The 144179-nt window shown below is 38.1% G+C and overlaps 1 protein-coding gene across 10 annotated transcripts; it reads left to right on the top strand.

Annotated features, from left to right (window-relative positions):
• Window positions 1–49425: 49425 nt before the first annotated feature.
• On the top strand, window positions 49426–129394 carry TLE1 (TLE family member 1, transcriptional corepressor). Of its 10 annotated transcripts, none has more exons than XM_068666521.1 (21): window positions 49426–50466; window positions 50781–50881; window positions 52373–52436; window positions 52529–52573; window positions 72002–72064; window positions 72995–73069; window positions 91884–91937; window positions 93481–93685; window positions 94437–94453; window positions 102864–102980; window positions 106112–106165; window positions 107638–107790; window positions 108616–108760; window positions 109440–109630; window positions 111026–111102; window positions 123125–123374; window positions 124975–125240; window positions 127242–127389; window positions 127757–127907; window positions 128236–128312; window positions 128498–129394. In XM_068666521.1, the coding sequence occupies exons 1-21, from the start codon at window positions 50443–50445 to the stop codon at window positions 128603–128605; spliced, it is 2385 nt and encodes a 794-aa protein (XP_068522622.1). In that variant the 5' UTR covers window positions 49426–50442; the 3' UTR covers window positions 128606–129394. The 10 variants fall into 10 exon arrangements, with proteins under 10 accessions (XP_068522622.1, XP_068522629.1, XP_068522626.1 ...); XM_068666522.1 differs by having other exon boundaries at window positions 49427–50466; window positions 124993–125240; XM_068666528.1 differs by lacking the exon at window positions 91884–91937 and having other exon boundaries at window positions 93484–93685.
• The last annotated feature ends 14785 nt before the right edge of the window (window positions 129395–144179 follow it).

The following is a 144179-nucleotide window of genomic DNA, read 5'->3' as shown; positions in this document are numbered from 1 at the left end:
ACTTTTTTTAACAATATTTCTTCCCAACCTCTCATGACAAATTGCCTTACTTGATAACTTTTCTGAAACATAATTTCCTAATATTCAATATATCTCTTCTGATATGCATTTTGCCTGCTGTGTTTCCCCCATTTTTCAGTTTCTTCCTTCCCTCTACCCCACTGCATCCTGTTAATGAAATTATAATCAAATTATACTCTCTATATTCTACATTCTTCAGAATTTGTTTACAAAAAAAAAAAAAGAAAAAAAAAAAGAATAAAGAATAAAGAAAACCTTTAAAAATATTTTTTTAAGAGGAAAGAATGTTTTTTTCATGCATTAATTGAGAAGGTACTCTAGAGTACAGATTAATGACCTATTAATATCCCTCTTTGATGGTTTAAGCCAACTACCTTTCATTCAATCCTGCCTGACAGCATGCTACTGACATATTCACAGGTTGCTAATAATAAACGTGTCTCCATAATTTTTCTGCTAAACTGTAATCCACTGGTAGAGTACCTGTTCAGAGAAAATTCAAGATTGCTGGGCTTCTGGCAAAACAAACAAACAAACAACAACAACAACAACAACAACAAAGAAAAAAGAAAAAAAAAAAAAAGCCACACCACATTAACTTTGGATATAGAAAGTGTTGAGCCGCATTGCTAAAAGGGTTTCGACAGAAGACAATGGGATTCTTATGTTTGCCAATGGTCAGAGGTCTAAATCAACATAAATATTTGCTACCTCTTTCCTGATCTACATTTGTCTCATTAAAGTTGAATAAATGATATGACCTGACTTTATGATCTCAGCACATTAATAATTTTACATTCATCTGCAAGATAAAATAAAGTGGGACACACATTTTCTAATTGGGAATTTATAAATCAATATTCATTCTACAAAAGAACTTATGTTAACAAATGAATATGGGAGGGTGGCAGAAAGGTAAATTATGCCTGGAAGAGCTTACAAATCACAAAGGAAAGCAATTACTTAATTTCTGTTGAATGAGTAACGAGTAACGAGATAAGCTCCACTCTATACCAATTTAGATGTGATCAGAACAACACAAAAAATAAGAAGGATGGCTGAAGTTTAATGAAATGCTATGAAATACTGGGACATTAACTACAAAGTAAATAAATAGTTTTTTTTTTTTTTTTTTTTTTTTTTTTTTTTTTTCTCAAAACACAGTACCTAATATCACAACAGTCACAGTACACAGCGTAAAATTATAGCAAGCTTCTTTGAAAGGCACAGTTTTGCAATTGACTTCAATAGTGGTGAGAGGTATCTCTATGCTGAATTTAAGTATACTGCAAAACTGTGTAGTTAAATCCAAAGTTGAAAGGAACATTGTAACTCTACTAAATAAATTAAATCCATTGAGTATCTAACCTGAGAATTGAGTGAAAATGTTGGTTCACAGCCAAAAATATTTCTTGCACTGTTCAAACAGAAAGAGAAGTCCATGCTGAAGCACCAAGTCTCTTGTTAATTATCAGATTGGTTATGGACTGAAGATTATGAGCTTCCATAGACTGATTCCTTCAAAACTCTCTACTGCTATAAACTACTGTTTATACTACTGTTATAAAGAAGTATCTGTTCTGAAGATTATTCACCTGTTTTCTGTGCTCACATAAACCCTCATTTGTATATGTGGACTAATATGCCTTTTCTTAATTCTGTGCAGTTTTAAACTAAATATATATATATATACATATGTATAGATAGATAGATAGATAAAGGAAGAAGAAGGAATGCCTTATCATAGGATCTCAGAGATCAAAATCAGAAGTTTTCAGAACACGTCTAAAACAAGTTTGAAAAAGTATTGTTTTAAGTTTGAGAATATTCTCATTCTTTCTACCGAAAATATATCTCATTTTCTAGTGAAGGTCCCAATTTCACAGAAAGTCTTTGAGATTTAAAATAATTTATTGAAGGAGAATCTAGTTTCCAGTATTTTATTTCAGAGCTCATAGAATCCACTAAATAATCACTTCAAGTAACACATTGCAGTACTCTTTAAAATTGAGTTTTTCCTCTTAAAAAGAGACTTATTTTCATTGCAGTGCTGTTTCAGTGCATCTTTTCATCTCACAGCATCAAGCGTGTATAGGATTTCTCAAGGACAAATGATGTAAGAACAGCAGCATTATTTGAGTATTATAGATAAGGATTCCTAAATTGAGGCAACTATCTCACTAAAGACCACTCACTAAACGTTCTCTATAATCTTCTCACAAAACACTTTCAATAACCAGAAAGTACTCCTGTCTTCCCTCTCTCCTCCCCCTCCCCCCCCCCGTCCCTTTTCTTATTTTTGTAAACCACACATACACACAACAACAAAGAACAAACAAGCAAAAAACAACTTATAAGCCCTTGAGGACACATTACAGTAGAAACAAAGTCTAGATGGTTTGTCTATGCAAGAGTAGTCATAGTTAAAAACAAGAAAGTAAAATGCATCATAACCAAGCCTCACTTTTCATGCCTTCCAGAGTCTGAATCTCTGGTGAACAACTTCTTGTACTTTCAGGGTGTGACACTAAAGTGAAGTGATCCGGCTTTTTGTTTTAGCTTTTACAGCAATAAATGAATCTCACTAAGATTTCTCATAAGATAAGCATACGAGCCACCCCATCAAAACTCTTCTGCCTAATTGCATGTCCCACAGCCAGGACCACTTCTTCATATCCTTGCACAAGAATATTCATGCTTGTTAACATAACATCAGTTATTTAGTCTCTCCTGAGACCTTTAAGCCCTTCATTGAGCAGGTTCTTAAGAGATCTGCCTAAAGGAAAAATTCAAGAAGTCAGTGGTCATTACAGGATCTTCTGCAGGGAAAAGTCTAAGGTCTGTGATTCCTGCCAGCTTAAGCACTGTTCACTTCTAAGCAGTTACCAGTTTTTCACCACATAATCATAGTGTTTGCACAAAGTAAAGAAGAAACAGTTGAGTGCTACAGAGAGCTAAGCAGTTAATGCTTTCTCTGCTAAATGTCAGCAATGGATGTTATCTGATTGCTGCAAGCAATGTTTTCCAAGCACTACACAAAATCCTGGTTCTTCAAATTGCAATGGCAAAACTCAATTGACTTCAGTGGACTCAGGATTTCATTTAGTTCCTCTGTATTTTAAAACTCAGAAGTTGCCAGAAGCATATAGTCCTTCTGAGGTAAATATTTCTAAAAAAAAAATCAATCAATCAATCAAACAAACAAACAAAAAACAAACAGAGAAACAAACAGAGAAACAAACAAACAAACAAACAAACAAAAAAAAAATCAACACAGAACAAGAGAGAAAAATCCATTGTTTTCCTAACAGCTAAAAATCTTTCACTGCAATGTATACAAGAGCTAATAATCTTTTTCACTGTATCTTGAGGGGATTTATAGTGTGTATGAAGTATAATGTCTCATTGAGTCACAACAACCTGTGTGTTACATTCAAGTGAGTCATCATTCTTATGTATGCAATTAGATGAATTATTACAAGTGTTATCTTAAAGTTTTATGCTACTGATAGCTCCACTTTCCACTTAATGTGGATCCATTAAAGATCCACATGGTCAAGGAGATGAAGGTTTTGTTTTGCTCTTAGGGAAAGTGCATTTGCTTTTAGTTAATAGCTCCAGTCCAACTTTAATAATAATAATAATAATAATAATAATAATAATAATAATAATAATGTAAGAATGAATGAACAAGTTCAAATGCACTGTTAAGCTTAACAGATCATAGTGTAAATTCACTTTGTCATTATGCCCAAGTATTTGAGACCATGACATTCACAGTCTGTATCAAATCCTGTGTGGTGGTTTAGGCAGGTTATTGGTCTTAATAACAGTGCACAGAAGAGAGTGTACAAGTTGACTGTGGTGATTTTTTTTTTTTTTAAATTTCAGATGACTTATAAAGGATTGGCCATTTAAAGCTGCAGTGTTGTTCTTGGATACACATTTTTGGTATGCAAATAACAACTTATCCAAAACAGAAGTAAATGCTTCCTCCTCATTCATTATGAAATATAAATGTAACATATGAAGAAAGCAGGGGGAAAGAGATTCTCATTCCTCTAGAGATTCAGTTCTCCTCAATAAGGATCAACAAAACTGGACTCACGTGACCACACATACATATGCTCATTTTTACCTAATCAAAATCAAAATCTTTTTACATACCAAGGACTTGTGTGAACTTAAGTGTGTTTGATTGCATATCTGGAGTGACAGAGTTTGAATAGACAGAGGATTATACAAGTTGGCAGTGCTACATAAATGTGTGCATGTAGTTACACATTGTATGAACCGGAAAGGCATGAAGCAGTCACATCCCTCTCTTATTTTCTATCTGTAAGGATAAGATGATCTAGCAGCCCTCAAGTGTTTTCTTTATTAATGACATAATGTCATTCATTATTTAGTTCTTGAAATGTTCAATATATTTCACAATTAGAGTTTAAAATGAGGTCAGGTTACTGCATCTTTCACTTACTTGGTTCTGCCCATGAGGCAAAAAAAACCACTATATATTACTGTATGTTTGTATTTCACATCATAGGTTTTGAGACAGAGCAAGGTAAATACAATCCATTTGGCATGAAAGCCATATTGTTTTCTACAATACTATGCCTTTCAATATCTCATCGTTTAATTTGCAGATACTTTCATGCAAATTTGGATGGGAAAAGTAGAAGAAAATTCATTTTGTTGCCTCCTTTGAACAGAGTAGCGTATTTTTTTTTTGTGAAATTTATTTTAACTTTTTATAATTTTTATACAATAAATACAGATTTATTGCTTATACTCATGTTGACTTTGAATTGTTTCAAAATTACTCATTATTATGACGAATAAAAAATGAGCACTTCGAATTATAAATAATGGTACATATAAAAATCTTATCAATTTTCATAAGAATACATCTGTTTCATTTCATATGAGAATCTTTGTGGTTTGGGTGTATAGTTGTAGGTACATAACACAATAGTCTTCCCATGTAACTTAATGCCATATGTTGAGATGTGAGTGTTTTCTATAGGAATTGCAAACACTTTACTTGGTTTATTATTTTCCTCTCAAGAGGAAAAAAACCTGTTTCTTAAATCTGTGGGCTTATTTTTATAAAATAAAGCAGAAATATTCTGATTCAACAACAAAGCAACAACAACAACAACAACAAAATAAAATATTCATCTTTAAGCCACAGGGGGAAAAATAGAATTACATGTATATACATAGCTTTGGGTAAATACAACAGATCTTATTTCTTCCAACCATAATCCACAACATCAAGTAGTCCTTAAAGACTTTGCAAGGAAGTGGTTTCCAAAATGCCTGGATTGTCATGTTTGAATTCTGACTATTACTCATTTCAGTTAGGCTCAGTTTCAGGAAATCTGAAAAGTATTGAACCAACATATGTGCTTACATTTCTAACTGTTTTTATTTTGTTGTTGTTGATTTTTTATTTATTTCTCTTTTTTTTTTTTTTTTTTTACTATTCCTTTCATTATGTTCTCAACAACCTTTTCATCATTTCCCTTGACTTCATTCAACTTTCTCGTGCTGGCAACCATAATGAATATATTCACTGGTATAGGTAGGAATATATTACTGTTGAATATTCCCTGGAGCAAAGTTCCATCAACACTGCTTATCAGTGACACATGCCTACCCAGAGATGCAAAACTGCCTGATTCAGTCCTCCCTTTGCTACCCATTTTTGGTATATATGAATGAAAATGGAAGTGGGAAGAAGACATTCTTTGACTTTAAGGTACAAATCTTTAAGTGTTTTAATTATTCTGATTCTCATCCAAGCTGCTGGGAGTTTACCTTAACCATGTGCACTGGCATCATCTAGCCAGCAAAAATAAGACTAGCCTGAATAACCCCATTGTTTGAACTCTGCTTTCCAAAATTAATGCTCTCAGGATATTCTTTCAAAACAAAAATAAAAAATAAAAAATAAAAAAGGAAATGCACAGGAAATAACACTCTTAAAATAACACTCTTAATTTGAATGACTATTTCCTGATTCACTCAAGTCTGTATACACAGTGCATTGCTATCAATTTCTCCAATGATGGGTTCAGTTATTTGCCTCCCTTTTTTTTTTTTTCTTTTTTTTTGCCTCCTCTTTTTTTTTTTTTTTCTTTTCTGAAGAACTGAAAACTGTTCCTTCTTTAACTCTACTAAACTGCACAATTAAAAATTAAGCCATCACTTCTACAGACAGTACTTCAGATGCAACCCTAATATCAATACACATGCTGCCTTTAGAGGATAGCAAAGCACTTCACACGTGCTGGTAAACAGCACTATGAGAAAGCAAGAGTATGGAAGTACCTTTGTACTCTCAGCTCTTTTGTGGACGCAGTTTGTTCTAGAATGTTGGCATAGGTGTATAAAACACTCATCATCTTAGGAGGAAATATGACCAGGATGGACTTAAAGAGTTATTCATCCCAATCCACCCAAAGATGGAAGGTTGTTTTAGGCACTGGCTTCCCAGTGTGCACCCACTGATACATTCCGTGTATAGCACATCTCTTGTGTAAGGAACAGTCTAGTTATTGATTAGAAATGGAGACAGAGGTGCAAAAGCCTGTTTTATCAAAACTCATGTTCCACTGTTTAGCAAATCAGAGCTGCTTTGCATTTTTGGGGGAGGGGGGTTAACAAAATGAGAAGTTTTGCCTGGTTTTGGTGTGCACAAACTATATTAAATCTGGTTATTTGGGGTACTTTTTTTTTTCTTCTTTCTTTCTTTCATATTTGAAAAACAACCACATGCTGTCAGGCTCAAGTAGTTTATTTTGTATCAAGACAGTGGAGCAAAGAAGCAGTTTCCAGAGAACGCAAATTGCTAGTATGTCTTTTACTCTATTGCAGACTGTATCTCAATTTGAAAGAGGCAGTCTCTTCCACTAAATTAAGTTAGTGCCAGTCTTAAAGAGGCAGCATTTTCAGGGAAGTAGACAAAACTGCTGAAACATCTGTACACCCTAAATGATAAATAAATAAATAAATCCATTATTATTATTATTATTATTATTATTATTATTATTATTATTAATTATTCTGTAGTGTTTATTCAAAATGAAATATGGGGTATAAACTGAAGCAACAAAAACAAAAAAAGCTATGCATTTGCAACTTATACCTTGTTGAAAGTTATGCATTCTGCACACTTATAATAATGTTGATTGCAACATGCTCTGTACCTGGGTTCAAAGTGAAATTTATGCCTTTGTTCTCTTGCCAAAATTTTTCTTCTTCACCAAAAGACTACTGCATCCTCCTTTGCCATTGTAGATCTGCAGTATTATTTTTATTTTTGAGCTTGGAGAAAAATGTATTTTAATATGTTTACAACAAAAGAGTGAAAGGGATTTTAAACCAAATCATTCTAGGCTTATAGTACTGGGGAGGCATAAAATTAATGTGAGCTCTTGTACTGATGAGAGTAAAGAGGAATTAAGATGCAATTGTCCAGACCAACTTTCCACAAGAAGGAAGTGTTGAATGCTACTGAAAACAGTTTTCCCTTTCCCTCTCAATTTCTCCCTTTCCTTCCCTCCCCATGCACCCCCATGTTGTTAATTCAGCTCAAAGATATTTTGCACAGGTGTTTAAGTAACTGTGATACACTGGGAAAATTCCAACTCAAATTGATTCTGCTCAGAGATATCCTAACCACATTTCCATCACTGTTGTGAGGTGGTCTAGTACCCTTATACACTGGTAAATGACCAGTTCAAGAAAGTCTGCAGGCTTTTTCTAACTTCCAAAAATGGGCTCTTTAGCCCATGGTGTGTATCAATGCATCTATTTCTAGTAATGAATTTCCTGTTAGGAAAAATATTACACTCCTGATGCAACCAGGGTAAGAGTTTAAGTGACTGTCTTGCTTTTTCTTTCCCCTGTGGTATAACTGGAAAACAAATCTCTGTTTTACCATAAGTAAAGTTGTTTCACCCAATTGTCACTACATATTTTAGGGTGGGTCAAGGAGTTACTTAGGTTTCAACATTTTCAAAACTTTACCCTGTTATGCTGCAAAGATTAACCATTAAGCTAATGCTTAATAATTTTTTTATACAAAATAAAAAATACATATATTGGGGGAAACGACCCTCTTGGCAAAGTTGCATACATTCATTTGAAACAAAGGGTCATTTAAAAGCAAAAAAAAAAAAAAAAAGAAAGAAATAACGAAAGAAAAAAGGAACCTGCAGAGCACGTAGTCATTGAGAGTCTTTGGCTGTAAATGTTCCTGCTTTTTCTCCATGGAAGCACATGTCTTTGCCTGCTGTTCATCAGCCTTGAGTTTGATGGGGTGATTTTTAGTCAGCTGTCTCTATCATTTTGGCACAGACAAAAATCCTTTAAAAAATGTTACACTTCATCAAAGTGTATCATGAGACTTCACGGTCATTATCTCAATGGCCGCTCTGATGTGCTACAATTGGCAGGGCCACAGACTGTGGGGGGTGTATTAGAAGAAAGCCAGTGTTTCATGTGGAAAGCTGGCAAGCCTCTCCAAGCTTCTGTCAACAACTCAGCGGTCTGATCCGATGCACTGAGTGTTGATTATGCTCTTGTTTCTGTAGGAAGTAAACAAGAAAATGAATTCCACAGCACAACACAGCCTCTTTGTATCTTCAAAATGGTGTGGCTGGAAGCTGGCCAGCCTTGTCGAAAGTTTAGCCATTTGTGTCATCAGGGTGCTGGTACTGATGGAGGCTTTGATTACAGCTTGGATTCAGCATGGAGACCTTTCACGGACAACCACTCAGCAAATAAAGGCATTGATAGGTTGTTGGGTCAATTTAGCCATAAGGGTGCAGAGCAAGGTCCTTTTGAAAAGACTAATGGATTAGCTGCATAACCAGTCCCACTGTAGGGCCTTATTTCTCAAGTAACTTCATGACTGCTTTCCAGCTTGGCAGGGACTCTCTTCCTCTAAAGCTAGCTTCAGTACATTCTTGTTATCAATAGTGCAGCTCAAAGGATTAGATACAAAGAGCTTTACAATTTAATGAAAACAGCTGTTGAAACAACAATTAAGGCAAACAATAGTTTGCATGAAAAAGTATTAATTATGCAAAGTTATGCAGAATGTAGAATACTCTTTTATTCATAACTGCCTTACATGACTGACAGAAAGTTAGACACCTTCTCCACTGTTGATTTAAAGGTGTCAGCAAGTGGTGTCGCTTATCATAATATTCACCATCTTTTTGTTTTGTTAACATTTGAGCAGCTAATGATTTAAAGCCTGACAATTCTCTGTGGCATGGCTGCAGCAAGAACAAGTAAAACAATAATCTAATGAGCTAATATTTCAAGTCAAAGCAGTGCTGAGCTCTCAAGTTTACTGTGCTACTTTACTAAGAGCAATGCTTTATGCAAGCAGTAGACGCCATAGCATTGCTTAAACATATTCCTCTGCACAAGTTTCTTCCCCCCTTGCCCAGTCTCTTCCAGCGTGTGCCTTTATGGAAGAGCTTTAAAGGCAGTCACTTGGCCAAGTCATTCACCAAAGATTGCTCCAGCAGGACCCACTTTACAACCCCTTCAAATCCCCAGCTTTTCTTCTTCCACTGAACTCTTAGCATCCTACCTTCTTGTCTTCTCACTGACTTTCAAAAATTCATTGCTTCTCTATTTGCATTCTCCATCCTTGACTAGCAGTGCTGAGAATTGACTTGCAGTCTTTTTGAATACAGTATGTTCCACATTTTGCCTTCATACAGCACCTTGAGCCATCGTACCAAGCAGTCCCATTTAAAATGTTATTAACTTTGCAGATATAAACACTGTCTTATGCCTCCAACTATAGTTTATTTCAGGCTGCCAGTTAATTGGCATGCTCTAACACCCTTATTAAGCCAACTTGAAAATATTGCTTCAGAATGCCTTGGGAATTTAACTAATTTCATGCTAGAACTTAATAAGTAGGATCCGACACTCTTTCATATTTTCAGTAATCCATTAGGTGACTGTAACTTCTTTTAGTGACTGGATGAAAGCTTTATTAGTCATAGGGTCTCTACTCTAAACATGTCACCAGAATTTAGTACAGTATCAGCACTAAAATGCAATTGACTTTCTGACTAAATAGACTTCCAATGATGTCCTAGAAAGTAGTTTCAGATAACCACTTTGAATGCTTTCTGTTAAACAGGATTATAATTTTATTCAACCATTCATTTCTGTTTCCCTGAGCAATTTTAATCTAACAACAAATATGTAGTGGTTACATAAAGTGATGTAAAATAAAGGAAAATAATAATAATAATAAAAAAAATCTATACTGGATCAGTTCCTCAAATAATGTAAGTGGATCTCTGCCAACTTGTGTTATTTAAGGATCTCACCCAATATTTTAATTGATGTCCTGTAAAGCTGCTTCTGTCTAAAATCCACTGCATAAACTTTCTTCCTTCCCCCATTTCATCTGTTAAATATCTTCATTTTCCTCTCTCTCTCTTTAATTAATTAATTAATTTATTTTAATTTATTTCACTCAAGTTCATAAAGTGAAGAGTTGTTTCATCCATACTGGCTGATACTTTAAGATTTGTTTTTCTGTCACCACTGTGTCTCTAGCAGGCTAAGAAAGTTCATTAGCACATTTCCTGGCAATAACCTATTTAATGTGTATTTATTTAAAATCTCTGAAATATTTTATTTTATTTATTTTATTTTTAATCAGAATATGCAAACTAATTTTCCAATGAGTTAGACTGAAATTAAATGTCCCATACAGAAAGTTGTAATTTATATTTTACACTAGAGACTTCTCAACAACACCTGAAACTTGAAAGCAATTATGCCAGTTATCCACATGTGGATTTTATTATTTATTTTATTTTATTTTATTTTATTTTATTTTATTTTATTTTATTTTATTTTATTTTATTTTATTTATTTTAAACAGTGGTATGTTTCATAGCTGTCATGCTGGCACAGTGCTCCCATCTCTTCATTACTCATTCAGCTCATGGAGCTTAATTGGACAAGGGTAGAGCGAATTTGACAAACATCACAGCAGCAGAAAAAGCAATCACTCTTTCAAGATGAAAATTTGTTTGATGTCTTACTGTGTAACTCATTTACTCTCCTTGGGCATCATGTGACCTGAATGTTAATCAGCCATTGATTGGCTTCTCTCTGTGGACAGTCACGTGGCAAGAATATTAACAGGATGGGACCGGTAGCAACACTGGTAGGCAACCTTTGGATTGGCTGCCAGGTTAAGATAGGGAGATAAGTGGGTGCTTGATGAACACTTGACAGAACTTCACAGAAAATTAAGACCCTAAAATAGCATGAGAAAGTCTTGTCAAATCAAGCATGATTATCATCGAATGCTTAAGGAATTCATCATCTGCATGAAATTGATACACTTCAGCACCAGCAGGCCCTGCAGTCAGCAGGGACTCATCAGACTTTTATTTATATGTGTTCACCAAATCACATTAATTCTGAGAGCTAAAACATGCTAAGGATGAAGGTTATTTTCTGTTCAATCTAATTTATCTATGACAATAATCATCACTAATAACATGTCAAATTAGATTGCAGTCATTTTATGCATGCATGCTGATTTGGAAAATAGCGTTAAACCGTCCCATAGTAATTAACAATTGGTAAAGGTATGCAGGGCCTGAAGTCATCAGTCTATCTAGATGGAAAATTACATTTTATAGATGCGATTTATAGATATGTATCCTTAGTTAATTCTGAATATAAATTATAAACAGTAAAAGCAGATGCATTTCTTTATGATGCCATTAGGGCTAATAATCATTGAGGGAAGTGTGGCCTTCTTTCCAAATTTCATGTCAAATTCTGATTCTCACAAAATTGAAAGGTATTGTATTATGGTTTCATGGAAAAAAAAATAAAATTCTTTGTTCTTTGAACTGTCCTTTTTCTATCTTTCTAATAATTTACCAACAGCTTCTAGGTTTTAACACAGATCTAGCAAGGCTCTGTAGGTATTTATACATGATTTTATTCACTGTACAAGCATTCATAGCAGTGTTGGCATGTAATTACATGTATTATAACAAAGCACATTCAGAAACATCTGCCAGTGTTATTAATGTATTGATCCTTATTGATCATATTGATCATTATGCAAAGTTGGTGTGGGTTTTCTTTTGTTTGTTTTCTTTCTTTTTTTTTTTTTTCTCTCATTATTTCTTTTAGTTGAAAAAAACATCAGAAATTGTACAGATTAACCCACTCAGAATCCTCTATTCTTAAGAAATTGTTAAAGAAAAACAAAACAAAACAAAACAAACAAAAAAACCTTCTGCTGAAACATTCTTAACTGAAGTTCTTTTTTTCACAGTAGGTATTTCATGGTACTGATTGCTTTAATAATACTTATAGTCACTTGACTTATAAAGTATTACTGTATTACAAAATACTTGGTTTTAAACTGTCTGCTTGGTAATGAAGTTTTAAGAGAACATTTGTATCCTTTTTGGCTGATGTCGTTACAAGAATTTTCACACACACACATACACACACACATAATCATATTTTGGCTCACAGAATTACTTTTTAAAAATAAGAGGAAAATAATCTGTTATTTCTTATTTTCCCTATCCTAATCTCTTGTGATCCTGGTACTGCTTCTCTCTCTCTTTGGAAGCCCTCTTTATTGATTAAATGAATCTGTTCGAAAGACTGGTTCCCAGGCTCTTTGATCTAATCCGATCTGATCTTATCCGATCGCTTCAGCAGGACATTGGGGAATTAACAATAAGCAGCTTTACCACAAGTGTTTAATAACTCAACACAATCTCCTTATGGCTCCGAGCTGCTCATGTTCTCATCCAGTCAACAGCTCACGGTGTAACAGATTGGACATCCCTCTGAACCTGAGGAATTTTCATGCACTGTGAAACTAATCGCTTCAAGTTCCTTCATAAATCACACAAAGCAGATTTTAGCATCTTAACAAATTGAAAAAAAAAAAAAAAAAAAAAAAAAAAAAAAAGGAATGGGAGGGGAGGGGAGGGAGGAATTCATCTACTGAACTAAAAACCAGGAAAGGGCACGAGCAGGGGCGGAGGTATAATTTAAATTCTGTCATCTCATTTAATGTGTTTCTCATCTGCTTAACTTTCACAAGCATAAAATAATTCAGGCAGGCTAAAGCTTTACAACCATTCAAGCCCACATTGACCTTATTTTTTTTTTTCCATTATTGTAGAAAACGTGATTTCTACAGCAGTTGTGTTATTTTTGTTCCTGCAACAGCCCTTGAGATTTCTGGCAATTAAGCAGGTAACATGTGATATGGAGTAGTGAGGTGTTTTAACTTCTTATTACATGTATCAAAGTTTGAATAGATGAGCAGAAGGGATGTCTTGATGTTGACAGGAGAAGCAGGGTTGTTTTTTCCTTTTTTGAAAGTCAAGAGCAGTAGCACCTTCACAATGGATCCAGTGTGAATTTGTTTAGTACTTAGACCTTTCCATGTCACTTCCCTCCAGAGAAAATGAGTTTTATTTCCACTTTCCAAACATCAAAAGAAGAGTCAAAGCCAGTGATATTTAGGCTGTGACTATAATTTTCAAACACCCAGACATCTGAATCTGTATAGGAGGAAGAGGTGATTTAACAGAAAACACCACACTTGCGAAATGGTTCACTGAATGTTAGAATTGGGAGCTAGACTTTTTATAGCCACAAGGAAGGAAAACCTGGCACTATTGTTGTAGATCTAGCTCATCTGGTCAGTGCCTTTGGTATTCAACTGAACTAGTTTAAAATGTTTCCAACATCTCAAAATGAAATTCTCTAAGTCCTTTCACAGAGTTGGGAAGAATTCCAGAGAAAAAAATAAATAGCAATATCCATGCAAATGTAACATATCATTCTATGTACATCTTAAAGATTTCTGAACACAGTTTTTACCAAGAGATCTTACAGTTCTAAGGAGATGTGAAAGATGCTTGATTATTGGTTTTGGGGCCAACATATTTATCAAATTATGAAGATAAAGTATGGATTTGTAACAAGCATTCTAAATACCATTTCTAAATCTTGCTATTAATTTAGTGCTTGCTGTGGAAAACAGTTATTTACTGTTAGAAAATTCCTTTCCGGATTATTTATATTCAGAGGTTACTATTTATGTTGTGGCTTGTAACTGAGGATGGTTTTCTAGACCAGGTATAGTAAAAGTATCTCATCTTGCTCAGATCTTAGATTAATTGGAACTACTCAATGTATTGAGGCAGCAGTTTATATCCAAAAGCATTTTTGAAATTCAAGTTTTAGATTCAGATACGGATATGAAATTCAAGTGCAATTAAATTCTTCTTCTACTACTCTCCTGTAAAGAGAAAACAGCTACTACTGAAAACATCTCCAGAAAGGATTTAAGGTCAATAGCAAATTCTTTTGATTTACAGTTCAATCAAGAAGCATGTAAGTCTTGAAGACTAGTTTATGTCTGCACCGTTGAAGTAATTTGAATATAAAATGATGACAAGAAGTAGCCAAATCACCTATTTATTGAGTCTTTTTCTATACTTAAGTTTGTTTTCTAATTATGAACAATGATTTTTGTCTGTTTAATATAATGGAACCAGCATGTAAGGAATGTTTAGTTGTTATTTCTTGCTCCGTAGCAATCAACAGTGACTACAGACTAGAGAATCATCCTGTATTTAATTGAATTTGGCATTAACCATTGATGATGGCTCTGCCATGGAAAACTTTGCTGAGTTATGATGTTATAGAGTTATGATGTTATAGTTAAGAGTTACAATTTCAAAACCATCCACAGAAAATCAAAAATAATGTACACTCATCCTAGATGATTACTGGAAACCAGTCCAAGGAAAAAACAAAATATAACATATGTTCTTAAATTGATTTAGATAGAGATATTTTCCTAGCAATAATGCAGTATTTATAAAATTGAGATATTAGGCAGATGTTTCAATAGGGGGATTTGTTCTGTTGCTGTTGTGCTTGGAGTCCCCTGGGACTTAGTGTTGATTTAAAACATTTACACCTAAATATTTTCCAAAAAGTATTGTTCTATTTGGAGACCGCATATTTCAAATATCACCAAATTAACCATATTGCCCTTTGTAAGTGAATGTATGGACATTTTTTTCACTATTCTTCCCCAGAGAAATAACCACAAAGAGAAAAAATAAAAATAAAATAAAATAAAATAAAATAAAATAAAATAAAATAAAATAAAATAAAATAAAATAAAATAAAATAAAATAAAATAAAATAAAATAAAATAAGATAAGATAAAATAAAATAAAATAAAATAAAATAAAATAAAATAAAATAAAATAAAATAAAATAAAATAAAATAAAATAAAATAAAATAAAATAAAATAAAATAAAATAAAATAAAATAAAACAAAATAATTAAAAGCCACTGACCTTGGAAAATAATTTTGGAAAATATTGTTTTAAGACTGATAGTTTGGGAACAATTTTATGATACTGGCTGAGAATTTTCCAACAAAACATTTTTTTCAAAGCACAGATTTCATTAAAGCTTCTGTTGTGTCAGAGGAAGAACAAAAGTTCATTTTTATGGGCTTTTGATGAAATACGGGCAGCATTCCTTTGGAAAGATATTTCTTGTCCTGACATCTCACCTATTGTGGTTCTTTAAGCCTAAAACTCAAAGAGTTTCAGTAGCATACCTGTTGTACAATTTGCCCTGCAGGTGCTGGACTGTGTCACTAGACAGCTTGATTTGTGGGGTTCATAGCATTTCAAAACTAGAGACTGAAAGCCTGAGAAATCCCAGCAGCTCAACAGGAAGCTTAGAGGTCTCACAAACAATAGTTTGAACTGAAGTATACTTGATTTCTATGCCTCCTCACATAGTTGAAAACCAGACTTATGTCTTTATGTTTCCTACACCAAATATTTTGATTAATTTAGAATACTTTTTATGGATTATTTTCCATTCCATGTTATTTTATTTTAGTTTTTTTTTTAACATCTTCTTTGTGTTCCAAAACCTTAACTCTGAGTTTTTGTTATTTTAGGGTTTAGTTTCTGCTTTTCCAATTTTTCAACCAAAATAGAGGCCCTGAACTTTGATATTATGTTTGCAACCATTGTGATCCAATATGATTGTGGGATTGCGTCATTTTAACATCTTTCAAAATCGCAACACCTCATTTGATATTCCCAGGAAATGCAGCAATGACAGTGCATGATTGCCTATATCTGTTTTCCTTCATGGTTTATGACAAAGAAGATGCAGGAAGAGCTAGATTTTTTCCTTAATTTCAGGGCCAAATGTGACAGCGAACCTTTCTCTCTGAACCATAAACACTGGGGCTCATCAGCTCCAAATCCTGACTTCACATAGGACAGCCTAAGAGTTAAACTGTGTATCAAGAATGTAGTCCAGATGCTTCTTGAACATCAACATGCTGGTACCATGACACTTCCCTGGAAAGCCCATTTCAATGCCTGACCACCTTCTCAGTGAAGAATACTTTAAACTTCACCCTCATACAAAGAAAACACTACTGAATCTATAAAGAAATCTATAGAAAATCTAAGAAAATATAAGAAATCTATAAAGAAAAATCTACTGAAACTATAAGGCTAAATACATCAGCCTCTGAAGAAATCTGTCCTATAAAGAAAACTGCAGTGGTGTCCTTAGTTGCATGGGCTGTCATAAAGGTATCTAGTGTGCTGTACTCATAAGCTGGTTTATCAGAGAACCAGGAGACAAGCTAAAGTTTTAGGCATCCATATTTATCATGCTCAGTGTTCAAAGTCTCATCGTATCTAAGAGATATATACCAGAATAAAGACCAAGACTGACTGCCAGTACCCCTGGAATAACAGAATTTCCTACTTCAAAACCTATTAATCACTATAGATTTATTATTAGTAGTAATAGTATTCATTTATTTATCTGGAAATACTGTAAGAATAAGAAATAAAACTAAAGGTCTTCACAAATTTTAACATTTTCTACTCATATTTCCAAGAGCAAGTGCTTTGATTACATGAATATAACACATGCTTATGTAAGTATAATAAAAATAAATAAACCCTACTAAAGTGAAAGACTGTGTTGTGTTTATAGGAGGAAGGGGAAGAGGAAACCAAACATGGCAAATATTAGTCAAGGTTTTTTAAAGCACAGTTGAAGGCAAATCAGATATGTAATGATGAGAAAGGTGTAAGAATTAAGTGCAAAAATGTTAGATCATTTGTTCATCTATACTATTTTTCCTGAAGTTACATTTCTGTAGTTAACTTATGACCATACACAAGTCTAATAACTAAGTTGGTAAAGAATGTGCTTTTTAGTGAAGTACTGAGTAGATAAGCCTGCAAAGTATGAAGCAGTGACTTCCAGAGATATGATAGTGAGGTATTATAACTGGAATTGAACTGAAGCAGTGCAGCTGTGTCCTTGCAGCCCAGCCTGTGGCTACACAACTGTTTTGCAAGACACTACATTGTGCTGTGTTAACACAACATGTCTCTGAATGTGATATAGACTCTCCTTGCATACCTTACTAGTCAAGGATTGCAAAATACCAGATAAGTATGACTTTTTGCTGGAGAATTATAACAAACAATACTTTTTCTGCTTTTCTCTGCTATTTGTCCACATTAAAATGTCTGAAATTTGCAGATATCCTACTAACTATACTGACTATTATACCTGAACTCTGTATTTATCAAAACCTTAATATACAAGTTTCATGGTAGAACATCTGATTCTTTCTCTTTTCTATAAGCCTTTATAGCCTTTATCATTATTATAAAAATCCAACACTGATTTTATATTTTTTTAATTTGGAGTATCCAGAAAGATTTGGAAAACAGACTCTTTGTTCAGAATAGAACACCAAGCTTCGTCAATTATTTTAGTTTTAATTTTAAAAAATACAGCACCAGCATTGTAAGAAAATTCCTCTTTCCAAGGTGACCAAATAGAACAAAGAAAGTAATTATGCAATGAGTAATTAAAGTCTAAATTCAAAGCAAGCACCTCTGTTTATATCAGAAATGGTAGTGAATTATACTCAGGACTGTTAAAGCTGAGTAGCTGAGAAAACTGTGAACTGACACACTGCTTATCAGGTATTTTTCTTCAGGTCAACCTTGAACACCCTGAGTACTATGTTAGGTTAGGTTATATTTTCTTCTTTATTAACCATGTAGCTGAGGCCAATGATATTATTGTTATTATTGTTATTGTTATTAATGAGATATGATCTGAGTTGAGGCAATTACTTGATAAACAAATCCAAAGTTCTTTAGTCTTTGAAGGAACAGGAACCACAGTGTTTGGGTGATGGTCTAATGCTTAAGCAAGGCATCTTATCTAAGCAAGTTTCTAGGGAGATAAAAGTGTGTGTTTTTTTTTGTTGTTGTTGTTGTTTGTTTTTGTTTGTTTGTTTGTTTTGGAGGGGGTGGGTGTAAAGTTACCTAAGAATATGATAGAAATAAAGCATAAATGTAGGGACTTATTCTGAAGATTCTGCAATGTTTAAAAATGAAACTCTTGATGGGATGGATTACTCTGTCCAAATCAAGATGTCTACATGTAAACTATTTTTCTAAGCTTCCTTATAGTCAGTAAAGAGAAGCAACTCATTCCCCTCAACCTATAAAGAAATAAAAATAAAAATGTTAGAGCTTAAATGAACCATGTTCTAAAAGTTTCCTTCTCACTCAGCTGACTGTAACAGGTTCTTATCTAAGACTTAGATGTCCATACTGTAAGCTATCTAAGTAAACTGCATCTTTCCCTCAATTCCCACTGGCATCTCTTTACACTAAAGAAACTTTACAAATCATACCAATGTGTTTACAGATCCATTCAAACTTTACGTACTTAGTTAAAATTGTCATTACCATCCAGGTTCCATAGTCAGATTCTTTACTGTTTATCAATTACCAATTCAAGGTTACTTGATGATGTGAATCAGTACAATATTCATGGCTTTAAGATTGTTACAATACAATAATACACACAACATCAAATATTGCAAAATATATATGTATATATTGTTTTGTAGCAGGTTGTTCACATTCATATGTAAAATAAAAGTGTTACTAAAAAAATATAAATAAATAAATACAAAAAAAAAAAGAGAAAAACCTTTCAAAACAAAACAACAGAAAAAAAAAAAAAAAGAGCAAAAAATAAAGCACTCTTTCACAGATGAAAGCCACAAATTGCAAAAGAAGCCTATAAAAAATGCATTACACTCTGTCTGGTTTTGAAATATGGCCAGACTGAACCATTAAATGCAGATCCTATTGCACAAAGTCTGTAGAATTCAACTACGAAGCCACTACAGCAAGAGTGTTGTGCCAAAAAAAATATATCAGGACTAGTTATGCTCAATAAAATCTCTAAATCAAATGGAAGTTCCGTATACGTAGAACACTTCCTCACACTTACAATATTTCCTAATGTCAAGGAAAATACATGTTACTTTGTTTAAATATGGAAAGTCTTTTGATGTCATGTCATTTGTCAAAAATTTTCTAAAAAAGTCTAAATTCATAATATGAAAAAGAAATAAATTCCCAGTATTTCTTTATTAAGTTTAAGAGTGTACAGATTTTAGTGTACTTTTTAGTACACTTTTTTTTTTTTTTGCACCAGTCAAAGGTTCACATGGGCTAAAGGTTTCCAGAAGTGAAGTGAGAATCTCTTTCACTTCTGATTAAACTTTAGAACAATTTGAGGATAAATGAAGCAGTGCAACTGAATAGTTTGTATGAATATTTATATATATATATATATATAAATATATATGTGTATATACATATGTACATACATATGGGTACAGTCTAAGGGAGAGTCATATAGCCTTAATCTTGAGAAAAGTCAGGTAGTCTTCCTGTGTCATGGCCTATAACAGAAATAAAGACAAGCATTTGCTATTTTTCCAATACAAACACATGTGACTGAGAGTGTACAAAAATATTTTATAGGTATAATAATGTTATAGCCTGACCTTGACCAGAAGCCAACCACACAACCAAACAGAATAATCTGTTTGCTTATTCCTTCCTCCCCAGTGGGATGGAAGAGACGATAAGAAGCATAAAAGCGAGAAACTCATGGGCTGAGATAAAGACATATTCCTCAATTAGTAAATGAAGGAAAAAGGAAAAAAAAAAATTAGTCAGCACCTCCCACAAACAAACTGGGATTTCCCACAAGCAGCCACTCGCTCAGTAACAGCCACCCTGGAAAAACAAACAAACAAAATCTGCTTTGCTACCTCAGCCTTATTGCAAGCAAGGTATGGCAAAGTGTGGCAAGTATGGTGACTAGTTCTTGTCAGCTGGTCTGTCTGTGTTCCTTTCCAATTTCTTGCCAGCACACAGCCTACTCATTGTGGATGGGTGGGAAAGAAGAGAAAACCTTGACACTCTGCAAGGATTGTTCAGTGACAGCCAAAACATAGCTCTGTTATTAGTTCTGTTTTAGTCACAAATCCAAAACATAGCACTGTACTGGCAGCTATGAAGAAAGTTATCTACATGCCAGACAGACACAATACAAACACTGAAACAGTTAAATGGCAGAATTTGTAATACATTCAGATAATGTCTCTCTTTGAAATACGTAGGAGTTTATCTGTCTGATTCAAGTATTTCTGCCAACTACCTAAATAATGAAGAATAAAAGAAAGTATTACATTAAGTACTATATCAGACTTTCCTAAGTCAGCTTCAGAAACATACTAAGACGTTGTCTTTATTTGGAGAAGAAGCAGATCTCATTACTCACCTCATTGTAAAACTTCTATTCCTGGCAGTCCTGACCTTCCTACCTAAGCAAGGTGCGGAGATGGCTAACAAATTGTTTGGAAGTGACTGGTAACAGAAGCTTACACATAACATAATCCTTTTCAGAACACTATTTGGCTTTCTAGACACAATGATCAAGGATGTTCTATAAAATCAGGTTCTTGATTATTTTTGAGTGACTTTATTTATTTATTTATTTATTTATTTATTTATTTTTCTATCATCACTGGTCTGAACTGATGATAGAATGTTGTCAAGCAACATGAATTTCATTAGACATTTCACGTTCCCCTGCTCCATGAAAAAACAAACTAACTAACTAACTAAAAACACTAAAATACATGTCACCTTTTTATGTACTGATCACCATGTAATTTGTGGATGATTTTTTTTTTCCATTTTGGAAAAAAATAATTAAAGACAGACTTTATATTTTAAATCATTTAAATCAGGTCTTTTAAATTTTTTCTTATATGTTGAACTCATTAATATTGATGGCGTATAATGTCTGCCTGTGTAGTAAAAAGATCTGTTAGCAATGCTTCAAAATCTTGAAAAAGATAGTGGCCAAAACACACTAACTTACACAGACATCTATTAAATAAATAATTTATTTGATAAATAAATTTGATAAATAAATCCATTTGATAAATAAATCGGTTTCTCCACTTACACATCTATGTGTTTACGTGTATCATGCCTATGATGATTTCATATGAAATAGATGTTTTGACCTGAAAATCAGAATATTAATTTTATAGGGAAAACTATGGCCAAGTTTCCATGAAAAATCTGCATATCCAAAATGAAAATGATACTGTGGAGGAGGAATAATCCTCTATTTTAATGTTAATCCAGTTCTTCACCTGGACCTGTCTGCAACACATGATAATTTTCAGTGAGCAAAGTTTATAAAAGTTCTTCAAAGCTTGGTAGTTTTTTACAGTTCTGAATACATCTCTTTATATCTGCCAACTTCATAAACAGAACTTTTCTCTTGCAAACATGGTTTCTGAGACTCATGAACTTAGTCATATGCATAATTTGAAGAAGATGTGTGAACATTCATGTAAACTAATGCAGCATATTTTAAAAATAATTTAAAACTAATATATTTCACTTTAAAATAATCTCTGTAAGTATACAACACACAGTTAAGAAATTAAGTGTATTAGATATCTCTTTGAGGGATATTTGTTAGAAAGCTGACTGAGATAACTGGCATGAATACCCTAGTTTTCAGAACCATGTGTAATATAAATTTAATTGATTACTCTGTAAGTAGCTACAAAATCTATGAACCAGAGTGTGCTTTACATTGTTCATGTCAGATGCCAGTTTTTTTAAAAAACAGAAGATAGCATAACTGAGACTAAAGATTTATTTTGCAGTTACCATTTTGAGATAAAGAAAAAAAAATTATTCAGAAAGCAACCCAAATTATTTTTTTTCCTATGACTGCCTTATGTGTATTCTGGCATCCTGAGCTTCTCCTTGTCTCTACTCACGTTGTATTAATGAAAAAAAAAAAAAAAAAAAAAAAAAAAAAAAAAGATCCTTTTGTTTGCTGCTTCTCAAAAAAGAGGAGAGATAAAGCAGTTTTGGTAATAAATTAGCATTCCCTGAAGCACATACATGTATTTGGAGGCTCTCATGGAGTCTTAGGCAAATAGGAAAAATTGCTTGAACATTTTTCTGAAAAAGTCTGGTACTCTTTATTAAGAGGTATTTTTACCTCATCATCATGGTTTATGAACACGGTTATGAAAAACCTGGCTGCCAAGTGCATAATCTGTGCGATTTGGTAGGTGGGGACCCTTGAGGTCCCACCCTTTAGGGGCTGCACTGGGGGCTGCAAGGTAGCTGCCTGTTTGCAATGGCACAACACATTTTTTGGCTGTACACTCACTTTTCAGTTCAGTCTACAGACATCAAGGAAGTGACAAAGAAGAAGTTGTGTATGGTCCCTGATCAAGTGGCTGAGACACTTTCCATCATCAAATTATCTGAATTAGACATGTGAATGGCTTTCATGTCACAAAGAAAATTATACATCAACACAAAAAGGAGGACTAAGTAGAAACTCCATCCTTTACTGGATGCAGGAGGAAACTTCGTTACAAGAGAGGAGGAAAAGGCTGAGGTGCTTTATGCCTTCTTTGCCTCAGTCTTTAGTGGCAAGAACGGTTGTTCTCTGGATACCCAGAACCCTGACCTGGTGGAAGGGGATGGGGAGCAGAATGAGGCCCTCGTAATGCATGAGGAAATGGCTGGAGACCTACTACAGCACTTGGATGTATGCAAGTCGATGGGGCCAGATGGGATCCAACCGAGGATGCCGAGAGAACTGCCGGAGGAGCTGGCCAAGCCACTATCCATCTTTTATCAGCAGTCCTGGCTATCAGGGGAGGTTCCAGTCAACTAGTGGCTAGCAAACGTGACGTCCATCTACAAGAAGGGCCAGAGGGTATACCCCGGGGATCTATAGGCCTGTTAGTTTGACCTCAGTGCCAGGGAAGCTCATGGAGCAGATTATCATGAATGTCATCACATGGCACTTGCAGGGCAAGCAGGTGATCAGGCTCAGTCAGCATGGGTTTATGAAAGGCAGGTCCTGCTTAACAAACCTGATCTCCTTCTATGACAAAGTGACATGCTGGGTGAATGAGGGAAAGGCTTTGAATGTAGTCTACCTTGACACTATTGACAGTATGACCTTTGACACTATTCCCCACAACATTCTCCTCAAGAAACTGGCTGCTCACAGCTTGGACAGGCGTACATTTTGTTGGGTTAAAACTGGCTAGATAGCTGGGCCCAAAGAGTCGTGGTGAATGGAGTCAAATCCAGTTGGAGGCTGGTCACTACTGGAGTCCCCCAGGGCTCAGTACTAGGGCCAGTTCTCTTTAATATCTTCATCAATGATCTGGACGAGGGGATCGAGTGCACCCTCAGTAAGTTTGCACAGGACACCAAGGTAGGTGCGTGTGTCGGTCTGCTTCAGGGTAGGAAGGCTCTGCAGGAGGATCTGGATAGGCTGGACAGATGGGCTGAGGCCAACTGTATGAAGTTCAACAAGGCCAAGTGCCGGGTCCTGCACCTGGGACACAACAACCCCAAGCAGAGCTACAGGCTGGGAGAGGAGAGGTTGGAAAGCTGCCTGGTGGAGAAGGACCTGGGAGTATTGGCTGACAGTCAGCTGAATATGAGCCAGCAGTGTGCTCAGGTGGCCAAGAAGGCCAACAGCATCCTGGCTTGCATAAGAAGTAGCGTGTCCAGCAGAGCTAGGGAAGTGATTGTCCCCCTGTACTTGGCTCTGGTGAGGTTGCACCTCGAGTACTGTGTTCAGTTTTGGGCCCCTCACTACAAGAAAGACATGGAGGTGCTCGAGAGAGTCCAGAGAAGGGCGACGAAGCTGGTGAGGGGTCTGGAGAAAAAGGCTTATGAGGAGCAACTGAGGACCTGGAGCTGTTTCATCTGGAGAAGAGGATGCTCAGGGGCGACCTTATTGCTTTCTATAGGTACGTTAAAGGAGGCTGTAGAGAGGTGGGGATTGGTCTATTCTCCCACGTGCCTGGTGACAGGATGAGGGGGAATGGGCTAAAGTCGCACCAGGGGTGTTTTAGGTTGGACATTGGGAAGAACTTCTTTACTGAGAGGGTTGTTAGTCATTGTAATGGGTTGCCCAGGGAAGTGTTTGAGTCACCATCCCTGGAGGTCTTTAAACGACATTAAATAAAGAGCTTAGTGATGTGGTTTAGTGGAGGACTTGCTATTGTTAGGTCAGAGGTTGGACTAGGTGATCTTGGAGGTCTCTTCCAACCGAGGTGATTCTCTGATCGATTCTGTGATTCTGTGAAGGTTGCGCCTGTGTACACAAACTTGTTTCGCCGCTGTCTTCCCAAATAGCCTGACATTTTTTCTTAATGCAGATGGCTTTGAGATGTTAGCAATCTGCCAAAAGCTGAAGACTTGGCCAGGGCAACTTTGGGTTAGCTAATTGGTCAGCATGTGTTTCCAATATGTATGCTATTGGCTTAATTAGATTTAATTAACAAGTGTTTATATCTGTTATATGGGACAATGCCTATCTAGTGAAGGCTTATTTATTGGCACCATATGGCTTTCTGGTGAATGATTGCCAGAATAATGAAACGAAGCATTTAAAAGAACTTGTTCAGTTCTGCAACAGACTTTTGTAATATTAAAAATGTTTTTTAGATGTTGGTGTAGATTGGAAGGTGCCTATTAGCTCATTTATTTGAAAATGAGCATCTCACTCCTTTTAGCACCTTGTGATCTACAGGGAAGGGAGTCAGAAAAAAAAAAAAAAGTATTGTAATAATGTAAAATAAGCGCAAATTTTCATATGAAACAAGAGATGTGCCACAAAGTATACCTAATATTATTCTCTATATATATTTTAAAAGGTTAAAACTCCTTTTCTATATTCTAAAATGGTTATATACCTTTTACTTTCAGTGGCATCAAAAGAGGTAGAAACTCCATGTCAAGTGACACTGAAATGTAGCATTAACTTTAAGCAACTTCCAAAGCAGGTCACAGTCAGAAACTTATACTGTTTATAGACTCTCTACAGCCACAGATACTAACATTAGTTAAATAAATAAATAAATAAAATAAATAAATCTAGAATGTATTTAAGAAAATAAATAATTGGAAATATTAATAATTGGAAAATAAATAATTGGAAAATATTAATAATTGGAAAATAAATAATAATAATGGACACTGGTCTAAGTAAATACATATTTTATAACATAAAGCTTTTTAATGGATTGGCCAGTAAAAACCAAATTCCAAACAATAGTTTTTTATTAAAATTAATCTTCTGATCCAGAGTCAATGGTGACTGCATTTCTGTCTGAATTTTAACAAAGAGCTTGTTGTCAGCTTAACTGCCTCAGAATAAGAATCTTGTTTATTTTATGGATTTATCTTGAATTTTGCTGGAAACAATGGGGGTATTAGTCTTCATCAAAGTTCTTTCTTCAACTTCAAACTCTTGCTCTTTGGCCTGTATTTGCAAGCCCACAGTGGAAAAAAGTCACACCAGTTCTGGCACTCTGTGGAATAAAATGGGATGTAAACTGAATTTACAAGCTTATGTGGAGGTTGCCTTATAAATGGAAATTTCCAGGAGTAATTCATCTTCATTCTGCCTTAATATTCTTACCATCAGCCACATCTCTGATACTACTCAGACTATCCATATCTTGACTCCTCCCCATATCTCACAAAAAGAAAAAGATGTCTCCTGTCTATGGGCAGTTACCATATCTCCTTTCTCTGAATTGTCAAAGTATGTGGTTAGTCTCTGAGGCTCGCAAGCATGGGCAGATTTTTACATGCAGTCCATAAGGTCAAGACTCTTGGCCACCCATGCATTACACAGCTAAATTGTCATGTCCCCACTTTCACAAAATTCTGCACGTATTAGCTCAGCCACAGATTAGGTAAGGGCTAGCATCTTTTGCCTTTAAACTTTAAAAGCTCCATGGGTCCTGTTTCTCCAAGGCAGTGATGGTTTCTGCACCTCAGCAGAAGATACTGTAACTATGAGCTTAGTTGTAAGAGTTTTAGGATGAATCTGACAATGTCCTTCAAAATAAAAGGAATCAAGAGCACACTCAGGTTTGAAATACTGAAGTTATTATTATTATTATTATTATTATTATTATTTACAACAAAAAAGCTCATTGTTTATTTCATGTGGCTAGTGATTGAAGAAAGGAGAAGTATTCTTAGAGTGACTGAATGTGATTTAATATGATGATGGTAAATGAGACTGTATCTTCAGGTTATGTTTTATTACTGATTTACTCTCCTGTACTTACAGGTCTTTCCTGTTTGTCCCCTTGAGCTGTCTTTTGGAGCTGCTTTTTGACTTGGCTTCACACATACATAATTTCATGGATCATCTTTCCTATAATTAAGAAAAAAAAATCTTAAAGAATTTATTTAATAGCAAAATATTTGCCCTTTACTGAGTCACTGTTATTTTACACCTAGAGAGGTGCAGGTATTATAAACACTTGTACTTTATTAAAGTAGATAGTTACAAAAGTAGTTTTTTATTGTAGGAGGAAGTAGGATCATTATTGCTATTTTGATAGCTAAGCAATCAGATTCTCTTCTTTTGTGTACTCATAGAGTGGCTTATTATTTTCCTCAGACAAATGTTGCTGTTCTTGTATGGTTTCTACTTAGGCAATATGAGCAGCTCCTATGTATAAAGAACATTACCTTTAGCATGAAGTAGTAACATGTGATAAAATGATAAAACACTTCTGGTAACTAAACAATATCCATAGGAGGCAATAAATAAATACAACTTGAAAGTGGGGGATGGGGAAGAGGGAGGGGGGTGAAATACCATGTTCTTAAATAGTAAACTTTATTTTCTTCTTACAGGTCTTAATATGTGACAATCTTAGACTAGACAAACTTAGTAATATGCTCTAATTCAAAGTGATCTTTTTCTGTCCTATTTATATTGTTTTTCTACTTTACAGATAATTCCACTGAAACTGGAACTGGTATTTGAAAAGAATAGTTTCATTTAACATGAAAAAGGGTAAGGAAACTTATTCAGCTTGTCTAATTATAGTCTAGCACACTGTAAAGTCTTTGCCAAGAGCTAAATATTATCAAATAGTGAAATGGTATTTACAAATGACAGATAAGATATATCAGTGTTAAGGGAAAGTGTGGTTCAGAGGTGTGCCCATAGGACACATACACCACCTGTTTAAAGACTGCTGGTTGAAGTGTGGACAAAGAGAGTCATAGGATAAGTCCTATGTGATTATTTCTGTAAAAGTTATTATTTCTTTTATCACTGTATCACTTACAAAGAGATGTCACAAAACTCCTAAATCATGGAAATTTGTGAAAAACTAGCTGAAAACAGATGGCATTTGAGTTTCTTGTTCTGTGAAAATAATATAAAATACTCTGAGGGAGTAAACTAAGTTTAATCCTGGCAATGTGCTTTCAAGAGGAAAAGGGAGGTTCTGTTTTCTACTAATCAAAATGCTATTACTCATATACAATATGTAGGACAGAGTTGTTTTTAAAACTATCACAGTCCTTCAGTGCCTTGATTCATGTGAATGATGCGAATAATTCATGTGAAATTTAAACATGCAGGACCAGTACAGCCCTCCCTCCCCCCCCAAACAAACAAACAAACAAAAGCTATGTCAGTGAAATTATACCTCTTACACCATATTTGATTTTAGTATACACTTGCTTGTTTTGATAAGTAGACCTAATGCTTGATTGATATTACAGTCACAGAAAATAAATAAATAAATGAATAGAAACTAAGAAAGTTAAAAGATAATTATTTGAAGTTATGACTATTGTCATAACTACTGTAGTTTGGAATCCAAGTCGTCATTATTACTGAAATACTTGCAGATGTGTGGCACCATTTAGAATGTAGAAAATATGGATATTATCTAGGTTTCTTCATCAAAGTCTTATCAAAACTGTTTTAGCAAAATACGTTCTCAAAATAACAGTTTACTAATACTATGGTAGAGAGGAACAGCTCAGCAGCTTTGTTACATTGTTCAGTTGTTTGATAGGATGCTATGTATATGAGAAAAGCAGTCTTCTGAAACACATTCTTATTTGTAGAATGTTGAGAAACATCTGAGAAATGCTGGTGTGGCAGGAGTATTTCTTCAGTAAATAAAGAAGTACTTTGGGAGGTTGAAGTGTAACTAGGGCTGTTTTTTTAATCACTCAAAGGAAGACAAGATAAAAGTAATATACATATAAAAATGATACTTGAACATTAATATGGAAATTCTTGTTGTCCGAAAAATAAAGAAGATTCAGGCCAAGTTTTTTTTTTTCTCATCGTAATGGTGTGCCTCTCCATTTATGAAGTTTATGGGATTTTAATTGTTCATAATTCCCTAACACAAACACTAGACTTAATAAATCATAACTTAATGATTGACAGGGTAAAAACAGATCCTTCCTATTCTATAACTTGCTGACCAAAGTTTTACAGAGGTCCTTTAGGTGTACTACAATAAAAATGGAAAAGGTAGAATGGGAGTCACATGGGAGTAGTTTTGATTCCCCCTAGGCCAGCTCTGAACCCCCTCTAGAGGGAGGTTGCCAATGGCCAACGTTCTACTGAAGCAAGGCACCATGATGAAGAAAAGGATGGAAATCCCCCTTTTCCTCTCTCCCTCTTTTCACTCAATACTGAAGACAGTCTGCCTTGCACAGTTTTCATGAGAAAAAGGCTGATATTATCGTGGCTGTGGTTGCAGGTATTCCATGTGAGAAATACTCCGCTGCAGCTCCAAGGCAAAGTGATGGACAGAGACAACAAGTAAGATGCTTACTGTCTTGAAATCTTCCTGCATCCTAGTTCAGGTAGCAATAGTTTCTACCCAGTGCTTTGAAGGGGCCTAGCACTTCACACACATTGTTACCAATAGCCTGGATGCATAACTCCAAACCCCATGTTGACTATGGACAAAGAGGAACAAACACCTAAAAACAATGTGCTCCAATGCTCATCATTAAAATTCTGCATGGACCAGGGTCTCAATTATGTCTTGAAAATATCTCTACCCAGGTCAACAGGGGACAAAGAAAGATTATAACTAACATTTGATTTTTCTTCAAATGGGGGAAAGCGTAACTACATGGTATTGGAAATACTTTTTTTTTTTTTTTTTTTTTTTTTTCTTTTTTTCCCCACAAGTCTTTTAAAATCATTTTCTTTCCTACATTCTTCAAAATCCCTATGATTGAGGCCTTCATCTTAAAACCAGGCACAATATTGCACAAAACCAAGATTAATGTTGTCATAGTGAAAAATAACCATCTGGCATTCTTGTTACAGTATAGCATTGTACTACTTTGAAAACAAACAGCTCATTTTAATTATCAATAATTAGTCTCATATGTAGTACTCTGACTATATTTGAAAATAACTTTAATTATTTTTACTTTCAATAAGGGGATCAATGACTTTTTTCCATAAGAAAGTGGGTGGTGACAAAATGGAGGGATGTATGTGCAATGAAATTTAAAATTTTATTCCTCCATTTAAAATTCCGCTTACCTTCAGAAAATTATCAAATATAAAATAAAATAAAATCTAGTATCTGTCAGAAATTCAATTCCAGGTGTCAGCTTTCTGCCTCAGAGCAGTATTTCCATTTGCCACTCCTCTTCTGAACATGTCAGGCAGCCAGGCAAGCACTGGTGCTGACACGACCCTGATACACTGACATATGAACAGAAATGAAAATTATGATGTTCAGTCTCCCACTCATTGCCTGCATGCCCTTATAAAGATACTATTCAGAATGAGCATCTACTGTTGAAAAAGCATGTTTGCTCTGTTTATTTTGTGTAAGAATACCACTATTTTAAAGTGACATTCAGAACATGTTTTAAATGCTGGAGAAGAAGGATTAAAATTAGGAGACTACTTCCCTTCTATATGCTTATTCAAATCAAAAGTAGATGACAGTGAACTATTCTTAATAGTCTTATCTTGTTCTTGTAGGTTAAATTATACAAGGGAAAACTTCTGCACATAAAATAGAAGGATAGAGAGTAATTCAGTATCGGGTGCTTGAATATACATGCCTTGAATTTCTGCAACAGAACGGCTACATATAGTAAAAGCTGATGTTAAAAAGCAATGACTTTCAGATGAGCAGAGTTTTAGACTCTGATCAACTGTAGTTTCTGCAGTTTCTGTACTTTCTGCAGTTTCTGACCAATTTTGTAAAATCAACAAAAAACAGAGTCAGATAAGAGTAATTCAGAAGCTTCCTTCCTTCCTTCCTTCGTTCCTTCCTTCGTTCCTTCCTTCCTTCCTTCCTTCCTTCCTTCCTTCCTTCCTTCCTTCCTTCCTTCCTTCCTTCCTTTTACTTTTTTTTTTTTTCCATTTAAAAATGATGGAAAATCTAGATGATGATTACACTCTTAACTCATATTATGACTGGAGGTCTTAAAATGGCTCATCTCTCTATCCAATTAAAGAGCTTACCCAGCATTTATTCCTCATGTATATTTCTTGATTTTCCATTATAGCAGTATTCAGCATCTTGGCGTGTATTTGTTATGTTCAGTTCATGTAAAGACATTTAGAGAGAGACTAGCTTTCGCTTTTCTCTTCCTGTATTACATCTTTTATTATGATTCAATCTACAAAGAAGGTAAATGAGATCTTGTTTACCTCCTAGAGAGGAAAACGCGTTCAAGGAGAGAGGAAATGTAAAGCCTAATTTCAAATTTTGAGTCTCTGAGGCAGGAAGTTTCTTGTCTTTTGTTTCTGTTGTGTGTATTACAGATGGATACCAAACTGTTCCTGGGGTCTTTACAGTAAGGAGACATTAATGATCTGTAAAAGACACATAGAAATGCAATCATATGAGCATGGCTGTTGCAGCATAAAATGGCTATCATACACATAAGAATTCATTTTTTTCAGCATGAAACAGTTCCTATTTTTAGAAAACAACAGGAGAAACACATAGTTCAGGGTGCCTAATGTGCAGTACTGCCTAAAAAGATTTTTCAACTTCTATGAATTAAAATGAGAATTATACCAACATAAGTTAGTATGTGCAACTGGAAACCCATGAAAGGAAAAAAAAAAAAAAAAAAAGGGTTCCATATTGTAGAAATGGGAAATGTGGAGCTCTAGCAATTATCTTGAAACAGAAACCAAAAATGACTTGTGATATTTAAAAGAAAATTATTTAAATTAAGAAGAAAATAATAATAATAACAAAGATTTAAGATATACACAAAGTTCATAAAGATTTTTAAAATTACTAAATTTATGTTTAAAATTGAATCATCTTTCAATTTCAAAGAGTTTTGTTTTCTTCAAGTAAATTGAATTTACTTTGAGGTTCAATCAAAATTAATTTGTAATATAGGATAATGAAGTTCCACACTATAAAAGTGATACCCAGAGCTGAAACTTGCATGTGGGCAGTCTTATTTGTTTAAATATTATATACAGAATTCTCAAGGCAGACATTTAAATTTTATGATTCACAAAATTATATTTTTATGATGTAACACGTCTCTATCCTATTCACCTAAAAACCTCGGGTCTCCTCTCCTCTCCTCTCCTCTCCTCTCCTCTCCTCTCCTCTCCTCTCCTCTCCTCTCCTCTCCTCTCCTCTCCTCTCCTCTCCTCTCCTCTCCTCTCCTCTCCTCTCCTCTCCTCTCCTCTCCTCTCCTCTCCTCTCCTCTCCTCTCCTCTCCTCTCCTCTCCTCTCCTCTCCTCTCCTCTCCTCTCCTCTCCTCTCCTCTCCTCTCCTCTCCTCTCCTCTCCTCTCCTCTCCTCTCCTCTCCTCTCCTCTCCTCTCCTCTCCTCTCCTCTCCTCTCCTCTCCTCTCCTCTCCTCTCCTCTCCTCTCCTCTCCTCTCCTCTCCTCTCCTCTCCCTCTCATTTCTCATTAGACACTTGGTTTTATGCAATCCAGAATATACATCTATATACACACAGGCACACACCAGTACACATATATATCTCAGAAGTAAAAGAAAACACAAATTATATAAAGATAGATAAAGAGGTATTACTAATAAAAGGGTTTCAGCAGTTAGCTCACTTTCTATAAAACTGGGTTATTTTATAAACTGTATTTACTCATAGAAGAGGATTACTGGAAACCAGAGACAGATAACTGTTTCTTTCAGTGGTAAACGTGAATTACCACTTTGTTTCCAAAGCAGTTTCACACGTCCTCTAAAAGCAGAACAACATGTAAGGTGAAGGCCAAGACTGGAAATATAGAGAAGTTGGTTTGGTTGTTGGCTTGAAGCTTACTGGAGAAGACAAAGGTGCAATAGACCCATATGTTGGCATCAGGCCATATATGGTACATCAGGTACAGTGCAGGATCATTAGTCATGTAAGCAAGGGAAACTAAAAGGATTAATAGGATAAATTATACCTTAGTTATCTCTACCTGAAAGTCTGGAATAAAATATTCTATTTAAACAGCATGTTAAACACTTCAGAAACAACGATAAAATGTGATAGTCTAGCTAATAAAACAGATTCTTACATCTAAGGTACTGATTAAACAAGAATAGAGTCAATGTTACAGTTTTTGCAGTGGTATGTATGTGTCTGCTTCTTTAGCATGGTGACATTTCTTTTTTAAGTGAAATATAATTTCAATCATTTTTTTAACATTTAGACATGTTGTAATATAATTTATTAATTGTTCAAATAATCTGAACCAGGTTATCAGAAAATTTTTGTTTACTTTTTTGTCAAACTAAAACTAATATATGATGTGTAATGTATTAACATCAATCCATAATACATTCAATTAAAGTGCTTTTTGTTTGTTTGTATACTTTTGTCTAAATAATTTATCTTTCAGGGCTTGAAAACTATCTTACATGTATTACTGTCACTGCTTTAACTCATTAAAGACCTGATTTCTCATAATTTAGTTAATAGAATATTTTGTCATTAACTATGACAGGCATGGGATTAATCCACAAATGAAAATGGATTGATATTCTTTGCACTGGGATACCTACATGTACAATAAGAGACTCAGAAAGAAGAAATTCTACTTGGTAGACTTCTGCAGAGTTTTTATTAAACATTGACTTAGAGCAATCAGGATTGAGCTGAACATAAATTTTGTTCTCTCTCTCTCTCTCTTTTCTTTAAAAAAAAAAATGTTTTAGGAAGTATTTTGTTGGATACTCAGACCAAGAAAAAATATAACACACACTTCTTTTTTTTTTTTTTTTTTTTTTTTTTTCAAAGGAAAAATTCACTTTTAGCTCCATAGATCAAGGAATCTTAGCCACAAAATGGAAATTCTGTTTTTCACCTAGCTTCAACTGCTGTGTTAACATTTTGCCTCACCCAGCAGCAACCCTGGGCTACCTGTCTACCTGGTGTACATTCAGCGTTACAAGAGTCAACATATTCTCATGGAATTTTTTTGATTTTGCAGAATCAGCATTTTGAGATGAAATACTGTTCCACTGGATTTTTTTTAGTGATCTCTAATGGCATCAGTTCTAATCTCACAGATCTACCACAAGAAACCAAGGCTACTTGTCTCCAGGTCATATGCCTAAGCACAGGCTCTGTGGCTTTATGCTGCTCCCAAATATTTCTCAGAAGTATGAGCACTTTCTACATTGCTTTTTATTTTGATGTTGGACCAGAATTTTTCATGTTGCATTCTATTTTTTGAGGCCTGCCCACAGTCTGTCTTTGGGATTTATCTACCTCTCTTGTGTGAATCCTTCTGAGTCCTCTTAAGAGAGTGCTTCCATGCAACAGGCAAGACCTATAGAAATGCAAGCCATGTGCTTCACATTGCCTGGTCAGCAACCTATTTGTCCTGTTTTCAGAATATGTTTTATTCTGTATAGCTACATTTGTTGACAGTTGCTGCCATGAAATTCTTCCAGGGTTTTCACAGGGATCCATGACAGGGAAGCATGCTTACTTAGCCTCCTACAAATATGGATTAATAGAAGAAAGATTCTTTGTAGTGTCATCCAGATGCATTTCTAGTCTCTTCTGAGGTGAACAGCTGTATAATATTTTTAATGGTCTTCTGGGACCCCATATATATTAGTTCTTTACAGGCAAAATTAACTGTTAGAGGCTTAACATTATGGTAATGTCCCTCCTCTGGTGATTAGAGTCTAGAGAGACTATTAGCACAATAGAAGATATATCTAGTGATGTATGGTAACAAGTTGGTATTTTCTATTTGTCAAAGTTATAAAGCACCTTTAAATTTATAATGTTTCAAGAGCATCTGTCATTTTTTTAAATCAGATAATACAGTATTTTACAAAGGAAACATGTTGTGCTACCTCATAAATACCTTACTTTTTCTTTCTATATGTTCCTTCTTTGTACTTCTCTCATAACAGCAATAACAACAACAACAAAGCCATTTTTCAAGTTTAAGGAAGTGAGTCTTCTTTTTTTTTTTTTTTTTTCCAAAAAAACTCTGTAGAGAGATACAGAATAACATATGTTTCCACATAAATATTTATATTTATTTCCAGAGACTTAACTCTTGAAAGGAAATAAGTCTTTCAACAGTAATGTTCCCTTTGGACTACTGCACAACAAAATTTGTGACTTTTCATTGCTAATAAGTCCTTTGTGGGTATTTCTGCATGTGTTGATGTGCAGCAATGATGCTTGTATGTAAAAAACAGGAGGTGACTCAGGGGGGCTTTGAAGTTTTTTGAAAAGTTAACCAGATAATTTTAAGCAAAAAGAAATGTATCACTTTTTAGGAAAAGTGATATATTTGAGTTTAAATTTTTAAGTGTTTTTAACATCAGTATTGTGTATTGAGAGGTATAGCACGAAAATGTTATCATGAAGCCATGCCATTATATTACAAGATGCATGTCTCTTCTTTCAATAAAAAGAGCCTAAATAGTTGCTTTCTGAAGGACAGGAATGCAAATTCAAGGTAATTGAAGTAAAATACCAGAAAATTCCACCAAAGTCATTGAGAACTTAAATCTGTGACCATTTGTTGATCAATCTCCTAATTCCAGCTAAAAGTACTATACAAAATGTGTGTCTCAGTCCCAAAGAAATGTCATTTATGACTGACAGAGATATATATTTTTTTCTGATTAGAAAGAGTCAGGCTTCCTTGGGGACAGACTGGCTCTTTTCTTTCCCTCTCTATGCTGGATTTCAGAAGTGAGACTCTAAATGAAGGACACCTGGTAGAGGTTTGAAACAGTGTCATGGCAGATAGAGAACTGAATAATTGAAAGATAACTGAATTTGACTTCTACCACAGAACACCAACTCACAGGCATTAACATTCTTTCTTACCTAAGCAACACTTACTAATTCCAACTAAGTTTCATTCACAAGCTTGGGATACCTGAGTCAATCCTTATATTTCATGTTATCATGAAAATAATATTCTGGAAGATGCCTTTTTTGAAAAATTCTGAACCTGAACAACAGGATTAAGAGAATCATATAATAAATTACCTTTAATATGTCAAACCTATAAATATATACGAATGACTGTGCATAGTTTTTTATGAAAATGTTCAACATATATCATGCTTAAAGTTAGATCTAAATCTATTTTGTTTGTTTGTTTGTTTGTTTTTAATGTTTTCTTAAAAGACAGCTTTTAAGAAAAAAAAAATGCACTCTCTATAGAAATACCTGTTTATATTCCCAAAATTGCTATGAATTCCCACAAAAAAAATTGTTTTCAAGTTCTGTTAGGTCAGAGACAGGGAGCAACTCCACTAGAAAGAAAACATGGCTTAAAATCATACATTGGCTATGTGTAATGGTGTTGTTATTATGAAATCTGTATGCGTGCTGATGTGGCTCCTTCTCTTTGCAGTTATTGTAGCTCCATTAGATCTAGCTGTATAAGTGCACAAAGCTGTTATCCCTGATACCTGGGGTCCTTTCTTCTCTTAGTGGGTTTGTTGCTCTACCTCTGGGTACATCAGCTATCATTTTCTATATTTGTTTTCAATTCCATCTGTTCTTCTATCTTGAATTTGTCTTTAAAATATCAAACCTAATATTTGATGAAAACAGACAAATAAACAAACAAACAAACAAAAAAAAAAAAGGAAAAGAGGTGAAGCACCTTCACGACCATGTTTGACTATTCACCCACAACTTTTCAAGAGTTAGAAGCAAATTGTGGTAGTACAGAAGAACCTGCATAGGACATTTGACCAACAGCTACACCTTTGTGTAGCTATCAAGTATCAGAATGATACCCTCCATGTCACAAGGAGTAGGGAACCACATACTGTGTTATTTAAAATGCAACTTAAATGATACTCTATTTTAGACAATCAAGCTTTTCCTCCTGATGCTGTACTTATTGGCTACCCTTATATTCTGTGGAAATGTAGGAATTTCCTTCCCCTTCCCCTTCCCCTTCCCCTTCCCCTTCCCCTTCCCCTTCCCCTTCCCCTTCCCCTTCCCCTTCCCCTTCCCCTTCCCCTTCCCCTTCCCCTTCCCCTTCCCCTTCCCCTTCCCCTTCCCCTTCCCCTTCCCCTTCCCCTTCCCCTTCCCCTTTCCCTTCTCCCTTCCTCTTGTTTAGGTCTCTTTTTGTTGTTGTTTTTGTTTAGGTATTTTTTTATTGCAGCATGACTCCTATTACATTTTAAATTTCCTTTTCCATATCTGCTGTGAGCATAGAACTGTATCATCTATCAGTGGTCATGGTCATCCGGAGAGGTTTCAGATGACTGAAGACTTGCTAATGTGATGCCCATCTAGAAGAACGGTTGTAAGGAGGAACCAGGGAACTATAGGTCTGTCAGCCTGACCTTGGTGCCAGGATAGGGGATGGAACAGGTCATCTTGAATGTAATCACACAACATATGTGGGACAATTGGATCAGGCCCAGTCAGCATGGGTTCATGAAAGGCAAGTCCTGCCTGACCAACCTCATCTCCTTCTATGACCAGGTGACCCGCCTAGTCTATGAGGGAAAGCCTGTTGATGTAATCTAACTAGACTTCAACAAGGCCTTTGACATAGTGTCCTATAGTATCCTCCTGGAGAAGCTGACAGCCCATGGCTTGGACAGGTACACTATTTGTTGGATTAAAAACTGGCTGGACGGCCAGGCCCAGAGAGTGGCAGTAAACAGAATGAAATCCAGCCAGTGACTGGACCAGTGGTGTTCCCCAGGAGTCAGTGTTGGGTCCCATCTTTATTGATAATTTGTGTGAGGGAATTGAGTGCACCCTCAGTAAGTTTGAAGAAGACACTAAGTTGGGGGGAAGTGTTGATGTGCTAGAGGGTAGGAAGACCCTGAAAATGGACCTGGACAGAATGGGCCAATAGGCAGAGGCCAGTGGAATGAGGTTCAACACGGCTAAGCATCTGGTCCTGAACTTTGGCCGCAACAACCCCATGAAGCACTACAGGGTTGTGGCAGAGTGGCTGGAAAGTTGTGCAGAGGAAAGGGGTCTGGGGGTGTTGGTCACTGTTTGCCTGAACATGAGCTGGCAGTGAGCAAGAAGGCCAAAGGCTTGTATCAGGAATAGTGTAGCCAGCAGAACCAGGGTGGTGATCGTCTCCTTGTACTCAGCTCTGGTTAGGCCACACCTTGAGTACTGTGTTCAGCTTTGGGCTGAACAAGAAGGACACCAAGGACAAGAAGACCTTACAAGAAGGACATCAAGGCCCTGGAGCATGTCCAGAGAAGGGCTACAAAGCTGGTGAAGGGCCTGGAACACAAGTCCTGTGAGGAATAGCTGAGGGACTTGAAGCTGTTTTCAGTCTGCAGAAGAGAAGGCTCAGAGGAGACCTTATTGCTCTCTACAGCTAACTGAAAGGAAGTTGTGGGGAGTGAGGGGTCAACCTCTTCTCACAGATAACTAGCGATAGGACTAGAGGGAATGGCCTCAAGTTACACCAGTGGAGGCTGGAAATTAGGAGAAATTTCTTCTTAGAAAGACTAGGCAAGCAGTGGAAAAGATTGCCAAGGGAAGTGATGGAGTCACCATTTGTGGGGGTGTTTAAGGAAAGGTTGGACACAGTGCTTTGGGCTATGGTTTAGTGGGTGACATTGGTAATAAGGGGATGGTTGGACTAGATGATCTTGGAGGTCTTTTCCAATCTTAATGATTCTATGATTCTATATATTTTGAATCAGAATCTTAAATAGTGCTTGTGAAGAACAATCTGGTTACATGAGTTTTTGTTTTTACCCCTTGAAAATCCACCTCTGAGTGTATGGAAGAAAAAAAATACCTATTTTTAATATTCTAAATACATCCTCAGTTCTTATAAAGAAACACTTACTAACAAACTTTTCCAATGTATTTCTCTGTCTCTGGAGTTGGAACATCTTGTTCTGAATGCCATCTCCAAGCAACTGGAAAATAAGAAGTTTATGAGGAGTAGTCAACATGGATTCAACAAGAGGAAATCATGCTCAACCAACCTTGTTGCCTTTTATAATGACACCACCAGCAGTGGATGACCTTGACTTCAGCAAGGCTTTTGATACTGTCTCCCATGACATTCTGATAGCAAAGCTGAGAAAGTGTGGGATAGAGGAGTGGACAGTAAGGTAGGCTGAGAACTGGCTGACTGGCCGAGCTCAGAGGGTGGTAATTGGAGGCACAGAGTCTGGCTGGGGACCTGTGCCTAGCAGTGTTCCCCAGGGGTTGGTGCTGGGTCTGGTCTTGTTCAGCATCTTCATTGACGACCTTGATGAAGGAATAGTGTCTGCCCTCAGCAAGTACACCAATGACACAAAGTTGGGAGGAGTGGCTGACACGCCAGAAGGCTGTGCTGCCATTCAGCGAGACCTGGTCCGGCTGGAGAGATGGGCAGGAAGAAACCAAATGAGGTTTAACATGAGCAAATGTAGAGTCCTGCACCTGGGAAAGAACAACCACATGTATCAGTACAGGCTGGGGGACAACCTGCTGGAGAGGAGCTCTGAGGAGAAGGTCCTGGGGGTTCTGGTGGACAACAGGTTGACCATGAGCCAGCACTGTGCCCTGGTGGCCAAAAGGGCCAATGGGATCCTGGTGTGCATAAAAAGGATCATGCCCAGCAGGTCAAGGGAGGTGATACTCCCCCTCTACTCTGCCCTGGTCCTCACCTGGAGTACTGTGTCCAGTTCTGGGCTCCCCAGTACAAAAAAGACAGGGATCTCCTGGAAAGAGTCCAGTGGAGGGCCACAAAGATGGTACGGGGCCTGGACCATCTTCCCTATGAAGAAAGGCTGAGAGACCTGGGTCTGCTCAGCCTGGAGAAAAGAAGACTGAGAGGGGATGTCATCAATGTATATAAATAACTGAGGTGTGGGAGACAGAGGGATTTCGCCAACCTCTTTTCAGTGGTTTGTCCCTTCCCTTCCCTTCCCTTCCCTTCCCTTCCCTTCCCTTCCCTTCCCTTCCCTTCCCTTCCCTTCCCTTCCCTTCCCTTCCCTTCCCTTCCCTTCCCTTCCCTTCCCTTCCCTTCCCTTCCCTTCCCTTCCCTTCCCTTCCCTTCCCTTCCCTTCCCTTCCCTTCCCTTCCCTTCCCTTCCCTTCCCTTCCCTTCCCTTCCCTTCCCTTCCCTTCCCTTCCCTTCCCTTCCCTTCCCTTCCCTTCCCTTCCCTTCCCTTCCCTTCCCTTCCCTTCCCTTCCCTTCCCTTCCCTTCCCTTCCCTTCCCTTCCCTTCCCTTCCCTTCCCTTCCCTTCCCTTCCCTTCCCTTCCCTTCCCTTCCCTTCCCTTCCCTTCCCTTCCCTTCCCTTCCATATAGGCTCATATTCAGCCAACTATCAGCCAATACTCCCAGGTCCTTCTCTGCCTGGCAGCTCTCCAACCACTCCTCTCCCAGCCTGTAGCTCTGCTTGGGGTTATTGCGGCCCAGGTGCAGGACCCGGCACTTGGCCTTGTTGAACTTCATACAGTTGGCCTCAGCCCATCGGTCCAGCCTATCCAGATCCTCCTGCAGGGCCTTCCTACCCTGAAGCAGAAGGGAAGGGAAGCAGCAAAGGCTGTCTAGAGAAATAATTATTTTTTTTTTAAGCTCTACTTCTGCTGATAAAATATTTTTCAGTACTGTATTCTAGATAAACTATATTCTAGCACTTCTTTGTACAAGTAAGTAACAAGATCCAGATGTACTTTACAGCCTAAAGAAGGCATTAATTCTGGGCAGCAAAATTATGAAAGACTTTACAATGAGAAAGAGTGGATTAGGAGAAACAAATATTCCCCACAGTAAAGTTCTGCTAACTACATCCAGCAACAATTCTGCAGTTGCTCAGGTTGCTAGAGAAGAAAGCTATACTTGACAGTTAGGTTAAGATGGCTGAATCTGTATGTTTGCTTTTATCTCTCATTACATATCCTGACCAGGAAATCTCACAGTCTGTCTTAGGACACTCAGTTTATTCTGCTAGATGTCTAAGGTACCTGCGATGAAATCCTAACCCAGATAAGTCAATGGGAACTGTCAAATGAGTGGAACATGATACCTACAGAGTTGGTATGCTTGTACTTAGATTTGCAGGTCACGGTTTGATAATATCTCTTGTGATTTATGACCTAGTGGACAGCCCGGTTTGTGACATTAAACAAGTTCTCAAGGGACAAACACATGGAGACGGGGCTTATGGCTGTGCAGTTCAAAGCAAACCATCAGAAGGCAACCATCTTGATGCTATACCCCTCCTTCCTTGTATGACCTTCTCTCCTACTGTGAGCTTCTGAGAGGTGTCTCACAGTTTGGGATAGAAGTAAGTTGGGAAATACAGTTCCCATTCCTATTGTTTTCAAACACAGGGGCAAAATGTGCCAGGCTTTGTTGAGCAATTTGCTTGTGGGAGTTTTGCTCAATTGATGATTCAGAATTTGTCTTGTGGTTTGGCCGACTAGCAGGGATAGAAACAACCAATATTCAAAAATTATTTAAAAACATGTGTGACCTTGTCTGCACCATCTGGACAGTTCAGCAAGAGCCCTGTTTTTAGAAGATGGCCTTTTCTCTTTCCATAGATTCTACCTCAACCTATGACAGAGCTAAAGTTGATCAATGACCTGTGATTAGCTTTTTCTCTCCCAACATTTATTTGCTTTTTCAGTGGAATTGATAATATATGAAAATAAACTGTGCAACCCTCTAATTCAAGCTAGAGTATGTGATTTCAAAAATTAATTTATTAAATAAATAAGTAAATAAATAAAAATATCTACTTAAAAGGCAAATTGTGATAGCCTTTCATCTACAGCTCTCTGCATTCAGAGGTATCACAATTTATAAGAAACAGGAAAAATTAAGCTTGCAAGAAAACATTGTAAGTAATAATAATAATAAAAAGGATGAAGCTTTACAAGGTTAATGAAATGAATCAGATATCTTAGCACTTTTAAAGGATTTGTCTGAATATGTCTACCATCACTGTACATAGTACCTTCCACTTGAAAATTAAATGGCATATTCTGAAATGCTCTGCAAAACTGAAGAATATGCCTTGCAAAGCGCATCTAGAAAATACCCCTAAATGCTTACCTGTGTCTTCCTTTTAGTAGATGAATATTCCCTAGCTTTGCTCACCTAAAGCACAATACAGGGAAAAAAAGCATATTGTTGGTATGTTATGAAGCAATATTTTTTTTTTTCAGAAAAGGTGCCCAGCTTCATTGGACCTCATTAATAATGGTCTAAGCAGCCAGCAGCTTCTGTAAATCCCCAAATACTGTTTTAGTTTTTCAAGGACATCTCACTTGCAGATGTGAAGGGCACTGGTAAATGCGTTCTCAGATCGGACTGGCTTTGGAGGACCAATCATATATTCCCTCATTTGAGTGAAATACTGTAATTCAAAAGCAAAATACTGACATTTAAATGTTATCTGATCGCGTGGACACTTAATATATGATTATATATAAGGACACTTAATATATAATTATGCCAAAAGCTGAATATGCACATCTATATACCATGTCCTGCTTACTCCCTGCCTTTCATGGTTTGTACTGGTGGGATTTGCAAACTATTTTATCTCAAGTTGAATGATGAAGTAATGATTTCTTTTATGTGATACGGTCTGTTCCCACAGTACAATTCAGTGCCAGTTTCAGGACATTGGCATTCTTCTGGACTTCACTTGGGGAGTCATGTGATATCAAGATTTTCTTCTGTAAAAATGCTTCTGAACCCAGATGGTAGCTGAGCATCTGACTATGCATAAGCACATTAGCAGACAGCAAAACCAGAGCACAATGCAAACCACACTGTCCTCCCCTTCCCACCCGAGCAATTTAGCACACACCAGTACATCTACACTGTACTCATTAGGTGTGTTTTTATACATAAAATGTTCTTTCATTGACTTCGGCAGCTCCTTCCTCAACCACTAGTATTAATATCTTCATCTTATTTTCTACCTGGTAAATATGGAGATATTTGGATTAGGATTACTACTGCATGGTTACTCTGCTGTCTGTGTCATCATATCATGTGGTTTTCTTGAGTAGAGGTTTTACTGATAGTTCAAATGCAGTAATATTAAAGACTAACTGCAAGGGATAGATCTATTTTTCATCTCCTTTAACACCATTTTTATACCTGATAACGCCATTGATTACACACGTTATAGTTGCAAGACTTTTGTCTTATTTTGCAACTGCAGTTGCAATTCTATTTGGTGGGGTGCTTCATTTGAGCATTCACTTGTTCCACGTTAGTGATAGATCCAAGCTGTGTCAAACTACCAAATTTAAGACTTCTTATTCTGGGGAATGAATATGCCCTATTAATGATTACAGTTGTGGTTACACATTAGCTGCCTAGGATGCAAACCAAGACACTTGCATTGAAACAAGTGGAAAAGCAGCAAGTTCAGAGCATGAGGAGAAGCAGAAGTAGACAGTGCTGGGTGGCTGAGACATGTAATGATTTTCTGTTTATGCTTTGAGTACTTTGAGTAACAGTAATTCTGTTAGCAATCTTGCCTGAAGTTCTTTCTCTCCTCCCCCCCGCTCCCCCCCCCCCCTCAATTGCATCAAATTCGTATTGAAATATTCTCTCCCTATAGAATTCCCCTCCCTCTTCCCAGATCTCCTCCTCATCACTATCCCTGTGCAGTAACTTCTTTCTCATAATATCTCCACTTCACATTGGATCCTAAAAGACATATTGGTAAATAAATTCCCATGAAAATATGGGAGCTCAAAGCTTTTACAGCATGGGGAAAGTTGGAAACAGACCTCGTGTCTCCATGTCACCAGTGCTGGAAGAGCATCTCTGCAGATGTTGCGGCTGTAGCATGCCAGTGCATTACAGCATCAGCATTATGAAGAGACAGCAGGATAGCACAATCTGCTCTCATCTAGACTCCACCAGCCTGAAAGCTGAGGTCTGGAGTAGAAGGCTGGTATGAGAGCAGGTTTATAACCTCAGTGCAGACAAGAACGCAAATTCTGAAGGATTGAGGCAGAAGTATTAGAGAAAAAGCTCCCAAGTCCCAGCCAACTTCCAGTTGAATCAAATTCCTATTGGCTCTCAGAGAGCCATGATTTTTCACACAGTGTTTCTGCATCACATCTGTACTTAAATAATTCCTCAACACTGCTGCTTTTGTACAGAGGGAGAACAGATATCAGGGTAAATGGCAGGCCTTCATGTATCCCTGAAGGAGTAAGTATTTGGCATTTCTCACCATGAAATGCCAGCACACCTGGCACCATCTCTCCCTCTCTCAAATAGCCTTTCTATTTCTGAGATGAAACTTCCTACATCAATTTCAATATCTGTTGTGGAAGAAACATTTCCACTAGACCATTTGTCTCAATGGTATTTCCCCAGTTTATTCACGTCTATAGATGTTTGGTGGTCTGTAGACTATTTTAAAGATGTTACAGACAGCTTAAGGAAAAAAAAAATCCTACTATCAGTATAAAAAGAAAATACATAGGGAACCAAATTGTCTTGGAAAAGTTTTAGGATTTTGCAAGTTGAAGAAAAATAAATTATTTACCATAACTACTCCACTGAAGTGGAACAGTTAACTAAGTTTCTCTAACGCCATTTCCTTTTAGGTAAATCCCCCCAAAGAGTGTAAGCCTCAGTCTTCTATGCCTTGAAAGCCTTGTTGGTGCAAACATACGGGTTTTACATGTGTATGCCACACACAACCTGCACACACAGAACACTGGCCTGATCTGATGAAGTCCAACACATCTTTCGTTGACTGAGATATCCTTTTTCATGTAAGCATTGTCATTGACTTCAGAGGGACAATTTCCACGAGTAAACTTAGTCATGTGTGTGATGACAGAACCAGGGAGTGGGCATGAGCACATGATCCTGCTTTCTGTACAGAACGGACACACATTGCCCCTTTTGTTATGATTTCCCATGGTGGAAACCTCATTCTGCACCAGGCTGGAGCGTGATAGACCGACAGGTTGTCCTTGTTAGGGAGGTCACTGACACTGCCAAGCAGCTTTTGAAAGGCAACATTACACCTAGAAGGTTATCAGGCTAGAGACACAAAGTCTAAAACAATTTCTCTGACAATGTTGTAAACAGGTAGTATATCTGGCGCATTTTCAGACTTAACAAAGCACAGGAGATTAAATTTCATCTTCACCTCTGTCCCCCCCTTGCCATCAGAGCACACACCTCCCCTACGCTTTGTCTAGAAGCACCTTGCAGATGTAGTGAAGTTCTGAAAGAGCTACTTTAATTATAAGTGCTACAGTAATGAATTCAAGTACACTCATTTATCATAGAGGGCTTCCCCATCTGTCTCTAAAGTATGCTCAAAAATGTTGTGTATTTGATAACAAGAGGGTTGAGAATTTATCACATTTTAGTTTTAAACACTCCATTTTGGTTAGCTTTTTGTTAAGACCGTACAACTACATTTTGACTGAAAGAACAGATTGGTGTGTGTGTGAGCGTGCGTGTGTGTGCGCGCACGCATGTGTGTGGTCTCTTCCTAATTTATTTGCACTTCAACCCATTGGGATCAAGCTGCAATCCCTGTAGGCAAAGGAAGATTAGGGAAAGCGACTGACTGTTTTTTCCCAGACACAGAAGGGAAAGCGACTTCTCAAGTACCGCAAGTTTTTCTGGCCAGTGTACAAATTGTTCCTGAGTATGGAGAGTTTCCAAAAGACCTAATTAGCAACTCGCTGCAAACATTTCTTTGCATTAGCTAATGATCCGGCTACACTTGTAAGCAAACAGTACCAACATATCTAATCAATGCAGAAAAACCAACAGAATGCCTATTAAACATCTGGATGTAATTTTCTAGTTACACTTAGAACAAAATGAAAACATATGCAGGTTTCTTTGATCTATGCCTCAACAAAGAAATTGTCGATAAAAAAAAATTAAAATAAAAAAACCCACACACAAAAAAAACACACTGCCCAGTCAATGTGTCATTTTCATAAAGCCTGGTCATTTCTCTTCAAATGTTCCCAGTTTAATTTTGTTGGTTTCCTGCAATCTCTAATTTTACCATATTGTGTGAAACCACAAGGGATTCTTTGGATTTGATTTTATTTGAGGTTTTACTGCTGCACGATCTGCTACTGACTTTTTTTTTTTCTTTTTTTTTTTTTTTTTAAGTTCAGCTTGGGGAATTTTTAAGGGTGAGAGAATGGAGGAAGGGAATACAGACTTGGTGGTAAAATGACCTTCTGATTTATTTATTTATTTATTTTAATTTTATTTTTATTTTTAACATTCTTGCCTACAAGGAAAGCTACTAATTAAAAAGAAATCAAATTACAAAGAGGGTACGCAATGGCTATTAGCCAAAAGATAGCGAATAATTAGAAATGTAATTGCTTTACCCTGCTCATATAATTTGCACTTCATAAATAAAGAAATATTTTAAAAGTTAAATTGTTTTGCATACTCTCATAATAATTATTTTTCTTGCAGCTGAATTCATAGAAGTCCACTTCTATACCACATGCACTGTGTAAATCAGATAATATTTTTTTCTCTATTCCACCTGTCCTGCCATTAAAAAAGACAAAAACATAACAACACCCTCCCCCCACGCAGATATACATAATTTTGTAAAGTACTCTGTTTCTCTTTTGGTTGAAAATCCAATGATCTCTCAGTCTCAAATTTACAAGTGCAAAATCTATTGAATTTTATAATTGCTTCCTACGCTGATGTGCTCTAACTACATAGGTAGTTGAGTGGTGAGATAAATCACAAATTCACTAAATCGTGTCCCAGCCCCCTGCTGCAAACTCTTGGTGATCAACATCATCAACATTTTTACTATATGTGCTGGTTTGTGGGAAGTTAAAAAATATTGCTTGTAAATAGTACTGCTAACAGTGAAGGAAAAAATACAAAACTATGGTAATTTGAACATCATACAATACATCATTTCCCTAAAGAGCAGATGCTACATCTGAAGCTCTTTCAGTACAGTCAAACTAAATTTTGGGCCCTGATACCACTTTTTTGTTGTTGTTGACTTAAAGCTCAAACTGCTTTCAGCGTGAATTTTGAGTACGTAGTCAATGAAGGATTAAGCCTTCTGCTATATGAGGTAAGAACACTACATTAAAATCCTTACAGTGAAAAATAATTGCTTTGAAAAGCAGATCAGAACTGATGATATAACAGAAGGGCTGGGGGTGGGGGTTAAAGACCATCTTCTTAGTGTACTTTTTAGAACAGAACTGTGGTATAAGCACAGCTATTTGCAATTCAAAATTAAAATTGTGTAGGGTAATTACAGTACTGTGGTGTAACAATCTCGTATAAAACACTACCTTGAGTCAAACACAGCTCTTTACAACATGCTTAGCCAAATTTTGGCCTACCTCTCAGTGATGTAATTTTGCATTGCTGTGAAGTGAGGATGTTAAGTTTTTTTTGCGGGATTAATCCAGATTTATAGCCAAATTAATCCTGATTTTTTCTAACAGGCAAATGTTGTGCTCCAATTGGCCAGAGATGATGAATTATAAATTAGCTAAATATCAGACAAAAAAAGATTCTATTGCTGCTTTTGCTGCTTTTACAGCTCTTCTATCTTGATTATGATGAAGAAGATTCAAAATGCCATTAAGTGTCTGATTTCAGAATCTAAGTGGGTTAAAGGCACTTGTTAAAAGAAATCAGAAAAGTAGAACTTTTCTACTTCTGTTAAAACATGCCTTGAACATTTTAATGATGACAAATAAAGATTACAAGACATTTCGACTTTCATGTAGGTGAGCAATTATATATATATATATATATATATATATATATATATAAGCTTTTGTTTAGGTTCCAAAACATAGTGTGGTTTTAATGTCGTATCTGTTAATATCTCATTAACAACCTGTGCCAGCAGGTTAAGCACAGCACAACCAAAGTTAGGTGAGCGTTACGTTATTACAGACTCCATAGCTACCAGGTACACACACAAAGTATATAATAATACACTTGTGTTTTATGGCATCTTTCATCTGAGGATCTAAGTACTTTATAAGCATTAATTAATTAAGCTTTCTAATACCATGAAGAGAGCTGTGAGTTGGCTTGTCCAAGGGAAGAGCTGGGAACAGAACTCAAGATGTTTAGCTCTACTCATGCATGTGCAATGCCAGGTAAGTCTGCATTCCCATCCTGGGAAACACAATGCAATAACACCAAGATTCGACTCTCATCTTTAAAAAAAAAAAAAAAAGAGAGAGAAAGAAAAGTCCTTGTTTGCTTGCATTTATTTTTATATTCACAACTATATCAACGCACATATATTGGTCCTGAGGGGGTCCCCAGGGGTGTCTCGGGGAGGCATGCCGGGAGACCTTCGCACTCTGGCAGGGCACCTGCACCCTGGGGATATGCAGTGTGGCCGTGGTAGCAGAGAGAGACGGGGTGGGTGAGGAGAGGGAGAGGGGGAGCGGAGAAGGTAAAAAGATCAAAAAAAATGGAAAAGAGATGGAAAAAAAAAAGGAAAAAGATAGAAAAGAAGAGAAAAAGGGGAGGGGGGAAGAAACTAAGAAAAGGAAAAGAAAGGGAAAGAAAAGGAAAGAAAGAAAAAAGAAAAGAAAAAGGGAAAAGGAAAAAAAAAAAGAAAAAAGAAAAGAGAAAAAAGAAAAAAGAAAAGAGAAAAAAGAAAAAAGAAAAAAAAGAGAAAAAAGAAAAAATAGAAGGAAAAAAGGTAAAATGACAAAAGAAAAAATGAAAACAACAAAAAAAAAGCGAAATGACAAAAAAGGGCAAAAATGTAAATGACAAAAAAGCAAAACGACGAAAAAAAGGGAAAAATATAAAGAGCAAAAAAAAAAAGCAAAACGACAGGAAAAATAAAAAAAAGAAAAAAAAAAAGAAAAAAGAAAAAAAATACCTGGAGAGGAAAATGACGAAAAGAAGGAAAAAAAATAATTAAAAAGCAAAACGGCAGGGGAAAAAAAAAAAAAGGACAAAAAAAAAGAAAAACGACAAAAAAAAAAAAAAGAGAGAGAAAAAAAAAAAAGAAAAACATCGAGGAAAAAAAAAAAAAAGAATAATAAAAAACCAGCCCCCACACCCCCAAGCTCGACCACCACCCGCGTGGGAACGCAGCCGTGCCGCCGGGCTCTGCTCGCCCCGCCCCGCCCCGCCCCGCGGAGCCGGCAGCCCCGGCCGCGGGCACGCGCAGGCGCCGCGCAGAGTGCGCGCAGGCAGCCCCGCCGCCCCGCCCCGCCCCGCCCCGCCCCTCCGCTCCCTTCTCCCCGCCCCTTCCCGCCCGCCCGCCCGGCGGCCCCACGTTACTTTGACTGACAGCTCGGCCTCCCCGCTCTCCTTCCCACCGACCTTCCCCTCCTCCCCGCCGCTCGGCGCGCCCCGCGCCCTCCCATTGGCCGGCGCCGAGCGCTCCCGCCGCCCCGCCACAAACGCTTCCCAGCGAAAGGCAGAGCGCCGCTCCGCCGGCCGCTCTCCCCATTGGCCCGCGGCCCCGACACGCGTCACGGCCCCACGTTGGCGGCGGCGCCGGCGATTGGGCGGGCGGCGGCGGCGGCGCGCCCCCCCCCCCCCCCCCCAGCCCCGCGCGGCGGCGTGGGCGGGGCCGTGCGGCTGGTTAGCTGCCCGAGTGTGAAACCGCGTGTTAATGCAAGCGGCGCGCGCGGCTCGGCTCGGCTCGGCTCGGCGCGTCCCGCACGGACACGGCCGCGCGCCCGGCCCCGCACCCGCACCCGCACCGCTCAGCGCCGCCCGCCCCAGCCCGGCCCGGCCCGGCCCGGCCCGCCGGACGTCCCGAAGTCCATCGCGGAGCGGAGCGGAGCCGTGCGGTGGGGCGGGGGGAGGAGGAGGAAGAGGAGCAGGAGGAGGAGGAGGAAGAGGAGGATGCAGCCGCCGCCGCCGCGATGCGCCGCCCTCGGGGGGCTCTGCTGAGATGTGCGCCCCGGTGCGCGCCCGCCCGCAGCAGGCTGCAGCCGAGCCGTGGCGAGGAGGAGCGCCCCGTCTGAGATAGCCCCGACAAGGACGCTTCCAGCCTTTTGCTTTTCTTTTTCTTTTTCTTTTTTTAATTATTTTTTCAATTATTTTTTTTTTCCCCCGTCCGACGGGGCGGGCGGCTTTTGTGTCCCTTTTGTCCCGGGCACCCCCTCCGCAGCTCCTCCGGGCTCTGCGCGCCGTGCATGTGCTGCCGGCGCTGCTCCGGCCGGGGCTGGCTGCGCGCAACCCCCCCTCGCCCCCTTCCTCCTCCTCCTCCTCCTCCTCCTCCTTGTTGTCCCGCCGCCCTCCCGTGCTCGGCGCCCCGCGGGCTGCCCATGCCCCGTCCTCCCCGCCGGCGCCCGGGAGCAGCTCGGCCCTCCCCGGAGACTTTCCCTGTGCCCCCCGGCCTGTGACGGTCCCGTGCTCGCCGCTCCCCGCCGCCTGGATTCCCCCAGCAGCCGAGGAGCCGCCCGGCCGTCGGGGCCGTCTGGTCCCGTCCCGTCCGGTCCCGTCCCCGGAGCGACAGCGACACAACCCCGGGGATGTCCCCGCGGCGGGGGCACTGAGCGCCGCCGCCGCCCCCCCGCTGCCCCTCGGGGCTTGAGCCGCGCTGCGAGGGAGCCCCCGCGGCGGCCGGAGCCATGTTCCCGCAGAGCCGGCACCCCGTAAGTGCGGGACGGGGCGGGGGGGGTGCGGGACGGGGCCGCGTCCCCGCTTTGTTCGGCGGCGGGGCTGTGCTGGGCTGAGCCGAGCCCCACGGCGGGCGGGACGGGGACAGGGACCGGGACCGGGACCGGGACGGGGCGGCCCCGCGGGGAGCCTCGTCCCCGGCGATGAGGGACGGGAAGGTGGGGAACAAGTGCCTGGGGGTGGGCCGGGCTCCCCGCATCCCTCCCCGCATCCCTCCTCCCCGCATCCTCCCTCCGGCCCCCGGCTCTCAACGTGCCTCTCTCTCCCGGTCCGGCCGCCGCCGCGCCAGACCCCGCACCAGGCTGCGGGCCAGCCTTTCAAATTCACCATCCCGGAGTCGCTCGACCGCATCAAGGAGGAGTTCCAGTTCCTCCAGGCGCAGTACCACAGGTGAGCGGGGTGGGGGGTGGGGGGGGGGTCAGGGGCCGGGGCCGGGCTGGGCTGGGCTGGGGTCGTTCCACCCCCCCCCACCCCCCCCGGGGCTCGGGGGGGCTGCAGCGAGCGGCGGCGTCCAGGCGGTGGCGTGCGGAGTCGCGGCGGAGCCCCGGCTGGGGGCCGCGGGGTTTTGCGGGCCCCGCTGCCCTCGGAGCATCCCCCGGGGGCGAGCGGCGGGGCAGGGGGCGGCCGAGACCCGTGCCGGGTGCCCCGCACCCGCCGCCTCCTGCTAGTGTGGGTGCGAGGTGGCTGTGCCGTACGCCGTGGGTTTTGGGGGTTTCGGAGGGAGACCAGCGCGGATCCTGCGGCACAGAGCGATAAGGAGGTGACATCTCGGGCTTGCTCCTTCGTGTGAAGGCATGGTGAGGATTGTAGGAAGGAGCACACGAGTACCGGAGTTAACACAAAGTTAATGTGAGCCTGCCGAAGCCGTGGCTGCGTTTCCAGTTGCAGTGCTGCTCTCCTGACGTTCCCGTTGAAAGGGTTGGCTCTTGCTGCGGGAGAGCCTGCAGGGATTTAGGGAACGGGTTCTTGCGTGCAAAAGGTGTTTGTCCATAATCTTCTTGTATTTTGTACTCACGTGCACCTGGATAGGAAAAAGACTTCTGTGACCTTCCATGCTAGAAATCGCTTGGTTTTGATTAGGCTTCCCTTTTCCCCCTGATGATGCTGTAGTCTGAGTCTTATCTAAGATTGTTACATTGTCTAAGCCATTTATTACGTTAGAAACACAGTGTAAGCTATAAACATTGCAACTGTAAATGGAAAATGGTGGCTTACACACTAATTGCTCCATAGGATGCTTCTTTGTTTCATTTAAAAAAAAAAAAAGAGAGAGAACAAAAGAGAAAAATCAGTTTGCCAGAGAACAAAGGGAATGTTTTGACTTTTGCCCTCAGTGAAAGTAGTCAAAATTATACTGCTGTTAGTGATAAGATAGGCAACTTGTTTTTCTCCTCTGAAAACAAAAATAGAAAACAAACTTGGTAGTAATTGATAGTCAAAGCTACTTACATCAAGCTGCGGGTGAGATAACAGAAGCTAGAGGTTCTTTAAGGTTAGGAATTGCAGACGTGCCCAAGTTGTAATTCCAACCGTGAATGGTGTTACTTGGCTGCGACTTACTGAACGTCATATGCAAAGAAGTACTTTGGCTACTCAGAAGAACTTTGGAGAAAGTCTGTTCCTGTCATAACCTGAGAGTTGTAGTGCTTCGTCTGTGTAGCAGTTCTGGAGGCGGTTTCGGGGCTCTCATGCAGTACTCATGAAATACCTCCTAAATTTCCCGTTCAGCCCTTGTATTTAAAGTATGAATTAAGACTTTTCTCTCTGTGTTTGCATGTTTATGAGTTTCTTTAATTATCTGTTTCTGTCAAAATACAAATAAAGTGGTGAATGTCAAAACAATGACATAACAGTTACATTAAAGTGTGATCTATTTTGTAGCCTTAAATTGGAATGTGAGAAACTGGCAAGCGAAAAGACAGAAATGCAGAGGCACTATGTGATGGTATGTATGTTTGTTTTTCTTTGTTTCAGTAAATATCTTCTAATGCAATGTAAGCCCGCATAACGAAATAATGTATGCTCCTTTATTTGCAGTATTATGAAATGTCATATGGATTAAACATTGAAATGCACAAACAGGTAAGGCATTTTGTTTTCTAACCCACATAATCTACAGTCTGTCTAGTGTGTTTAAATGTAGCTGTGCTGTTTGTATTCAGATGACCTCACCATGTGTCTGAATAGGCTGATTTGTAGCAGTGATTAGCAGACCTTTGCCTACCTGCTGTCAGGTGAGGTATAGGTTAGGTTAATCCACAGGACTTCCTTGGTATTGGTCCTGAAAGATGGTGTGAGACGTAGGAAAGGTCTTGTCTCTGTGGTTTTTAAAAACGTAATTCAGTGCCTTGTGTGGTTCTGTTTTGTCACTGGTAAGAGCCTTTGATTATGTAGAACTGGTCCTACGCGTGTGTAGCATATGTAGCGATAGTTGCTCAAATCCTTGCCATTTAGAGGTATGAAAAGATTAGTGGCTTGGAAAGCTCAAGTTATGACTATAAGTTTGCAAGTTCCCATAAAATTCACACTTACGGCCACTATAATGGTGAATAAAAAGAGTATTGAAGTGGAACAAGACACTAAGGACCTCATAAGAGAAGAAAAGCTAAATGATTGCTCAGCCCGGAGGACCCTCAATTGAGTAGTCATTGTCTGCCAAATAAAGCATTAATGGCAGGGTGTAAGTATTCTGTAGATACGCTGACATTCACTTTTTCATCAAGATGCCGGTACAATAAGTCTTTCAGAAATCGATGGCCTCTTAAAAAAATTATCATTAGATGAAGTTGCACAGTTGGACACATTTCAAAGTGCAACAATACAATTCTTTCTTGAAGTGTATGTGCTATTTCATCTAAAACTCTTGTTTCATTAAATTAAAGAGCATGGCTGACCGGTTAGGGCACAGCGAAGAAATTGATTAGTTCAGGCTTCGGATCTTCAGTATATTCAAAGACTTTCATTAAGTGAGTGAATTGCAGAGTTGAATTTTGCTTTTGTAACTCAAACTCTTTGATTTTTGTTTTGTTTTCCAGTAAAAATATTGCATTTCTTAAGATGGGATGGTAGTTCCACAATAACTTTCTGTTTGCAAAGCTGAGTAGGTATTCCATGTTGCTTTTTTTAGAGGTGTGCTTGTTTGAATCCAAAATGCTGGTAAAAGCAGGAATAAAAACAAGGAATAAAAACAAGGAAACCTCCTTGTTTTTAAAGTGATGCACTGCTGAGGCAAGTGGAACAACTGGAGTGGTGGCTGACTTGTTCCTATACCGTAGCTGCTGTAGTATTCTCTTCTGTGTGTGTGTTAGAAGAATATCATTCTTTCTGTAAGGCAGTTCTTTCATGCTCTGTGATTTTTGGAATCCTCTCTATTAATTTATTCTTAACTTCATGGCAGGCTAACTTGTGAGGAAGCCAACATCCATAAAGAAGCTTCATTTGGTTCAAAATGTGTGTTATTTTCGTAAGATTTTGACAGTAAATGTACTAGGAATTAACTTCAGGTAAAATCAATTAAGCCCACAAGATTAAAGAGTGTCAGAACTGAGGTTTCCACTTTGACCTTAACATCTGTGTATTGCAAGGGTTTAATGCTCTGTATGTATGGCAACTATAATTACATACCGAGTATTCAGTGATACTTTGGAAGCTTTTAAGATTTATGGCAGAGCATTATACCTGCATTGGTTCTAGCTGGGGAAAATAGAGCACATTTACTCTGTGTGCTCTTAGCAGAAGAAAAAGCATTTGAAGGGATAAATAATTTTCCCTGGTTATGAGTCTTAGATACCATGCTTTTACATGTTAAGTATTCTGATTAAAAGTAGCACCTTCATATTAAAGACTCTTGATTTAGATGCCTGCAGTGAGGATGCGTAACACTGTTAGAATTCAGTACGTAGGTGGTCTCAGCTTACAGGAGACAAAAAAAAAAAAAAAAGCCACCAATGACATTCTTTTGAATTTCCACTGCTAACGATAAGTTCTGAGGAGGCTTTTGGCAGATAGTAATCATAATTCTTATTAAAACTGGTGACGTCTAGCCCCAAGGGTGTAGCCAGGCTCAAATTGATGCTTTTTGCTGGCTGATCACCAGCATGGCCTAAGTGCTCATTATGTTGTAGAGAGGGCCTTTGGAGCTCTCATTACGTTTGACAGGAATTCTCTCTAGGGGGAAACTGGGCATTAGCTAGACTCCTGACAGGCTGAAATTATTCCTGCTTTATGGCTTATAACCAAATGCTAGCAAGGCATCATCAGGGGACACGAAAAATTGTCATTTCTGACAACATCTTTGTTACTGAAAAATGCAGTGATGGGGAAACTTTCCACTGAACAAGCTTTAATGTTCTTAAGGCCTGCCTCCTATGTGGATGCTGTACTCGCTCTGTGCGAAGCTCTTCAGTGTGCTTGGGCTGCTGATTTAAAAATAAAAAATTACACTGAGCTGGTGTTCCTTTATGCAGTGCGCTGCTTACATCATTGTTGAAGGTAGGGTCACTTCAATAAAATGATGTAGTTGTAGTTTGCCTGCTGATGAAAGGGTTGACTTCTTGTACAGATAAAGTTGCATCAGCAGTTTATTAAATGAAGAGTTATTTAACTCTCAATTCAATTCTGTAATCTGTTATAATCTCGCTAAAATAAAAATAGTTAGGACTTGAATGGTGCTATAAACACAGTTCCTTGAGGTGAACTTTCCGTACACGAGCAGCTGTACTGCAGAGTTTTTCACTTGAGTATGTGACAGTATGTTTAAATACAGGTACTACTGTTGCATTTCAGCCAGTTGTCTAAACACTGGTCAAGAAATAATCTTCTGGGTGCATTTTTGGCTGGCTTGTATGGTGGTTTTTTTTTTTATTATTTATTTTTTTTGCTTTTGTTCTTGTTTCTGTTTTAATAAGACTTTCAAATCAGTTCTTAAGAGGATGTTGTGTCTGGATTTTTATACTGTTTTCAGAGGTAATTATCTTAAGGTGGTATATGGTTACTAATGTTAGCATCTCTGAAACAGAAACAAGTATCGGAGGATTTGTTTAGGATAGGTGCATTTCATGCAGATACCGTTTTCATGTTTGTCAAGAAGACAGAGTGAATAAGGATGTTTTGTATGGTCTTAAGTTTCTCATCTGGTATTTCATCCAAGTCAGATTTTCCCACTGTGACATCCGTGGCTGGCAAAGCAGATGCATCAACTACTAGTGCCAAGATGTAGAGTCTGTTGGGCGTTAAAAATCCCACTGTACTTAAAGGGTTGCTGCCCTTGGCTATTAGGGCAGCACCTCTTTATTTTCACCAGCTCTGTCTGTCATCCTCTGTCATAAGTCAGGAGATAAGACTTCCTGTGCGTTTAATGCCTAGATTGTTCAGGTGCAAGATTAGCTTTTGTTCAGTGGCAGGCAGCCAAAGAAAGAAAAATTCATCACTGCTGAACCAACTGACAGACTATATAAACTACTACGGTATTTGGGTGTCTGCTATCCCAATGGTGACAGCTGGGTTTCCTTCTCTTTGGGTGGGTTATTGTGATCTTTGTGACCTGCCTTGAGGCAGACCTGTCATTTAGTACCTTGCCTCTCATGGAAAAGTATACAAACTCCTAAACTGTGTTATGTTAACCAGTTGTACAGGAATTAAATGTCTGTTTTATCCTGGACTGTTTTATGAAATCATTTCTAATGCTATGTGTTCAAGGACCGAGTCTTCTACTGATATCTCATTAGAATATTAGTCTTCAGGAGTGGGTTAAATAGAAGGGAATTAAGAAGCTTAGTTAGCTCTCTACAGCTCCTGAGTAGGACGGCTGTGCTGTTGAAAGGGATTTGAAGATAAATTAATTTTTTTTTCTTTTTTCCTACTTGCATTTTAATTACTGAAATGAAAAAAATTCATGAATCCTAAAGGTTTTGATGGTGTGCAGTGAGTGTTTCAAGGGGATTTTGTAGTTGGCTCTGTCACGTATACGTGCAGAACCTGCTTTTGTTTTAAAAGAGAAAATGGTAAATTTAATTGGGGCATATTTTTCCCTCAAAAATTGTACATACTCTACAACTATTGGACTTCAAAATGAGCGCAGTTGTATCACCAGTGTAGCCATTTCAGATGCGACTGGAGGTGCCAGTTTGAACAGAGAGGAAAGCCTGGAGTAATGAGCTCGACTTTCTCAACTTTTGAACCGCATTCAAGCTCAAGACTGACATTGTTAAGAAGTTTTCTGACAGATTCAGGGCACTCAGTGAAATATGTCTCCATGTGGCTTTTAGATAACCATATTGTCAGATACCATCTATTATGTCAACTTCATATACAACTTAATCAAAAAGTATGTCATAGTATTAACACTGTACATATGTTAAATACTGCCAGATCATCTCTCGTTTTAGACTTGGTCTGCCAGATTTCAGGTTCATCACAGAGCCACGGAGGGAAAGAAGGAGCTCTTTCCTACCAGCTGTGCTGTCAAACTTCCCTTGCATTGCCAGGACTTAAGTTACTAAATTTATGTTGGTGTGCTTTATTTGTGCATTGTTTCAAACAGGGAAAACAAAACAAACCGACCAACCAAACAAAAACAAACAGCTGGTATTTTCTGGGGCAGGGAGAAGAAAAGGAAGGAAGATTCTTTGTGAAGCAGTAACTCTTCTCTGACAACAGATTCTGGGGAGAAAGCTAAACACTTTTACTCTTTTGCTGGTTGTAATACCAACTAAGCTGACAAGTATTTGAATTGCCTTTCACCCCTGCTCTACTCCAGCACTCCAGTTTTGTAACAAAGGGTAAAATTGCATTGCATCTCCTATGCAAAATGGAAGATAGTATCTGCTGGGTTTGATAGTGGGTCACCATTAGTACACAGTGAATGAATCTAAAACCAATTGTAGGTTAACTTACGTTTATCAGAAGACACTATTTTAAAAGCGATAGCAGACTTGAGTAGAGTTAATGACGTCACCTTTCCACTGAATGTAAGATTTGGGAGTACCTAATGGCAGTTTTGTCAAACACTATTTTCATCTTTTACATCGTGCTTCTTAGTTGGACCCTGGATGTATCTATTTGAACAATTGCAGTTACTGACATACTTTCAGAAAGGGGAAAACAAAAGCTGATGGGAAGAATTGCTGATTTTTCAGAATATATGTACCGTAACAGGTAGTTTAACAAATTGGTCCTTGTTGTTATTCTTAGGCTGTAGCTTGTCAAGTGTTTGAATAAAGGTTGACCCATGTTCAGCCTGAATATATGACTTTTTGCTGGTATGTTGTGTACTCTGACTCCCCGATCATCTTACTGGCGTCACACAGTGACTTGCTCCAGTTTACTTCCTTCTCGACAAAAAAGGGGAACAAGAAGGGCAACTTTTTTTTGTCTGTTTGTTTGTTTTGTTGTTGTGTGTTTTTTTTTTTCCCCCTTCTCAACCAGCAGTTTATACTCTTACCATTGTGTTCTCCTAGGAGGTATTGCCATCATCATCAAAAGGTTGTGAGGCTGGTGCGTGTTCAAGTTGTCCTCTTCTGTAAAATTGCTTTCTAATGTGTTTTTCACCCTCGGTTGTGCTGTTGTGGGGAGAAGGTTGTCCCAAATGCAGGACAAGCAAGGCAATTGTTTGTTTGTTTGTTTGTGAAGGGAAGCTTGATTTTCTTTGACCTAGTTAATATTATATTTATTTGATAGCCTCTAGTTCTCAAGGAAGTTTGGTTGTTCATCTCTAGCTGCCTTTTCCGTTCACTTGAAATTTTAGACCTCAGTCGTATGCTGCCTGTGGTGACTCATTTTGAGATTGGGCAGTCTCAGCCTACACAGCTCTTTAAAGTACGAGTTGTTCCATAGCTTTGATCTTCTTCCTTGCCTTTCTGTGAACCTTTTCCATTTTTAGTCTACCCTGTTGGAATGAGGGCACGAGAACTAAATGCAGTTCTCTGGGTCTAGGTGAACCAGAGATTTATATGACAGCATAATTGTTTTCAGGATTTTTTTCTTCTCTAATAAAGTTTTTGATATCTGATTTCTTGGCTACCAAGAAATGCTGAGCTGTTGAAGCCACCTTTCACATTTGAGTTCATGCTCGTGAATGGTGATGGTTCCATCACTTACCACTTTATTCTGAGGCTAGGGGTGGCTGTTCCCAGTGTGTCCCAGTGTATTCTATTTAAATGCGTTATTTTTACTGCCCACTTCAACTTGTAAGGTTTGTTTGCATTTCTTCAGTAAGTCCTTGTCCCTCTTTTGAATGAATCCTCTTATTGGGAAAAAAAAATATCTTGTATGCAGTCTTTTTTTGTACGCTGTCTTTTTCTAGACTGCACTGCTGAACAAACCTGTAAACCAGTAAAGATCCATATGAAGCTCCACTGCTTGACCTCGCACTTTTATGAGAGCTGACAATTTTCCTTTGCCCTGTTTCCTATTTTTTGGCAATTATTTGTCTGTTTATGACACAGTGCTAGAGGTGATTGAAGGGTAGGTTAGAACTTAAAAAACAGAGTCTATTCTTAACTGAGCTCTAATTTAAATCTGACTAGATTTAAAAAGCAGTTATTTCCTAAAGTCATTTATTTTAAAAGAAGGCCTACTGATTAAATTATTTTTTCCCCCTGTACTTGGAACAGCAACAGGGAAGGTTGTTTTTTTTTTAAGATTCATATGAACAAATCCATATAACATTGGATCCTCTTGCTTAGGAGCATAATCACAGTATGCTTAAATGCAAATGGAATGGAGAAAAGGTTTATAGCTTTATTTCTTAGAGTACTGGTGAGGATTTAGTTGCTAGCAAAACTGGTTATTAGCAAATATACTTTTTTGGGGGGATAGTTGAAGAAATGAATCAGTTTGGTAGGTTTCATTGAAGTTCTTATAATGATAACAGTATTTTGTGGCTAATAATGAATTGCACAGCATTTAAGAGGCCTCTAATCTCTAATTGGGCATTGACTGAGTTTCTCTTATTCTTTGTTCTTCCGGAGCAAGAACAAATCTGCACAGATGATTAAATTACAAATTAAAGTTCTTTGAGGTGCTGGAGGGTTTATCCGTCAGGGCTGCTTATCTGGAAATATCACATGCTACTTAAGTGATCAGAAGAGCTAACTAGCCTTTTTGGCTAACTAGCCTTTTTAGCGAAACAGAGGGCAGGTTAATTTGTGTTTTGTTGTGTTTTGTTTGTTTGTCTGTTTTTGTTGGTGCCTCCATCTTCTCCCAAGCATCATGGATTTTTTTTTTCTATTTAGTATTTTTTTTACTTATCTTGAAGCTTTCTGGTGTTTGTATAAACAGTCGGTCAAAGCAACTTACTTGTAAGGTGACCAGTCAGTGTATTGACAAGAACAGACACAATAGAAAACTGCATTAGGAGGCAAGCCGTTGGGATTTGCAGTAAATATATTACAGAACACAAGTGAATTGCCGATACTGCTTGTTTAGCAGTTTGCAAGGGCAATGGTAGTATGGATTTTTGAATTAGAAGGGAAGGACTGTTCTTTCTCTGTGCTGGAACATCTACTTGATGGCTGAGGATAAAATTGATTTAGAGAGCAAAATGCTGCTGCCTGTATTTGTGCCATTTTAAAGGCTTCTATGGATTAGTAAGCAAAAACAAAAAGGGAGCTTTCAGTTTTGGAGAAGGGAGCAAGAATGGGTATGCTTGTTTGGCTGCATCTTGATTAGGTATTAAGTCTGTGAGGAAACCTGCTTTTGTTAGGTCAGGAAAAGGAAAGGACGTCTGAAAACAGCTATTTTTTGTGATGAGTGACAGTCTGTCTATTTATGAATTTGTTTTTAAGTATGATAAAAATCCCAAATTGTTGTGGTTTTCGCTTCATTATATACTGATAGCAACCTTCTTAAATGCAGAAATTTGAAATAAAAGAGGAAACACAAGCATTTCTTGGGAAAAATAAATAATGGAAAGATCATTGTTTTGTAGTTTTGCCACAACAGTTTCTGTTTACAACAGGTGTGTTTGTTCTTCTTCTTCTTCATGTGTGAATTTGAGTGTAAAGTCGCTCTGAATTTCTACTTTTTAATTGATTTTTAAGGTTGCTAGACATCACTTAGCAAACAGCTAGCTGACTATGGTCTCATATAATGGACATAAATTGCCAGTTAAGCAAACAAAAAATCTTCAATTAACAAGACCCGTGGGAAGCTTTTAGGTTGTTCCTTTAAACTTAAATACAATCTGTACAATGGCAGTGCTAGGAAGAGATGGGTACCTCCCTCTGTCCTAGCAGGATCAGCCCTACTTACCAGTGTTATTCTTGACAGGAGTCTCGTCTGATCTGTTGATTTAGCAGATCAGACAGCAGTGACTTTAACAGCAGTGACTTGCAGGCCCTCTAGGTAGTGGAGCATCTTTCTGTGCTTTGTACTGAAGCGCTTCTTCAATTCCAGACACTTTTTTTTATGTTGAAGCCTTAGCTCTTTTCTGCTCATTTTCTTCACCATGGATATATGGATATGGAGAGCATATCATTCCCTTTCCTTCCAGAAGCATTTGTGGACCTCTGCAGCCTAATGTTAATTCTCTGAATGCTTTTGCTCAGCTGAAGAACAATCCTAAAACAAGCACAGTCCTCCGTGGGGGAGTCACCATGCTGAGTGGCACGGAAGGTTTTCTTAGTTTATGGCTTACACTGATGACACCCTTTTTAATGGTACACCACTGTTGTCTGGCTTTAACTTCTGAACTGCTGTGATGGAGAGATTCCTTCCTGGGTTATTGTTTCCCTATCCTTTATGTCCCTGTCTAGGCATGTTGTGGTTCTTCATGCATGTTTTTCCCTATCCTTCTTTTTGCTTTTCAGTCCATTTTTTCTTCATTCACTGCAAAGTAAGTTCTGAAGCTCTCCTCTAGCATATTCTGTCTTTCTCTGTTTGCAGCTCTCTGAAAATTAAGAATTAGGGCAAGTGAATAGATTTTTATGCTTGTTATCAGAAATATTAAAAAATACAGGACCTACCATCCATGCAGAACTTCTTAATTCTCAAAAGAGAGGGATGTATTAGTATTTGGTTTAATCGTCAAGCAGTTTTGCACATGTTCTCATGAAGTTCCACCTGAATTGTGCTGTTTGTTGCTCCTAAGAGTGCTATTCTACAAGTGTAAAAATCTTAATGAAGAAGGTAACATCATGTGCTTCACTTATCCATAAAGGCTTTACCTTGTTGGTCTTCAGTTGTTTCAGATACTTTCTGCTGTTGAAAAATCCTTAACAGTTGTAATTTGTATTCCTATTTCACCTAGCTGTTTACAGATGAGAGGTATTTTAATGCCTCATATTTAATAGTTATTAAGCTGGAGTGTCTTTTGCTTTTTTTTAGTTGCTGTTCTCTGTCAGGCATTGTCTTTTTACAATTTCATTTCTGCACGACACTTTTAGGTTCTGCAAGGTGTCCGCTATTTCAGACTTCACAAGCGTGCTCTTCTTTTTATGTATGAACTTTACTAGCCCTGGTTAACTTGAACACAATTTTACCTGAATGCTCTGATCTGTTCCTTTGCTGTTTGAGCTGCAGTATTGACCTTAGGTAGCTAGCAATTTATATTAATGTGTAGCCGAATACTGCTTGTTGTTTTTTGCAGTTAGGTGACAAAAAAATACAGGCTTTGTGGCCTCGTTGGTGTGACTTGACCATACCTTTCCTTCTCTAAGTGAACAGATCAAACATGCTTTGTTCTCCTATATTTCATCACATTGAGTACCAGATTTACTTTTGCTGTCACTTACTAGTGACATGTAATTTTGTAGAGATGTTTCTGTGCTGTGTATATTTGTACCTGGCATAGTTTTGACTTCCTGTATGCTTTCCTGTTTGTACAACGTCAGCTGGAGGTTTACTCTTGGCACCATTGCATTCTTACCCTTTTTCCTCTGTCCATTCCTTTTCCATTCTCAGATGTATTATGTCTCACCCATATCCTTCGTATTGTTTTATAAAGAAACTGTTAGCTTTCCATAGTGCATTTGTTATCTCCCTTCTCAGTAGCAGATCTTAGAAAGCTGACCTTACCAGTTGATACTTGCTTTCCTGAAGACTTAAGAGCTTTATTATACTTACTTCTTGTACTGATGGTTGTAAACTCTTAACAATTGTCAGTCTCAATCAAATTACTTTCTATTTGGATGGTTTCAGTCAGTTCTTCCCTATTAGAAGGTAATCTAGATGGCATTGTTCCTAGTTTTCTTTATTTTGTAAGCAAGAGAATGTGAAAAATGCATAATAAAACAGGGAGGAAATTTATTGACGTTCCCAGGTTTTGCTGAAAGACTTCCTAACTTTTTTCCTGTATAGTGAAAATCGCCATTATTTTCACCTTCCTTTCAAGTTGTGTGTGGTGCCTAATTCTGCTGTTTGCTAACAGAAGAGTTGTTGATCCTCTTAACTTGCTATTCATTAGTGAGTCACCTGAGAGCACCTGATATGAGCGCTTTTTAAGGCCTTAAATTGATTCAGTGACTTGACAGAGTTTTGAAACTGAGCTGTGAATATAGTAAGTATTATAAAAGTCTGGAATCACCTCTTAGTTACACAAGTGCATGTGACATTTGATACATCCATCTTGATTTGGTACTTATAAAGGCCCAGTGAACGTAGCTTATTCATTTTTTCCCCATATGTCTGTCCCTTCTCTAGATATGTGGTGTCTTGTTTTTTGTCAGATTGCATACTCGTTGTTCTTTCAAGTCCAGATTCTACTGCTGTTAATGTCGTGAGTACTGTATGTGCTTGGCTGGAGGAACTTTGTGCTAAGCTTTGGAAGCTATGTTGTTACAGGCACTTTTGCAGTAATCATAGAATCATAGAATATCCTGAGTTGGAAGGGACCCTTAAGGATCATCAAGTCCAACTCTTGACACCGCACAGGTCTACCCAAGTTCAGACCATGTGACTAAGTGCACAGTCCAATCTCTTCTTAAATTCAGTCAGGCTCGGTGCAGTGACCACTTCCCTGGGGAGCCTGTTCCAGTGTGCAACCACACTGATGTTAGAGCTCTGACTTTTTACCGCCATCCCAACAAAGCAGTTCTGTGTGCCAAGTGGTGCAAGGACGTATGCAGAAATTTGGTTGTGGCTTGTGGGAGCAGGAACAAAATAGGAAGTGTCTTTGGAGTATGTTCTAAACCACATGAAAAATCAAGGGTGAAAAGCCTTCTGATAAGGGTGTAGTAGTTACAAATATACTATTTTTATGGCTTCGTTCTTTTTCCTTTTTCTTTTGTCTACTCTTTCTTGTATAGAGTAGTGTTGCTCAGCTGTTCTAGTGTAAGTTAAGTTCTTAATGCCCTTGATAGTTCTTAATGCAAAGCATGGAACCATAGAATGGCCTGGGTTGGAAGGGACCTCATATAGTTCCAACCCCCCTGCCATAGGCAGGGATGCCACCCACTAGATCAGGTTGTTCAGGACCTCATCTAACCTGGTCTTGAACACCTCCAAGGGTGGGGCATCCACTGCCTCTCTGGGCAAACCTGTTTCAGTGCCTCAGCACCTCTGAGTGAAAAATTTATGTCTAACCTCTAATCTAAATCTCTCCTCTTTCATTTTAAAATCATTTAAAACCTTGTCCATCATTATCTGACTGAGGAAGAAGTTCCTATTCATCTTTCTCATAAGCCCCCTTTAAGTACTGAAAAGCTGCAATGAGGTCTCCCTGGAGCCTTCTCCAGTCTGAACATCCCCAGCTCTCAGCCTTTCTTCACAGGAGAGGTGCTCCAGCCCTCTGGTCATCTTCATGGTCCTCCTCTGGACCCACTCTAACAGCCCCACATCCTTCTTGTGCTGGGGGCCCAGCCCTGGATGCAGGACTCCAGGTGGGGCCTCATGAGGGCAGAACAGAGGGGTACAATCACCTGTCTTCACCTGCTACCCACCCCTCTGTTGATGCAGCCCAGGATGCAGTTGGCCTTCTAGGCTGCAGACACACACTGCTGGCTTGTGATGAGCTTTTCATCCATCAGAACTCCCAAGTCCTTCTCTGCAGGGCTTGTTGGATAATTACAGAGAGCGTGTTTCCTCTAGAAGAACACTACAAGCATAGTGCATTAGAGTGCAGTACTGTGGGATGAGAGGAGCTCATCCAATAGTTCACTGCTGCCCAAACCCCCACTTCTTTCAGATGGGTTCTTCTGGTTCTTCCTTGGGCTACTCTGCTACCTGCTCACTTTACTCACTGATCTATCGGTCTGCTAAGCTGGTACTTCTCCCACCTCCTTTAGTAACGTTTTCTGCTTGACGAGTGATTTAAGATGTTGGACAAATCCAAATGACTCTAGCACTGCTTTGAAAGAAAGTGAGGGATGTGTGCTTGTGGAAATGAAGATGGTGAGACCTTCTCTTTTGGATAGGAGTCAGCCTCTGGCTTGCTCAACATCTCATGAAATCTAAATAAATGGGAATGGTGTTAGCTGGAAAACAACTGGGAAGTAAAAATAAAGCTTTGTCCTGGCTTCGGAGATTTAAACACTATGTGTATTGAAGGTTGGCTTAGTCATGGAAACAAAACTGTGGAACTAAAATTTGGATGAACGTACCTCTTGTAAATTGAGTACTTGAGCAAGATGGGCTAAAGTTAGATTAAAAGCGAAATGTGATAACAGTCCCTTTTAGCCAAGTTTGAGAAGAGTCTTGACATAGTGAAGATGTGTGAGAGAAGCACTTTAACATCCTGACAACAGCTTCGTTGTTGCCAGTTGGCTTGGGTTCAACAGGATTTACAGCTGCAAATGGGATGGGCAGTTGTTTACAGTGGTTCATTGAGAGCTGTGTAGTGGCTCTCTCTATTAAAGAATGGATTGAAATTAGACATCTGAAATATATCCAGTCACTGCACTTTACAGTTGAACAGAGTCCAAACCTGTAGTAGATGTTTGGTAAGTGTAGCTGCTGACTTGTGCATCAAATGTAGCTTAAGTTTAAATTAATGTGACCTTTCTGTAATTTATACTGACATCTAAGAGGCTTCAGATAAATGTAGTTTAGGTACTGAATTAAAAACCAGTAATTTCATTTAGAATTTTTCTAGCATTCTGTCACTTTGTCAATTTGAGCTTTTATTCTGTTAATATTTCTGTTGCTTCTTCCTCTCCCTACTCCCACTTGCAATATGGTGGTGTTTTGTTTTGTTTTTTTTTTTTTTTTTCATTGCTAAAGATTTTTCATGCCAGTCTGCTGGGATTTTAACATCATCATCTCGTGGGTGTCTGACCTTGCGATTAAAATGAGTAGTACAAACGTGGGGCAGAGGGAAAACTGTATTTGTTAATATGTCATTTTAAACTGACAGCCTATCCCCAAAATACAGAGATTGTTCCTGTCGCTGAAATGAGCACTACCCATTGCTGCTTGTCAGATTGAATTTCAAATATCTGTTGAGAATAAACCTTCCCACCCCCTCCTATTGGTGTGAATGTTAGTAATGACAGTGTTTATAATTTAAAATACAGTTTGAAGGCCAACTTCCACAGTTTGTCGCATGGTGGTTAATACGGCTGTAAAGGGGAGATGAATGTGGCTACTTCTCCTGGTCTATTACTCAGGAGGCCAGTAAATTTGATTGGCTGCTGCAGTTCTAGCAGAATCATTCGATTTGAGAGCAATAGAAAGATAAGATATCCAATTACCCAAATGATTTGCAGGGTTAGCCAATGTTGTCATGGAGACGCGAGTTGGAACAAATTAAATTTTAAGCAATAAAATAATCTTAAAGCACGTCTGGGAACAAGAAAATTTGGCAGTGGCACTTACCTGAATTGAATCTTAGCTTGACACGCTGTTGTTTGACATTGATATACTATGGGGGCCTAAACTTTTAAATGGCATGTTGCCTTTATTTTTTTTTTTCCCTCTTGCAGCCATTGCCAAAACAGATTGTAGTGTATTAGTTTTAAATAAAAGGGCATTAATATCTCAGTGCTCAATGTGGATTCAGTAACTCATGAACAGCAAAGTTCATAGAATGCTAGCCTTAATCATTTGAGGCTTTTGAATATTTAAGTTTTGAGATTTAATTATACCTCCAACATCCTCCCCACCCCAAATTGTTTGCAACATATTTTTGGAAGTGCTTGAATCTTCCTGTAGCAAAGATCTATAACAGCATTTAGAGAGCTAAGCACTGTGCTTTTTAGTTTCTTTTTTTTTTTCTTGTATATGCTCTGTGAATAGGTGTGATTTCTGTTGACTTTGAAAATCTCACTCACAAAGAGTAAAGGCTACACCATTTAAGTCCATTGCTAGAAAAATGAAAATACAGAATGGATGCTAAGCTTTAGCTCAAGACTAGATTATACACATGCAGTTTCTTACCCAAGGACTTTGTAAATGTAGTTTTCAACTGATTTCTGGCTTGCAACAGGGATTAAAAATGGTCAAGCATGTCCTATAAAGAGAGCTTTTATCCACATGTCTGTTAGACAGATGGAGATGAAAATTGGTCTGAGGTCAAGCCATTTGCAGCATTCTCACAGCCTTCGATTTTCTCCTCATCCCCACCACAGATCATCTCAAATGATTCGGTAATGACCAAAAGTGCAACATTGACCTTTACTCCCTAGTGGATTACTGTGTTACATGGTATAAATTGCAGGAAGTCCATTTCCTTTTTCCAGAACGAATTCTATGTTGTACTTGGCTTTCTACATGTTGAAAGTGTAAGTGGAGGCATAATACTTCAGAATTATCTTTTAAAGCTTTTGTGAATGTGTTTTGACAGTATATTCTTTTCTGTGCATTAAAAGCTGGTTTGTTTATTTATTTAAGTATTGAGAGGAGTGGATTAGAAAATACTTTTTTTTGTATCATCAAAACTTTGTCTTTTCTTATGTTCCTCTTAATCACATTGCTCCATGCGTGAAGATGATGTAAGTTGTCATCTTCCAAGTCTAATGACAAATATGACTTTCAAAATTATGTTGAAGCAACTGAAGTAAGTTTAAAAAAAATAAAGAAAGAAAATTAATGAAAGTACAGAAACTTGTCCTTAAGAAATAGTGATAGAGTGCTTTCAAATACTGGTCTAACTTTGTAATATAGGAAATGCTCTTCCCAGGCAAATACAAGTTTTTTAGCATACAAGAGATGCTTCTGACTTTGCGTTGTTTGGTAATGATAGGCCTGGACAGCTTTGTGGAGTGTCAGTGCTACTAATTCAGCAGTTGTCATAATACAGCTGATAATCACAATAATGTTTTGTAAGATTCAAGTAAGGTAATTTGCTGATTGGAGCAAAACCAAAACTGTTGGTGAAAACTCTGAGACTGAAGGGTGATTAATTCTCCTCAAGGGAAAGCTGCATTTTTTCACTTAAAAGTGAGAATGCTGGCTCCCTTAGGCAAGGGCTTTCATTATTACTGATAACACGTGTTAACTGTGTTGAGAAATCCGGGTAGAGTTTGATACTTTCATTATACCTGCTTCTTCTACAGTGCAAATACCTACAGTTGCTTAAGAAATCTTGTTTATTTAAGTATGAGATCTTACATGGTGCTTTGTAAAGTACAGCCTGTCAAAATGTAAAATGATCTGGAATAGACTACTGTACAGGAAAACAATGTATTTTTAACAATGAAGCAGAAAAAAAGTTAAAATTGTACATGTAAGTGCTTTCTTAACTGCTTAGTAAAGTGACTTAAGTGAATATTATACTTAGTAACTAGTCTTGCTGCTTAGTTATATGTCATTATGTTAAGAATTCAACTTATCAAGAGACAAATTTAAGTACAATCACTTGAGTTTGGCAATGGTTGGGTCAAAACATTTAAGTCCTTAATTAGATGGAATTAAGACAAAAAATTAGATGAGTGAAGACAATAAAAAATGTTGGCTCAACTTAATTTTACCAAATGGAGATGAATTCCTTCATGTTAATTTTTAATGATACTTCAGAAAGGAGGGTGGCACTTCAGTCAGGGGTCTGACAAGCTTGTCATTTGCAAATAAATCAAAAGACAATCATTGCAACAACAAGAACCAGTGAAAGCTTTAGATTTGTCATTCTTTGATAGGCCCTACACTCAAGCCCTCTATTAAAAATGAATGTATTCAAGAGGCTCTGCATTAAGAACACAAACAATTAAGGGCTCTTCAGATGCTCTGCTAAGAGCTGCCATAGAGCTAGGAGGGCTTTCATGAGAGATGCAGGCTTCTACAGTCTGCTTTACCAAGGAGCCAGAGAACATAAGCATGACTAATTGTGTGTCTCTGCTTGAAGCAGTTTTCTGCAAAATTTTTTCTGTTTACTCATTCTTCTGACTGCCCTACATGTCTCAAGATCACCACTTAGATAATAGCTATGTTATGTTGCAAGGACACTGAAAATATTTTTATGTTGCAAGGCCAATAAATATTCTTAAGGCTATCAAATAGGAGCCCAAAATCTGGAAAATACAGCTTGCTCCAATGCTCACCAATTACAGATGTTTAGTCTTGATTAACCAAACTGTCCTAGACTCCTTCAAAAAAGTTTTTGCTTCTGGAGATCAATATATATATCTATATATATCTATACATATATACAATATTTATGTGCACCTATTCAAAGATATTGTGTCTGGAAAGGTGAAAGCTCATTGCATTTTGAACAACTAGATTTGTATTTAAATTTATGAGATTTCCTTTTTCTCAATGCTGAAAACAATCTCTTGCAATTCCTGATATAGAAGACTAAGTGAATTGTGTGTTAATGCTTAGGTTCAGGAACTCACTGGAGAACAAAGATATTTATTTTTTTTGGACATATTTATGATTGAGAATACTTCTTACTAATTGTTGGAAGACAACAAACAGATGTTTGAGATCTGCTACTGGATAAATAATTTTAAGTACCTTTTTAAGTTGTGTGTGGGAAAGAGTACCAGTAGGTAAACTGCCTTTTAAAAGTGAAGACTTCGGTTATGAGTTGTGGAATAGTGTTTTTAATTTCCTTCCAATATAAATGCTTGTTACTTAGCACTTGTAACAGTAGCAAGAAATCTCAGAATAAATGCTTGTTTACGATTTGTACATTTAAGCTTATCCGCAAGTGTGTATGAATATTAGGATGCTGTTTACATGTATAATTAGAAAAGATCTAATTGACTTGTCTTGGGACTGGTAACTAGCACATTACGTTCTCTTGTGTTACAGTGTGCTATTCTCTATTTACACTGCCACCATGAAAGTCAGATACCTGGGACCTCTGTGGGAATACTCCACAATGTGGATGCTTGCATGCTTTGTAGACTCTACTCAAAATAGACTTTTTCACAGCTATAATAAGGATAATTCTTGCAGGATTGCACAACAGGGGGACTCGTGTGTAGGTAATGCACACTAAAACAGCTTTTCAGGAGAAAGCAAATCAGTGCATCCTGATCTACTTTATTCTCCCACTCCCCACCTGCTTATCACTTGGCTATGATTCATCCTGGTTTTTACCGTGAAAACAAAAGTAATCCTGTTGGTCAAGGGCAGTTAATTTGTTGGGAGCTAAACATCTCATCCCAGTCAGGCTGCTACATAACAGCCTTCTCATAGCTGATATATATAGTATTTGCTTCCAGAAAGTAAGGCATGTGGAAAAATGCCCTTTAGTACTCAAATTCTCCCAAACATATGTGTGCTTTTTTCATTAAGTTAACAGATAGTTGAAATACCAACATATCTGTCAAAAGTTTAGTCATGCAGACTTCCTTGTATTGTTTTTGCTGGTAGCTTATGTACCAGGTCATCTACAGAATGATGGATAGTTCGTGGTCATGTTCCAAACAAAACAGAAACAGTCAAAAACTGCTTAGTGTTTGATACTGTGTGAGAAGGTAGATGTTTCTGTTGAGAAAAGACAAATATTCATGTTGTTGCAGAGGGAGGAAGGTTTGCTGCAAAGCAGCAGTTGCATCATTGCCCCTGCCTGTAGGAATTAACCTCTTAGCCCTAAGAAGAAACCACTCCCAAAGTGTTTGGAAGACCCTTGTCTCCATGAAACTGAAGTGTGGACATGCCCCACTGACTTTGGTCAGTTAGGACCGCAGTTTACATCAGTGTTTTACAAAACTCAGTGCTGTCAAGTATTTTCTCTTTCTCCCAGAGGTGGAGAAAGAGGTGTTAAAGCTTGTTGGCCATATTCAGACCCCAAGTCATGTGTCTCCTGAGACACAAAAACAGTGTGGGGTTTTTGTTTCCAAATTACTGTTTGACTGATGTGTAAACATCAGCATATCTCAGTGTCTTCCTAAGAAATCTGGGATGATGGAAGGCTTGGGGAAAGGCTCAGCAGATGAGTTAGCAGTATTTATCTGTCTTCTCTGAGAGAGTTTCTTTGTTAAGCTTTTGGGAAGTCGTTTCATGGAAGGCCCAACAGTTCTTAAAAGTGGACACCCCTGCCATGTCCTAAAATCAAACAAGAAGAAATATGCATATGGCTTAGTGATAGTGACTAGCAAGAGTTATTCAAAGCATCTTGCATATAGGCTGCATTCACATCTGGACATCAGTTTTCGTTTTGCGCAACTGTGCTCTAGTGACTGCGGGAGATGTTTTCAAGGAAAACTGTAGGAATTGTGCAAGTACCTTTTTACCTGTTTGTGGGAGTTGAGACTTCAAAAGCACAAAGCTCCTTTAAGACTTGAGGGATAGTTATAGTAGGAGATCTGAACGGTTGGCATGTGGTCTGAAAAGCATCACAAGTAAGGCTGAGTAATAGCAGAGGAAGGGTCCTGTGTTCCACCATTGTGCATCCAGGTCTGAGTTGATGAACCAAATGTGAGAGATTCAAAAAATAAAATAAACCACAAACCAAGCAAAAACGAGTGTATACAAAGCTGATGGAAAGTGGGCCTTAAACAATTTGCGCTGCTGCTTTCTGTGTTGCTGTTATTGAAGGGTTGTCCCTCTGCTGGTTTGTTTTCTTGCTACGCATAGTTGTACTAATTTGTTGTTACTGACTACTATTGCATTTTCTGATTGGCTTCTTTTTCTTCCTATCTGTGTTATTTCAGTTCACTCTTGTTATGGATGCTTTAGAAGTCTTTATTTTTTCTCTCTGTTCTGCTTCACTTCTGTTTTGGTATTTCATTTATACTCCTGTTGGTTTCTTTCTGTAAGCAAAACTGCCTTGTAATTGGCAGATAAAATTGATCATGAAAGAAACATTTTCCTCTGTGCCTGTCACCCTCATGTTATTCTGCTTCATAATTTGTGTAATAATAAATCTACCTTTTAAAAGGCTTTATCTTGGACTTAGTGGATTTCAGAAATACTTTACTTGTTAAGGAGCTAGGTATGAGGACCAGATTTGTTCCTAAATGTGTAGACAGATTAGGTGCTATAGACATGGCAGATGTCCTAGAGTAGCTGACTAAATCTCTGTCCTCATTTGGGCTTAAATATTAACTATTTATATTTGCAGTAGTATGAGGACATGGATTTCTTTATTTTCTCTAGCGTGAACTTAATATGATTCTGCACAATAGTTGATATATGGGAACAAGCAGAAAATACATTTTAAATAATAATACTTTTCCTCTACAGACAGAAATCGCCAAGAGATTGAACACAATTTGTGCACAAGTCATCCCGTTTTTGTCTCAGGAAGTAAGTAAAACTGTTCAGCTGTTAAAGTGCAATTATGTTTCTTTTCTGTTTGCAAATTAGCTAGTTTTAAGATGTTAATTTTATCACAATGCACAAGTGTAAGGAACATCTGTTATAGTTGAAGTTTGCAAACCCCCTGCTAATTTGGTCTAACAAATCTGAGTTCAAACTAGTGACAATGGCTTAGCTTTATTCATTCCCAAAGGAGAGGGGCAGTCTGTAAAAATATTGTCAATGCAACAAAATGCCTTCATTTCTAATCACGGTGATTATTTATTTGATATCAAATAAATGACATAAATGAAATAAGTATGCTCATCTCGTCTACATGATTTGTATCAAATTTCAGTCTAAAAAGTGAGTAGTTAGCTCAGATGCAAGATGTTGTTTAAGGTTACAGACCTGCATCTGGCCTGAATGACTGATTGTAGTATACTGTAGGCAGCTACTGTTAAATTTTGAAGCCTGTTATTTAAAATATGCCTCTTCAAATTACAGTTTACAAAGACTGTTTGTAATTCTTGCTGGGTTCAGTGTAGCATTTATTCTTCCTGTATAAAATTTCTGTAGGTTTTGCTGTGTGGACAGAGTGTATAAATGTTGAAATTCACACTAGTGTGAGGTTGACATTATCGTCCTGCCAGCTCAATTATAAACTGATTATCCATATGTCAGAAAATTAATTTTGAAGTGACATGGGGGGGGGAGGAGAATAGGTGGGCTTGACAGCCTTTAGGGCTCTCAGTTATCTTTGAAAGGGTGTGAAATGGGACACTGTTACCTTTTTGCCTTCATAAGGTGTGCCTTGCAATAAGCAACTTGGGCTTCTGCAGAGAAACCAGTTACTCAGGTGTTAATGATCCTGATCTGATTTGTTGCAGTCAATACCCTAACACAAATTCCTCTCCAAACCCCTTCTTCTTTTAATAGCATCAGCAGCAAGTGGCCCAAGCTGTAGAACGTGCCAAACAAGTGACCATGGCTGAACTGAATGCCATCATCGGGGTACGTGGCCTTCCAGGTCTACCTCCTACAGTGTGTATAACTTGCTTTCATATCTTATTGCTTTGCTGTTTTAAAATAAGCTTAATGTTTTGATAGCTAACACTGTTTTGATGCCCAATGTTGTTCAAGTGTGTTTGATTTGCTTTGCACAGATTTTAGCAGGGGTAAAGTTAATAGTTTGCTTTGTCAGAATATCACTTTGTGCAGCAATGCTGTGCTTAACAAAACTTTTCCTCCAAGAAATACAGTGATTAGGACAGTTGCTTGTTTATTTGTAGGTATTGTATGTAGTAGTTACCTTTACCTCACGCTTTCTGTGACACTTGAATCCTTAGAGCCTGTTCAAGTATTCATTCTTCTTTCTTTCTCTTGTGAATCTTTCATGAATTTTAAATTAGCAAGCTACTGAAAAGAAACTTCACTTGCTTTTGAAGTAGTATTAATTGTCTGACACAGTGCTCTAATAGCCTTTCACCAAGTTTGTGCTTCTAAATATGCTGAAATAAGTTAATACTACTTGCTTGTGACTGGTTGTCAATCACAAGTCATTTGTTTTGTATTAATGAACTTTCTGAACCATGCATTCCTTCCACTGCATGAGTTCATTTCCCCCGCCACTAAGTCTAGAATATTTCTCATGTTTTCTGCCCTTCCAGACTAAGTGAAAGAAGTAGCCGAAACAAGAAGCCGTCCGTTCTGATTTTATTCATATGTGAGCGCCTTGAGCAGATTCAAATTACTCATTTATCAATTTATGTTAATTGCTTGTGAGAAGATGCCCTGCTGGTCTTTATAGTTCCCTCAGACACTTTGTAATGATAATTAGACATGCTGCTGTACGGATTAACAGTGCCATAGTCCAATGACGTCTGCAGACAATGGAACCAGTTAATCCATCTGTGCTTAAAATTACATCCCAACTGGAGATGGAAAAAAAAATAAGAGTGAGGGAGGATTAAAAGAATGAGCCTCAGCTTGAAAACTCTCCTTTCATCAGTTTCTCAATTGCAGATCTGCAGTCATTTTGCCTGTGGTAAGCTATTGGCAGTCAATTAGGTGAAATAAACTGGGAGGGTGACCTTCATTTCCTCTTAATAGCTTTTCCTCCCTGAAATGGGGAGCTTCAGTGGATTTTCAGCTTAAATTTTATTCAAGCTGCTTTATTACACTTGACAGATTAGCTTTGCATAAACAAACCCCCCCATTTCAAATCTGAGCTGTTTTTTTCCCCTTCATATCAAATTTTGACTGTTGCTTAGTTGATTTGCTTAAAATCACATTTAAAAAACCCACACAATTACATCTGTATTTGTCACAATCTCCTCTGTGCTTTACTTGTGCAATGAATTACTTTATTTCAACGATCAAATCAGGTATTCAAACAGCACGTGTACATTTCTGATATTTGATTAGCAAAGATTAGAGAACTGTGCTTTCTTACATTTATTTGGAAATGAGTTCTTAGGATGAAAATGGAAATCTCTTTATAATGAACTAGTTTTAAAGAATATTTTATGCGGTATATGGAAATATGTGTTAAAAATATATTTAAAAACTATCTTGCTGAATTTAAAATAGTGAGATTTGGTTTGGCTACGTAGCACTATCTCAAGCACATCTTTTACTTCTTTTTAAGTCTTCACAAAATAGTCTTTTAAAAGCAACTGGGATCAACAGATACCGCATGCAATTAACACTTTCTGTGGGGAGCACTTTTTTGGAAGTAGGAGTTGAACCTTCATCTTTTTCACTTTCAAATAGCCAAAGATTGACCCAGAGTAAATACTTTCCTGCATCTTCTGAAACACTTCTGAGCAATGCTGTATGAATCCAAAACTACGAGTGAGGAAACAAACATACTAGGCACAAAATTTCTTTGGCCATGTCAATGCATGCATATGCATTTTACTAAAATTAGATGTATGTCACAGTGATCTTTTACAGTCTTACATGGTCAATAATTATCTTGTGCTGCACAATAAGTTTCATGCACTTGACATATGCTTGATTTTGTTTGAAAGGGACTGTGCGCATCCTGGAAAATCTGAATAGCATAAAATTGGGTTGACAATTCAGTGGACCTTTGCTCCCCCTCACTGAGCATGCAGTGTGTCAAGCCCTTTCCCCAGAGGGGAGGAGACATCAGAAGCCTGTCTGTTCCAAAGAGCAGCAGCTGCACTGGAAGTAAGCATGGCCCAGTTTGATAGCAGCTGTCAGTATTGTTCAGGGATTCGACTTAGTGTAAAGAACAATGGAAGGGCCATGCTGTTTAAGTGCAGTGTCTTTCAAGATAAGAAAAGAAATAGTAATTTAACGGTTTAGACATCTATTATGAGCATGAAAGATCATGAAACTTCTTTCAGAATGCAAATAGGATGGAGCAGTCTGTAACAGTAGAAAATCAAGTACTCACTGGCATCGTACTACTGAGGATGTTTGTGTACAGTAAATTTTGAGCATAGAAGGAATGTTTAATTTTTCTAGCTGATATCCACTTAAATAGTTTCTCTTTACTAAATCTTCATTTTTGTTGGTCTTTGACTTTTTTTTTCCATCTTTCCTTTCTGTCTTTAATAGCTATTGTTTCCTGGCACTAGATGATTCAAAAGTTTCCCAATTGTCTTCCTGAGTTAGAGCAAAACACGATTCTTCTTGCTGCTGGGCCACATGTAAATTCTGGAAGGAAACAAAACTTTTAATTAATGGGAACATTTTATTTTGATTTTTTTTTTAAATTTTTTCTTCTTGAGCCATCATAATTTTATACTTCAGTCTTTTTCCTTTTGAAAAAGTAGAAACCTGTTGGTTAGAGGAGAGACTCGAATACATCTTACATCTTCATGGAACTATAAAATTTTCTGGAGAATTTACCTAGAAACTCAAGACATATTTTGGAGTTGGTTAAGCATGCCCAAAGGAAAAAAAAAAAAGTTAAACAAAAATTGACACGTTAAACAAAGGCGAGAAGTATACGTGGTCTTATGAGTGCTAGTCTTCTACACAGATTAAAACTTCTGTGGATGATATTAGGCTCTTAATGGTTGTACCTCTGGCCATATACTTTTCCTGCATGTTCTTGAAGGCTTTACTTTCCAGCCATTGGGTAGAAACATAGCTAAACAAACTGCATGACTTCCTTTTTTTTTTTTTTTCTCGAAATTGCATTATTTAATAATTTGTTGTATTCTAGTTGAAAGAACTAGAAGATTTACTAGGTAGTTGAATAATCAAACAAAAAACTTTGACTTAAAACTGTACCTGTTAACTCTATCACACTGTTGTAGCTGTAGGCAGTGTCCATGTTTGGGGTTAAGAGAGAATCCAAATCATAGTATGAAATAACTAATTAGATAATCATGGTTTAACTTGAAGGGATTTTTATTTTCCAGACATGATCAGCTTGGAAAACTTCCTGCTGAGAATGATAAGGCACAGTTACAATTGACCAATCTATTTAGATGTAAACAATGGATATTATTTTGTTTACTTCAGAATTAAAAAAGTAGGCAGATTTAAAAGTAGAATATATAAATATCTGAAATAAGAACTATAAGCAGAAAGCTGGAATATTTTTTAGCATTGAATTTTAGATACATTGTTTCAGTGTACCACCATGTATGCCTTATTTTGACATTTCAGATAAGTTGCTAATGCTCCTGTAAAACATATCTTTTGGATTGACAGTACTCTTGAGATAGATTGAGTTGTAGGCTTCTGTGAGGCCTCTCCACTGTTGCATGAGGTGATTGGCTAAAGGATTAGCAAGATGTGGGATTATTTTTTCTCTCCTGGCTGTGGTTGCCAGCTATCTCTGGGATTGTAGTGTGTGAAGCTTAAGAGGATGAGGTTAACCTCTTGAGGGTTTATTCTTATGAGTGTGTAGTTAATCCTTAGAAAGCCTATAAATAACTAGGCTGTATGTTTCATTAAAAAATAGAAATACAGACTAGAGCAGAAATGAATGCAGAACTTAGTGCAATGGAAGAGCTAAGCAGCTGTAGCATTACTTCAGATCCTCCTTGGCTGTGATATGAATTACGTGCCAAGGGGAGGGGAAACTGCCTAGTTCTTAGAAATCAAATAAAATGAGATCTTGTGAGCACAAGACATAGTGTCCTCACTTTTAACATAAACCAGGTAGCCCCAAGTCTGAATTATTAAACTCCAGCAGTAATAGTTCAATTGTCTGGAAACTGCCTGGGTTATTCTTCGTATTCTTCTTTCTTTATAATACATAGAAGCCTTAATTACATGTTATTCTGTCATGCTTAGGTGCTGTTAGAATATAAAAACTTAAGATTTGTAAAATAAGTTTAAAATAGGTAGCAAGTGGAGATATTGTTTGTCAGCATGACAACTGCTATTCTGAAAATGCCAGTCCTCAAGCAACAGTCAGATTTTTTTTCAAACATCACTAAGTTTTGAGGAAAAATAAGAAAGTGTTATTAATGTGTACTGATCGTTTGTCCTACTGGAAACAGAAAACCTGGGAGAAGGTTCGTGAAATGTGAGTTAATATCACAGTCAAAACCACATTTATTTAATATTAGACTCCCCCTCCAAACTGGTAGTGGGATGGAGAACACTGATTTGTCAATATGGAGGAGGATGGTATCTTAACCAGACAATTCTCTGAAGATGAAAATACTTCGTCATTCAGAAGCGGAAAATTGCATATATTACTTAAGTGTAATTCACTTGTAGGCCAGATCTGTTATCTTGCAAAGTTTCCTGTGTGGGTGGGTAGAAAAAGCAGCACCTTAGATCTTAATCCCAAAAGAATCTGCAAGATGTTTAGGTGGCTCTCCTATCTAGATTCAATGTCTAAGCTTCCAGCCAAAGATGAGACCACGTGTATGGTTATAAATTCAACGGTGAGTTGATGCCACTCATCTAACGAATAAATGTTGGGGATATGGTTTGTAAGTGTTAATGGAGAGTTGTATGTTGGCCTACGTTGCAGCAGAGAGGTGCAGCAGGGACTGGTAAGATTTAGAAGGACTTTTTTAGGTGGGAACAATTAATAGAATGTCAGGAAAGTCAATGGAGGATGAATGTGCAGGAAGATTCAGGTAGATAGAAGCAGAGGAGATACGTGAGAAGAACACGTTTCTTTTTGTGAATAGGTATCCAAACAGTTCTGTTAAACAGTGTTTCAGAAGGATTAGTTTTAGTGGAATGGAAAAGACTAAAATCAGGTCAAAATGTTGGAGGAGTACAGTTCAAAGCAAGGAAAATGTGCAGAAAATGTGCTCAGTGAGCTTTAATAAAGAGAATATGGAAGGGCTGCCAAAAAGATGAAATGGGGGTTATGGATGAGTGTGCTTTTGAAGCTGGTTGAAGCAGAGGAGTGTTAATATGTATAAAAGTCATTGGCACAGAAGGGTAGGTTACCTGATCCCAGAGGAAAGGATTGCTTCCTTTAGTCAGTAATTAAAAACATTTCACAATTAAAACATATGTAGGCAGAATTGCTTTCATGTTCATAGATAGTATTCACAGATGTTATTTTTTTCTATGAGTTCATAAGAAAGCTTAAGAAGACAAACTGAAGGGATGAGCATACCTTCTACTGTCTTTGAATTTCCACTTGAAGTAAGATAGGGGAGTTAAGAGTAGGTGAACAGCCAACAGGCTGAGATAAAAATGTGATGTGACCTTCAGCTTCTCTGGAAATAATTCTGATGTGTTGGAGGAAGAAGGAGTTGGATGGAATGAACAGAATTGGTTGGCCCAAACAGTTGAGAAACTCCTCTGGGTGAGTTTGCACATGAGGTGAAATCAAATACAGGGAAATTGAGTAAGGAAGAAGCAAAGCATGGCCGTGCAACGTAAGTAGAACAGGGAATGGTGTTGGGGTGGGGGAACTACAATTGGATGATGTAGGGCTGTAAGATGGACTGATTTAGTGTAGAAGAGAAAAGCAAAGAGCGAGTGAAGCATACAGATCTGAAGGGATCTAAAACTATTGCTTTCAGAAGCAAATGCTGGTATACTGAGGTGAATTAAATGCCGCCGTGCTGGTGGGAGAAAGGAGGGTAATCTCTTGATGTGGACTGTAAATGCAAAGTGAAACTCTGTGACTGGCAAAGACAGAGACAACATGAGCAGGAAAGTGCAGGTGCTGAGGGTCTGGAGGAAGACACAGGTAGACACAAATACTCTAAGTATTAAACAGTGGAAATGTACAAGAAAACAGCAGCCCACTATGTTTTTCTTGGAAGAATGATACAGAGAGTAGAGGCAGGGGCCCGTGTGGGAGGACTGGAGGAGAAGGGAAAGAAGTTTGCTTTTGTTCTTGCACAAAGAGCGTAGCGTGGGTGTTTAGGATAACTTTAGGAAATACTAAAGACAGGGCAGACACAGCTTGTACAGCAGTTTACGGTACCTCATCACAATGCTGAAGAGTTTGTATCAACTACTACAACAGGATCCCCAGTATTTGGTAATTTCATGTATTACTAATTTTTCACAATATTGTTGAGCTATCAGGGCTGCTGTCTTGTATAATACTTAATCTCCTGACTATGTCCAGTTCTGTATTTAAAGGTGCTAGTTAACTGTAGCTCTTTAAATCAAATACTTACAAGCAGTAACATTAAGACAGCAAAAGCAAGGATTAGCAGAAGTAGATTGCTCAAATGCATGTTCTGAAGTAACTGGGAATTGGGAAGAGAAGTTATTGAGGTTATACAGGGAATTTCCAATAAGGAAATGGATTTTCCGTGGTATTTTTTCCATGGATTGGCAAAGCAAGTAAAAAGGAATGTGGTGCTTGTCTTGTGATTGACAAATTTTTCATTCTTTGATATATCAGAAATGTATTTGTAGTTAGTAACAACTGGGGGAAAGTGGTTGATAAGCATCATTTGAAGTCATATATTGAACTTAATGTCTGGATTTTAATTTACCAAAAGATTGTTTTTTTTGTACTCTATGATTACTATCTTTGTTTTCACCAAGATTTAAATTTCTGGAGAATAAAAGAGGCAGGAAGGAAAAGAAATACTTTTTAAGGTAATCATACATCTGTAATAAAATAAAAAAAATAAAAAAAAGCAACAACATGAAGTAGTGTTTCTTAAGTCACTTTCAAATTGGTGCATGCTCGAACTGGTTGTTTTTGGCTGCTGTGGCAGCAGGAACATGCTTTTGAAGTGTGTTTAAATGGTAGTGACATGCTAACAGTAGCAAAAAAAAAAAAAAAAAAGCAAACATGTAGATTGGGGTTAGAAGGCAAGTAATAGTGGGAACTTACGGTTGCCCCAGAAAAAAATGTGTTGGCAGTTTTTGCAAACCAGAAGCAATGTGTGCTGGCAGCTTCATTCTACAGACTTAAGGCTTGCCTCCGAGTCTTTAGAACAAGCAATATGTACCTGTCTAAAGCTTTTTTTTTTTTTTTTTTAAAAAAAAAAAAAAGGCAAAAAGAGGAAAAAAAAAGAGGAAAAAAAAAAAAAAAAGAGGAAAAAAAAAAAAGCTTACTTCTCTAAGAAACTTATGCTGACAGTGATGAGAAGAATATAATTAGTTTCAGAAAAACAGCTTTTGTCTTTCCTGGATCAAGCAATGGAGAATTTAAGGTTGTCTTCTGTGGTTTTTAGATTGTGGTTTTCAATTTGTTACTTTCCTTTAGAGTCTGAGATGTTCTTTGAAGACATGTTTTCCTGCCCAAGGATCTTTTTTTTTTTTTTTTTTTTTCCCTGCCTCTACCCCTCCTCCCCATTCTACCCTGTGGCATCTGTCCTTTATAAAAGCTTCTCTGATTCCTCCATTGTTCCCATGTCTTTTTCTTCCAGTGCTGACTTCAGCTTTGCTGTTTGTCACTTAATTCTTCAGAATTTAACCTAAGGAGAAAAAAGTCATTATTAAAACAAGAATCTTTAGAACTGGCTCTTCTGTGACTTATTTCTATTTTTTTTTTCCTATAAACTGTTTGACAGGATGTTGTAAAGCCAGGCCTGTGATAATTTTTTTTCAAAGCATAGAGATCAGTGGAAAAGCTACATATTGTTTATATGTGCAGAGAAGGGAACTTACTTTAAAAATGTATCTAATACTTAAAATACATCATTGCATACATGAATACATAATATTTAAAATGTATGTATGTCTATACATACAAGGTTATGCTAGTTTCTTTGTTTAGTGGGCTTCTTTCTATGTTGCTGGCATAGCTGCTGATACAAGCACTAACCATGCTTTAATGGTCTACACTTGGTACAAAATACAAAGCTTTAGATTGGTTTACAACACGTGCCAAAATGATGCCAAAAAGCCCTTGTGTGGATGCAGCTACACCAGTGCAGCCAAGATGTAGCTAGTTCACTTTAGGGAGAAGATGCTGCTGAACTGGAAGAATCCCATCTGCTGGCAGGATCCTGCGTCCTCGCTGTGGGACTTTGCGGATGTGGAACAAGCCTCAGGCTCCACGGCATATCTAGGCTGCTAGTGCAGGTTTGCTCTTGTGAAAGTGCCAGTCATGCTGGCAGGGCTGTATAATTAATTATTCCCTCCATGTCAATGGGATATTAAAAATCATTCCATTTAACGATTATTACTAAACTTGTATTAAATAGTTAATTGCTGATCATTTTAGCAGAAAAACAGCTGACATGCTCATTCACTGGGTGCGGTGACAAATCCATTTGGGTGTGGTTACCCACATCTGTCATTGCTGTTTACAATGATCTTTTTGAAGAGCCCGAAGTGTAATATCTCTTCAGCTTTCTAGTTATGGTGCCTGGACTTGTCCTCCAGAATGCCAGAAGGAAGTGCAGAGAAGCCTAGTTGTTACGTGAGACAGAAATGCACAGCAAAGATTAGAGTTGCTGCTCAACATAGAGCTGAGGAAAAGGTAAAGTACTTCTTCCTCCACTGCAATCTGTGTGTCTGTGATCTGTAATGGTGATGTGGAAACTAATTAATGGTTAACAAGCTACCCTTTGAAATTACTTTTATATTTTCTATTCGCATTATATTGGGGAGCAATATAATTCTTTTTCTCCCTTCTATAGGTGCGAAGCCAATGACAGTATTAAAACTAAAAATGAGATCTTGTGATTCCACAGAAGTCTGTGTGTACTTTTAAGTAGACTGGTACTGACTATGTAATTTGATTTGATAACAAGCCAAGATTTCCTTGTGATGAGAGATGTCAGTTTCCTTATTAAAAAAAATAATCTTAATTCTTCATGAAGTACTGAACATATTATAAAATACATGCCAAAGGATATACTTGGTATCTCTGTTACATAAGTATTTTAAAGAGCTCTCAAACTCTTCCAGTTATTTTAATAGAAAAATTAATTTAGAGTTTTGCTAGCTAGGTGCAGGCTTCAGTGTAGCTACTTTGGCCCCTACTGAGAATTGCTGTCTCAGTTCCCTGCTGTAGGTTCTTTGGAGATGACCCATGTGCACCAGTGGTTTGTTTGCCCCAGGTTAGGATGTGTTGTATTTATTTTCCATGGAATAAATAAGTATTTTTTCTTCTGAACTACAGTGCTAGTCAACACCATGTTTTTTGCTTCAGATAAGTTGTGTGGCAGCTTCACTGCACACTATTTTTTTATCATGACTGCAACTAGTTTTTATTTTTTCTTTGATAAGCAATAACCTTTAGCCTTACATAGCAAATGTATGGAGAGTTGTGCTTGTAAGAGTTCATTAACTTTTCTTAATTTTGAAAGATGAGAGTCTGTTGCTTTTTCCCCTTCATTCTTTAGAGTTGGCCAGGTTAGGTATTTTTAGGTATGTTATTGTAAATTTGTGTTGTACAAATCCATAGAAGAAACACATTTTATAGTGAAGCAGGTATGCAACACTGTGCGGTTGGGAGCACCCATGCACAAAGTGCTCTTTTTTAATCTTCGTGAACCCATTGAAGTCAACCTTGCTTTACCTATTTTGAATTTTCTGAAGAACAAAGAGGAGGCAAGACTTCATTTCTGAAGGAGGATCTCACAGCAGACAAATGGAAATGAATCCTGAAAAGGAGGGAAATAACAGAGGGAAGAAGGAATCAAGTGATCAAGTCAAAAAGGAGTTAAGAAAGGAAGACAGAAGTTAGTTCACAAATGTATACTTTGTGTTCCTTTGCATTCTTTTCACTGAGTACTTTGAATATGCTGAGTGTTTCATATATGATTTTTCTTTTTATTTATATAGGTAAAGATGTTAGAAGAGCTGAGTTTATTAATGTGCTTGGAGTCACTGTATCAGCAAAGCAGTAAAATATAACTTAAAATATCCAGGGTTGGAAGGTACCCCAAGGATCATAGAGTCCAGCTGCTAGCTCTGCACCAGGACCACCCAAAAAACAGACCCTATATCTGAGAGCATTGTCCTAAGTCTTCTTGAACTACAGCAGCATCAGCGCTGTGACCACTGCCCTGGGCAACCTGTCCCAGTGCCCGACCACCCTCTGGGTGCAGAACCTTTCCCTAACCCCCAGCCTGACCCTCCCCTGTCCCAGCTCCATGCCGTCCCCTTGGGTCCTGTCGCTGTCCCCAGAGAGCAGAGCTCAATGCCTGCCCCTCTGCTCCCCTTGTGAGGGAGCTGCAGGCCGCCATGAGGCCTCCCCTCAGCCTGCTCTCCTCAGGGCTGAGCAAACCAAGGGGCCTCAGCTGCTCCTCATATGTCTTCCCCTCTACACCCTTCACCATCTTTGCAGCCCTCCTTTGGACATTGTCTGATACTTTTATCTCTTTGTTATATTGTCACCCAAAACTGCAGACAGCTCAAGAAGACTCCATACCAGCTCAGAGCAGAGAGGGACAATCCCTTCTCTTGACTGGCTAGTGGTGCCATGCTTGGTGCACCCCAGGGCATGGCTGGCCCTTGTGGCTGCCAGGGCACACTGCTGGATCACATTCAACTTGCTGTTGACCAGAACCCCAGATCCTTTTCTGCAGGACTCCAGCCTGCCATCCCCTAGTTTGTACAACTTTTCAGCCTTATTTTAGTTATCTTAGAGATGAAGCTAATTTGTGAGAAAAGGACTGCTTGGGAGTGTGTTTGAGGAAGCTGTCTTTTTGCCAGTATATTGTGTTTTCTGGTTTGTGTGAGGCAATTTGTATAACCTCTGTTCTAGAAAAATTGGTAAGATGTGCAACTGAGATTTATTAGTGTGGTTTGAGTTGTTTGACAAAGTGGAAGCAAGAGCTGCAAATATTTTCCAACAAGTTTTCTTTTCAGAATTCTACATTTTAATTTAAGGCAAATTCCTGTAGTAGAAAATAAAGAAAAAAAAACTTTGTCTTTTCATCTTCTTCCTAACTTTGATATTTGCTTACTGATATTTTGTACATAGTAAAAGTTTTTTTTTTTTATTATTTTTTGTGGGAGTGGAAAATATGTGTTAAGACCCAAAGATATTATCTATGCCTTTTCTGCATGAAAAAGGAAAAGGTTTTTTCCCATGAGACAGTTGGGTCTTTAAATAGTCATGTCATTGTCTCACACAAATGTTGTGTGTCTGAAATACATGGTTTTGGATAGCTTTTGCCAATCAGTCTGTCTGTGGACTTAAATCTCTGTAGCAAGATGACATTTCATGCGTTATATAGATAGAAGAGGCTTGCTGAAGACACTGTTTCTTTGTTCTAAGGGGACATTCTCTTCCCTCACTGGAGTCACTGTGGCTTGTTTGCATAATGGCTAGTTTTCAAATAACTTGTACAAAGCTACAAAGACTCCATTCTCGGCTCACAAGCTAGAGATGCAGTAGTGGGCACTTTCAAGTTTGTTTACTCTGATACAGTATAGCTTCCTATCTGTCAGAATTAAATCTATGCCTTTAAAAGAAGAGGTAGTAAAGAAATCAAATGAACCGAAATAAACACAGATGTTTCAAGGGAAAGATAGGAAATGAAGCAGTGACAGCAGTAGCTGACTCATTTTTCTAAAAAGCACTTAAACAGAGAAAACAGTAAACTGTAAGAAACACAGAATGGTTGAGGCTGAAAGAGGCTTTTGGAGGTCATCTGCTCTATCCCCACTGCTCAAGTAGGGCCACCTAGAATAGGTTGCCCAGGACTATGTCATGGTGGCTTTTGACCAAGGTGGCTTTTTGACTTTACAAAAGTGTAAAGTGTTTCCTGTGTTCCACTTCTTGCTTACTGCTTTTTGTCCTGGCACCACTGGCTTTGTCTTTGTACCTTCTCTTCAGATACTTGGACACCTTGATGATATTACCCCTGAGCTTTCTCTTTTCCAGGCTGAACAGTCCAGTCTCTCTCAGCTTCTCCTCATGGGAGAGATGCTCCAGTCCCTTCTTTGTTTTTTTGGTTCTTCAATGGCTTCTCTCCAGCATATCCAGGTCTCTCTTGTACTGGGGAATTGGACACAGTATTCCAGCTACAGCCTTACCATTGCTGAATAGAGAAGTAGTATCACCTCTTTTGGCCTGTTGACATTACTTTGCTTCATGTAGCCCAGGACACCATTAACCTTCTCTGTGTCAAGGGCACACTGCTGGCTCATGTGCTACTTGCTGTCCACCAGGACCCCCAGGTCCTTCTCTGCCTCTGCTTTCTGGTCAGATGGCACCCAGCATGTACTTGTTCTTAGCTATGTTCCTCCCCAGATGCAGGACTTCGCAATTCCCTTTGTTGACCTTTGTGAGGTTCCTGACCATTTCTCCATCCTGTTGAGTTTCTTCTGGATGGCAGCATGGCTGTCAATCATTTCAGCCACTTCTGGTTTTTTGTCACCTGCAGAAGAAAACAAACTCTCAGAGCTTGATTTTGCATGTTACTGCTATGGTATTGAAGAATAAGATTCAAATAAGAAGGAAATATCTTGCAGGGACCTCTAACACACTTTGCAATTAGTCTAATAGTCATAATATCAAAGAAAAAGAAGCATGCAAAGGCAGAGAAAAGGAAGCACTGCTGCTGCTGGTGAAGTAAAGTTAGAAAGTTGAGTAGTAAGCAATCCATGTTGGAAAGTATTGCCAGTATATATCTGTATACGAGTACATTCACATTTGTAAAGAAGAATGTGGATATATTTTTAAGGGAGGGTTATCTGGCATCATTGAGAATGTGCTTACCTGTAGGTGAAGTAGTCTTCTGAAAGTAATTACAGACATTTAAATGCAAGTGTAAGTTTATGCATTAGGTTGTCAAATGAGAGTTACTGCTAGGTTTGGCTTTTGCTAGTATAGGTGATGTGTGCAGGTTTTTGTCTTCCAAGGTAATGTAGAAGGCTGGATCTGGCAGGAGCATTATCTTCGGTTGTTTCCTTTTCTGGAAGGTCTTTTTTTTTTTTTTTCCAACTTTTTTTTTGCATTGGTGGTTGTAAGAATCTTTCTAAACAGAGAGAGAAAGGGTTTATTGGTTGGCTGGCTGTATCTGCTCAAACAGTGGCTCTCGTGTCCATTTGGCCATAAAGATTTTGTACTACTTCTCACCTCCTTCCACTTAAGCACTTGTTTGGGAAGGGACAGAATATGGCAATGCATAAACAATAATGCTTTTTGTTGTTTTGGTAGTGGTTGGGTGGTGTTTTTTTATTATTTTTGTTTTGATTGTGTTTTTTTCTTCATATCTTTCTGCCTTCTTGAGTTTAATAAAGTCACGTTTCTTCTGTTCTACAGCAGTTGACATGAAATAGTGCCCTTTGCATGTTAGGTCTCTAAATTACTTTTGTGCTTGCCATATATTTTTTTTAGAATGAATCTATGTAGCCACTGTTCATAGTGTTACCAGAGCTAGTGCAGATCATGTTTTCTAGAATTCTTTTTCTCTTCCTGGATGTTTGTTCAGAAGACCACTGGAGAAAACAGCTATTGTAGTTTGGGACCAGATATGTATCCTTTTCCCATTGTTGGTTTGCAATTACCTGTGAATTCTGAATTCTGTGCAATTGGATAGATAATGAATAGTACATCACATCTGTTTAAGAATAGAAGTCACCTCTGTTTAAGAATAGAGGAATACTTGCAACCATTCAAAACTAGGAATTCAAAACTAGACTAAGCCATAGGTATTTGTGACATTAGTAGAACTGCTTTATGGTAGGAATGGGAATTACAGTGCTTCTTGGTCAGTGTTGACAGATAAAGAACCAGAAGTAGGAATGTGTTTGTGACATGGATTTCCTGTATATAAACAAGAACTTACCAACTTTGCCTCTGGAAGCCTGTGGCAGAGATTGAAAATTCATTCTGAATTTTGAGTCCTAGTTAAAGATCTCTGTATAGTTGGAACTAAGGTGTTGGAGGAGAAGAATTGTACCACCTTTAAGATGGCTAGGAGGTGCTAGATTGGAGAAGGAAGCACTGTGTTTTTCATGTTTATTTTGGGGTCTCTGCAGTCTAGTTAGGGGGTTACTGGGAAAAAATAGGCAATAAAGTCTGATGCTAGACAGTAAGCTGAATGCACCATTTCTTTCCTCCCTTTGCAAATATGAAGAGCTTCTGGTTTTGCAACAAAATGGTGGGTGAACTATTGATGCTTTTAAAAATCAATGCTATGGTTAATTATCTCAGTGCAGTCACTTACGTATGCATCATTGCCCTCTTTTCTGCGTTCCCACATCCCTGTAAAACTGGACACAGCCCTTACTCTTCAAGTAATGGTAATAATTGGTAGTAAGACAGACCTGTTACTCATCCTTTTCTGAGCACATTTCTTATGGCAGGTGTCTAGTTTTTAATTAAGTGCTAATGAACATGCCTAGTGGACCATGATACTGCTGCCAACTTCTTCAGTTTTATATCTCACTGCTGCTAAGCTCTTAAAAGGTGGCAGACCAGGCATTAGTGTCTCTGAAGTGACAGGAAAGTGATTATATGCATAACAATTGTTTCTAGGATGTACAATGGCAAATGTCTAGTTTCTAAATACATCTGGTGAGCACTGCTGTTATGCATCTACCCTGTCTTTAGTTTTTCTCTTTGTGCGCAGTATCATATTCCTTTTTCTAGAAAAAATGCAATATACTTTTGGCAATTCAAGTTGTATAAATAAAAAGGTAACAGGGTATGAACTTTTGGAAAGGATTATGTTTATTGGTGTGTTAGAAAGAATTTAACATCTTTGGCATTAAAGACCATGATCAGTTTTTTGGTCATATGTCTATTTAATATTGTTGCAAATTTAAGCATCTTTGTGAACTATTTTCTTCTGCTGCCCTAAGTAACCATTTTGCAAAGCTGCAGGGTATTGCGATGAAGTTTCCACTTACAGCTCTCGTACTATATTCTATACCTTAAACTGGGCATTGCTCCCCAGCTTTCACATGCCGTTCTGTCAGAAACAGGATGTAGCCCTTCTTTGTCACGTCCCTTCAGTGTTAAGGACTACGTTGGAAGAGATTAATCTGTTCATAATTTCTGGGACTTACAAAATACACTTTGTGTAGGCTACAAAGCAGAGCAAGTGTAATTGCAGGTAGCATGTCCTTAGCAGGTTGGTTTCTAAAGAATTAAGCTTCGCTTCCTGAAATTGTGTGGATTAACTTATTTGCTAATTGAACTGGGCATGAAAAAGCAGAATCTTCACAGGCGTCCTGAAGCTACAGGGACAAGAATAGAAACAATTTAACTTCATTTCCCTGTTTTGACTTCCTGTGCCCACACTGCAAAATAAGCTAATTTGAGCTCACTGTTGGAAAAAGGAACAGGTTTCTCTCCACAAAACTGATTTGGAGGAGAGAAATCAATTTTTGTTCTTAGCCAATTTCACACCACAGCTAGGTAATCCAGTGTGATAGTGCACCTGGGGACAAGACCGAGGTTATGAATGCATTGTAGTGCTGCTGATGCATGTTGTTGCATGGGTAGAAGTGCAGATGACCGAGCTCGTTGATCAAAGAGGAACAGAATGACTTAAGATACCATCTCTCTTAAAGAGCCTTCCAAAATATCAAGTTTTCTCTTGAGTTGAAGAAATATGTTGGAAACTACTGATAAAGTCTGTGAGAGGGAGAGATACCCTCTTGTTCTTCAGAGTTTGAATGGGAAAAAAAAAACACAGTATTGTCAGACTTCTGCAGTGCTCTTTATTGATGCTTCTGAAGAAGCAGCAGTGTAGTGAAATGAGGTTTCACTAGCAGTAGCAATAGCAACTTGATTTTGTAGAAGCTGGTCTGCTGCTTTAACTTTTTCAAATGAAAATAACTCCTAATGCTTCCTTCAAAATATTACTTTCTAGGTTCTTATAAACATTAAAGTAAAAGAAAAAGAGCTACCTTTCTCTTACCTTGTCTTTTAAGTGTATTTAAGAGTTGGTAAGAATAGAGATGAGAATGTAGAATCATAGAATCATAGAATATAGAATATCCTGAGTTGGAAGGGACCCTTAAGGATCATCAAGTCCAACTCTTGACACCGCACAGGTCTACCCAAAAGTTCAGACCATGTGACTAAGTGCACAGTCCAATCTCTTCTTAAATTCAGACAGGCTTGGTGCAGTGACCACTTCCCTGGGGAGCCTGTTCCAGTGTGCAACCACCCTCTCTGTGAAGAACCCCCTCCGGATGTCAAGCCTAAATTTCCCCTGCCTCAGCTTAACCCCGTTCCCACGGGTCCTGTCGCTGGTGTTAATGGAGAAAAGGTCTCCTGCCTCTCGACACCCCCTTACGAGGAAGTTGTAGACTGCGATGAGGTCTCCCCTCAGCCTCCTCTTCTCCAGGCTGAACAGGCCCAGTGCCCTCAGCCGTTCCTCGTACGTCTTCCCCTCCAGGCCTTTCACCATCTTCGTAGCCCTCCTCTGGACACTCTCCAACAGTTTCATGTCCTTTTTATACTGTGGTGCCCAGAACTGCACACAGTACTCGAGGTGAGGCCGCACCAGCACAGAGTAGAGCGGGACAATCACCTCCCTTGACCTACTAGCGATGCCGTGCTTGATGCACCCCAGGACACGGTTGGCCCTCCTGGCTGCCAGGGCACACTGCCGGCTCATATTCAACTTGCTGTCTACCACGACCCCCAGATCCCTCTCTTCTAGGCTGCTCTCCAGTGTCTCATCGCCCAGTCTGTACGTGCAGCCGGGGTTTCCCTGTCCCAGGTGCAGGACCCGGCACTTGCTCTTCTTGAACTTCATGCGGTTGGTGATTGCCCAGCTCTCCAACCTATCCAGATCCCTCTGCAAGGCCTTTCCACCCTCAACAGAGTCCACAACTCCTCCAAGTTTGGTGTCATCGGCAAACTTGCTCAAAATACCTTCTATTCCTACATCCAGATCGTTTATAAAAATATTGAAAAGTACTGGCCCTAAAATGGAGCCTTGAGGGACCCCACTGGTGACCGCCCGCCAGCCAGACGCAGCCCCATTTACCATAACCCTTTGGGCCCTGCCCGTTAGCCAATTGCTCACCCATCGTATGATGTTTTTATTTAGCTGTATGGTGGACATTTTGTCCAGTAGGATCCTATGGGAAACCGTGTCAAAAGCCTTGCTGAAGTCCAAAAACATCACATCAGCTGGTTTCCCTTGGTCCACCATACGGGTGATCTTATCATAAAAGGAAATCAGGTTAGTTAGGCAGGACCTACCCTTCACAAACCCATGCTGGCTGGGACCAATGACTGCTTTGTCCCCCAGGTGCGCCTCAATAAGTTTGAGAACCATCTTCTCCATGATTTTACCAGGCACTGACATGAGACTGACAGGCCTGTAATTGCTAGGGTCTTCTTTCTGACCCTTCTTGAAAATCGGCACAACATTTGCCAGCTTCCAGTCTACCGGGACCTCTCCAGATTCCCAGGATCGTTGAAAAATAATTGAGAGAGGTTCCGCGATGACGTCCGTCAGCTCTTTCAGCACCCGGGGATGAATCCCATCCGGACCCATGGACTTGTAGGGATCCAGGTGGAGTAGCAAATCCCGCACACGTTCAGGGTCGGTTGGGAGTTTGTCATCCCCACCGTCCCGGTCCTCCAGCTCAGGGCACCCTGGGTCCCGAAGCCCATCATCGGCATTGAAGACAGAGGCAAAGAAGGCGTTAAGCGTCTCTGCTTTGCCTATGTCATTGTCTGTGAGGAGACCTTCCCTATCAAGGAGCGGCCCTATGTATTCTTTAGTTCTCCTTTTTCCATTCACATATCTAAAAAAAACCTTTTTATTTTCTCTCACAGACACAGCCAGCTTCAACTCTAGGTGTGCTTTAGCCACACGAATTTTCTCCCTACAAACACGAACAGTATCCCTGTGTTCTTTCCATGACACCCGGCCCTCCTTCCAGTAGCGAAACACTCTCTGTTTCCGCCTAATCTCCATTAGAATGTTCCTGGTCAGCCACGCCGGTCTCCTGCCCTGCCTGCCTGACTTGCGATATTTAGGAATTGCCTGATCTTGTGCTTCTAGGAGGCATCGCTTAAAGAATGACCAGCACTGGTGGACATCGAGGCCTTCAAGAGCAGCTTCCCAGGGGGCCTTGCTGACTAGTTCCCTGAGCAGCCTGAAGTCCGCCTTCCCCATATCTAGGGATGAGGTTTTGGTGGCACTTTTCCTTCTGTCACCGTAAATTTTGAACTCAACCACTTCATGGTCGCTATGACCAAGGCGGCCACCAATCACCACATCTCCCACCAGACCCTCTCTGTTTTCTAGCAACAGGTCTAGGAGGGCACCTTTCCTAGTTGGCTCCGTTGGCTCCGCTTCATTGCAATACATGTACATGTACATGTATTGCAATGAAGACTAAATTTTTTGTACACCATATGAAAATGAATTTGTGAAATTTGGTCTAAGAAGCCAAAGTTTTGGTACAGTTGTGGCTTTGTATAATTGCGTGAAGGGGTTTTAGTAGATTTTTGAGGTTTGTCCTGTATATGAGAAACAAGTAAATGATGGATGCTTTGCAGCTGGGGGCAACAGAGAAGTGCAAGCATAGCCCGTCCAGTCCAGAGTTCTTCAATGTGAGTCGCTTATGTCTGCAGGCATTCTTAAACAGCTCAAGGAATGTCTTGGGTGGACATGTATGAAATAAAAGTTACAGAGGTACGCTAGTTATCTCAATAGTAACGTAATTCATCTGCCTGTAGATATTATGTGGGTGTTGTTGGTTTGTTTTTCTTAGAGTCTTGGGAGGTATGGAAGAAGATATTTTGGAGTAATTTGTAAAATACTGTGATCTTAATTCTACCTTCTGCTTAGGTGAGCTTCCAGTAGCTCTCAGCAGTACTGTAATAACTTTGCCTACTCTTGACAGGATGACTGGCATTGAGTAGGTCAGACATTTGCTTGTGTGACATCTGCTTGATTGCATGACTTCAGTGATATTCCCTTGCTTTTTTGACGATGTCTACATTCAGCAGTGGGTGGGTGGAGTGTGTCCAAGCTTGTTGTTTTCTGTTCATGTGCCCAGGCACAAGAAAGCAGGAAAGAGGCAGAACATCTGTTTTGCTGTAGCAAACTAAAGAGGAGCTATGATTGAGCTAAAGATGGTTTTGAAACCTAATTTTCCCAAGAAATCTGTGCTCAGCATTTTGGTCAAAATAAGTGGTTAGCTGAACTTGGAAAATGTTAGTAGAACCATAACAGCTTTAATTAGAAAATAACTTCCCTATTGAGTAAATATTAAAAAAAAAAATAAAATACAATAAAAAATCATCCATTATAAGGAATCTGTTTCTAAAATTGCTTAAAGGTTATTTTGTCAGTTTCATCACTGGGATATTTATGTTTACTCATCAGGGTACTGACCCTGCCAGCTGATTTTAAAATAAAGAGACACTTTAATTCATTACTACCATATTTCCTTTGGGGAGTTTTCTGATGTTGTTGTTGCTCTCTGGAGTACCTGGATTTTAAACTCAAAATTGTTTCCTAAACACAATGTTATCTTGTGAACAGCTTTTTTCAAAAGCTTTAGTAGGGAAAAAAAAAAAAAAAAAAGATTTAACTATGCTTAGTATAAAATTATATGGTGTCTTTTATTTATTTGTTAATACTCAAAATATAAACCTAATTATTCTTTCCAGATTTGGGTAGCAGGGGTGATGAAGGTGGGTTTAAATCAGTCTTACCAGAGAATTTTTTTATTATTTTTTATATTTTTTTTTTCCAGAGCAGTAGTATTCCTTTTTACAGAAAAGGAAGATTTTGAGGCCTTCTCTGGAGTTCTGCTACTGCTGTGTGTTTGTCACTCATAATGTTATGACAGAAAGTGGCTGCCTAAAACAAAACAGCTTCCAATCATGGAATATTTTTCTCAGGCTGTAGAACAAGTATTCAGTTAGTCTTCTTGTTTTATAGGTTATGATAAGAGTTGTCCACAGACAGCATAATACAGTGCAGTATCTATAGTGTATTGGGACAAAAGGAAAGCCTAGATTAAAAAAATAAAAATAAAAATGCACTGTTGGTTTTCAATAACTAACCAAACCTCTTCTCCCTTTTCCTTCCCAAACCATGTGCTATGCATTGTTCTTCTGGGGATGACGATAACGCTGGGAACAGCAGCAGCAGTTGCAGGCTCAACATCTCTCCCATGGCCATGGACCTCCAGTGCCTCTAACACCGCATCCATCAGGACTTCAGCCTTCAGGAATCCCTCCACTCGGAAGCAGTGCTGGCCTCCTTGCCCTTTCTAGTGCTTTGGGTGGGCAGTCTCACTTGGCAATAAAAGATGACAAGAAGCATCACGATGCAGAACACCACAGAGGTGAGAGGCATGGCAGGCCTGATTAGGACACTGTCAGATTTGCGCATTGCTGCAAGTTATGTGCATCTCTAAAGAAATCAAGTTACATAGAATGACAATAAACTGTTGGCAAACTTAAAAAATGTCTGCATATATACCACTGAAGCAAAATTCAGCTTGGAAACCTTCAGTATTTTAAATGGGGATCACTAGGTGTCATATGCCCTATAGTTTGCAGGGTATTTTGACATCCTGGTAAATGTTTAGTGCAACACCAGTGGCCTGCACCATATTGTGAAAAACTGTTAAACTGCTTAAATGGGTAATTTTTTTTCAAAGAAAGTAATGATGTTAAATGGGTAGGTGGGTGGGAAGGTAGGGGGAATGAGAAGTTAAATTTTGAAGTGAATGTGTTCAAACAAAGGATTTAGATAATTGCATCTGTTACTTTAGTTTCATAGGCTTAAATTCTAGTACGCAATTAAATATTGGGCAAAATTGCACTTGACTAATTTTTGAAAAGAAAATAATTTATTCTGTCATGAAATAAAACCAGGCTTTGTGTATGGTTAAACTGTAAATCATGTTTACAAAATACTGTAATTTTCAGGAAATCACTGTATTAGGAATGTGCAATGACTTATATAAATAAAAGCCATTTGAAAACTGTTTGTGGCTTGTGTTCTAATTTTTTCCCCCCTTTTTTATTTCTGTTCTTGCCTCTGTGTCTGAACGGGCATGTCTGTGCATTTCTTGGTTACTACGGGAGCAGACAGAGAGCCGGGCACAGTAAGTACCAATACTCCTGCTAACCTTTCCTCTTCTACCTTAAATAGCTATCAGAAGTTGCACTGTTTGTCTGATTTGTCCTTTTGATCAGTTTCATAATGGTCTAATATCTCTTGGTTTATGTGAAATACTAAAGTATTTTGCTTGGAGGAGTTTAGGAATCAGATATCTGAGCACAATCATGAGCTACTTGATTTTTAATTCTTATATAAAAAAAAAAAAAGTAAATCAAACAACTTTGATTGCAATTTAGTCTATAACATTATGTCAGAGTTAAGATGTTTCCTTGAGGATTTTCAGGAACAGAATTGCAGGATGGGTAAGAAATTTAGAACTCGTGTTACACTATGTTTGACCTTAGTTTCTTTATATGAATCTGCAAGAACTCCTTTACTTATAATTTGTGCTTCTCTAGCAGTACTGTTTTTTCTTTAGATATAATATGTAACAAATTTTGCCTAAGACAATCTTTGTAAAGCAAAAAACAAACAAAAATCCCATGCCAAAAATAATGCAGCCAAAGAACTGCTTTTTATAACAGCTTTTTATACTGTTATGTCTTGTGATTATTGTTGTTAATCTGTTAATGCAGTGGAGGTGGACAGGTACAGCTTTCACATCTTTTCAAGTAACAAAACTAGCTCTGCTTATTGATGCCAGAGGTGAATTAGAGCTTTGTGTATTTGTCTTCATCAGAAAAGACAAGAAATGTGAAATAGTTATTAACTATTAAGTTTATGATACTAAACTCCTGACTTTATTGCTTGATTATTTTTGTTGGTTGGTTGTTTTGTTTGTTGTTGGGTTTGTTTTGTTTTTTTTTTTTTTTGCTATGCAGTTGGCTTGTTCTTAATACTAGGGCTTGACAATTACTTTACTAGAAACTTTCTGCATATCTCCTAAGGCAATTATTTTTTATTTTCAGATTACTAAGTAAGAACATTCATTTCACCTTGCTTAATGCCAGTGTGACTGAGGAATTAATTTCAGGCTGGGTTTTCCTAAGTCTCAGACCTGTAAGGATATATTTCCTTAAGTAATACTGGCCAAGAGCAGGATTCTCTAGGACTTTTGTAAGAGTCATTGTGTTCACACATGCACATATACCAGAGCAATGACTTTAAATTTAAGCTTGGTTGTTACGTTATGTTTCCTGTTCTTGCTCTCCCCAACCTTTTAATCCAAAATTAAACCACCTATTTTGTTGTAGGAGGTTTGCAACATCTCTTGCTTTGTTTACTGTATATGCCATTTTTTTCACAGTACATACAATCATTATTCTAGTTACTTCTGTCCCCATGTATGTAACTCAAGCTTTCTTGTTTTTTATATGTACCAGGTGAGATACCTGGCTTTTTTATTTATTTTGAGTTACCGCTAAGTGTGGTAAACAATCTGAGTCTTGTAATACAGATAAATTGAGTTTGGGTTACTATACTACTGTGCCTGTAATTTCTTTTTGGTTTCAGTGGTGAATGCATACTTCATACTTAAGTTATGCTTTAATAGCTGAATACAGATCAACTTAAGTTTGAACTTAAAATTGTTTAAACTGTGTTGTCTTAGAGTCTTGGTTTAACAAATGATACCTTCAGTGAGAGATGAAGTGATAGCGACATTCAGATTTGTAGCCAAAATAGTCAGTTGGAACTGAATTGATCTTTGAGCTTCTCTAATTGTCTTAAATCTTTAATGGATTATTTTTTTAATACATCTTAAGGGTAATATAAAATTGGTCACAAATATACAAGGCATACCAGCAGGTCTGTTTAATTATATATCGTTTCAGCTGAGCAGTAGGCTCTCATTTTGCAAATTACCATCTAGGTCATCAAGATGAGATGAAGCTGATTTTTTCAGCCTTACATTTTAAATGTAATGCTGCTGCCAGAAATCCTGACAAAGGCTTGCTTTCATCATCAAAGAAACCAAGACCCATGCTGTTAGTTACCTGAAGCAACCATGATGTTTGGTATTACCATGAAATACTACAGCATGATTTTCATCAGATATGTCTAGTGTGACCTTTCAGAAGCTCGTAGTTTGTATGTGCAAGTCTGAAACACCCTTTGGTTTAAAACCAAACTGAGTTACAGCATATTGTGGCATATTATTTGAGTATATTCTTTTTAAATGAGATTTGGCTTTATTTTTTTTAAAGTTTCCTTAGGCAAATATGCAGTCAATATTTTTTGCATATTATATGTTTAGAAATACAATGGGATTCATAAATGGATGTAAGGTAAAATGTGAAGAGAGAGTGATTTCATTGTTCTTGATTGTGATCTGTGTCCATTTTACACCTTTGCTACATTTAAAAGTGCTACTTTTTTTTTCTATTACTAATGAAACACTAATATTTTAGAAATTAGTAAAAAAAAAAAAAACAAAACAACAACAACAACAAAAACATTTCATACATGAAATACTAGAATTACTTGGTCAGAATGAAAGTATAAATCTACATAAGTAACAGACGGTGGGTTTTGGCTGATGTAGCTCTAACAGTCCAAAGCTAGGTTATGTTATTGTGGGAATTCAGGCATTCCTATGATTGTGACACAGTCCATCTGCAGTTACTGAAATCAGGGAAAGTAAGCACATTTTGCAACTGAAGTTCAATAAAGTCTTTGGAGACACCAGTGCAAAAGAACTTTGTCTATATTTTTCTCTGGGGAACATACTGGCAATGTCTGTCAAACTCATCTTAGGTGTTTGTTTGTCACTTGTCTTCCCACTATTTTTAATGTCCTTCCTGAACATCATAGAAATGCAAATGCTTGTCAAGTGCAATGTTGGATCAGTAATCTGTAGACAGTGAAATCTGACTATACTATGTGCTTTGGATTTTCATTAAGGCTGGTGTTTACCTTTTGTTCTCATGAAAAATATGCTTATTTTTAAAAACTTATTCTTAATATTTGCAAGATATTTTTTTTTCTGCCACTGTTGGCAAGCATAAATGCTGTTGTTCTTTTGTAAACAACTGATCTCTTCTTAGAGCAAAAAATATTTTGTCCTTCAGTCTCTGTCCCATTCTTCCCATTGTGGTCTTGAAGGACGGGGACATGCACAACTGAATGCTACTCTTTGTTTGATGTTGAATGTGAGTTGGTTTTGTTCTGTGTTTTAATTCCTTTAAATGAAAAAGAAAAGGGAAAAAAATCACAAAAGGAGTTACGTGAAAGCCTAGAGTAGTTTTCACTATTACATATATATACATCTTTGCCTTTGTCAAGAAAACAGTATTTTTCCATTATAACAGCTTCAATTTAGGAACTTGAATTTCTTTAATCAGTCATGCCTTTTATTTTTATTGGCTTTGTCAACTTAAAAATAAGTCTTACAATTCTTACGGATGCAAACCACATATTAGCTTCAGCCAGAGTCAGTTGCGCAGAAGAGCATGGGATGCTGTGCTGCAGTTCAGTTTGTAACTGATATAAACCAGCATGGGGCTGGTGACAGAGGTTACAACACAGGGCAAGAGGATTGGAGTGTTTTGATGTAAGTTCTTGTGGATACTTCCGTTTTGACAAGCATTTGGTAGAAAATGGCAAAATCAACAGAACCTTTATTCTCTCTTAGTCTCTCATTATTACTGAATCAATGTGGAGAGTGTTGCTAATCCATCTAGGCTTCTAGCCTCCTATGTTTGTAATATGAACATAATAGTCTACGTTAAAATGGTGGGAGAAGAGAGTGTGAAGTCAGTAGCTTTCTGTCACCAGTAATATCAACCAAAACCCACTAACTTGTATTTTTGTGTTGTTGTCTTGTGTGTTTGCAAGAAACACATTCAACAAAAGGAATTTAATAATTCTTGAGCAGAATAAGTACAATCTTTCTGTATTTTGGGGAGTGGTTAAGTGTTAGCTTGTTAGCTCCCCCTCCAACTTGAGACTTACTCCTGTTGCTGAGTCTTGGTAGGGAGCAGTGGGACTGCTGAGTGACCAGTGAGTCGGCTGTGTATGTTAGACCTGGTCCTGTTTTGCCTGCTCTAACAGAGGACTGTGTTTATTTCTGAATACATGTGGGTATCAGCAAATAGCACTTTCGCATTATACACCAGCTCTTTTATAGTATAATGGTTACATAAGCAGAGCAGCCAGTGGTGGTTGTACTGGCAACTGGGTGCAGTTGATGCAGATGTACAGCAAGCTGGTGAATGATCAAACACAGCAGGTGTATGTGTGTTGGGTAAGGAGACCACTGCCACGGAAAGTCTTGACTGCAACCAGGTGTGGTTGAACCACAAGTACAGCTGTGATGGACATGCTGTTGTTTAACTGCTGTAATGATCAGTGTAGCATTAGTTAGGACTGAATGGACTAGTGAGTTGTCTGTGCTGTATTACAACAAAGTGCTAAAAGGAGATACTGTGGGCTCTCAGCCTGTACTTGTGACACACATACTTCTGGTTTGGAAGTAGTTCCTACCGGCAATGAAATGACATATCAGTCAGAGAAATGCATCTAAATAATGTGCATTATATTTCTGTTAAGGAACCTGGAACAACCTTCTCACTGTGTATCAACTGTTTTCCTTTCATATTTGCTTCTGATGCTTTCAGTGTTTTAAAATGTTGCTGGCAGAAAAGTTGCTTTGAGATAGCTTGTTGTAAAGCCATTAGGAAACCCAGTAGCACTGATAGGAAGAGCTATACATGGCTTTTTTATTTTTTCTTTTTCTTTTTATTATTATTTTGAAACTTTATTGAAGAATGGTGTCCATGTGAATAACCTTTAGTTTAGGAGAACTATAATATTTGTATTAAATTGATTTTTTTTATCATTTGTTCTGATCTGAGATTCATGATCTACAGACATTGCATTTGATAATCCTAATAAATTGGACTCCTAGTAAGAAAACAAGATTTATCCCCAATTATGTGTCTAGTTTATTGAAATTAAGACAAAACATAAAACCACTATCATGCAGTTTCTCTTTAGGAAATCTTTGTGTGTGTGTATGTATACACACATGCATACTTCTTTTGTTCTTTTTGAACAAACTTGAATGTCACAGAAGAGTAATCCCAACTGAAAGTTTTTGTAGCATTATCTTAAAAAATAAATATTACAGCTAAAATGGAACTCTTATAATCCTACTTCTGATGGTAAGTCAGATGTCAGTAGGCCTAGTAGAAAACTAAGTACTTTTATGTTATTACTTATTTATTTTAATAAAAGATGAGCAGAACTTTATCATGCGTGCAGCTATTGCTATTGGCAAATAGAAACTATACCAGAGCTTGTGTGGAAAGGTGTTTGTTGTTGTTGTTGGCTTTTGTGTGTGTTGTGTGAGCTGTCTTCAGGATAATTTCCTTGAAGTTAACATGACATCTAATGTTACATGTATCCATAAGAGATCTGAGTAGCCCAGGGTTTATTAAAGCATCTGGTTCCCAATACTTATTTGTATTTTCATTTCTTTCTATAGTGTTCTAGATATATCATAAGTACGGCTTTAAAAGATGCATGGTTCCACATTTTTGAATGAAATTTTACACATCCAATAGTTTTAATATTCGTAGTAGCTTACAGCAGCAAGCTGTTTTTTAATCTAAAGTTACACTTTACCTGATTTTGGTCACAGTTGTTAACAGTTTCTTGTACTCCTAAAGGGGGAAAAAAACAAAACAAAACCAACAGTAACTTTTTAGTTACTTAATGATAATTTTTTCTAGAATACTGAGAGGTCTTATTTCCTATATATAGTACAGCTATTGTGCAACAAACTGTTCTGCAGCAGTGCCTAACATGGATTCTCTGATGCCAATTAATTAAATTAATTAATGTGATAAGCTGGAGAAACAGTATAAACATCTGTAGGGGGGAAAACTTCGCACAATGGACTTACCAGATGATTGGACTTACTATGGACTTACTAGATGATTATAATAATGATACATTTACGTGATAAGTAAGCAACCAGTATTTTGACAAAAAAAAAAAAAAGCAAACGTGATTTTAATTTACTATTTGGGAGAGGGTGGGAGCCATAGACATTTCCCACAGTGCTCCAGTTGCTGCAAGTCTTGGGTGGTGCCAATCAGTTGGTTCTTGGAATAGAGATGTTTCATCCCATTAACTGTTGCCTATTTTTGCTTTTATGCAGTGATTAATTTCACGTCATAAATAAGTGAATATCACAGTAACTGTGATACATTCACATACTCAGATTTTATTTTATGTAAATCTAGGTTTCTCGTTAAGTTTCTCTGTATTGAAACTCCAGAAGACAAGCTACTTAATATTGTTAGCATTGTCTAGGTAGACTTTACGTTAAACCAGATAAAAATTAAAATAGATAAAAACAACTCTTGTAACTACACATTTTATGCCAAAATTAACAAGCTCCTCCTTACGGTTCTGCGGAGTAATTTCAAATAGCAGAATTTCTAATTTTTTCCAAGCTGCTGCCCCCTTGCCACCTTTCTGTTGGTCATGCTTAATTTTGGCAATTTAAAATGAGAAACTGGATTTATTCAGCTTTCTACACCTAACTTACTGTTTTGTTCTAAGCTTTTAATCAATAAAACAGATACAGATTTTCTATGTTTTTTTTTTTTTTTTGTTAAGGGAAGTATCTTATCTTTTCAAGGAAAAAAAAAGTTTTTAAGAACAGGCATTTGCCTTTTCTGAAATCTGTGATCAAGTTTGAATTTTCAAACAAAGTTTGAATTTAAAGCTTACTGCTTAAGATGTTTCTACTGCTAAAGTCATGATGGATTCTGTATTAAAATGTTGAAAATGCATTTCAATGTTTTCAAACTAGTAAATCCCTGAATTGGTATGCATGTGGGAAGGAGATGAAGGGTTAAATTTAGACTATTTGTCAAGGCAATTAGTTCAGTGATCCAACAAGCCCACCTTTTAGCTGCAAAACATTGTGCTAAAGACATTATTTTGAGCTTCTTTATACTGAATTTCATTAGACCCTCCTATATGCTTTATGTAAGCCCCTTGGCATTTGTTTAGCTTGAATAGTCAGGGATAAAAGAGCTTAGAGTTGGCTCTAAAGCACAGTGTCTGAAGTAGGAAAAAGAGGATTCGGATTGCCTTATGTACCCTGTATTGTTTTCCTTCTCCTTGGGACTGAACACTAATACATGAGCAAACTACCCTGGCGTTTTCAGGTTTTGAAGGGGAAGCCATTCAGTGTGCGGTTTACTGGCTACTAGTATATGTTTATGATATATTAAGAATATTTTTGTCTCTCTTATGTAAAAGTAAGTATTTATTTGAGGGTTTGCATTTATAGCATATATGTTTCTAGTAGTCTTTTGTGAGATATACATGTGTACTTGTAAATATATATTTATTTGTATATTTATATGAGTATATATTTATTTACGTAAGCATGTGCTTGGCTTTTAGGAACTAGGTTTACCAGGTCTTCATGAAAGGAGACTTATTTTTCTCAAGTCATTCAGTATTGTTCACAGCATTAACATATCACTGAACAAATTGCGCTTTTGCATATGCTAATCCTGCACTTAAAAGAACTCATTGTAGCACATTTTAATGCTTTAGCTGGAACGGAGATGGAGATGGGAATCACAGACATGTCAAATTGTCACATGACTGAAAAAATGTTAGAAATGCCTTTCTCTTTGGGTCAACAGTTTGTATGTACCGTATCTGAATGAAAGTAGTCTGTGCAGTTTGAGGAAAAGATTAGTCTTTCTTTTCATCGTGTGTGTGTCTGTGTGTGTGTGTGTGTTGGCATCAGTTTTCCACACTGGGTCTGATTAAATAGGATTTTAGCCATAATTTCACACTAAGAGTGAAAGTTATGTCAGGAAAAAGAAATAAAGTGATCTCTATACGTTTGTTGATGATACCCAACTGGAGTTCGACAAAGCTAACAGATGCACACTGCATAACCTCATTTGTTATTCTTTAAAGAGTTAAAGGCAAGTTGTCATGTATCTCTCCATGTTTGAAAGAATAAACATACCAAAGCCTCATCTACATATGATTTCCTAGAGGTGAGCAATCAGTCAGGTTATGTTTGAGTCTTTTGTTTGTAAATATATATATGTATATATGTAACAAAAAAAATAATATATATATATATATATAACAAAAAGATGCACATTACTGATGAATTAACAAGCTTTATTTTCTAAAACAATAAATTTAGTTGAATTAAGTAGTTAAATAGGTGGTGAATGACAAGTGAATTAGACTTTTGGTAAGTTGAGCAACGAAAAACCAAGGATCTTAGAATGCACTAAGCTGTACATGTTTGCAGGGAGGACTTTGGGATGAATTAAATGGAATGAAAGATTATGTAGGTATTGCATTTCTAAAGCATCTTTAACATGCAGTTTGAATTTTAAGGTATATATAAATGAATCTTGAAAGGAATTTTTGACTGGCCTTGTTTTTTGTCTTTACAGAGTAATTCTCTGTTGGTCCCAGACAGTCTGCGAAGCACAGATAAACGCAGGAATGGCCCTGAATATGCCAATGACATCAAAAAGAGAAAGGTGGATGATAAGGATTCCAGCCACTATGTAAGCAAATCTGTGTTAAAGAAATGATTAATTTATTTGCAGATGTATTTGTAAGAGGAGTAAAAGAGCTGCAAAGCACAAGGCAATGTGTTTTCTATGGCTGCTGTAGTACAGGAATGCATGTGCCAGAGAGACCATTATTCTTGCTGTGGAAATAGTAGTGACTCAATAGTTAGGGCTATTGTCAAGTAATACTTCTCAACAGGGGATAAGGAGCCAGGAGTAGCCATTTGGGATTCACAAGTGCTCTAAGACATTACTCTGACTTCCAGAGGATGTCCTTTCCGGATGGCTCAAAAGCTTACCATACTGCAAGTTTATTTGAAGTGGAAGGGTTTGTTGATTTGGAAGATTTTAAAAGATTTTTCTTATATGAGCTATTATCATGTTGAAAAATAATTACCATTGGAAATAGCATATGTTATGAGGTAACATATAATAACATATTTAAAAATCCTAAAGTTTGTGTTTGGTTGGTATGTCAGTTTCAGCAGAAAAGAAACTGATATAAACAGCTCGCAGTTTGTGCTCTGCGTTTTTGACCAGCATTGCTTACTGCTTCGTTTGAGAGAGGCACTTCAGTACAGTGTGGCCCATGTGAACCTCAGAAGGTTTGCATGTGCTTTCAATTTCAAGGCTAAATGCTCAGCCAGATCGCAGGATGATACTTGAACTGCCTGCAAACAGGGCTGGTGTGAAAGAGCACTGGAAAGAAGAACATCAATCTAACAGCAGATATTATTTGACATAGCAGTAGTATGGTAAAATACCTGGTTTATATGAGTTCAATCACTAATTAATTCCTAGCTGCTGAAATCCAAGAGACAATCAAGTGCCCCTTTATTTCCTCAGTGTTTTGCAGCATAATTTCTCACCCCTTAAACCCCAATGCTCTGGGGCAGGAAGGCTGGCTCTCAGTGAATCTTGCAGTGGAGCTACTGATAGCACATTGGCTTTCTTTCCACTTTCCTGCTTATCGTGGTGTTCTCATACTGTTGAGATTTTGCAAGTCATCTTCCCACCACTTTATAATAACATAGATTATAGAAAACTTCTGGCAAACTTCCTCAAACTTACTCCCTTAATTTAAGGGTTTGGTATTCTAGGTGTATTTTTCCTTTCTAATTTGTAAACTGTGCAAGCAAAAAAAAACTGCCTTTCTTTTCTTGAAGTTCTGTTAGAAACAAATGAAAAGTATATTGCACTGTAGAAGTATAGTTTGTTTTAATCTGCATTTTAAATGTGCAGCTCTCTTTGCTTTTCTCTTGAGGTGGATTTTGCAAGTAAAGGCAGTAACAAAATAAAAATTAAGCAAAAATAAAATTCATTCTGGTGTAAAAGATGTTTTTTTTAAAAGTTTTCTTAATTCAGCACATGTGTTGCTGAGTTCTAGCTTACTTTAGAAGACGTCCTCAGAGGGTCAACAGGTACCATTGCATTTGTCAGAAGGGAGACAAATGAGCTGTACAAATTTTCACCTTGGAAATAAGATGCTCAAAACACTTCCCCCCCCCCCCCTTTTTTTTTTTTTTGACTTGTGACTAGTTTTCATGTTAAGATCTGGATAACTTCAACTTGTAGGTTTGTTAAAGAAGAGAATCTTCTGATATGAACAGTACCTATAGGAATTGCCTGTGATAGCCATAGTAAATTTCTGTGCCTCAAGATGACCAGAGTACATTTAATCATACCTTTGTAACTGTTTTTGCCTGCATTTGAGGTGATATTTCTGGTGAAGAAGTGTCCTATCTATTGTGATTCCACATATTATAGCCTGTTCTTGCTTGCTGTATCCTTTGTACTTCTCAAATGGTGGCAGATAACCAGGTCCAGAGCTTTTCTGTGTCTTTTCCTGTTGCACCCTTTGATTGGACAGCTTCTGAAGTGACAAATAGAGACACCATTCTCTCTTTTGTGACACTCTTGCACCCCTACTATGTTTAGTGTATTTCTTGAAGCAGTCAGAGCATAAAGGAAGGAAGGATTGTGACCACCTGTAGAGTTTTTGTGGTTTTTTTTTATTTTTATTTTTATTTTTTGTTTGTGTGTGCATTTTGTTCTGTTTTTTTTTTTTTTTTTTTTTTTTTGCTGTTGATGATGGTGGTGGTGGTGGTGGGTTTTTTTGTTTTATTTTTGTTTTGGAGCTAAAGAAAGGAAATGGTCTTGTACTTCATCTGCCAGTGTTAAGTGTGGTAGCCCAAACATGTTGAAAGCACTGCTGATTTAATTCAAGACATGTGGGACACATTGAACAGTCTTGTAGATCTGATTTGTTTGCCTAGAAACTTTTAAAGTAAAAGTATAGTTATTGGAAATGTCAGACTTGCCACAGGAAAGATTTATTGCTCACCATTCATTTGATTTGTTTTTTATCCAGACTCTTGAGGGTGAACCACCAAGTGGAACTCATTGTATCACTGTGTATCATAGAATGTGTCTGCTGGGTGATCCCAGCATGTTCTGGAGACAGGGACCAAGGCACACTTGAGTAATAGCTGCAGTGGGGCACCAGGGCAGCTCAGGTGAACACAGATTTACGTAAGAATGCATCTCGACAAGCTACAATAACACATTTCAGTTTAACAATGTCAAAGTATTTTGTTTCAGTAGGATGAAATGTTGAAATGTCTTGGCATTTATGAAGCATTTTCTTCCACATAAGTTTCCATTTTCAAAACTTTTCTTTCTTGAAATGGAGAAAATGTTGTGCTGTCACTTTGAAGAAGCTGATTAATGAAACAATTGCCAAAATAATGGAGTTTTAAGATGTTAGTGTGTTTTTTTAACTTATCCACAAGCATTAATATTAACACATAGGAGATTAACACACGAGTGGTATAAGCTTCTTTTTATAGTAAAAATTATAACACTGTTTATGATGGTAGTAAGGAAAGGAATTGGACCATCTTGCAATGTTAGTAAAGCCACCACCATTCAAATAGTTCTACCTTATATGGGTGTTAATATTGAAGCAGAAGTAAGGTCTTGTATTCTTATTTTCACTGTTTTCCTGATTGCCAATAAATAAAAGCTGTTTTGTTTTTTTGTCTAGGAAAAACAACAAATGTGTGAGTAGATATAGTCTCTCTTTCAGCTCTTAATGTACTAATTGAACTATTTATTTTTGATAGGACAGTGATGGGGACAAGAGTGATGATAACTTGGTCGTAGATGTATCCAATGAGGTAACTTTTAATTTATGTGGTATATATATTAAAAATATGCACCACCTGATCTTTTTATTAATCCTAGTTATGTGTTCCTCCTAGCTTTGTGATTGCTCTCAGCTTTTTCTTCTGCTGCTTTGCATAGGTCTGGTCGCTCCACAGTTAGAATATAACATTTCACGGCTATTCTGTAGTGGAGACAGCTGTGGTGAGGTGCAGGTGGAGGTCTGAGATTTCCCAACTGCTATCTTCAAATGAAAAGGGAAAACAGTACTGAACACTGTAGGCGTATTATTAAAACAGTTCTTGTGGATTAAAAATTACTAGTATTTTAACTGCCTATGTTAAAGATGGCATTTTCCAGACATGCTTGTTAGGATGAAGTCTGCACAAGTCAGAATGAAGTCAGTTCAGAAAATTGTCTAGAGGTGGTAGCCACTTTATTTATTTTTCTCCAAAATAGTGGTGTTTTTGTTTTGTATTGTTTTGGTTTTTGACAGTGACATCATGATGAAGGGAATAGTCTTATCTTTTCTTCATCTTAAATTTCATACTACAAAAAGATTTAGGTAGCCTGACTATGGCTGAAACATTCTTATGCTCCATGAAAAGTACAGGGAGAAAAGCTGACAGAGAAGTGTCTCAGCAGCCTCAAGTGCCCAAATGATGTCAGCCAAGTAAAAACAATGTGTATCTAGCTAGGGATTTTAGTAATCTTTTCAGAAGTCCTACCAAATCAATAGTCTATAATCCTAGTTGTTCAGTAATCCATCAATAGACTAACTCTATGTGAGGATGGCTTCTTGCTGATTTTCTTACGAGCCAAAGGAGCTTGGAGAACCTGCAGAACTGATGGTGTTGTACCTTGTTGGGCAGCCTATTTTGGGGTAAAGTAAGTGCAAAAAATGCCTCTGGGAGAGAAAGATAATCACTTGAGAGATTATTGCAGTTTTTCTGTAGACTTACGTAGCAAAATAATAGATTTTAGGAAGAAGTAACATATTGTAATATATAAAGTCTGCATCTTTTTCTCTTTTCTGAAGATGGACATGATCAAGGTGTGTTTTCCCTTAAAAAAAAAAAAAAAGTGTTACTGAAACAATTGTTTTGACTAGCAGCATGTGAAGAACATACATGGAAGTGTACACTGATTGCAGTTTCTGTAGGTCTTTCTTGCTTATCACTTGTCAGGCATGCTTGCCTTCGTTTGTACTTATATTTATGTAGGTTGCAAGCTCTATGCTTGAAAACAGTTTATGCTAATGTAAGGTAAATAGATCTGGATTTCTTACTATATGGACTTACTTATGTTTCTAGAAGCGATGAAGGGATTTAAGCTTTTTTTCTACAGAGATAGAGAGCAAAATACTATTTCTTTTGAACTTACTGCTTGAATTCTTCTTCCCCCCACACCCCTGGACTCTTTAGTGGTGTTTGTATACCAGATTCTAACAGAAGTATGTGCTGCTTTTTCCTTCCCATTGTTTTAGGATCCCTCCTCCCCACGGGCAAGTCCTACTCATTCACCACGTGAAAATGGTATAGATAAAAGCCGTCTGCTAAAGAAAGATGCCTCTAGCAGTCCAGCATCTACAGCTTCTTCAGGAAGTTCCACGTCCCTCAAATCCAAAGAAATGAGTTTGGTGAGTGTTATAAGCAGTCTGTTGTCCAGGGAAATGTTCATTTTCTTGTGAGGTCTAACTTGGCATTCTTCTGCAACTATTTTTTTGCAGATGGCACATTTAAGAATTTCAAATTTAAGAATTTGAAGCTGAAGTAGACTTCCAGATATTTGTAGCATTTCAGCTTTTCTTCTCAGCAATAATTTCTCCTTTGTTTTGATTTCCTGTATATGCATTTCTGTCAAATGAATTGCACGTTTATTACAAAACACAAGATTCACTTAAGCTATTGCTCAAGAAAAGCATGGTTATGTTCTAACTCTCCCATAGATTTGCATATGGTCACTAAGAAGTTCTCTAGGCTTTTCTTTAATTCTTCTAAGTGAACTGTCACTCTTTGAAATCTCTTTCTGCAGTATAATTAATAATTTGGTCAGGTTCTATGTCACAATTTCGTTGATGTTATCAACTGTGGTGGTACGTTTGTTTTCACTTAGATCTACTGTGTCCAATAATAGACACAATAGTTAGTTCACGCTAAAATACTTTGGTGATGCTTACTGTATTGTCCCCCCCCCAAAAAAAAAAAAATTAGCTCATGCATTTTTTCTCATGCCAATTGAAGAAAGAAAAATAACATTTATTTTGCTTTTTTAATTTTGGCAGTAATCAAAAAGGTCAGCACTTCTTTCTCACAAGTTAATGTTGTCAGCATTTCATGGATTTATGAAAATTGGCTGGGGGACTAGGTAGTAGATGCCCAGCATCCCAGCTGCTGTTGTGATAAATTGTGTAATATGGCCTGGATTAAAAATAATACTCATTTAATTTGTTTAATGATACCAGCATGAAAAAGCCAGCACGCCTGTTCTGAAATCCAGCACACCAACTCCTCGAACTGACGTGCCAACCCCAGGCACTAGTGCAACTCCAGGACTTCGTCCAGGCGTTGGCAAGCCTCCAACAATGGACCCTCTGGTTAACCAAGCTGGTAAAGCATTGCTTCTCTGTTTTTATAGTTCCAAAATTAATCTTTTTTCCATATGAATGTTAACCAAGTTCTTGTTTCATGGTACTAAGAGAGGGCTTGATGAGATGCAGATGTGTGGATTATCAAGAGTTTGAATATCTTTCCATCTTTTATTCTTTGTTTACTTTTTTCTTTATCTTTTTGGAAATAATCCAGAGACTATGCAGTGAAAGACTTCTGAGAAATTTCTGGCACTTTACTCTGAATGCAATCTCTTCTCCAGCTCTTTGTCTGAATCTACTAATATTTGCTGCAGTGTAAATCTTGACAAATGCAGGGGGAAGTTTACTTTCGCTATTCGGGCTGGTACAGCACAGTTGCTTCAGACGTGAGCTGTGTAAACCATGTCTGTCAGCTTTAGTGCTTAATTTGGCAAAGGAGAGATTAATGTAAACAGGGTAATATTACAGAAATGAAAATGGGCAATGCTGGAAAAGGTTGTTAGAAGTAATCAGCAGGTTCATACCTCAGTAGATCTTATTTACACTGAGTGAAAAGAGGAGGTAGTAGTGTAGATAAATTATGGGAATGTTTCTTGGCTGTGTGTGTGAGGGGAAGGTTAAGTGTTGTAAAAAAAGCCGTCTTCTTCCCTAAGTGCAAGGAAATACAAATAAAACTATTTGCTTTCATTATTCTGTAGCTGCAGGTTTGCGGACACCTTTGGCAGTACCAGGGCCATACCCTGCTCCATTTGGAATGGTGCCTCATGCTGGCATGAATGGAGAGCTAACCAGTCCAGGGGCAGCCTATGCCAGCCTGCACAACATGTCACCCCAGATGAGTGCTGCTGCTGCTGCAGCTGCTGTGGTTGCTTATGGAAGATCTCCTATGGTAGGCCATAAGTTGCATGCAATCTTAGTCGTATGAGTTGCAGTTCACTGAGGAGAGCTGCATGCTTCATTTAATGTGCTGTCGAATTCCCAAGTTATAACAGTGCCAGAGGCTTGACTGCTTCACTGTGTGTTTCGCTTTGCTGCATGGTTGGAGAAACAAATTTGCACCTTGAAAACAAATAATATCACAGTATTGATGTGTTACCTTTTTTCTTCATCCTCATCAGTACCTTGGTTGATTAATAAATGCCAAATTTTTTATACTTTAAAAAAAAAAAAAAAAGGTATAAATCGTCTCAATGGTCCTGTGAGCATCTGCTTTTCTTTTGCTGCATAAGATTTGCGATCTGTACAGACACACCAAATTAATTTCAAGTCATGTAGAAGTTATCTACTTTTGTCCTTTTATTTTTTGTGTAAATAAGCATGAAGACTTGGTCAGTTCATGTCTTAAAACTCTGTGATAAGATGTGTTAAGAGGAGCTGCTGTTGTGGGCATAACCCTAACGGACCCTAACCCTGCTTAAGTAAACGGAGTATGGCAGTCATTGCTCCTATTGATCAGAGTAACCTGGGAGCCTGATTCTGCAGAAATGAGCTTGATGGTAATTCTATATATACACAGGCTTACCTACTTGTGAGTTTGCAAGATTGGATTTAAGCTTGTCATTTCTTGTTATTGTAGATGTGGCTACTTTTTTGAACTGGAAAAATCAGGGTTTATTCAAAAATGTGGAAATCCTAAATAGCATTTGTACTCCTTGAAGCAATAAGAATTGTGTTTCAGGTAGTGTTCAGAAGGAAACGTGTTTGGTCCAGAACGTTTGACTTACTTGGTGTACGTGTTTATTCTGGATTTAGAAGTGTAGTGGAATCGCACTTTGTAAAGACAGCCTGTGTAGTATATTTAAGCCATAGACAAATTTGTGCACACCCTGCAGTGTAGTTCTGCGAGACATCTCCTAGCTGACATGCCTGCACAGTGCAGAGCTGTGCCAAGATCCTAGCGGGGGCCCAAAGCTGCTTCCGAGCACACCACACTGCACCTGCACAGGCCAGCACTCACTGCCACCGAGATACAGAGCACTGGTATGGCTACATGCCGGAGCACTCCCGAGCCCAGCTCCAGGGCGAGTGCCACACTAGCATGCAGGTCTGTGTGTTATGCTCAGTACTGTGAATGTGTGATACACATTACGGGTTTTCTCTTTGAATATGAGTACTTCTAGCAGAAGCATGTTGGGGGCAAAACTTGTTTTGTCTATTACTCCTGCCTACCTAATTTTGTGGGTAAAAGCTATACTTTGGTTAAATGCATAATACCTAGGAAGGGAAGAAATGCTTGCTGAATGAGAAATTGCAAGTGTGAGATTAATTCATTTTTCATTGTCAGGTTGGGTTTGATCCTCCTCCTCACATGAGAGTACCTGGAATCCCTCCAAATCTAGCAGGCATTCCTGGAGGAAAACCGTAAGTAACCTTTTAAGACTTCAGTAACATCTGCAACATCTAGAGAGAATGCAGCTATATTATCTGTGAACAGGAATTCCAAAGAGGGTAGTATCTGGTTGTTCCCAAGAGATTGTTTCAAACTTCTCCTGGCAAGTATGTACAACATAAAAGTTCTAGGATGGTAGTTGACATGTCCCAAAACAGATGTGCACATACTGGTTTCCAAGCAAAATCTGTTGAAGGTGCATCTTGTGTATTTTATTTTATATTATTTATTTCCTCTTTTCTAAGAGAAGGGAACTACAAACTGGTAGATAGTCATAAAATGTGCAAAAAAAGACTGATACTCAACTTCATACTATACTGAGCATAAAACTGGAGTACAAACTCAGTGTCCTTGTCTAGCACCTGTTTTAACAAGCATGAGAGTCTGAAACTTTGATTGAAGTGGGTATCTGAAGCAGTTATTTTAGCAACTGATACATACTTTGTGTACTGGAGCAAGCTTTAAAAAATGCTTTTGTAAGTATGCAGCTGGAGAGAAAATGTATGAGGAACCAGTTGTACAGCTGGTGGTGTATAGATGTAGTATAATTTTCACAACTTATTATTGTTAAAGACTTTTAATTACTGGTAGAGGTGTCTTGAATGAAATACTGCTGCTGTGGTGCTCTGGTGAATTTATTCACCAAAGCATCATATTGATGCTGTTTTATTATTTTTTTTCCCAGTAATTTGGCTCTGGTAAAATGTTGAGACCCAACTTAACCGTGTGCAGTTGTCATGAGCATGTATGATTTCCTTAAAAAAAAAAAGAAGAAAAAAGTGTATTTTATAAATATTCGTGCAAAAGCAGTCCACACAGATCCAAACATGCAAGTTAGATTAATGTGTTTTCTTGGAGAGAATCATAGATACCATAGATACCACCAATCATAGATACCACAAAGTCGAACCATTAACTTAGCACTGTCAAGTCTACTGCTAAACCACATCCCCAGGCACCACATCTACACATCTTTTGAATACCTCCAAGGATGATGACTCTACCACTTCCCTAGACTGCTTGTTCTAGTGCTTCACAACCCGTGAATGCAGAGGGAATTAAAACACTTTTTTGACACTGTTAAAGGTTAATATCTATTGATAAGTTGTAATGTCAGTCATGCAATCATCCTTAAGTATTCACCAATTTTGGGGGAAAAAATTTTTCTACTCTTTTTCCATAGCAGTAGGAAAGCAGTAGGCTTTTTATATTATAAACGTCATGTTAGATGTGTTTTCGTTCTTATCCACCATGTTTCTGAGAACAGACCTAACTATTTGTTGGCAGTGTGAGAAAGTTCTTAAATCTTGGATTTACTTGTAGAAAAGTTGGTGGTATGTTGACAAGACTACTGAATCGAGGAGTCTGAGTTGGTGTTATGTATCAGATGGTGGTGTATTTAAACTTAGCACATTTAAAGAACATGCTTTGTTCTTAAAATATTCTCTTGTTAAGGGTCAAACTCATTCTTGCTGACTTCATTAGAATTTGGTAACCTTAAATAAAATATTTTTGGAGATCACACAGTGCAGTGATTGTAAGTTTTTACTTTTAATCAAGTGTATTCGCAAGCTTTCGGTGACTTATTCCATTAGTAATGTTTAGCAAAATACATGATGAAAACCTATTTTTGTTCAGTCAGAACTGGTCTGTGGCTGAATCCTACCTGTTGCATTGCTCAAGGCACAAAAACAGTACTTGTGTAATTTTATAATTTCTATCATAGTATTTCATAGCTAAATTATGGTGTCTCTTTTTTTTTTTATTCAAATTTTATTTAGTCTTTTCAGCTCTTTATTCATACTGCTTCATAGATCACTACTTTGATGTGTGGCCCCTAATCTCCTCTTGACTTGATGTGTTCTGTACTGTTTTTTGTGTTTTTCGATGTTTTTCATATTATTTGGACTGTCAGTCGTTTCCACTGCAGGATCTTCTTTGCTTGTCTTTATTAAATGTGTCAAACCTAAATTTCCAGAAACTGAACTGTTGTCTTTCCATTGATAACTTTAGAATCACCTTGTCTTAGTCTTATTTGGCTATGTATACCTAGATGCAGTGCACTATGTGCAACATCTTTGTGTAGTTTTGGTCTGCATTAGTCGAGTGTCCTATGTTATCTATACAGAGTATGTGTTAAATAGTTATGTAAACTAATGGAATACTCTAGGTATATTTTCAAAATCTGCTTTATCCAAGAGTCCAGCTAAGGTGCCACATTTATATTGCTTTATGAGGTGTGGAGTTCTAGTAAGTGGTAAAGAACACTTTCAGATTGAACTCTATGAAATCTCCAGCTATATGTGTATGTTCACCAGGGCAGGTTTTTATCAACAGCACTGTTTTTTCACGCAGCCCTGCTTCCAGGAGAAACATCACCTTCTTCCCAAAGGAATGACATGTCTGATAGCATCCAATTGTCTTTAACCCTTGTGTATTCTGAGATCTGTTAATGGTCTAGCTTGTTAGAAACATTAATAGCCTCTTAAGAACCTAGTTGTACTCATTTACCTACTCTTGTCAAGGGAATGCTGTCTGGAAAGCTTGTCCATTGCTTATTTTGTAACTGGACTAAATGTTAAGTGTTTACTATCGTCTTTGTATCTTCCTGAATATGAATCCGACAACTTTGCTCTGTACAGTCTAACCCTGTTATCAGTGGTTATAGATGTATTTTGACAATGGAGGTAGCAATACAGAAATTTGAATTGTCCTCACTAATTTCTTAAATAAAAGAGCTAGGCATTGCATTTGATAGCAAGTTTTTTTTGTTTCTTTGTTTATTATTATTTCTCTTTGAGCATTTCCTTTGGGGCTTTTCACGTTCTTCATATTAATATGATATTTCTCTGCACATACATGTTGTCTCACATTACTTGTTTTCTCTCTTCAGCTGGTCAGTAATTAATTTGAAGGAAAAAGACTTGATGTCTGTATGTGTGGACAAATATGCAAAAAAATGTGGTTTTCAAAGTGGCATCTTGCCAGTAAATTATTCTTTTCTTAGCAGCTGCTCTTGCCCCTAGCGCCAACATCCCTTCCAAGTTGCCTTGAGCCATTACCTAATCAGTAATTGTCTTGGGTGGTGATGGGGAATATCAGTCCTGTTTTGGGCATGGACATTCTTCTTTCTTTTTTTTTTTTTTTTTTTCGATTCACTGAATTATGCCCTGTGCTCTAAGTTCTTGGTGTGTGGCTGTAAACATTTTCTGTTTCACATAGCCTTTCTACCAAAGTAATTATTTAGCTTTTAGCATTCTTGTGGATTTCTCCATAATGTGAACCACACCTTCTAATAGTTGGATGGTGTAATGAACACAGATTTTCAAGTTCTTTGAGACATATGTCCATAGTGTTGCTCATCTGATGTCTAAAACTGTGAAGTAATGGTGATACTGAAGTCAAGTGTATTTCTTTTTTTTTTTTTTTTTTTGTAGCTTCATTTGGACCGTGAGGTGTTAGACACCAGAAAGAGATGAAAATGTTTTCTCTTTTAGTAGGACAGGGGAATTTCATTTGGTAAATATTAACTCTTGTAAGTTCTAGGTATGAGCAAATTTCTGTGTTTTCAGAGGGGAATAGTATACTGTTCTGGAACTGCTCAAAACAACAAAAAAAAAAGTTTTCTGTTCAATCAGTCTTTACATTCTGTGAATGTACAAAAGGAAACATTTTAAAGGAAAGATAATTTTACTGTATTCCAGAATAATGGATTGTTGTTTTCCCAATTGTATTTATGGATAGAAGTTAAAAGGATGTATGAAGTTGAAAGGATTTGTTATTTCTATAAAATATCTTTATTCCTAATTCTTGACCTTTCATCCATATATTGAAACACCACACATAGATATTCAATGTTTTTTGTGATAATGACAACTGAAAATAAACTGGGGCACAAAGTAGAGCTGAAAGTAAAATGCGCTTATCAACAGAAGAAACAGTCTGCTTTTATGTTCTTCAACTGAGAAATTTCTGTGCTAGTTAAGCAATTCCGTTTGAACTGGAGAGATGAACTGGAAGCTGTTTTTTTTTCCCTTTTTTAGCATGTTACTTTAAGGCAGAAAGTGCACTCATTATATTGATCTGAATACTTAGAGTAGCTAGGTTGGTAGTTGATTTGCCATGTTCTTGAGCAGTGAATTAATGTGGAAGCCTGTTCTTCTTGAAGAGGAGAAAACCTTTTATTTACTCACATCAACATGTGAGAAGGTAGTCTTATAACTGTTATTTTCTGTGCTAAACTTTACTTTTTGTTCTTCATTCCAGTACAGTTCTTCTACTGTGCTATTTCAATATAATACTTAGTTAAATATGAGTGTAAGTACAGATATCAATTGATATGTTCTTAGTTTAGAATCATATAGTCATTGAATAATTTGGATTGGAAGGGGCCATTGAGTTCCAACCCTCCTGCCATGGGCCAGGGACACCTCCCACCAGACCAGGTTGCTCAAAGCCCCATCCAGCCTGGCCTTGAACACCTCCAGGGATGGGGCATCCACAGCTTCTCTGGGCAACCTGTTCCAGTACCTCACCACCTGCATAGTAACATTTTTTTTTCCAGATAACCTGATCTAACCCAACCCATTTTTAGCTTATCATAGAATCATAGAATATCCTGAGTTGGAAGGGACCCTTAAGGATCATCAAGTCCAACTCTTGACACCGCACAGGTCTACCCAAAAGTTCAGACCATGTGACTAAGTGCACAGTCCAATCTCTTCTTAAATTCAGTCAGGCTCGGTGCAGTGACCACTTCCCTCCCCTGTTCTGTCACTACACTCCCTGATAAAGAGGCCCTCCCCATTTTTCCCTAGTGGCCTCCTTTAAATGTTGGAAGGCCACTGTCAGGTCTCCCCCAAAGAGAGTTCTCTAGGCTGAACAACTCCAATTTTCTCCTATAAAGCCTTTCTTCATAGGAGGGGTGCTCTAGTCATCTGGTCATCTTCATGGTCTTCCTCTGGAGCCGCTCATAGGGGTTTGTGTCTTTCTCATGCTGGGTGCCCCAGAGCTGAACATAGTACTCCAAGTGAGGTCTTGCAAGAGTGGACTACATTGAGTCATCTCACTTGAGCTGTGGCCATACTTCTTCTGATACAGGCCAGGACTTGCTGTTTAATTGCATTTGCATTGAATAAGAACTTTCCCTTTTTCTTTGTGATTGTTAGCCCAACAGGAGGGTTCAGATGTGAATCACAATTTGGTGAGGAGAAACACTGAGGGGCAAGGGGTACCTGCCAAGAAGTATCTTCAAGGTGAACTTTGAAGAACTGAAGAATTTAATGTCATGAATTGTAGAATGGCTTGGGTCAGTAGGGATCTTAAAGATAATCTAGTTCCAATTCCCCTGCTATAGCCACGCACTAGATGAGGCCAGAGCCCCATCCAGCCTGGCTTTGAGCAACTTCAGAGATGGGACATCTGCAACTATTCTGGGCAACCTGTTGCAGTGCTTCACCCTCCAAGTAAAGAATTTCTTCCTAACATCTAATTTAAATCTGCCTTCTTTTAGTTTAAAACCATTCCTGCTTATCCTATGTCTGACCATGCAAAAACTCACTCCCCATCTCCATATAATCCCCTTTTATGTACTGAAAGGTCTCCTGGTGCCTTCTCTTCTCCAAATTGACCGTCCCCAGCTCTCTCAGCCTTTCTTCGTAGGAGAGGTGCTCCAGTCCTCTGATGAACTTTGTGTCTCTCCTTTGGATCTGTTTTAACAGATTCACATCATTCTTGTGCTGGGGACCCCAGAACTGGATGCATTTCTCCAAGGGCAGAGCAGATGAGGGACAATCACTTGATGCAGCCCAGGTTGCAGTTGGTCTTCTAGGCTGCAACCACACGTTGCTGGATGATGTCAAGCTTTTCATCCACCACAGCCCCCCAGTCTTCTGCAGGGCTGCTCTCAATGAGTTGCTCTCCCATTCTGTACTCATGCCTGAGATTGCCCAGGCCCAGGTGCATCACCTTGCTCTTGGACTTGTTGAAACTTACGAAGTTCACGTGGGACCACTTCTCAAGCTTGTCCACGTCCTTTTGGGTGGTGTCCCTTCCTTCTGTTGCATTGACTGCACCACTCAGCTTGGTGTTGTCTACAAGCATGCTGAGGAGGGACTCAGTTTATCATTGATAAATACATTCAACAGCACTTTTTCCAAGGTGGGTCCCCAAGGGACACCACTTATCATCAGCCTCTAGGTGGACATAGTGCTTTTGACTGCAACTCTGTCTGTGGCCTTCCAGCCAATTCCCTATCCACCAAATAATACAGCTTTCAAATCTCTCTAACTAAGAGGTCAGGATGTCATGCTGGAGTTTGTCAAAGGCCTTACAGAAGTCCAGGTAGATGACATCAGTCAGTTTTCCCTTGTCAGCTGATAGGGTCACTCCATCATAGAAGGCCACTAACTTGGTCAGGCACAATTTGCCTTTGATGAAGCCATGTTGGCTGCCTTGGTTCTTCTCCTTGTCCTGCATGTGCTTCCAGGAGATTCTGTTCCATGATTTCCCAGGCACAGAGGTGAGGTTTGCCATTTTGTAGTTCCCTGGATCTTCCTTTCTACCTTTTTAAAAGTAGGAGTGATGTTTCCCTTTTCCCAGTCACTGGGGGCTTCACCTGACTGCAGTGACCTTTCAAATACGATGGAGAGAGGCCTAGCAACTACATCATACAGTTCTCTCAGAACCCTGGGATGGGGGTCATTAGGCCTTCTCCAGACTTGTACCTGTTCATTTTCATCAGATGGTCTAGAACGTGTTCTTTGCCTACAGTGCAAGGGACTTTGCTCCCCTGCCAAAACCATATTGATTCTGTGAAGGTTGGAACACCAAAATGCTCCTCACTTTCAAGGATTCAGGCCTGTGAATATATCTAGTGCATTAAAATTGTCATTTCTTAAGCATGTAATTACAGCTATGTTGTAGGTGTAGCACTGGAAGTACAATCCTGCTCACAAGGGAAACCAGCTGATGTGATTTTTTTGGACTTCAGCAAGGCTTTTGACACGGTTTCCCATAGGATCCTACTGGACAAAATGTCCACCATACAGCTAAATAAAAACATCATACGATGGGTGAGCAATTGGCTAACGGGCAGGGCCCAAAGGGTTATGGTAAATGGGGCTGCGTCAGGCTGGCGGGCGGTCACCAGTGGGGTCCCTCAAGGCTCCATTTTAGGGCCGGTACTTTTCAATATTTTTATAAACGATCTGGATGTAGGAATAGAAAGCATTTTGAGCAAGTTTGCTGATGACACCAAACTTGGAGGAGTTGTGGACTCTGTTGAGGGTGGAAAGGCCTTGCAGAGGGATCTGGATAGGTTGGAGAGCTGGGCGATCGCCAACCGCATGAAGTTCAATAAGAGCAAGTGCCGGGTCCTGCACCTGGGACAGGGAAACCCTGGCTGCACATACAGACTGGGCGATGAGACGCTGGAGAGCAGCCTAGAAGAGAGGGATCTGGGGGTCGTGGTAGACAACAAGTTGAATATGAGCCGGCAGTGTGCCCTGGCAGCCAGGAGGGCCAACCGTGTCCTGGGGTGCATCAAGCACGGCATTGCTAGTAGGTCAAGGGAGGTGATTGTCCCGCTCTACTCTGCGCTGGTGCGGCCTCACCTCGAGTACTGTGTGCAGTTCTGGGCACCACAGTATAAAAAGGACATGAAACTGTTGGAGAGTGTCCAGAGGAGGGCTACGAAGATGGTGAAAGGCCTGGAGGGGAAGACGTACGAGGAACGGCTGAGGGCACTGGGCCTGTTCAGCCTGGAGAAGAGGAGGCTGAGGGGAGACCTCATCGCAGTCTACAACTTCCTCGTAAGGGGGTGTCGAGAGGCAGGAGACCTTTTCTCCATTAACACCAGCGACAGGACCCGCGGGAACGGAGTTAAGCTGAGGCAGGGGAAATTTAGGCTTGACATCAGGAAGGGGTTCTTCACAGAGAGGGTGGTTGCACACTGGAACAGGCTCCCCGGGGAAGTGGTCACTGCACCGAGCCTGTCTGAATTTAAGAAGAGATTGGACTGTGCACTTAGTCACATGGTCTGAACTTGGGTAGACCTGTGCGGTGTCAAGAGTTGGACTTGATGATCCTCAAGGGTCCCTTCCAACTCAGGATATTCTATGATTCTATGAATTAGTGGGGTAGGCACTCCAGCATGGTGACCTGCTGAAAATACAGGACCCATCTGGAAAGCAGCTTTGCAAAAGAGGACCTGAGAGTCCTGGGAGTCACCAAGTTGAACATGAGCCAGGAATGTGCCCTTGTGCTAACATTGTTCTTGGCTTCATTAGCCGAAGTATTGCTAGTATGTCAAGAGATGTGATCCTTCCCCTCTACTCAGTATTAGTGAGGCTGCACCTGGAGTACTGTATACAGTTCTGGGGCCCTCAGTACAAGAGAGACCTGGACATACTGGAAAGAATCCAACAGAGGGCCACCAAGATGATCCTGCGGTCTGGAGTACCTCTCCTGTGAGGAGAATCTGAAAGAGCTGGGATTGTTCAGCCTGGAGAAGAGGAGGCTCAGGGCAGATCTTATATATATATAAAAACTTCCCATGAAGGAAGAGTGCAAAAGAGGATGGAGCGAAGCTGTTTTCATTTGTGTCTGGTGCCAGGACAACAGTCAGTAGGCACAAACTGGAACACCAGAGGTTGTATCTGTACATTAGGAAGCACTTCTTGTGCAGGTGATGGAACACTGGTACAGGATGCCCTGAGAGGTGGTGGAGTCTCCCTCCTTGGAGATCTTCAAAAGCTATCTGGACATGGTCCTGAGCAACCAGCTCTAAATATTGCTGCTTGGGGGGGGTGGTTGGACCAGATGACCTCCAGAGGTCCCCTTCCAACCTCAACTGTTCTATGTTTCTGTAACCCAATGTTAAGGTAGCTTAAGACAACAGTGCTTGAGCAGCAAGTAGTCATTTTCATTACTGTCACTGGTACCATTTTCTTCTGAAAGAAGCTTTCTTCATCTAGGGAGTGTCAATCTTGCAAATGATGCAGGTTTGTTTTGGGGAAAAAAAAAAAAAAAAAAGAGGGAAGGTATGTGTAATGAAAAGTCACACCGTAGTACCTAGTAGATAGAGGTTACCAGACTATATAAATGTGCTGACAGTGTTTATGTTTGCCTGACATACCACATACCTTGAAGCAAACAGGAACATTTACTTTTTTTGCGTGCTTATCTTGGCAGGGGCAGAGGCATTTGGCAATGTACAGTCATTTCTTTATACAGTGGATTGCTGATAACTTGCACCCTAGCAAAAGCTGCCTTGGCTTACGAGGAACTATAACTGGTCTGTTTGATAGGCTCTCAGACATAGTCATCCTGAGTGCTGAACAGTCTTGTAAGCAAAAGCCCAATCATGATAATAAAAATTAAACTACTAATATGATATATATCCAGAATTTAGAAGTGGGCATGCTAGTAAGATTATACTTGATTAAAAATACATTGGGATAAATCACTAGCATTTCAGAGTAGAAGAATCATCTTAATGCTATAGTACATGAAGCACTTGAAAAATGTTCCTATTGTCTTCCTCCCACCCCATCTCAGCAAGAACTGCAAAAGTTGTGTATATGTACAGAAGCATTGGAAAACACCTGTTATTTAAGTACTATGAATTGAACAGAATATTTATGCAGTAACTGTGGAAAAGCAAGTGTAAAAGTGTATTATCCATCTTAAATGTAATGGGAAAATTTGCTTAATATGTGCTTAATTGCTTTTGTTCTGTCCAGGATGAAAAACAAGGGCAGGCCCCTTCAAAGTTGTGCAGTTCTGTGTACTCTTCTTGCTAACAAATATTCTGCAACTGACTTTGATCTGTAGCTCAGGATGAGTTCCAACCTTTTAGCCTCATAAGTGCTATGACTCCTATTTGGATTCTGCACCTGAATCTCAGCAGTTGTTCAGCCTTGAGCAGTCTTGTTGCCACAATTCTTTGTCTCATCTGTTTGGTGAATTACTGCTTTGGGACAGCAGTTGAGAAATGATATGGATTTCTACTTAAGCCTTCTTATTACTGCAATTCCTTATGCAAAAAAAAAAAAAAAGGATGCTTTTGTCATCTTTCGTGCTCATACATGTGTGTTCTGAGCATGTCTTCAATTCACTTGTCCAACCATCCAACCATGAAACATAAATGAGATACAGGAATCGCATGCATAGACATTATCAATTTGTTTGGTTTATAACAGTCAACTGCCTTTTACCCTTCCCTTCTGTGAATATTGTGGTATTGCATTGTGTGATGGTTTCTAATGTTACCTTCTGTAGGAAACAATAGAAAAGTAAAACTTTTTTGTTTCCCTCTGGCTCCTTTTTAAAGAAATATCTTATCAGCTTTTGGGCATATTCAGTTGCTTTAGGAAACAAGCCCACGTATATAGATGTCTATTATGGATCCAGGCATCTTGCTTGTTCCTCTTTCAAACTGTGCAATACTGGGAAACACACAATAAAATATTTTTGAAAGTACTAGCTCAGAACAGAAAATGAAATTGAATTGCCTACTGTTGGTTCCATTGGAGATTGATGCAATGCTTTAACTTGAACTACAGTAACTGAAAATTTCTGGGAAGAAGGTACATTTGGAAAAGAAAGAGCAGTTCTGAACACAACAATATATTAGAAAAATAAAGATATCACTGGGGAAGAAGTAGCTTATTATTAGAAAGGATACTCCTGTCTCACTGTTTTTATCCACTTTGGCCTCTTGAAGAATGCTGTGAATGTAACAGCAGCATCTAAAATGTGAGTTATTGATGCACTTAAAAGAGAAGAGCAAAAAAAGGAGCTCGCCAGTATAATAAAAAGTGTTCTTTTGCAGTAGTATTTTCATTATTTTTAAAAACAAATTAAAAATACCACACTGAACCTGAAGCCTTTATTTAGGCAGCTACCTCTGCCCTGGTCCTTGAGTAGAGACGACTTTAAACATCATGGTGAAAACAAAGAAATAATTTTGTGTACTTTCCCCAAGGAGTAGTCCTATTGCTTGTATTCACTATCTCAACCTTCAGTTTTCATGTACTTGAAATCATGCAAGGAACAAAAATAGACATCACAGAAGTGCTAAAACTACCAGGGAAACTGAGCCTTTCAGCTTTTCCAAAATACTTACTCAAGAAAATGTAAATTTAAACTAAAAGAGGGGAGATTTAAATTAGATATAAGGAAGAAATTCTTTACTACAGCGTCAGTGAGGCACTGGCACAGGTTGCCCAGAGAAGCTGTGGATGCCCCGTCTCTACAAATGTTCAAGGCCAGGCTGAATGGGGCTTTGAGCAAACTGGTCTGGTGGGAGGTGTCCCCACCCATGGCTGAGGGTTGGAACTGAATGATCTTTAAGGTCCCTTCCAACCCAAACAATTCTATAATAATTATGAGGAAATGGTATCAGCTTTCTGATGAAAGCTGTGTACATGCAGGTTCTATTTTCTATTTAAAACACTAGTTCCCAGCTAGAAAGAGAGACATATGCACACAGCTAGTGCTGATATTGAAGATGAAGTGCAGGAACAAGCATAGGACAAGTTTAACTTTTGTCATGATACTACATGAGCAACAGGTAGAAACCTTTTGTGGAAGATGTCTGGAAGAGCAGTGACTAGTCAGGGATTGCTGCTGCAGGACTTACGGTGCTGCAGCTCAGAACCACTGGATAGAAACCAACAGCTGGAAGATCTTTTGACAGTTGAGGTGACAGAGTGATATCCATGGCCATTATCAGTAGAGTTGATAGTACGATTTAATGTGGTTTCCCACTTCCCAAATACGTGAGGTGAAACGAGCTGAAAATGTTTGCTGTGACTCCTTTTCTCCCTCTGATGTTTACGTGCCTTGTATTATTTGTCACTGTAGCTTTGATTTTAACAAGTAAAAAGTGGCAAAGAAATAAATCACAAAGTACTGTCTTTTTCTTGCATTTCAGCGCTGTAGTTGGCTGATGTGTTTTTTCTTCTCCTTTCTTTCGTTTCCCCAAAAAAGAGCCTACTCCTTTCACGTTACTGCAGATGGTCAGATGCAGCCTGTTCCTTTCCCTCCTGATGCCCTCATTGGTCCAGGAATCCCTCGCCATGCCCGCCAGATCAACACTCTGAATCACGGGGAAGTTGTGTGTGCAGTTACCATCAGCAACCCCACAAGACACGTGTACACGGGTGGCAAGGGCTGTGTTAAAGTCTGGGACATCAGCCAGCCTGGGAACAAGAGCCCTGTTTCTCAGCTGGACTGCCTGGTAAGTGAACAGGAACTTAGGCAGAAGGCTAACTTCTCCTCGGAGACTCAATAAGGAAATAGCTGTCCTTGTCTGGATTTTGTTCATATTACAAGGAAATAGCAGGCAGTTCTGTTTCCTGCTTTATACATTTAGCTGCCTTTTTTTTTTAAACACTGAACAGGTGGTGTTACAGAAAAAAGGAATGGGTTTGTTTATGGATAAATATCATCACTAAGGGTGAAATAATATTTTAGATAAGACTTCTGAGTAGAGTGTACCTGATTATTCCCCCCACCCAAGTCATGCTGGTGATTTTTGCACTGCATGGGTTTAAAACAAAAGTAGCCTGTCTGTAGGGTGTTTCATTTGTGCCAGGAGTCATGACCACTTTTTGTAAGAGGGTAGCAACCATAAAATAAAATAACGTCACAAGGTACCAACGTCACTTTCTCTTGTTATACTTTTGTTAGTGTTCAGCACGTTACACATCCTTCTGGTTTGTTTTCACATTTCCGAGATACAAAATGGATTGAGTGAGGTAGTACAGCCAAAAAGCTAAATAGAAAACCTAGTTGCTCAGTAAGATGCTTCTTATACTAGAAGCAGTATATAAACTAGAAGCAGACAATGTCATAAAGCACAATAATATGTGTATTCCAAATTGAAACAATTCTAGTTTAAGTGTTGATCCAAGTAAATGTTTGTTTGTTTGATTGTTTGTTTTGCTGTTGTTTTATTTTTAAGTCCTTGCCTTTTATTTGCTTCTACTTCCATGGTGTCACTTGTTTAGCAGTATACATGTGGTTGTGTATGCATTCTGTTTCATGGCAGGTTTGACTCTACTCAGTCTTAGCTGCCTTCATGTTAGTTATGGAACTGTATGGCTGGCTAAGCCAGCATTTCCACTGTAATACTTAACTTCTCCTTCTCTGTGACTTAAAAGAAACAACAAAAACAACAGCAAACCCATAATTATAGAAATGTCTTTGATTTCTACCTGCGCTACTTTTTATTTATTTTGAGTTACTGATCTTATCCCTCAGTTTCCTAAAGAACTGTTACCATGTTGGAAAAAATGTCATCAAATATATGTAAGCTTAAGGAGTCAGAGAAATAACAGAGAAACAATATAAATTCAGGACCAGAATGGGAATATTCTGACTCAACATCTTAACTTTAAAATGGTGAATGCAAAATATTGATTAAAAGAAAACTCCAAAATTTGAAAGGCATGAGACTCGAGCTGTATTTTCCTAAGTGATTACAAATGAGACGTCATTTGATTTTTGGTAAATATTCTTGTGGTGCTGGTAGTCTTAACTGATGTAGTGCACTTTCTCAAATGCAAGCTTACTTTGGCTTTGTCTCTGTGTAATGAGATGAAGAACTTCATTGGGTTCAAAATATATTAGACTCTAGCAATAGGAATCTGCAGTTAAATTTCTGCAGCTGCAGTCTCTGGTTAGTAATGAGAAGTAGACATTTGAGACCTTTCAGGGTCTGCTGGTTCCTTTTTTGTACTTTGGTACTGGAAAAAATCACCTACTGTTTAAAACTTGGATGCAGTCAGAATCATATTAGTGGCCATTATTGGCATGCATGTATTAACATAACCAAGATGATTTGTGTTGTACAGAACAGAGATAACTACATCCGCTCTTGTAAATTGCTGCCTGATGGATGCACCCTTATAGTTGGCGGGGAAGCCAGCACATTATCCATATGGGACCTGGCAGCACCAACTCCTCGTATAAAAGCAGAGCTGACATCCTCAGCCCCTGCCTGCTATGCTCTGGCTATCAGCCCTGATTCCAAGGTGTGCTTTTCATGCTGCAGTGATGGGAACATTGCAGTGTGGGATCTGCACAATCAGACATTGGTCAGGTGAGTCATTACTTGTTTACAGACAACTTTTATTAAAGTTAGTCTTTGAATAGCTAGATAAACATCTATCTCCCTGAATAATGGTTCATGACAGCAAAACAAATAGTATTTCTCTTGTAAAGAATGAAGTTTGTGCTCAGGTTGGACAGAAACTATTTCTGGTAGCTTCAGCCTAGTCTGGAAGATGGTTTTTGAGGACCTAAAGGTCTGTTACATAACCTATTGAAGTCAGTGTAAAAGTTCTTGTTGGTTTTGTTTAGTCAAGATTTGTCTTCAGGTTTCTACAAGCAGCATTTCTACTAGTTTGTGTTTCATTTGGACTGAACTTGCCTTATAGTGAACTCTGAGTTTTTTTCTTTTCCATTGTACTGAGCATTTACTAAGTAAGAAGAGAATTTTCAATTCGTTTTAAGTGATGATATGTAATAAAATTAACCTTTCAAAAGTAGTTGAAAAGCTAAATCACACCAGTTCTTTATGAAAATGTAGAGAACTGATGTTTGATCGTTCACAAGAGAAAAAAAATTGAGTTTTGGAGGATGAATTTGATCTCTAAAACTTGCAGAGAGCACAATACATGTGTTGCTATAAAAGTTACTTCAGAAATGTATATATTCTTTAACTTTAGATTACAGTGTCTGGCGGGTTAATATTCAACATGGGTGCTATGCCAGAGAAAAAATGATAGGACCACGTGTGTAATGGCTCTTAGTAACAAGCTGTGTGCTTTTACTAGAAGATTGGTCTAGGCTTTTCAAAGTTGTGATGGTTTAGAATATTATAAGAATGAAGAGCCTAAATTGGGACAGACCATGATATCTTAGAGGATTTGAATACATACACTAGAGAAGATACTCTTCTCTGTGATTTAATTAGATTTTCTGTATCTCAGTAATTAGCCTAAATTTATGTGCAGATATTCCTATTAATGTATGTGCAAACCTGGCTTTCTGTTAAATTTCTGGGTCAGAAAACACTTTAGTTATATAAAGCCTTTAGTTTGCCTTACATGTTTAGTCTCTGTAAGGGCGAATTCTTTCTCCATCTATGACTGTTTTGAATGAATGGTACAAGTTACTTTTATTCTTATGAGTGTTTGCTGTGTGTAAGTGTTCCCGGTACTTGCTTGCTGATCTTCCTAATTGATAACACGTGCAATTTTCAGACCAGAACTACAAAACAAAATGTGCCTCGTGACCTTTCTGTGGTAGCGTTTAGTGAATCATACTCTTCATTCCCAAGCTAGTTGTCTTCTCCCCCTCTCCCTCCACCTTTGACATCGATGCAAAAGACTTTCCTAAAGCTAATTGCTGATGAAAAATGCAAAAGGCTTCTGCCAAAGGATTAAGGAAAACTTGAGATGACCTTTTGGTTGTTGAAAGCTGGGAATTCCTAATGAGAATATTTTAAAAGAAAATACACTCTCCACTTGTTTTGTGATCTCTTGATCCCTTGCCAGAGAATGTAACTGTGCTGACTCGATGATGCTCTTGCTTGCCTTACTGGATCTTTAGCTGGATCGTTTCCTATTAATATCTCTGCTCATTATTTATCATGTTGACTTACAGCCAAATAAAAACACAGTAGCTGTTTTCTGAAACTGGAATTTTGTTCCTTCAGCACTTGTTTTGCTTTAATTTGAGTTGTCATTTAGTACTTCTAACTGTAGTTACTGTGCTTTAATGTACTCACAAGCTTTTTTTTAATAACCAAAAAGAAAGAAAAAAAAAAAACACAAACACACACAAAACTTTTCAAAACCTGATAGAAAATAATGAGTTTATTCAACTAACTATGATGCAATCTATTTCTCTAGCACCTGGAAAATATTTTTGTAATGCCATTGTGTTTTGTGCCAATTCATAGGGAGGGGCTGATCTTTGCCCATCAGCAGACACAGAAGAGATGACACACACATACAGAGTCCAAAACTAACACCACAACAGTGTTTACCTTGAGCTCTGGCAGGAAATCATTATTCAATCTGGTTTGTTTTATCAGGCAATTCCAGGGCCACACAGATGGAGCCAGCTGTATTGACATTTCTAATGATGGTACCAAGCTCTGGACAGGAGGTTTGGATAACACTGTCAGATCCTGGGACTTGAGAGAGGGGAGACAGCTACAACAGCATGACTTCACATCACAGGTAACTAGATTTTCCTACATCTTGGGTGGGGAACAGCGGAATGTTTAGGGTGAAAGCTGAGAAATGAACCCAATGCAACTGGCAATTTTTTTGTCTGATTGTTTTGTTTGCTTTGGCTGTTCATAACACAATATTTTGGAGCTTTCATATGTTAATCTGCTCTGAAACAACTGACACTACTCTCTTTCCGTATTTTTTTTTTCTAAGGTAAGAGGTAAGAATGGGTAATTTAGTCACTTGAATTTTGACAAGCTGTTTCACTATTGAACTACGTCAATTCTGTTTGGCCCTTGTCTTCCCACCTCTCTCAATTCATTTAATCACTGTATGAAAAAAATAAAAAGTGTAAATGTTGCTGAATTTTCAGATATTTTCCCTTGGTTATTGTCCTACTGGTGAATGGCTAGCTGTGGGAATGGAGAGCAGCAACGTGGAAGTGCTACATGTAAATAAACCAGACAAATATCAACTGCACCTTCATGAAAGTTGTGTATTGTCACTCAAATTTGCTTACTGTGGTAAGTTGCCCTGAAGATGTCAGGAATTTATTTCACGCTTATTTCACACTTAATTGCACAATCATAACTTTTTTGATAATCAAGATGTATTTAATATCTGTTAATTTATGAGTAAATATCTCTGTTTTATGAATGCAAATGTATTTAGCTATGAACAGCCATTTATTTATTTATTTAAAGGATGGTGTAAGAGTTGAGTTGTTTGTAAAACATTGTTTCTGCTTAGTGTGGGCTTTGTGTAATGGTAATTAGCCAACGGATTTCAATTTGACCCAAAATCTGTCAGATGATTCATCTGTTTTCATAGTTTTTCTGTTTCATATTCTAGGTAAATGGTTTGTGAGTACTGGGAAAGATAACCTTCTTAATGCATGGAGGACTCCGTATGGAGCCAGTATCTTCCAGGTAAGCACGATGATGTTTTTAAAGAGAAGAAAAAAAAAAAAAGGATTTTCTATTTTTTTTTTAAGTCCCAAGAGTGGATTCATATCTCTTTACCTATGTGATCTAACCAAAATGGGATGCTAAGATAAGGGTAATAGAATTTTTTTTTTTTTTAATGAAGTAATATATTTCTATTTTTCTTCTAGTCCAAAGAATCTTCATCAGTGCTTAGCTGTGACATCTCTGTGGATGATAAGTACATAGTCACTGGCTCTGGAGACAAAAAAGCTACAGTCTATGAAGTTATCTACTGAAAAATATGCTGGGGATATAACTTTTTAAAAGTTGAACTGGGCCAAAATTGTTCTTAATTATAGAAGTAGAAAGGTTTTGCCTTTTAAAAAGGAAAAAGAGGATTGAGGTTCCAGACCTTGTCATGAAACTACTCCGATTTTTCAAAGTAGAAGGCAATGTCCAGCAACTAAATATTGGCTACGTGGACCAAACAGAACACAGAGGCAAGATGGACAGATGTAGCCTAGTTTTTTGACGTAGATTTTAAAGCAAAGTCTGCTGAAGAATGTTGAAGCCTTTTTTTTTTTTTGACCTCATGCAAATTGTTCTCATTGCCTGAATATGGGGATAACCTTTTCTGTTCCTTGCAATTCAACTTGCATTCTGTCCTGTGTAGAGCAGCAGTGTCTCAGATGAACTTGTTTCCTGGTTCTGCATCTTGTGATATGTTTTTGTATTTTTGTTTAAGGTCAAACATTTGTATAAATTGTAAATATGTTTAGTTTATTACAGTAAAAGCTTTAGTACAAACAACCACTCTTCTCCCCCCTCCCCTTCACCCCCTGCTTATTTAAAAAAAACTTTTGGGGATATAAGTACCTTTTTAGAAGCAAAAGTAAACACTATGTATAGTTTGAAAACTGTCTTATTCTTTATAACTCTTCGTAGATTTCTTTATCATACTTCTAAGTAATTGTTTTGACATATTAGGGTATCAATCTGGTAGATACTGTCTTGTGCTGCAGAAAAACTAAAAGGCAATTTTGTACTAATTATAGTGTAAATATAAAAATTGAACGTTTCATAAAGTTGTGCAGTTTATTTTAAGTTTATTGTGATGTCCCATGTATATGTTATTTGGCAGATACATTAATATGTGCCTGATCATAATTATATTGGTTGTCTCTCTAGAAGAGATGATGTCCCTCTCCTTTCTCCCACAGCTGAACAGAGTTCATGAAGGACTACATTTCGACTAAGTACATCAGAGGCTTTATTCTTTTAACTGAGGATGTGTATGATTAAACAAAGCTAGATAAGTTGTGTCCTTCATATTTTACAGAGTAAAAGTGGTAGCTAATAACAGTTTCCTTTTTAATGGCTTGTCTATACATAGATACTCAGGTAAATTTAATTAAATTACCAAAGTGTTTTACAACAAAGAGTTTTACAGGGGATCACTTAAATGATGTTAAATACTTGCAACGACTGCAAGTGAAGTGAATTAACCTAAATTAAGTTAAACTTGCTTCTTAATTTCTTGTGGGCATATTGGTAAAGGATTTTTTTGCTTATTAACTAATACACTGTATAAATTAATCAGAATTAATTTTCTAGTGTCTCATATTAGACAGGCCTATAGGCTCTACGTATCCATACTGAGCAGTCTTTGAGTCCCTCAACTGTTGAATCAGTGTGACATCTCTGAAGAGCTATGCTGAGCAGCCAGTTACCAAAGTTATGCATCTTTAAATCAAGTTTTCTCAATGTACTCAAGAGAAATGGGTTAGGAGAGAATGTGTACATTTTATTCCAGATATGGGGATTTTTTATTTTTTCTTTTTAAATTAGTGAGTTCTACCACTATGTGCTGGACAAACCTAGCTATTATGCCAGTGAAGGCCATACATTTCCTATGTTCTGTAGTTTTATTAGAACTTGTGTTGCTAAGGGAGATCACAGACGAACAGAAGGATGTCTTTGAACAAAATATTCAGTTTACACAAACTGGCCCAGAAGTTAACACTCATCTTTGAAAAGCTACTTTTTCATTTTGCTAACATTTGATAGTAACTTATATCTGTGCTTTATCAAAGACTCATAACCAGGAAAAATTAAGTTTGACTTACAGAGGCATTGACTGGATATGGGATTTCCCATCTGAGGGTCAAACCTTCTCTTCAATTTTCAGTCTGAAGAGACAGTTTTCTTTTGAATTTACATGACCATTCTACTGAACCGTTTCATAGCATCTAGAATTGTAGTAGCACTAAAACATAGAGTTTGCGTTTGGAATGTGAAATGTTAATCATTCAGGATAATGTAGTTTCCTAGACGTTTAAAATTAGCATTCTATCCATATGTATCTATATATTTGTCTATAGCTGTGTTGTGAATATGTATCTGTATGAAAATAACAGACCAGCTTTAGTGGTGGTCATGTTCCTTTCATACGTACTGATGCAAAAGCAGAATCTTAGGCTCTTCAGAAAAAAAGAATTATATTTGCTACACTCAAACACTGAAGTGTTACGCCATTTTAAAATGAGAAAGTTAAAAAAAAAAAAAAAAAATTTGTATTAGATTACTTAATTTTTAGGCTGACCCTGTTTTCGTGTAGAAGTTATTCCAGACATCTGACTCTGTCTGCTTAGTAGTAGCACTGGCAAAGGCCAAGACAACAGTTTGCTTCAGTTGAGAACATTTGGATTTCTTCCAAAGAGATACACAGTCACCGTGGCTTTTAATTCACAAGTATTCTTTTGCCTTTCTTAAAAGCTGATAGTAGAGAATCCAAAAATGCAAATATTTATATAACTATTGAAAATAAACATATGTATGTCATGGTTCTGCTATAAGTTGCACCATAGCACTTGTTAGTAAGACTGACCACATTATTGGTAATCTAGAAGTTCAAAATGATACCATCAGGAAAATCATGACGTATCTTGTCTTTGTCAGTCATAGTCAGAGCTGCTATGGAACGGGACATTATTTATGCATGTGCATTAATTTAGTCGCATTTATACATGATTTTTTTTTTCAATTGTAATGAATTTTTTTTCCCAGTCAGTTATACTTGTAAGCCTTGTATCTGAAAGCATGAGGACTCAATTTACAATAGTCCTCTCAATTTCTTGTTTCATGTTTTTCCTTATATTTTACAAAAGGTTTTTTTTTTCATTTGTCACAGTCAAATATATTGCACCAGCAGATACATTTTTTAATGACACAATAGATTTGATGAAATCTTGGTACATCTCTTAACTATTACCTACAAAATTTAAAACTTGTAGAGCTTGAAACTTGTGTAAATTCCTTCAGCACTGTATAAAGTAGTGGTTGGAGATAACTGCATCTTGAATGAAGAAACAGACCAAACCAGACCAGCAGTAACAGGGCACTGGGAAAGAAAATGGAAAAAAGGGAGCAGCAGTAACTATGGGGTAGGTAATTATTATTTTCTGTCAATTTAATTACAATCTTAAAAGATTCCTTTGATTAGCCCCTTTCTGGGACATTCTTTGTTCGCTGGGTGGCCCTCAGTATTCAGAGATGTCTGAATGCCACTCTGGCAAACAGTAACGCCAGACAGAAGCAGGGAGTCCTTACAAATGACATACTGGATGTCAGTGCAAACAATAACTAGTGAACAGGAGATTTGTGGTAATATCAATTAAACTGAATGAAATTCTTCGCAAATTCTAAATACTATATTTTGTATGCGTACTAGGCATCAACTTTTATAAGTCAGTTGTGCACAACGTCATGACAATATTCTGTGCAATACCATTGTCAGTGTGGCAGGGTACATCTTTTTTGCTGTAATTCAAAACAAAGATATTTCCCCACATCAACCCACAAGTCTCTAGTTCTTGAGAAATAATTTTCATCCTCATTAATTCTTTCAAATTCATTTAACATTTCAAAAGCTTTTATTTTTTTAAAGGGAAGAGGGAGCACCAAAAGGAATATGAACGTCATATCTTTTTTTTTTTTTTTTTTAAATAAACATCAAAATGTAATCTGTCATTTTATCACATGCATACTTTTCTGTATAAATGACTGACCATTTGTTTGTCTCATCTTGGCAATGGTAGTGCAGGCAGAGTTTTCAGAAGCATCTAATTTACTACAGTGCCATAAATGCAGACAGACAAATTGATATTTTGCTATGTTTTTTGGTTTGTGTGTTTGTTTGTTTTCCCCCTAAATGACTGCCCATACTATAACTTATGGGATCATGCTATCTAGTTGCAGTCCTTCATACTTTCTGTTGAATTGATGTAATTTTGATTTGTTGGGGGAAGTTCCACCATTCCAGTGATTTTAAAAAACAACAACAACAAAAATGGATCTTAATATTTACACACTAAAGAAGAATGGAAGAGTGCTGAATCCACATTTCAGACTTATGATAGTGCGTCTACTTACAACTTAGTTGGAGAAGCTGAACTGTCTTCAACTGTTTGGTCTCTTGAAAGGATTTTATTTATTTTTCCCATCAAAAATGCATAGAAATAATGTGAGAAAGTAGGTGTATGCAGGACTTAAGTCATAGTTTCGTCATCATGTCATTTTGAGTCCTTTTTTAACAGAATAGGAGAGCTGAAGCAACTCAGTGTAGAACCTGGTGAACACCAGAAAGAATGAAAGAGTTGAGGGCAAAGAATAAACAGGGAAAGAGATCACCTATTGCTCCAACCTGTTCTAGTGGTAATTTAACAAGTGATCCACAAAATTTACTTAGAACAAGGTTTCAGTATGCAATTTCACTGAAGACTATTTCTCCATAAATTTTCTGCCTGGTAATTCAAGGACACCTGAACTGGAATTGAAAGTGGACGTTTCTTTGACATTCATAAACAGTCATATAATCCTAAGAGGAAAGGGAGTTAAATCACAACCAGTTCTCAACATTTTCCATTACCTAATATTTTTGTAGCTAAAGCTCAGCTTCCCAGCACTTGATAATCCCATTTTCAGCAACATGCTCCCAGATGTCCCATTGCAGCTTAAGTGCTTAGTGCAGCATGGTAAATTTTGCTAGGGAAACCAGACATAAAGTGCTTTAAAAATCTACCTTGTAGTTCTAGCTTACTGTCATTTCTGAGTTTACTCAATTTCTGTGGAACTATATAGGAGACCTCATCCACTCATTAAAAAAAGAAATATCTCTAGAAGAGCCAAAACAGTGTTTTGAACGCATTTTAGCACATGGGTGTGGGGATTTTTTGCTTTTAATTTTGTTTTGTTTTGTTTTTGTAACTTAAAAAAGAATCTCTAAATTCAATACAAGAAAACACAAAGGGAAATAGGAATAATAAATTAAGAGTGCTTTATTTTCAGTGGGCAGAATGTTCTTAAAGATGCTGTACCTCGAAACAAAGGAATCTATCACTTCTGCAATATAACAATTCTTGAGAAATATCAATTTATGTTTCTTTGGAGCTAAAGTGCTTCTCTCAGAAAACAAAGTTGGTGATGTGGAGACTCACATCAGTTATACTTTCAAATCTGAGGATTTTTTTTTTTTTTTCGTTTTTCTCTCCATATTCCATATTGCCAGGTTCCACAGTTCGCTCCTAGAAGCTGAACATCAAACTGTGCCCTTTCTGGCTCATGCTCCAGTAAGAATTTTGTGTCTAACAAGTCTGTTGGTGATGCATAGACCACAGGAAAATCTGTGGTTTATGAATCTTTCAGTGGATAGCTGCACAGATAGTATCAGCCAATGTATGTTGTAATAATTTCCTTTACTAAAGCAAGTAACCAGAGATAAGATAGTGTAATTGTTCATACTTTTATTGTTTGCAGAATTGTTGGTCAGTATAGTTGACTCAATGTATAAAAAATCTGTGGTGTCTATGGTGGCTCCTGAGATAAAAAGTTGATTTTGAGATTGTTTCTCTCCTAAAAATTCACATGCAATTTTTCCCGCAGTAAGATTATATAGATTCATAGAGAGACGCTGAAAGGAGCACTAGACAAGCTTGGCAAGGACTGTCTTTGTTATGTTTACAGTACAACGGTACAGTATCTCTTGAACCTTATTTCTATCTGTGGGTTTTTTTTTTTTTGGCAATAATGTGTTAGGCAAAGATAACACACTGTTTTGAGATTAAGTAATCAAACATACTATTATATTTTCCTTACCCCTTTATATACTGACATTACCATAAAAAGTGGAGTTGATGGCTTGTAACTGAAAAATAGTAAAGGCCAGTTTTCCTTCAAGAGCAGATTTTAATGGCAGTTTTAAAAAGTTAACAAGCAGAATGAAGGAATCATAAATGGAAGTTAACCCATAGCATTGGGAAACTTAGAAATCACTTGTTACTTCCCTGGTAGTGAGCCTAATTTGTTTAAAATAAAATCCATCTGTTCATTTCACAGTCTTTGTTCCACTTCTTACAACAATCCACAGTGGATTACTCCATTACTTTAAAAACTGGCTGCAATTATGATAAGCTAATAACTCTTATTTTGTGGTTTGCTGTAGCAAGATGTTTTGGAGAACAACCAAGATTTCCTTTATTCTTAAAAAAATAATCCAGCTATTGACTTAGTGGTTTGGTTGGTTGCTTGGTTTTCTGCAGCTGGACCTGAGTATTTTCTTGATAAGGCTTCAAGTAAATATATAATCTGATGGCTTTACAAATTTACAATATTTTCTATGGTTGGGGAATCAGCCAAACTCTGCTGTTGGGTATGTAAATGACCCTAACGTCACTTTGATATTTGCTTAGAATGTCACGTATGCCACAAAAGTTTGGGGTTCAGCAATCTGATTTTCATGGCCACATTAAATTTACTTCCTGAAATACACGTTTTCTACAGGGACCAGTTTACTGCTGTGCTTCTGTGTGTCTCCTCTTGAATACATATTATTCCTCTACAGATGTTTTCATGTCTTTTACATTAATAATAACTTTTTCTGATTGAAAATTATGTAGGGTGTGAATTTCCAACATTAGTTCGGTGACTATTCACTAATCTAGAAATATGAGTGAGTTTTTGAATGTGTACTTCAGAGAGTTTATAAACCTGTATAAAGAAATCATTAATTTTAGTTTAAATTCGAGATTCTCAAGTCCTGGTATTATTTTGTGTTTTATTAATGAATCCTTTAAAGAAAATTTTTGTGTTTTTTGAATGGATTTGATAGCTTTTTTTAAATTGTTTATGTAGATGATCTTCTTTGTTGAGTGCAAATTATTGACCTGGTACTCTATTTATAATTTTTGCCTAGTTCTGCAATACTTTTAGCTAGCTGTAACTTATTAAAAAACACAAAAATGAAATGGGGATATTAATGGTGAGTGGTTGAAATTTGAGAGTTTTCAAATGCATGTTAGGATATTTCAACACTTTGTTCAGTGTAATTTTACATTTTTTTCATTACTTAAGTAATTAAGAAAATCATTAGGGTTGAATTACAGTAAATTTTTATACAGGTCAGTACTCTACACAAACTAATTTTATCTCCCAGTGGACAGCAATAATTTAGATATTTTTTTTTTAATTCTGCCTAATTTATTCTTACTGACAGAAGGGGGAAATATTAACCTTACAATTTTTGCTAAGTAGCATGAATATTGTTGTTAGTTCTTAATAATCTCCATGCCTTCAAAAGCTTGTTCTTCTATATTTTGAAGTGAAACATACAGATATACAGGGTACTGTAATAAAATGTGTTTACAGTATTTATCCCCTGGGTTTGTGGTAATAGAAAGGGGGAAGTGCAGTGACAGATATAACTTGCAATAGTTGCTGGTGTTATGTGCCTTTGAATCATTTTCTTTAATTCATTATTTTTTGTACCTTAAGTGAAGGTTAGTGGATCAGTTTAATTTATGTTACAGCAGGTATGGTAATACGTTCTTAAAGCTTTTCTAATTTTACTAACTCTCCAAATCATTTTAAATAAGTAAGGTAAATGATTTGATAGTATGGATGGTTTTGAACTGGTTGTAGACTGTTCTATTTTACTTTTTAGGTTTAAAGCACCGCTAGAGTAGAGATAGAACTTATCAGTGATATTTGGCTTTTTTTATGCTTTCATTTTGTACTGTATGTGATTAGTGGGGATTTTTTATTTATTTTTTTATTTTTTACCACAATAGGTGTGCCCACTGTAGTGGCTTTTTTTTAAATATTCCTATAGTTTGCACTGTGTGATTCATTTGAATTGAGCTTACAAGTCAATCCCTTTTTGTAGCCATCTGCTTTGTACCTTGACAAGTATGAAAATAATCAAAAATATCACTGTGCTTAACAGTGAGGCTGTATATTTCTCTGTTTCTGAATGTGAATTGCATTTAGCAAGACTTGTCTAGTTAAAAGGCAGTTAAACTAGTAATCATACATGATCCATTTTTAGCTGTCGTTTGTAGAAAAAGGGCTGCAAAGTGATATGTGGTGATAACAAATTCAGAAGGAAAAGAATATGAAATTCAGATAGCAGCTTGAATGATTTGCTGTTAGCATGGGGCCCAATAACACTACAAAGCTATAAACTCTGTCTTTCTAGATTGCCCAGTTAGGTGGCAGAGATGCAATTTGTCTTTTCTGAAGCCGCCTGCTGCTTGCTAGCTCCATCTCCTGTCACAGCCTATTAGCTCCCCAAGAAAATTGGTGGGAAATTGCCTGCAGATTGTAGGAAATTGCATCTCCAGGCCCTGGAAAAAATGTAGGATAGCACAACACTGACCCTCCCAGAGCAGCTATTAATACAGCAAAAGCTGACCTTTGGCATGGTGTGAAACGACTTTGCTATTTGCTGAATAAAGACTGTATTATGTGTGGTTGAAGGAGGGTACAAATTATTATCCTGGCTATGCCGGTAGCCAGCCTGCTGCAGGAAGCTTAAGTATTAGTGACAGGTTTTGCTGTTCCCCACTCTTTCCTCGTGGAAGAAGGGAGATGATACATTAGAGGATCATCAGGAAATTTCGTTGTAAGATGGGCAGAAGCCACCATGTAAATTATGGTAGTATATTCAGTGTATGAAGGTATAGTGACAAAACTAAAAGATGTCTTAAGAAGCTAATTTCAACTAAAATTATTGCTTGTGCTTGGCCCAGTTTTGGTCAGAAAAGGAACAACTTTGTGGCCATATACATTCTGCGTGTATATCCATAACAGATATTTTATTTGGGGGCAGTTATAATGAAATGGAGCTGATTTGTTCTGTAACTGCTGAGAGTCAAAGTCATGGGACACACATCAATTCTGATGGATTTTTGCATGAAATTTCTTGCCACTAGGAAACTCACCCTTGTCTTGTTTAAACAAATTCACGTGTTCTTTATGGTGTGATAATGCAATGAGTTTCATACTCTGTCATTTCTACTAGAACTACCTTATGATCTTGTACTTTACCTCTGTTTTATAGGGCCTTTCAATAAAAGAATTCTCTTTTCTGAGAGGGGATATGTAGAAATAGTTTGCAACATAAATAATAATGATAAATAAAGGCCAACATTTTCTTTGAGCTTGTGATTTTACTTAGTAGGTTCAAATCCTCCTGAGGAAGGCATGTGTGTGAATCAGAATGATACATTGATCAGGAGAAGTGAGTGTGGGGAGGGTATCAACAAGGAAAAAGTCGTTTAGCAATCAAGAATATTGCTGTTTTCAAACTCAGCTGAGATCTGTTGGTAACTGGTGGCTGCCCGGGGATCTGAGTGAAATCAGTATGATCATTTCCTATTGTATTAGTACCTGCTAATGTAAATGAGCTGACATGGCTTACTAATGCTCACACAACTGATTAGAGAAAATTAGTGGCCTGCCTTATGTAGTCAGGGCAGAGGAGCTGAACATAAGGCAGCATGACAAAATGAGTGCTGCTGGTGATTTAAAGCACACTTGAAAGGGATCAAGAGCACTTCGTATTACGGGGCTCACTGGGCTTCTATTTTGAATGCTTATGGTCATGCATGCACATGTATGTCAATCTGAAATGCTAATCTGTTGAGACATTGTCTTTCTAAATTAGTCATAGCACCTCTCATGGAAGTTATACAGTTCAATACCATGTGTCTTTCCTTGTAAAACACAAACACAGGAACTGAAGAGCTGTGATGCTTGAGACTTTATTCTATATTTACAATAGCTGTTCATCTTCCAAGATGTTACATACTAATTGCATTCTCAAAATAAACCTTGCCATTCAGGAACAAACGTGGGGTTTTTGTACAATGTAATACCTATAAAGTATGAACAAAGAACATTTAGAAGAGACAGAATGTGCTCTGGCTGATCACTGAATTTGCCTTCTTTTCTTACAAATAAACAAGATTAGGTGATACAATATCCTGAAATAATTACTTCTGGCTGATGGGATTATGAACACACCTACCTGCATGCCTCCTCAAGCTTTAATGAGGCCAAACCCATTATAATACACAGCATGAGGAGGTAAGAAATCATTCTTGTGTGAAAAGCAGAAGCTTGTCACAAATTCAGAGTTGCAAGCTCTTGTTTTGTTATGGATAGAACTAAAAAACAAACAAACAAACAAACAAAAAAAAAATACAAAAACAAACAAACAAAAAAGACTGGGCTGTGAGGCATTTGGAGCACACCAGGGTTGGTGGGGTAAAAAAGAACTCACACAAACCAGTTCTCAGCCAGCACTACATGACTGGAAAAGATGTGCAGACCATAAGTAGCACCCTTCATCCTGGAACAGTTTGAGCTCCAGCAGAAGACAAGGCACGCAGCTGTGCTTGCTTTCTTTTTCTGTAATTAGTTCAAAGAGTTCATTGTAAATCTAAGCTCTGGTCAGTCTGAGTCAGGTCACATTTTTTGTATTGCATAAGTACAGCCAATAACAGAATCAGAAAAGAAAAAAAAATCAAGTTCTTTAATCATCCTGGCTCTTTCCTTTCTTTATTTCCTAATTATTATTTTTAAGTGTTGTCTTCCTTTGCAACACTTCTCACCATACTATAAAAATACAGCTTTTTTTGCCAGTCTTTGTTCAAATTTCCAATATTTCAAATGTCTTAAAATGGTTCTAATTTACTACAGTATCCTGTTGAATAACAATACTTTGTGGGTGTCATTTTTTTAATGAGTAGTAGTTCATTGTACACAGAGTCATGTTCACTGTCATTCACTGAAACAATTCAGGTTTACTTTTTCATGCTCTCCATTAATTGTTTCCACTGGATGTTTAATTTCATGAGACAGCTTATCTGAGCATTCCTGGGCTCTGCCAAAATATCATTTCTCTTGCATGTACCTTTCTGATACACCAGCTGAGAGCAAACAAACCTCGTCCCCACTGTTTGCTCTTAAAAACCATCTGCTATAAGGCAAAATCTAATAGTGCTTGGTACAGTTAGCTAACAAGCTTATATTTCTATGAAATATCCCAAAGCTACACTGGAGACTAACAAAAAAAAATCATTGTTTTGGTTATAAAAAAAAAAAGTCTCTAAGCAGGGCTATAATAAGAGCACAGCCCTTCTAAAGGCTTTCAGTGACAGGACAGGTTGGAGGGAGCAAGCTGAAATAAGAGGGGGAAGATGAAGAGCAAAGCTTCCATTTTGGAGAGTTTTTTCTCATGAGTACTTAGACACAAGGTGGGTGGGAGATGGCTGGGGCCTCTTTGGCTACAGGAGAGACCAGTGATGTGCATAGCCCTGGGAACAGCGCTTTGGAGGGACCTCACATGCCATGGCTTGGCATACCCCTAGTGATGTTGGTGTGGGCAGTGACAACGTGCCCAGCAGATGGTGGGGTAGGGCATGGCCTCCTGCACTCAGCCATCCCCAGGGCATGAGGATGGCTGTAGGACTGGGCTGCTGGATGGGGAATTGAGGGAGGGTCTGGCCTTTGGGTCCCGCTGGGAGAAGGGTCACCAAGGGAAGTTGAGGAGAGAAGAGTGTGGACAGTGGGAAACCAAAGTCAGAGGTATAGGATAAATAAATCTCTTTTGGGTGAGGATGAGCATGTGAATGGATAATTTACATCTCCATCTTTAAGCGTTGTTTGGAGGCTGGCGTTGCCCAAGATGTTCCAGAGATGAGTGAAGAAAAAGGCCTGGAGGAGAGCAGTTTGAAGGATGGTATTTGATGTTGGCTTGCTGTTGCTGTTTCTACTCATGAGGTGTCAGCTGAGTCAATGATGAACTTGTCATCTCTCTCACCTTCCTGCAACAAGCTGCTCTGCAACAGATCTGAAGCATGTGAGGGAAAAGAATGATGCACCCTGGTTCTGCTGCCTCTCTCCAGCCAGGGTGAAGGACTGTTTTGTCTGAGTCTTCTTTGCTGAAGAGAAAGGTGACTGTCGATTGGATTGGAAAGGAGCACCTTTCTTCTGCCATCAGGAAAGACTTTCCATTTGCAGAGGAAACGGAGATATGTTAGAAATAGCAGATGCAAGCTCCAATGCAGTTGTAACACCAGAAAGGTAAGCCAAGACTTTATACTTGATTGAAGAGAACAGGATGGAATATTACATTTTTGTTATACAACTAAATACATCAAACCAGGACACTCTGTTGGATGTTCTCATTTTTTTCTTAGTACCTTCAGGAAAAAAGGCAATGGAAGAGCAAATATCCAAGCAAATGTTTATCTGTATGCTTGATAAGTTCCTGAGAAATGGTCCTGTCCTGCCAGGCGATGGCTAACCACTGTGGTTAAAGTGTAATGTGTTTTTGGCAGAGACCTAGACATTCTGGTTCTGAGCCAGCTTGCTTGGATTGTTCTAATGAAAATGGGATATAGAGAGAGAGTACCACGACAGTACTATCTTCCCAGAAAAACAGCTTTACTTGTAAGGAATTTTGCCTTCCTCTTCAAGAAAATAATATCTAGAAAAGACTGAAAATTCTGAGCGCAAATGTGTTGATGATTAACACTTTATCAGTAGTGCTGGAGACTTTGGAACCTCGATGTAGGTAATAGATGAGGTATTTGCACAGGTAAAGCCTCTGCTTTTTGCAGCATGGAAAATATGAGGTCTGAATCTTCAGGTTGTGAGAAACATCTCATACAATTTTCTTCAGACAGGATCTTCTGTCAAGCTATTTTATTCACAATTGCAATGGTGGGCGTCCTGTCAATCAGGAACACATTTTAGTAAGCAAATCATAACCTTTTATTCCCTATTACCTGACACCCGATCACCTCTTGTTTCTTCAGTGGATGAGTACTCCAGGTTCACAGGCTACTCGATGCTCCTCTACACCGTATATGTACAATTTTTCTTTTTTTCAACCCTTTAATTTCTCCTTTCTTATGTTATGAGAACTTGTGATCTATGTTTTACTCTTCTCACACTGCTCAACCTGTTTTTCTCAAGCTTCTACCTTCTACCTTATTTTGGAAGAGTCAGGCCTTCTACTGTCCACTTACCTACTTAGCATTTCTCCTTGTTATGACTACACAACTACCTTTGAATACAGAAAACTAGTTCTCTACTGCAACTTTGTTTCTCACAAGGTCTGCTTTGTCCAAGGGGGGAACAGTGTAAACTTTTGGATCTGTTGTTGCTGTGGTCAGAGCTGAATAAGGATATCAGGTTGTGACTTCAATAACTCCTGTTTTGGAACTAACACAGGCTGGTATCACAGACTGCTGAATGCTGTATGGCATTCACCTTCAAAAAAAAACCTTTGGTAGTCCTACCGAAAATTCTTTGTTCCTCATTCTTTGCAAACTGGTAAATAATACAGAAAATTGCAGGTATCACTCAAAGACTTTGTTGCTTTTCTAGGATTGGTTCTATAGAAAACCTTAAAAGTGAATTTCATATTGTGTAGGTTCTGTTAATGTCTTCTATGGTGACAGAATCTTCTTCTGTCAGGAACAGAATAGTGTTCTGCCCTGTTGCTTTGAAATGTACCACTATATGTGCTATCACAAGTGTCTCTCCCACTACACTACTACTTTAAAGTCTGAGGCTTATCATTGGCAATTTCCCATGCTTTCATCCAAAGCCTGAAAATATGCCTCAAGCAAGACATTCAATCAAAAGTAAAACATTGTCAGTTATTTGACTCTCCCTCTAGCTCCTTGGGAGGTATAGCTTGCCGCTACACCAGTGTGAAGAAACTCATGTTACAAAAGCAAAATGAAAGAAAACAGAAATTAAACAATAAGAACAGCTTCAGCTCTGAGCAATTGACTGAGTATCCCAGAGCAATCAAGTTTCCCCTTCTATAAAAGCAACTTTAATTTGATCTTACTTTCACTGACATTTTCTGTTGCAGTTTTGAGCTTTTTAAAGAACAGTTTGCTTTTTGAATGTCTCTGATCAGAGGTGGGAAGGATATTTTTTTTCCTTGTCTTTTGTGCGTTATAGGGTTTCACACAAGTATAACATTCACCCCTCTTTTGTACAGTCCTAAGGAATCACTGTGATAAGTGAGCTGGGGTGCTGGACTATTCCACAAGAATTAGTAAATCAGGACTTACCTCTTTAGATGAAACTAGCTATAGATAGTATGAAATCCCGATCTGCTGAGCTTTGGCTGTAGCTTAGGAAGTTACAGTGTTCAGTATCTTGTGCCACAAGAAGTTGTTTTGTTATTTCTGTTTGCTTTGCAATGAACATCATGTGTAATCAATATGTGTTTCATTTCCTGCTGTGGGTAGAGGGATGGATGCTGTGTCAGAACTACTTATTCAGGCATCCAGTGGGAAAGCTGTTTGGGAATAAATAAATAATTTAGGCGTCCACCAATGGTGTCCTCAGTTATGCATGCTAGCCATTGCTAACACCTATGTATGCTTCAGCCACTTCTCTCGTGTTGGTCCCATAAAACTACCCCACTCATTTAGTAAAGTCCTCTAGTTCTTTTTTTCTAGACTTTCTTGATGACCACTTCAGTAAAACTAAGGAAGAAACATAATCATCATGTCAAACCTTACCATAAAGGCCTCTGGCCTACTGTTAGCTCCTTTCCCACAAAACCATTTCTTAGCAAAATTACTGATTACTGGGAGGCCTCATCTGTCCATCACAGGACCACAAAAAAAGTTTAGATCAAAAGGACAAGGCCAAGTTCAAAGATAAGGCGGATTGCTTAGGACCTATGCAGTTTAGTTTTGAGTAACTCCAAGAATGGAGATACAGCTGCTTTTCTGGATAGCATGTTTCAGTGCTTAACTGTTCTTCTTCATATATATATATGTGTGTGTGTGTGTGTACGTGTGTGTGTACATTTATATACATATATATATACACACACGCACACACATATATATTATAATGAAAACATATATAATAATCTTATGTTCTCACATAATGAGAACAATTAAGCATATTTCCAGTCAGAGTAAGAACTGTTGCCTCTTCTCCTTTGGCTGCACAGTCCAGAAAGCTGTGCACAGTCCTGACAGGCAGAAATAGTTTGACAGAAAAAATCATTTGTGGGTGGTTCTTTCTCCTGATGACCATCTCCTTTGCAAGAAGATCAGGAAGGGGACCAGTAAAACCGCTGTTTTGGACTTCCGGAGGGCTGAATTTGAGCTGTTCAGGACACTGGTTGGTAGAGTCCCTTGGGAGGCAGTTCTGAAGGGCAGGGGAGTCCAGGAAGGCTGGGTGCTCTTCAAGGAGGAAATCTTAATGGCTCAGGAGTGGTCTGTCCCCATGTGCTCAAAGATGAGCTGGCAGGGAAGAAGACCAGCCTGGCTGAACAGAGAATTGTGGCTTGAGGTTAAGAGAAAAAAGAGGGCTACAATCTTTGGAAAAGAGGGTGGGTCACTCGAGAGGACTATAAGGATGTTGTGAGGCAGTGCAGGGACAAAATTAGAAAGGCCAAAACTCATCTGGGGCTCAACGTGGCTACCACCGTCAAAGACAACAAAAAATGTTTTTACAAATACATCAACGCAAAACGGAGGACTA

The sequence above is a fragment of the Anas acuta genome, chromosome Z (genome assembly GCF_963932015.1).
Source record: "Anas acuta chromosome Z, bAnaAcu1.1, whole genome shotgun sequence".
NCBI lineage: Eukaryota > Metazoa > Chordata > Aves > Anseriformes > Anatidae > Anas > Anas acuta.
This window is presented reverse-complemented; position numbering and strand designations above follow the sequence as displayed.

Bases quoted from the DNA above. Each gene is read 5' to 3' on its own strand.
- TLE1 (XM_068666521.1), top strand. From the start codon at position 50,443: ATGTTCCCGCAGAGCCGGCACCCC. The intron at 91,938-93,480 runs GTGAGTCGCTTA...CGCTGGGAACAG, and splicing joins CCAGTCCAGAGTTCTTCAAT to CAGCAGCAGTTGCAGGCTCA. The intron at 108,761-109,439 runs GTAAAGCATTGC...ATTATTCTGTAG, and splicing joins CCCTCTGGTTAACCAAGCTG to CTGCAGGTTTGCGGACACCT.